Source organism: Panthera leo, chromosome B2, assembly GCF_018350215.1.
Source record: "Panthera leo isolate Ple1 chromosome B2, P.leo_Ple1_pat1.1, whole genome shotgun sequence".
Classification (NCBI taxonomy): domain Eukaryota; kingdom Metazoa; phylum Chordata; class Mammalia; order Carnivora; family Felidae; genus Panthera; species Panthera leo.
Genome location: NC_056683.1, coordinates 50,347,608 through 50,469,503, shown reverse-complemented (window position 1 = coordinate 50,469,503; position 121,896 = coordinate 50,347,608). Strand labels below are relative to the sequence as shown.

Genomic DNA, 121,896 nt, shown 5'->3' with positions numbered 1-121,896 from the left:
CATGGACGTAGGATGTGAGAGAAAGAGAGGAGCTAAACAGAATGCCAAGGTGTTTGGCTTGAGAAAACGAATGAATGGAATTGTCATTTATAAAGGAGGGATAGACCATGGATTTGAGGAAAAAATCAAGGGTTCATTTTTTATTATTTTCAGTTTGAGATGCCTTTTAGACACCCAAGAGGAGAAGTCATTAATAGGCAGTTATGTATGTAGGTCTAGAATTCAGGGAAAAATACATTTGGGAGAAAAACATTTGGGAGTCAGCAGAGTATAGATAAAATCCAAAGCCATGAAAGAGGTGATAATAACACCTAGGAAGTAAATGTATATAGAGAGGACTGAGGATGCAGACCCCTTTTGTTGTCCACTCACTCCTGGATAGAGTACTAAAGAGTATTAGAAGAAGGGGAGAAGAAAGCTAGAGAATCCAGAAATAGTTCAAACTGTTCATTGACTCAACAGATATTTATGGACATACACTGTTTGCCAGAGGTTCTACTAGCCATTGGGAAAACAATATGGTAGACCAGGCCTGGACAGTGCCTTCAAGTAGTTCACATCTGTCAAGATGAACATGCAAGGACAAGAATATAGATAAACCCCAGTACAGTGAAGACGAGTAGCAGCAAAGTAACAATGGAAGTCTAGAAATTACTCCTTGTTCTGGGGAGGAAAGGAAACTGCCTTTAGTCTCTATCTGCTTCCCACAAAGACAAGCCAGGCCAATGGGAACCCAAGATAACAGAAAATACAAATTAGAAGATAAGAAAAAAAGATCATAAAGAATAGGGAGAAAGAAACAGTAGGAGCCAACAGAGACTTCATAGCGACATCCTTAACATAAACTAGCTTATACTTGGCCTATATTTTAGTCAACTGTCAAACATCCACAGGCAAACATTACTCAAAAGTCAGATATTATGTTATACAAATATCCCCTAAGCGATATAGTATTTCATCCTTACATGAAACACGTCTCATTCATCAGAATTGCATTCTAATGAAACTTTCAATTGTATTTCTTAATTCAACTACAGATGCTATAGTAACGGAACGTATTTTCCAGGATGTTAAATACTTTCTTTCTCAAGAGCAACATTGAAGTGACTTTCCCAGATGCTTGGAAGTGTGTGGTTGCAGGAGGTTTCAAACTGTTGATGAAAACTAAGAGCAGAAACTCTGCTACCAGAATTTAAAAATTAAGAAAAGCAGGAGGAGGAAGATTAAAAGGAATAAAATAATTCAGTAATCACTTCTTGGGGGGGCTATCATATGGACATTGTAAAGGAAAAGGCAAGAGCTACAGGTTTTCTTGTTTGTTTTTTTATTGCACCCTACGTGGGCTTACTTTGGATATGTTGGTTATAAGGACTGGGATGGCTCCAGCAGTGTCTAGAACCTGGTTGGCCAAGAATCTGATTCTGACTCTAACTAAAACACCTTTCTTGAATGCTGGCATTGAATCCTAGGCATTCTTTTGATTTATTTTGAAAAAAAAAATACTCACAGTTAAGTTGGGGATTCATTTCAGTTCTACTGCTTTCCTTGAAGCTTCATCCATGAATGTGATGGTGCTGCAATCTATAGTAATTCGTACTGTGGTCATGGTAGTTTACACTGTAGGGTGTAAGATGAGGTGTGGTTGTGGGAGGGGGGGTGGAAACTCTCCTTAAATCATATATGTATTCAGAACCCTAAGTCTCTGGCTGGAGGAAGAAAGAGAACATGAGTTCACTAATTTAGGATTAAGAGGAATCAATAGTCCTGGGACATGACTATCGGTGGGGGGGGTGGGGGGGGTGTTGGAATTCTAGAACAGAAAATGGAAGCACCAGGGGGATGATGGTGAGGATGAGAGGGAGTAAGAATTCGCTCATTCACTCACTCAAAACATATTTATTAAGCTCATATTATATACCGGGGACTGTACTAAGATCAGCAGATAAACAATGAGCAAAATTCAACATGTTTCCCCTTCTAATGGAATTTACAACCTAAAGCAGTGATCTTTAAAGTGGGGGTACAGGCATCCCATGGATTGAGCAAGATGGTAGTCAGAAAGCAACATGCATAAAATAGTATCACTTTATATTTACCTTTACCTTAAAATAAGAAAAAAAGTTTAATATTTCATGTATCACTTGACAGTTACATGAGTCCATAATTTAAAAACAAACACAAATATTTTGGTAGTATAGGCTTAAAATACTTTATTGATAAGTGAGCACAATAAAAGCAACTGTAGTGTAAAACTTGAGATTTTTGGAATACTAAGTTAAATTTGAAACTTTTAAAACCTGGAAAGACAGGACTTGGATAGGGTAATAGAGAGCTGAACAAGTTCTGGCCTTGGGCTGATAGCAGAAGTCACGAACAGGGGTGCCTGCGTGGCTCAGTCAGTTGAGCATCAGACTTTGGTTCAGGTCATGATCTCATGGTTGGTGAGTGTGAGCCCCAAGACAGGCTCTGCTCTTTACTGACAGCTCAGAGCCTGCAGCCTACTTTGGATTCTGTGTCTCCCTCTCTCTCTGCCTCTTCCCCATCTAGTGCTCTCTTTTTCAAATAAATAAACATATACTGACAGCTCAGAGCCTGGAGCCTGCTTCAGATTCTGTGTCTCCATCTCTCTCTCTGTCCCTCCCCTGCTCATGCTCTGTCTCTCCTGTCAAAAATAAATAAACATTTAAAAAAATAAATATTTAAAAACAAAAAGAAGAAGAGTGAAGAACAGAGGAAATTCCTTCACCAAACTCTTTGAGGCTTTTCACATGTCCTTTATCAGAAATCTCTTAATCTGTGTATCTTGGTTTCCATTGTAGCATTTACCACTGCACAGTAGTTGTTTCCTGACTGTATCACTTCACAGGCACCAGGGGTCCTTGAAGTTTTTTACTCCTAAAACCTAGGGTCATATCTAACAAACTGAAACCATTCAGTGTTTATGGAGTTGAATGACAATTGACTATCAAAAATCTCAATTATTTGTGTATGTTTAAATTACCTAATTTGTGTACAGTTTGTACACCTGTATTCTTAGTGCAATGGCCCAGTGCCTGGAACAACACAGCTGGCACAGGATAAACATTACATTGTAATTATGTAAAAGAATAAATTTGCCTACATTAACTGGTTGACTATGTTGAGACAATGCGCATGGATTAATAAGAGGGCACAAAGGGAGAGACATAATTTCTGGGGCTTGAGATGGGGAAAGTGTGGGATATTAGGATGATGAAGGCCCAAAGTTATCCAATATCAATGAAAAACAGCAAGGATCTTCTATTCGTGCCTTGACCACAACGCACTGTCTTAAAAGTATTTACATTTGTCTAGCTGAAAAAGGCGTTGCTTACTTCACCTTTCCTCCTTTTAAACACCTTTGGAATAATCTCTGGAGCAGACATAAAGTTGGCAGTGACCTCTAAGAAAAAGTATGAATCCTTAATAAAAATCACATTAAGTCTATCATAAGGGAGTGAAGCTGTAACATCAATTTTGAGTGCTTTTCGCTGTTGCCTTATCTTGTTCAACAGCAGACTTTCGCTCCAGTGGTCTCCCGTATGCACTAACCCTTTCAACTAAAACCGAGAACTGATCCCTTTCCACAATTGTAAAGGAGATGGCTCCGAGAGTGGGCTTCTGCGGTCCAAAACGCGGCAACTCAACCTTGCCCTGCCTGGCTTGGAGAGATTCAGAGTTCAGGGCATCAGGAACTTCACGGCAGCTATTGCGCAGGCTCTGCGTTCCGCGCAGCCTTGTTAGGAAGAAAAGGGATAAAACTGCCAGGACACATGTGAACCCGGGGGCACCAACCCCGGCCTTGGCTCCCCACTGCAACGGGTTCTGGAATTTACAATCACGAAAGTTCTATTGTCTCGCTATTGGCTCCAGGGCCGCATGACATCATAGCGCTTGATTCATCCCTCGGGCCCGGATTGGCTGGCCGCGCCATTGTGACGTCACGGTCAGCCCACGTTCTGATTGTAGATACCCGGCGCCTTCCTCTTCCCATCGCCGCGGTTCCTCGCTACCGGTGCCTCCCTCCCACATCTTCCTTCGCTCCGCTGGTCGCGGGCGCTCTTGGCTGCCGCGCCGCCTCGCAAAGCTACCGCTGCCCTCTCGGACTACGAGGTAAGCCGTCAGCTCCTGGAAACTTCGCCTGGGGCCGCCGCTCGGCCATGACACCGGTGCGAGCGCGCGGCCGGGACGCGACGGCTGCGAACCGCCGTTAGGACCAGACCCAGTGCCGAGTTACAGCCCCCCGCGCGGCCCGCGCTCCGCCCGCGTGGCGGAGAAGCCTGTCGGGCCCCAGCCCAGCTCCCCGGGCACGGACGGCGGGCGCGGGAGCTCCGGGCGGGCGCGAGGCGGCTCGCCGGCCGCCAGGGAGAATCTGGGCGTCTCGGGAGTTCCCACCGCGCCGCAGTCTCACCTGTTCGGCGGAGGAAGCAGCTGGCAGATGGGTTTGCATGCTGACAGACGCCGCGGGGCCGCACGCTGTGCCCTGAGTGCGGGCGGCAGGGATGGGTCTGTAAGCTCGGGTCCGCCCGCCCTGTCGGGACGAACTCGCGGATGGGAGGTCCAGGGAAGCGCGGTCTGGGAGAGCGAGTGCTTTCTTCGGGCAGAACAAAACCTGACTGAGTTCAGAGAGCCTCTGCGGGGTCGCGGGGCGGGTCGGCACCGAGAGCCGGGGCGCGCCCGCCCTCGCCCCACGCGGAGCTCAGGGAGGGCGGTGAGGGGACCCTCCGGCCTTTCCTTTTTTCCTTTCCTCTCCCCGCCTCTGCCTCCAGGAGGAAAGCCCGCTAGCCCGGGGCCACTCGGGTTTTATTAAAACCAGAGAACTGCAGCCCAGCGGTACTCCGGGAGGGATAAGGCCGACGGGGAAGCGGGGGGCGGGGACTCGAGGGCGACCTGGGCGGCCCTTTGGGGAATCCGGGCGCGGGAGCGGCGGACTGGGAGGGAGGCGCGCGGCGCGGGAGCGGCTCCGGGCCGGGGAAGCCTTAGGGTCGCGGCTTGTTGGGGGTTGTAAGGAAAAGTGTCCTTGTACAGTCTCCACGCCAGTAAGACCTGCCCTTCTCTGCCGCGTCTGCCCGCCTGCGTCCGGGTGGGGGAGGTCGTGCCTGGAGCAAGAGTTCTTTTAAACTGTCTCTTGCAACCGTTCCGTGCTCTTGCACTTTGAGGGTGTTGGTTTCCTCTTCTCACAACTGTAGTTAAGCTCATTTCCCGGCTTCTTGATTGCAGATTTGGAGAGCGTATTAGGCCAATTTTGGAGTGGGGGTAGAGGTCCTGTATGAAAGAATTCAGTGCTTGACTTATTAGCTGGGCTGGGAAACCAGGAGGTTCGGGTGAGGAGGTAATTGCGGCGAGCGAGCAGCCTTAATTCTTTAAGAACCGACCCTTGGCAGGAAGTGCTTTTTAGAGGTGTACGGAGGAGCTAATTTGCTTGTTAGGTTTTGTAACGTGTTCTCCTAACCACTTAGGTAGATAACCTGTTGGTTTGCACTTGTTTTGCTTGCATGTCTCAGCCAACAACATTTGGTGCAGAATCTGCAGATACCGACGTAGCGAGTTTTGCATTCGATGGCTGTGGACAAACACTTGAACTTTACATCTTCGGTTAGGACACAAGTGAATCACTTTTTTAGTCAGCTCAGATGCTGCCTGGGATTCTCCCAGAAAGCCCCGCACTTGAAAGAGAAATGTAACTCATGTCCCTTTTAGGTTCTTACCCCCAAAGTTGTAACTTCTCATTGCCAGGAGCTTTTCCTGTATTGTTTTCTCTTTTTGCATTTTCTTTTCCATTTCTAACTGAAGACAAAAAGGAAAATGTTATTGATGGCTACAGATGGCTAATTTTACAGAATATAGAATTTTGCTGAAAAGTGAAAGTGGAAAGCGTATTAAAATTCGTCAGATTTTTCAAGAAAAGTACCTCATAACTTCAAACGCTGACCTCATCCCCTTGACTCAGTTTCCTTGTGTATACGTGGGTGTTTTCTGATGCACAACTTTTAAAAAATTTTTTTAACGTTTATTCATTTTTTGATAGAGACAGAGCATGAGTGGGGGAGGGGTGGAGAGAGAGGGAGACACAGAATCTGAAGCAGGCTCCAGGCTCTGAACTGACAGCACAGAGCCAGACATGGGGCTCAAACTCACCGACAGTGAGATCATGACCTGAGCTGAAGTCCGAAGCCCAACCGACTGAGCCACCCAGGCGCCCCTCTGATGCAGAATTTTTATGGATTTCAGGAGATGGATACAAATGAAAGCCCGTCTTGGGGTCCACCAAATAGTGGTTTAATAAATGCTTCCTTATTCTTGGGGAAGAGGAACTGAGATTTATAGGATGTGGCCAAGAATAAAGCTCAAGAATTTTAAATAACTGGGAAAATATTCAAAACCTTAGGTTTTTTACACTTATTCCTGTATGCCTATGGAGTCACTTTTGAAAATGAGGTAAGTTATTCCCTTGGATCAGCAGAGCCTCTTTTTTTTTTTTTTTTTTTTTTTTTATTCCCTGGTTAGAGACCTTAATTTTGGGGATTTGCAAGGATCTTTTTTTCACTACCTTTTTCTTTTACTCTCAGCATAATTATTGATTGTCCTCTTGCTTCTAGAGGTGAGTCTCAGTCCTTGGGCGTCTTATTTCCAACATGAATTATACAAATCAAGGCAAAACTGTTAACTTCGTTTCAGATAACTTTGGTGCTCAAGTAGATAATAGAGTGTGAGCAACAGTTTTACTTTTTTATTTGTCCACATTCTTCCTCTCCCCTAAGAAATGTTGTTTTTTAATTCCTCATCTGAGCTACTAACTCTTCTGTTACTGATGGGATTATCTTTCCATTAGTTATCCATAAATGTGTCCTTTGTGTGTGTGCGTTCAGTTTCAGGTATTGCTGATGTGAGCGCCTTTCAATTAATAGTTGTTTGCCATAAATAATTCTTAATAACATCCTTATCCCCTGCCTCCTTTTTTTAATGAATTGAGACCCGGGGTCCCTGGGTTGCTCAGTCAGTTAAGTGCCCTACTTTTGATCTCAGCTCAGGTCATGGGTTCAAGCTCCGCATTGGACTCCGCGCAGGGTATGAAGCCTACTTTAAAAAAACAACAAAAAAAATTGAGACCTGAGTCCTAGAGATGGCAAGTGACTTTTCCAAATTCACAAAGCTCTGTCTCCAGTATCGTACTGCTCCTTCTTCTATCCTTGTACTGCCAGGATTTGTTCAGTCAGCTGTGTGCCATTTGTGAAGTCCTGTTACTCTGTAACTTAAAAACCTAAGGTAGTCAACACAAGATTAACAGTTTGTCATCTTTCCGATCTACCTGAAATCTGTTCCCATCCTTTTTTTCCTTACTTAATGCACTTTTTACAAATCCATTGGCTTGTCAGTTAATTGAATGTGTAGTTTGTGTGTGTGTGTGTGTGTGTGTGTGTGTGTGTGTGTGTGTGTGTGTGTTGGGAGAGGTTTATATATGAAGTTTAATGACATCGTTCTGACTCCAAAGGTCTTCCTGCATTAGTTTACACTTTAATCCTTTCATACCCATACTAAACCTATACCTTGGACTGAAAAGGGTTCAGAAGCAGATTTCTGGGAGACTTGTGTAACTTTGTCTGGGTAAGCTTTCTGTGGCAGAGCTATCCACATGAGACATACCAGTGCCTACCACTGCAAGATTGGTTAGGATGCTTTCAGTACAGGAAACTGGAAACCCAACTCGGATGGGCTTAAATGACCACCTGAAAGGTCATGAGGGCAAAACTTTCTATCAGTTTCTCTGTGGTCCTTTTAGGTGTCACGTCCACAGGCTGATTTTGCAAGATGACTGCCAGCAACAGTCTGGACCCCCGTTAACATATTCTCATATGGGAACTTCACTTCCCACCACCTTCCAAAGAGGGCCCTTGGTGTTGAGGTGATTAACTTCGGCCTGGTCACTTGAACTAGTAACTAGAACAATGGAAATCTGATAACCTGGGGGCCCCATCTCAGAACTGAAGAAGTCGGTTTAAATCCCACCTCACCTGTTTGGCCGCTGCCATACCTTCACTAAGGGCCAGTGTGGACATGGCGGAAGTCAGCCACTATGGGGACTGTAAAGGCCTCCAAAGATGCCAGTTCTAAAGAGATGAATAGATTAAAGTAAGTAGAACTGAATCAACATTTGAATGTAGCCTTACATTTCATAGAGGAATCTTACTGATTTGGAGAGAGAAAACAGGCATTCTAGGAGAGGAGGAGTTTGGAGAACAATGTGGAATCATTGGGCAAGAAGCAAGTAGCCCAGCTGGCTGAAGTTGACAGTGCAGAAGTGGAAAAAAAAGTTAGAAAGGCAAATTGTTGATGATAATAATAATGGCTATCTTTTATTGAGCTCTTATGTGTCAAACCCTGCAGTGGACACTTTATATGGATTTATCACAATTACTACTTTTTATTTTATTAAAAAGAATTTTTTTAATGTTTATTCATTTTTTTTTTTATTTAAACAACTTTTTTTAATGTTTATTTTTGAGAGTGAGAGACAGAGACAGAGCGTGAGCAGGGGAGGGGCAGAGAGAGGGAGACACAGAATTCAAAGCAGGCTCCAGGCTCCAGGCTCCAAGCTGTCAGCACAGAGCCCAATGCAGGGCTCCAACCCACGAACCATGAGATCATGACCTGAGCCAAAGTTGTACGTTTAACTGACTGAGCCACCCAGGCACCCCTGTCTCAATTACTATTAATTGGTACTGTGAGCATTCCCCATTTACGGGTGAAGAAATGGAGGCTCAGAGAAGTTTAGATACTTGGCCAATTTCACAAAACATTCCAGCCCATATCATCTTGATCCCCTAGCCTGCCCTCTCTCCTGAGGTAACAGTAACACTGAAGCTTTTGAACTGAGTGTTATGAATGCTGTACTCCAGGAATATGACTCTTATCAGAATGTGTAAGATGGATTGGCCTGGACAGAGGCTAAGAATGTAGAGAGGGGTTGGGAAGCTGTTAGAGGTAGCCTAGGAGAACAATAAAGCCCCACCGGGAACTACAGCCATGAGCACAGACTGGAGAGCACTGATCAATTGTACAAGATTATTTCTAGGTTAAGATCTATGAGACCTGGAGACCAGTTGGATTTGAGGGCCAACAAGACAAAGAAGTCTTGTAAGACTGGGTGGTAGAAGAAACATGGTGTTACAAAGAGAGAAGGAGGAAGCTTTGCAATCAGGTGTAATATCCTAACGGCCCAGACACATATCTGGACAGGTTGCTTCTTCCCCCAGTCTTTGCAACCACTTTTTTTTGTTGCCCGTCTACAAGTATGTGTTTCCATGTTTCATCCGTTTTCAGACAGTTTTTCGTATTTTAACATATCTTGGTAGAGATGCAGCTTATAATCAGTGGCATCGTAAAATCACTGCAGGTACTTCACATTTTATCCGACTGCCTCCCAACTTTTAATCAAGTGTCATTGGTGAGAGAAGGAAAATCCTGTATTGGTAAATCTTGTGCAGCTGATTGCTTGGCAGAGCCAGGAAGAAGAACCATGACTTCTGGGCTCCATCCATCAGCTGAGTTTCCTCAGTTCATATGACAGATATTAAAATCAGTGTTGCCTCATGATACAGGATTATAGTAAAACTTATGCATGTTTCTTTATTACAACTGAAATAATTTGAGAAGATGGGAAGGCATAGTTTAAGTAGGGTGCCTCATCCTTGTATAGAACCTGGCTGCCATGATTCCTTGTCCTAATTTGCCACCAACCGTGAGCAGATCAACTCTGGGTATTGGTTTCTTTCTTTAAAAGATTAAACTGAGGTGCTTTCCAAGTCCCTTTCAGAACTAAAATTTTTTATTTTCACTTTTGCCAAGAACAAACCCTTTGTTTCTGTTTGACTAGGGATAGAGAGGGAAAGTTGAAATCATTTAGGTCTTAGGCAACATCAGAATCAGTGATGGAAGTTAGTTGTTAACCATAACTACTGGACATGTTCTGGCCTAGCAAAGTGAATTATATTTAGGAAGATAACCTGACCTAATTTTGAGTTTGTGTAATAGAACCCCTCCTTCCCCTGACACACATCCCTGACCCCTATTTGAACTCATAAATGTTATCATTTCCAAACTGTTTGGTTCCCACTGGGTTCCTGCTGGCATATTTTCTCAATGGGAACTTTTTTTTTTGGTCTCATGTGTATTTCCTTTTAGAATTGTATGGTCCCTGGATATAAATTATTTGTACTTGCTGAATGTTCAGAAAGACTGAATTCCCACCCTTCCTTCTCCCCAGCCCTTGCCAGTTGTATTTGAAGTAAAGTGGTATGTAACCTTTCTTAAATTAGACTTTTGTACCTTTTGTTTGATGTCTTTGCTGACAGGGATTTAGGAAATATTTTCTTTTTTAAAAAATATTTTTAGTCCTGGTACAGTCATGTTTTCTCTAGTTAGGAAAATAACCATTTTCTTGAAACGCCTATGATTTCTTTTTTTTTTTTTTTTAATATATGAAATTTACTCTCAACTTGGTTTCCATACAACACCCAGTGCTCATCCCAAAAGGTGCCCTCCTCAATACCCATCACCCACCCTGCCCTCCCTCCCACCCTGCCCTCCCTCCCACCCCCCATCAACCCTCAGTTTGTTCTCAGTTTTTAACAGTCTCTTATGCTTTGGCTCTCTCCCACTCTAACCTCTTTTTTTTTTTTTTTTTCTTCCCCTCCCCCATGGGTTTCTGTTATGTTTCTCAGGATCCACATAAGAGTGAAACCATATGGTATCTGTCTTTCTCTGTATGGCTTATTTCACTTAGCATCACACTCTCCAGTTCCATCCATGTTGCTACAAAAGGCCATATTTCATTTTTTCTCATTGCCACGTAGTATTCCATTGTGTATATAAACCACAATTTCTTTATCCATTCATCAGTTGATGGACATTTAGGCTCTTTCCATAATTTGGCTATTGTTGAGAGTGCCGCTATAAACATTGGGGTACAGGTGCCCCTATGCATCAGTACTCCTGTATCCCTTGGATAAATTCCTAGCAGTGCTATTGCTGGGTCATAGGGTAGGTCTATTTTTAATTTTCTGAGGAACCTCCACACTGCTTTCCAGAGCGGCTGCACCAATTTGCATTCCCACCAACAGTGCAAGAGGGTTCCTGTTTCTCCACATCCTCTCCAGCATCTATAGTCTCCTGATTTCTTCATTTTGGCCACTCTGACTGGCGTGAGGTGATATCTGAGTGTGGTTTTGATTTGTATTTCCCTGATAAGGAGCGACGTTGAACATCTTTTCATGTGCCTGTTGGCCATCCGGATGTCTTCTTTAGAGAAGTGTCTATTCATGTTTTCTGCCCATTTCTTCACTGGGTTATTTGTTTTTCGGGTGTGGAGTTTGATGAGCTCTTTATAGATTTTGGATACTAGCCCTTTGTCCGATGTGTCATTTGCAAATATCTTTTCCCATTCCGTTGGTTGCCTTTTAGTTTTGTTGGTTGTTTCCTTTGCTGTGCAGAAGCTTTTTATCTTCATAAGGTCCCAGTACTTCACTTTTGCTTTTAATTCCCTTGCCTTTGGGGATGTGCCAAGTAAGAGATTGCTGCGGCTGAGGTCAGAGAGGTCTTTTCCTGCTTTCTCCTCTAAGGTTTTGATGGTTTTCTGTCTCACATTCAGGTCCTTTATCCATTTTGAGTTTATTTTTGTGAATGGTGTGAGAAAGTGGTCTAGTTTCAACCTTCTGCATGTTGCTGTCCAGTTCTCCCAGCACCATTTGTTAAAGAGACTGTCTTTTTTCCATTGGATGTTCTTTCCTGCTTTGTCAAAGATGAGTTGGCCATACGTTTGTGGGTCTAGTTCTGGGGTTTCTATTCTATTCCATTGGTCTATGTGTCTGTTTTTATGCCAATACCATGCTGACTTGATGATGACAGCTTTGTAGTAGAGGCTAAAGTCTGGGATTGTGATGCCTCCTGCTTTGGTCTTCTTCTTCAAAATTACTTTGGCTATTCGGGGCCTTTTGTGGTTCCATATGAATTTTAGGATTGCTTGTTCTAGTTTCGAGAAGAATGCTGGTGCAATTTTGATTGGGATTGCATTGAATGTGTAGATAGCTTTGGGTAGTATTGACATTTTGACAATATTTATTCTTCCAATCCATGAGCAGGGAATGTCTTTCCATTTCTTTATATCTTCTTCAATTACCTGCATAAGCTTTCTATAGTTTTCAGCATACAGATCTTTTACATCTTTGGTTAGATTTATTCCTAGGTATTTTATGCTTCTTGGTGCAATTGTGAATGGGATCAGTTTCTTCATTTGTCTTTCTGTTGCTTCACTGTTAGTGTATAAGAATGCAACTGATTTCTGCACATTGATTTTGTATCCTGCAACTTTGCTGAATTCATGTATCAGTTCTAGCAGACTTTTGGTGGAGTCTATCGGATTTTCCATGTATAATATCATGTCATCTGCAAAAAGCGAAAGCTTGACTTCATCTTTGCCAATTTTGATGCCTTTGATTTCCTTTTGTTGTCTGATTGCTGATGCTAGAACTTCCAGCACTATATTAAACAGCAGCGGTGACAGTGGGCATCCCTGTCGTGTTCCTGATCTCAGGGAAAAAGCTCTCAGTTTTTCCCCGTTGAGGATGATGTTAGCTGTGGGCTTTTCATAAATGGCCTTTATGATCTTTAAGTATGTTCCTTCTATCCCGACTTTCTCAAGGGTTTTTATTAAGAAAGGGTGCTGGATTTTGTCAAAGGCCTTTTCTGCATCGATTGACAGGATCATATGGTTCTTCTCTTTTTTTTTGTTAATGTGATGTATCACGTTGATCGATTTGCGAATGTTGAACCAGCCCTGCATCCCAGGAATGAATCCCACTTGATCATGGTGAATAATTCTTTTTATATGCTGTTGAATTCGATTTGCTAGTATCTTATTAAGAATTTTTGCATCCATATTCATCAGGGATATTGGCCTGTAGTTCTCTTTTTTTACTGGGTCTCTGTCTGGTTTAGGAATCAAAGTAATACTGGCTTCATAGAATGAGTCTGGAAGTTTTCCTTCCCTTTCTATTTCTTGGAATAGCTTGAGAAGGATAGGTATTATCTCTGCTTTAAATGTCTGGTAGAACTCCCCTGGGAAGCCATCTGGTCCTGGACTCTTATTTGTTGGGAGATTTTTGATAACCGATTCAATTTCTTCGCTGGTTATGGGTCTGTTCAAGCTTTCTGTTTCCTCCTGATTGAGTTTTGGAAGAGTGTGGGTGTTTAGAAATTTGTCCATTTCTTCCAGGTTGTCCAATTTGCTGGCATATAATTTTTCATAGTATTCCCTGATAATTGTTTGTATCTCTGAGGGATTGGTTGTAATCATTCCATTTTCATTCATGATTTTATCTATTTGGGTCATCTCCCTTTTCTTTTTGAGAAGCCTGGGTAGAGGTTTGTCAATTTTGTTTATTTTTTCAAAAAACCAACTCTTGGTTTCGTTGATCTGCTCTACAGTTTTTTTAGATTCTATATTGTTTATTTCTGCTCTGATCTTTATTATTTCTCTTCTTCTGCTGGGTTTAGGCTGCCTTTGCTGTTCTGCTTCTATTTCCTTTAGGTGTGCTGTTAGATTTTGTATTTGGGATTTTTCTTGTTTCTTGAGATAGGCCTGGATTGCAATGTATTTTCCTCTCAGGACTGCCTTCGCTGCATCCCAAAGCGTTTGGATTGTTGTATTTTCATTTTCGTTTGTTTCCATATATGTTTTAATTTCTTCTCTAATTGCCTGGTTGACCCACTCATTCGTTAGTAGGGTGTTCTTTAACCTCCATGCTTTTGGAGGTTTTCCAGACTTTTTCCTGTGGTTGATTTCAAGCTTCATAGCATTGTGGTCTGAAAGTATGCATGGTATAATTTCAATTCTTGTAAACTTATGAAGGGCTGTTTTGTGACCCAGTATATGATCTATCTTGGAGAATGTTCCATGTGCACTCGAGAAGAAAGTATATTCTGTTGCTTTGGGATGCAGAGTTCTAAATATATCTGTCAAGTCCATCTGATCCAATGTATCATTCAGGGCCCTTGTTTCTTTATTGACTGTGTGTCTAGATGATCTATCCATTTCTGTAAGTGGGGTGTTAAAGTCCCCTGCAATGACCACATTCTTATCAATAAGGTTGCTTATGTTTATGAGTAATTGTTTTATATATCTGGGGGCTCGGGTATTTGGCGCATAGACATTTATAATAGTTAGCTCTTCCTGGTGGATAGACCCTGTGATTATTATATAATGCCCTTCTTCATCTCTTGTTACAGCCTTTAATTTAAAGTCTAGTTTGTCTGATATAAGTATGGCTACTCCAGCTTTCTTTTGGCTTCCAGGAGCATGATAAATAGTTCTCCATCCCCTCACTCTCAATCTAAAGGTGTCCTCAGATCTAAAATGAGTCTCTTGTAGACAGCAAATAGATGGGTCTTGTTTTTTTATCCATTCTGATACCCTGTGTCTTTTAGTTGGCGCATTTAATCCATTTACATTCAGTGTTATTATAGAAAGATAAGGGTTTAGAGTCATTGTGATGTCTGTATGTTTTATGCTTGTAGTGATGTCTCTGGTACTTTGTCTCACAGGATCCCCCTTAGGATCTCTTGTAGGGCTGGTTTCGTGGTGACAAATTCCTTCAGTTTTTGTTTGTTTGGGAAGACCTTTATCTCTCCTTCTATTCTAAATGACAGACTTGCTGGATAAAGGATTCTCGGCTGCATATTTTTTCTGTTTAGCACACTGTAGATATCGTGCCAAGCCTTTCTGGCCTGCCAAGTTTCAAAGGAGAGATCAGTCACGAGTCTTATAGGTCTCCCTTTATATGTGAGGGCACGTTTATCCCTTGCTGCTTTCAGAATTTTCTCTTTATCCTTGTATTTTGCCAGTTTCACTATGATATGTCGTGCAGAAGATCGATTCAAGTTACGTCTGAAGGGAGTTCTCTGTGCCTCTTGGATTTCAATGCCTTTTTCCTTCCCCAGTTCAGGGAAGTTCTCAGCTATAATTTGTTCAAGTACCCCTTCAGCACCTTTCCCTCTCTCTTCCTCCTCTGGGATACCAATTATGCGTATATTATTTTTTTTTTAGTGTATCACTTAGTTCTCTAATTTTCCCCTCATACTCCTGGATTTTTTTATCTCTCTTTCTTTCAGCTTCCTCTTTCTCCAGAACTTTATCTTCTAGTTCACCTATTCTCTCCTCTGCCTCTTCAAGCCGAGCCATCGTGGATTCCATTTTGTTTTGCATTTCGTTTAAAGCGTTTTTCAACTCCTCGTGACTGTTCCTTAGTCCCTCGATCTTTGTGGCAAGAGATTCTCTGCTGTCCTGTATACTGTTTTCAAGCCCAGTGATTAATTTTATGACTATTATTCTAAATTCACTTTCTGTTATATTATTTAAATCCTTTTTGATCAGTTCATTAGCTGTTGTTATTTCCTGGAGATTCTTCTGAGGGGAATTCTTCCGTTTGGTCATTTTGGAGAGTCCCTGGCGTGGTGAGGACCTGCAGGGCACTTCCCCTGTGCTGTGGTGTATAACTGGAGTTAGTGGGCGGGGCCGCAGTCCGACCCGATGTCTGCCCCCAGCCCACTGCTGGGGCCACAGTCAGACTGGTGTGTGCCTTCTCTTCCCCTCTCCTAGGGGCGGGATTCACTGTGGGGTGGCGTGTCCCGTCTGGGCTACTTGCACACTGCCAGGCTTGTGTTGCTGGGGATCTGGCGTATTAGCTGGGGTGGGTAGGCAAGGTGCACGGGGGGTGGAGGGGCAGGCTTAGCTCGCTTCTCCTTAGGTGATCCACTTCAGGAGGAGCCCTGTGGCAGCGGGAGGGAGTCAGATCCGCTGCCGGAGGTTTGGCTCCGCAGAAGCACAGAGTTGGGTGTTTGCGCGGAGCGAGCAAGTTCCCTGGCAGGAACTGGTTCCCTTTGGGATTTTGGCTGGGGGATGGGCGGGGGAGATGGCGCTGGCGCCTTTGTTCCCCGCCAAGCTGAGCTCTGCCGTCCGGGGGCTCAGCAGCTCTCCCTCCCTTTGTCCTCCAGCCTTCCCGCTTTCCGAGCAGAGCTGTTAACTTATGACCTCCCAGACGCTAAGTCGCGCTTGCTGTCGGAACACAGTCTGTCCGGCCCCTCCGCTTTTGCCAGCCAGACTCGGGGGCTCTGCTTGGCCGGCGAGCCGCCCCTCCGCCCCGGCTCCCTCCCGCCAGTCTGTGGAGCGCGCACCGCCTCGCCGCCCTTCCTACCCTCTTCCGTGTAATCCTCTGGCGGTTTTCTGGGTTCTTTAGGCAGGTGTAGGTGGAATCTAAGTGATCGGCAGGACGCGCTGTGAGCCCCGCGTCCTCCTACGCCGCCATCTTCCGGACGAATCCACGCCTATGATTTCTAACTATAATCCTAATACTTGGTTAGAACCCTCCTGCTAGCACATTCTGGTTAAAGTTTACATCTCTGTGAACTTCTCCCTTTGCCCTTTCCTATCCCCATTGTCACAGTTTCACCCAGTCAAAACAAATCTTTATAAGCCCATACTAAAAAGACCTAATTAAAGCCACGCTGGAGAATTGGCCATTCAGGTCTTTACCGAATCTGTTAATGCTAAACCCCAGAGTATCTATTCTCCTCTTGTCTTGGAATAGCAAATACTACTACAGAGTAATCGTTAGGAATTTCTCTTTCCCCAAAGAACAGTTCTCATGATACCAAATTCAATAATATTCATTTACTTCTCTGGGAGTTTGGCAGTGTGGTGTGCATCCTTAGGGGATAGTGTTCAGGGTACCTCTGCTTCGGTCTTTGGCAGAAGAAATAAATTACTGATATTTACAGAAGTTGTTGACACCTCCATCTGCTATATTTGTGAGCTGATATGCAGCTCTGAAAATTTGAATTTTACTTCTTTCAGAACTTGTAGATATTTACTGTGGATCTGAGGTGTGTTTATAAGAGAAACTATCATGTTTTTTTTAAGTAAGCAAAGCCATAGGAAGCAGATTGAAGAAGATGCCTTGTAGGTTAGCAGCCACACATCTGGATGGGGTTCCAACTCTGCCACTTAGGATTGGGTAGGCTGTGGTAGGTAAGTCATTTCCTCTCTTTGAGACTCGTATGTAGAACTTGGAGGTGATAATACGGGTGCCTACTTTGGAAGGGTGTTCAAACCATCAATGTTAAACATGAAAGTTAAGTAGGGGACTGAATTTGATGATTATGGTAAAAAGATCTCTCTATTGTACAGAATGTCCACTGAAACATTGTTTATAATAAAAGATTGAAAGATACAATAAATGCCTTTCAGAAGAATAAATTACAGCTGGCCAATGGAATATACTTTGCAACTTGTAAAAAGAATGAACCTCTTCTGTATATACTGAATGTAGCTGCTCAATAGCATATATTCGACACTTTTCTTCTTTTTTTAAAAATTTATTTATTGTTGGGGCACCTGGGTGGCGCAGTCGGTTAAGCGTCCGACTTCAGCCAGGTCACGATCTCGCGGTCCATGAGTTCGAGCCCCGCGTCAGGCTCTGGGCTGATGGCTCAGAGCCTGGAGCCTGTTTCCGATTCTGTGTCTCCCTCTCTCTCTGCCCCTCCCCCGTTCATGCTCTGTCTCTCTCTGTCCCAAAAATAAATAAAAAACATTGAAAAAATTAAAAAAAAATTATTTATTGTTTAATTTACATCCAAGTTAGTTAGCATATGGTGCAACAATGATTTCAGGAGTAGATTCCTTAATGCCACTTGCCCATTTAGACCATTCCCCCTCGCACAACCCTTCCAGCAACCCTCTATTCTCTCTCTCCCTGTTTTTATATTATATTTGCTTCCCTTCCCTTGTGTTCATGTTTTCTATCTTAAAGTCCTCATACGAGTGAAGTCATATATTTGTCTTTATCTAATTTCACTTAGCATAATACCCTCCAATTCCATCCACTTAGTTGCAAATGGCAAGATTTCATTCTTTTTGATTGCCAAGTAATACTCCATTGTACATATATACCACATCTTTATTCACTCATCTGTCAATGGACATTTGGACTCTTTCATACTTCGGCTATTGTCAATAGTGCTGCTATAAACATTGGGGTGCACGTGCTCCTTCGAAACAGCATACCTGTGTCCTTTGGATAAATACCTAGTAGTGCAATTGCTGGGTCATAGGGAAATTCTATTTTTAATTTTTTGAAGAACCTCCGTATGTTTTCCAGAGTGGCTGCACCAGTTTGCATTCCCACCAGTAGTGCAAAAGAGATCTCTTTCTCTGCATCCTCACCAACATCTGTTGTTGCCTGAGTTGTTAATGGTAGCCATTCTGACACCTGTTGGCAGGTGTGAGGTATCTCATTGTGGTTTTGATTTGTATTTCCCTGATGATGAGTGATGTTGAGCATTTTTTCATGTGTCTGTTCGCTATCTGGATGTCTTCTTTGGAGAAGTGTACTGGACACTTTTCTAAGGTGCTCTACATACATTGATTTATTTTGGCTTCACAAAACCCCCACAAGGTAGGTACTCCAATTTTACAGATGAGAAAATTAAGGCACAGAAAGGTTAAGTGACTTGTTCAAGGCTCCACAGCCAGTAGCTGGCAGAGCCAGGATTTGAACCCAGGCAGTCCAGCTGCAGTCACCTTAGCTACCCTGCTACGCTGTATGCTTATTAGACCCTAAGTAGTCATCTTTGCATTTGCAGTTCTACCCATAGAACTAGAAGAAACAAAGTTGAGTTTCTTCATCATTACATTCTGAGAGGTTAACAGCATAACCAATATAGGACTTTTGACAGTAAAGTTTTTAGAAAGAAAGCTAAAAGAATAATACTTATGATTAGTCCTTGAAAGAGTAACCTTTTGTTTATTCTGAGTCTTTTTTTCAAAATTCTGCACTGAAGCATTCTCTTCTTGGTGTAATCAGAAGCATAGACCACAGAAGAGCTCTATAATTATTTGGTGTAAAAAAAAAAAAAAAATCAGTGATCAAAAGCCCAGTTGCCAGTAGGCTGGACCAGTGTGACTGCCCAAGGACATCCAGCATCAGTTTCCTTACCTGGCCTTCGTTCCACCTGGGTTTGATTTACAAGGTGTGTAAGACCTGAGAGGTGTGGGCTGGGAGGGGAGGGCACCCAAATCCTCTAGAGGGCCTCTGTCTCCAGATTGTCTGATTTCCCTTGGACGGAGGTGTAAGTCATCTGTATTTTGAAAACATCTACTAGGTCATTCTGACACAGGCCCCGTTAATGGCCACCTGTTCAGGCTCAAGATAGATACGTTTATCACCATCCTTAGTTCTCTTGGGATTATTAGACTCTTTTAGAACTTCATTTTCTTTCTGGGTTTGGGTCAGTAGATCTGACAACATTATGATGATTATGAGTACCACGGTTCCTCAAATAAGATAATCACAAAATTCCCAGAGTGGCCTACATAGTAACATGAAATGTGTCCAGGTGATAACTGTTGACTTTGGAGACACTCTTTAGAGGAGATGAATAAATGATTACTAGATTGTGTTTGCTTTTTAAAGTGCCACATTGTAGCAAGCTGTTTTTTTTTTTTAAACATTTTAACTCTGCTTCTCCCCATTCACTTCCTTACCCAATAACCTTTGTAAAATGTGGGTGTTTAGATTCAGTTTAAACAAAGAAATGTGTTCTCATGTCACATGCCTTATTTATGTTACACAGGTTTGAATTTAAATCTTTCAAGACCTTTACTCTTGGGGGTTGCATAACTTATCTTTGTTAATTATGTTTTTCCACCCTCTTTTAATTTCAGCTGAGGCTGTGATGCTGCCTTTGTGTATTTGTACAAATTAGCTTGAAGAACATGATAATTTATTTTGAATATTCAAGTAATCACATCACTTAAGAGACTGCAATCAGATAAGAATTATAAGTAGTTGCTCGTGGCAGAAAATGTTGCTTAAAGGCCCCCTTGTCTCCCAGTTATTTGCAATTGGCAGTCTCAGACGTTTAGGAATATGAAGCATTTCTCAGCCTCTTTAAGCTTAGTCTTTAAGGCAACCATTAGAGGCATGCAGAAGGTCTTGATGGCCATGATCTGCTTTGGCCATTGATTTTCTTGAATCATGCTTGTAGAGGAGACGGTGGTTGCCCTGTGAAGCACGTTGGAGCTTTTCCAGATGAACCCCTTAAATACTGCACTCACTTCCTCTTCAGAGCAGCTCCTTTTTGTTGATTTGGCAAGGAGTGGTAGGTCTGGAATAGGCTCAGTGACCCCAAAGGAAGACGGCTGTGACTGCAGCGTGCCGTGAGATAGGTGCTTCTCACTGAGCATTGATAGAGATAGAGCCTCATGCTTCAGTTCATCATCTTTGAGAAACGGGACTGGCATATGTTAAAGGACTTCCCCAAATTTGAGATTTAGGTGAGTAGTTGCAAAGTATCGTTGGAAGACCGATCTCGGTGGGTGTTCTCCTTGTCCATAGACTTGAGTATCCACCCACTGTTCATTTGATTTCTAATCCACATCTGGGCTCCAGACTGAACCTCTCATCAGCTAGTTTTCACCTAGATGTCCTACTAATTGCTCTGTCCTGTTGGCCAGCATGGTGAAGAGCACTACCATCTACCAGTTTGCCCAAGCCTTCAAGCTGGCAGCAGTGTTTGAGTCCTTCTCTCTCATCAGCCATGTCCTTCCTTCTACTCCAGCTGTCAGTCACCAAGTATTGTCCATTCAGGCTCCTCTCTGTCCGTCTCTGTCCTAGGGCCCAACCCTTGCAGCGTGTCAGTTTTTGGATAACTGAACAACTACAGTTTCTCCCTGGCTCCTTCTGGTCTTCCCTGTGGTCCGGTTCCTACTCTGTTGCCACAGTGGTCTCCTGACACGTTAATAGGATCATTTCACTTCATCCTAAAAATTTCATTCTCCCCCTCTTCTGGGCCATCCTTCATCCAGCTTCATTTCCTGCCTGCACTTCTCACTCTGTACACACCACAGACTTCATTTCTCCAAATGTGCCTGGTCTAGGGGTGTCTGGGTGGCTCATTTGGTTAAGCGTCTGACTCTTGGTTTCAACTCAGGTCATGATCTCACAGTTCGTGGGTTCAAGCCCCACATTGGGCTCTGTGCTGGCAGTGTGGAGCCTGGCTCAGGATTCTCTTTCTCTTCCTCTCCCTCTCCCAAGATAAATAAACTTCAAAAAAATTTAAATAAAAGAAAAAATAGAACAAATGTCCCATTTCTACTCCACATAGGCTGTATTTGGATGCCTCCTCATGGATTGCTCCCCACCAAAAAAACGAACACAAGAGCAAAGTAAATTTAATGGCAAAAAAAAGCCCTGTTTTTCATGAATTCTTCAAATCCTCACAGCATAGAGCTTTTGATCCTTTTGATTGAATCAAATGCTCTTGGTTCTGATACCAACCTTCGTGTGCCTCAGTTTCCTCATTCTTAAAGTGAGAATAACTAGTGCTTTGCTTTTCTTTTTGCTCAGTGTCTGGCATGTTTATCTCTGTGTCCTCGGTACCTATATGCCATCAGGCATGTGGTAGCTGTCTAGAAATTATTTGCACAAATGAGTCTCTAAAGATGTAGCTTTCAAGGATCAATTCAGTACAGTACAGCACAGTAATCTGTGCTAATGGCTGTGTGAAGATGAGTGTACCTGGGTAGCCTGAGAATACATAATTCATGAATGAGGAGCCCACTTGGGCAGGAGACTCTGAAGGATGGGCTTCCCTGCCTGTAATGTTTCCATCCTCCCACTCTAAGCTGTGGGAGTAAAGCAGCAATAACCTCAGACCATACAAATTGCTAAATATCCACTCACCCAGGAGCAAAGGTGACACATGCTATTATTTTAAAGAGCTTTGCTTATTTGCATATTAACCTTGTTAAGCATTCAAGTAGAGCATGACAGTGATATACCACACCAGTGGCACTGCGCCCAAGGAAGGAATAGTAAATTCTGGTGTCTTAGGCACCTGGCTATTCCATGAGAAAATAATGATGGAGACTGACATACTTTTCTAACCTTGTTTTGGTGGGCCACAACATCGATCTGAGGTTGAAGTAGACCATATAAGTTGGACAGAGCCTATCTGTGTTAGTAGCCCCATGGTCATTAGTTCATTGATCATTCACACTCCCCATTGAGGATTTTTGTGTGCTACCCTCTGCTAAGGACCGTAAATCCTGTAGTAACACATGACCATACACCCACTGGCAAAGAGATTGTAGTTCAGGAGAAGAGGTGAAGTATGTACTTGAGTCATCATAATTACTGGTATTGCAGATATGCCCTTTTTTTTTTTTTTTTTGCCGTAAGGTTTGGCTGTAAGTGATGAAGCTTCCAAAATAATAGTGGCTTCAACAGTGGGATCTTAAAATAAAATAGAAATTCATTATCTCCCATAAAAAGTTGCTGAGGCGGTCCAGGGCTGGTTTAACCTTCCATAGACTCACTTCTAGCTCACTGTGCATCAGGCCTAGGTTGTGATCCCTGTCTTCCAACTAGCAGGATGAAGGAAGAGACCAAAGAAGGGACACAGGGGTCATCCAGGCCTTCTTTTATTTTATTATTTTTTAATATAACTTATTGTCAAGTTGGCTAACATACAGTGTGCCCTTGGTTTCGGGGGTAGATTCCCATGATTCATCGCTAACATACAACATCCAGTGCTCATCCCAACAAGTGCCCTCCTCAATGCCCATCACCCATCCCCCCCCCCCGCCCCCTCCAATCAACCCTCAGTTTGCTCTCTGTATTTAAGAGTCTCTTATGGTTTGCCTCCCTCCCTCTCTGTAACTATTTTTTCCCCTTCCCTTCCCCCATGGTCTTCTGTTAAGTTTCTCAAGATCCACATATGCGTGAAAACATATGATGTCTGTCTTTCTCTGCCTGACTTATTTCACTTAGCATAATACCCTCCAGTTTCATCCATGTTGCTGCAAATGGCCAGATTTCATTCTTTCTCATTGCCAAGTAGTATTCCATTGTATATATGAACCACATCTTCTTTATCCATTCGTCAGTTGATGGACATTTAGGCTCTTTCCATAATTTGGCTGTTGTTGAAAGTGCTGCTATAAACATTGGGGTACATGTGCCCCTTGAATCAACACTCCTGTATCCCTTGGATAAATTCCTAGTAGTGCTGTTGCTGGATCATACGGTAATTCTCTTTTTAATTTTTTGAGGAACCTCCACACTGTTTTCCAGAGAGGCTGCAGCAGTTTGCATTCCCACCAACAGTGTAAGAGGGTTCCCGTTTCTCCACATCCTTGTGAGCATCTGTTGTTTCTTGAGTTGTTAATTTTAGCAACTCTGACCAGTGTGAGGTGGTATCTCGGTGTGGTTTTGATTTGTATTGTGCCTTCTTTTAGGAGAAGTTCCCAGAAACTGCCCCTGGATAATTTTGCTTGTTTCCTTGGCCAGAACTTCAGCATGTGGTCACGTGAAGCTGGCAAAGTCTCATTTGATCCTGGCCATAGGCAGCCAGAAGTCTGCTACTCTATATACAGAAATTAGGCAATAACGCTCAGTCTGTACCACAGGTGGTGGATGAGATTGACAGTCCTGCCCATGTGGAATTTAGATTCAGGAGAAGATACTGACAGATGAACAGATACGAGTACTGCAGTGATGGGGACTATGTGACTTCATGTGAATGAGAACAAACAAGAAGGACACCAAATTAATACGGGATCAGGAAAGCTTGCCTGGAGAAGCAGGAATCTGTCTGATGGAAAGAGGAAATAGGCCAAATATTCTAGCAAAGGCTCTGAAGAGAGAGAGGCAGGTGGCTAGGGAAGGGAGGAACATGTGAGGAACTGAAAAAATCAGTAAGGAAAACCAGAGGAGGAAGCAGAGGCCTGATCATGTGAGCCCTGGGAACCACACTGAGGAGTTTGGACATTTTTCTGAAAACTTTTAACCGATAGTGAGGAGGTGAGTAACCTAGAAAGATGTCTTTTGGGGGTGGGGAGCAGAATAAGCCTTGAGGCAGAGATGATCCATCAGGAGGGAGGGCATTACCAGAACCGTGGCTTTGGGGATAGAGAGAAGTGGATGGATACAACTCCTATCAGTTTCATGGAGTTTAAGAACTGGGAAAGAATTTAGAAATAACCATAGTCTGCTTTTTCACTTGAGAGATGATGAAAGCAAGGTTAAGCATTTAAATAGCTTGCTCAGGGTCACCCAGCTAGCTGTGGAGCAGCACCTGGAAACTTTCTCTGCCTGAACTCGTTCCCTTAGGTCACTGCTTGATATGCCAGTTTGGCAGAACAGGGCATTGTGGGCATTCAGAGAAGGCAGAGTTAAAGAGAAGCTAAGCCACTCTGGAGCTGGGCCTTAAGAGATGAGAATAATGTGCACAGGAGAATGGACAGGGGCCTCTGGATAGAGCAGATTACCTGAGCCTGGGTGTGGAGCTCAGCTGTGTTTGGTGCTCCTGGGTTCTGCAGTGTGAGTACAGCTCTAGAAAACTTCAAGGAAGTAGTAGAAGATAATGCTGCAGAAGTATTTTGAAATCATGGAAGCCTTTAATATAAGACTAAGTGGATTAGACTTAATTCCTTAAGCAACAGGGAGCCAGTTAACGCTTAGTATCAGAGGACTTAATGTCATCTTGACAGCAGCGTCTGCATTTTGTTTAACTTTTGCCTGTCTCGGTGCTTTTGCGGGTGGTTGCGGTCAGCGGAACAGCGGCCCCCCGAAGATGGCTGCGTCCTAAGTCCCAGCACCTGTGAATATGTTAGGTTACAGGCAAAGGACAATTAAGGTTGCAGATGGAATTAAGATTGTTGATCAGCTGACTGAAATAGGGAAACTAGCCCGGATTATCCACGTGAGCTCAGTGTAATCACAGGTGTCCTAAAATGTGGAAGAAGGAGGCAGGAGAGAACCAGAACAGTGGCAGCACAGGGAGACTTGGCCCAGTGTTGCTTGCTTTGAAGGTGGATGTAAGGACTGGGAACCAAGAAATACAGGCAGGAAGAGGATTCTCCTATAGAGGCTTCAGAAAAGAGTGCAGCCTTCCTGCCACCTCTGATTTTAGTCTATTGAGACTCATTTGGGACTTCTGATCTCCTGAAATGTAAGGGAAAAATTGTGTTGTTTGTTGTTTTTTTTAAATTTTTTTTTAACATTTATTTATTTTTGAGACAGAGAGAGACAGACAGAGAGAGACAGAGCATGAGTCAGGGAGGGGCAGAGAGAGAGCCAGACACAGAATCTGAAGCAGGCTCCAGGCTCTGAGCCATCAGCCCAGAGCCTGACACGGGGCTCGAACTCACGGACCGCGAGATCATGACCTGAGCTGAAGTCGGACGCTTGACCGACTGAGCCACCCAGGTGCCCCAAAATTGTGTTGTTTTAAGCTGCTTACTTTGTGGCAGTGTGTTACAGTAGCCATAGAAAACTAAAACAGTGGTCGGTATTTGTTTACCTAGTGAATGAGAGCTGTGCTTTAAGAAAGATCAATGGGACAGATTCACTTGTAACAGGGATTGGCAAGGAGGAGGTTCTGGGGGCCAAGTAGAAAACTGTTCTGGTAGAGAGGTGATGGGGTGAGACTGGAGGGGGAAGGGGTGGGGATGTGGGTGGGTGAAACTGCAGAACCTTTACAGGACTCGGACCCAAAGCCCTGGTGGCCTGGTATCCAGGGCAGGCGAGGAATGGAGCATACTTTGGGTGCTGGACTCTGGGGAAGGTTATGGGGCTAGTAACAGAAATAGGGGAATCGGAAGAGAAGGTTATACAAGTATAATGAATTCAGTTTCTGGCTTACTGACTCTGAAGTTCAGGAGCACCACACATGTGTAGGTGGAGAGAGATCAGAGGCAAACTGGCCCTTGATGTCTGGGATTGGGATGCAGAAATGTGCGTCATTGGTTGTGATTTTTATCTGTACTGTTTCTTGAAATTTCTCCAGTATAGAGACTTGGCAACCCTTTTTTAAAAATCCAGTTACATTATATTCCTTAAAATTAAGGAGTTTTTCCTAGTATTCTACCAAATTATTTTTGCTGCCATTCGAATTCCTTATACCCTGAAATTTTTTAATAAATACAATTAAGGTAATACTAAGTAAATGACCAATACATTTAAATAAGCCAAATAAAAATAAGTATCAATTTGCTGTTGAACTATATGTACACTTAGTTTAGATGTGGTTACATCTGGAAAGTTATGGTTTCCAAATTTCTTGTTTCTTCATAAAGTGCTTAGTTGTAATGATTGAAATTACAGCCTATTTCTGAGAAATGGGAGAGAAACCATCTCATGGCAACTATGTAGAATGTGTTGAGATTACAAAATTTTTTTCTGTGTATCACATTGCCTTCTGACCTGTCTGTCGTTGCTGTTTTATCTGTTTCATCAGTGTCCTTCCACTTGGTGGCATTTGCACCATGTAATCGAAGCTTAAAAGAGAGAAGAAAGATGTTTCAATGAAGACTGTGCTGAATACAACTTAAGTTTTTTTTAAGCCTATAAAGATAGGAGGTATGACTAATAATTACTTCCATAAGCCACACGTGAAATCACTTTGATTTCAATGAGATACTTCTACTTCATTCTCCAGAAAAGGAAGTAAGATTGAAACAAGAGATCTCATTCATTGACCAACTAAACTTTCTTTCTGCCCTTTGATTCGATTAAGATTTATGCATGCTAAATCGTGGGTTGTCATTTACATTAATCAGTATCTCTGTAAGACAGAGCTCCCGAAACATCCGGAGAGCAGTCACCAAGTGCACCACAGTTTGCAGTCCTGTTGAGAAGGAGGTGAGGGAGGAGGAAATGTTGATCCTGTGCTGCGTGCTTTAACAGTTCAACTATACTCTCCACTGTAAACAAGGTCGTGTGGCTTTTCTCCCCCTTGAATTGAATTCTCGTTTCCCCTAATGAAACAGTCTGCTTGGCTTATAGGCCTTTCTCTGTAACATTTTCCAAACTAAGAAAGCAACTAGAGATAACATTTTGTAGAGAGAAACCTACAAATGACTGCTCTGTGGCTATGACCTGAAGGTGAATGCTCTGAGCTCTAGTTGAAAAGCATGATGGAGTCTTCATAACAGATGGGAGTATGTAATGTACTCCCAAGTAAGTGTTAAGCTTCACACAAGATTTGTTCTCTCATTGTCACTGCTCTTTTCAAATAAATATGCTTCAAACAGTGGAAGTCATGCTTGGAGAGGTGAAATGTCACTCTCAGATTCTTATTTTAGAGGAGAAGGGAGTGTCATGTAATTTTCCCCTTCTTTCAGTCATATTCATTCTCTGTCTCTCTGTGCTGACCTGCTTTTTCTTCCTTCGGCTGGGACTCTGCTTTGCTTCTGGTAATTATATTCCTGTACAATACCAGGGCCGTGCCTGCACCTGACACCCCATTTAGAGGAAGAAAGTAGGTGAGCCCACAGGCCAGCCAGTGATGCCGCCAGTAGATCGTGGCCGTGCCGCAGCCCGTGGGGGGGAAGCTTTCTGTCTGAGGAGGCGGCATTTTGAAGTTTTGAAAAACCTCCTACTTGCTGGCTTGAACTGAATTGCTAAATGAGTCAAAGAAACCTGGGACCTGGTGAAAATTGGACAACTGAGGTGACAGCAGACAAAAGGAAAGTGTTTTTGTAAAAGGTGTTTTGCTGTGGCAAATCGAAGTCAGGAAAATGAATTTTTGACTTTCTAAGCTAGCATTTTCTCTTTCTACAAAAATGTATAAAGGCATCAGCTTTTTATATAGTGGTTGATGAGTGAACATACTCTGTTTGCAGAACTGTCTGATGTGATTTAGCCACAGCGAATTTGGATCTCTCGTAATTTATGACTTAAAATTTTAGTTTTTGGTAAGAGTTTCCACAAGGAGTATCCTCATTTGAAAGGGAAGTTAGTATCACACTTTGACTAAAGGAACTTTCAGAGTTTTTATGTCCACGTAGTAACGTGAAAATCAGCTCATCCTGTTTGTGTTGGGTGTCTCAGCGTACCATATTATGTATAATGTGATGAGCTGGTGGAGAACCAGTAAGAACTTCATTATCTCATGGAGTACTTTAAAATATGTTTATTATAAGGTTTATTCATTATTGTTAGCCTCCTTTCACAATGACTACATTAAAAAAAATTTTTTTTTAATGTTTATTCATTTTTGAGAGACAAAGCATGAGCAGAGGAGAGGCAGAGAGAGGGAGACACAGAACGGGCTCCAGGCTCTGAGTTGTCAGCACAGAGCCCGATGTGGGGCTCAAACCCACGAACCATGAGATCATGACCTGAGCTGAAGTCAGACGCTCAACCGACTGTATAATGACTTCTTAAACTTTGTACTCCTAAGTTAAATTTAACCCCTACTAAAGTATAAAGACAAAATCTTTTTGAAGTGTATTTGGGATATTTGCCGCTAAATTTATAATATAAATTCATATAAATTTATAATATCTTTTTAGAAATAAAACCTTATAAAGAAGGAAAGATTCTGTATGCAATTCTTAATACATTAGCTCTCAAACTTTTGGTCTTAGGACCTACACTTTTAAAAAGTATTGAGAAGTCAGAGCTGTTGTTTATGTGGGTTATATTTTACTATTTACTCTATCCGAAATTATTCTTAGATTGTTTTTAAGTAACGATTTGAATAATACATCTAAAAATAATGAGCCCATTACATGAAAACCTAAAAAAACTATATTTTCATGAAAAATATATTTTCCAAAACAAGAAAATTAGTGCAAACAGGCATTGTTTTGACATTTTTGCCAACATATTACATATCTGGCTTAAGGAAAGAGAGCTGGGTTCTTTTATCTGCTTCTACATTCAGTGTTTTGAGCTATCATACATCATGCAGTCTCTGAGACACTTTACAATGATGAGAGAGATGAGATTAAGCAAGTAATCTCTTGGTAATGTAACACAAATAGTTTTGGTCCTGTGGAACCCAAAAAAAGGGCCCAAGGACCCTTAGTGGTATCTGTGCTATATTTTGAGAACCTCTGTTCTAATCAGATCCTATTTATTTTATTTTAAATTTTTTAGTGTGCAAGTGGGAGAGAGCGGCTGGGGGGCCGGGAGAGAGAAAGAAAGAGAATCTTAAGCAGGCTCTATGCTCTGCATGGAGCCCAACACAGGGCTCATCCCACGGCCCTGGGATCATGACATGAGCCAAAATCAAGAGTCAAATGCTCAACCAAGCCACCCAGGCACCCCTATTTGGTTTTTAAATAAGGACTACTTTTCTACTTTGCTATGAAAACATTTTTTTTTTTCCTTATTTCAGCACCGATTACCTCCTGTTTCTCTCTGCCTGAGTAAATTTCTTGATTTATGCCACAGGATCTCTAAATGTCATCTTCATATTTGAACATCATTAGGTAGACTCGTTTTGGTCATTTTATCAAATAAATGTGTGGGGTACCCTATTTAGGATAATATTTAAAAGTAAATCCATGTCCTCTAACAGTATTGGTCACTTTTGTGGATGCTCATGAAAGACTGTATTAGTCAGTTTTTTTAAATCCAAAGTAGAAAGGGGTAAATTCCAGGATTATAGTCTTGGGGCACCTGGGTGAGCATGCAACTTTGGCTCAGGTCTTGATATCGTGGTTTGTGAGCTCAAGCTCCATGTCAGGCTCGCTGCTGTCAGCACAGAGCCTGGAGCCTGTTTCAGGTCCTCTGTCCCCCCCCCCCCCCCCCCCCCCCGTCTGCCCCTCCCCTGCTTGCATTCTGTCTCTCAAAAATAAATAATGCTTAAAAAAGAAAAAGATTAAGGTCTCAATAGCATAAATAGAGCTTTGTAGATGTTCATTTTATTTTTTTATTTATCCTGTTTGCTATTTATGCATTATAGTATTTGGGCTTTCGGGTTGGGTGTCTTTTGGAATAGTTTTTAAAATAGGTAGTTTCTTTTGTTCATGCCTATTTGATACTACTTTTTGTTGCTCTTGTTGTTAACTGTTGATTTTGGGCAGTGCTTTTGCTTTAATAAAAATTTGCTGCATCCTGTCCCACTTCTCCATCTTGTTCTGTTTACCCATTTAACCTTAATAATTTCATGTGTTAAAGGTTTCTCTAGCCTTTTTTGTGTAATATCTGATCATGTAGAGCTCTAGTTTGGGAACTAGTAAACCCTATGTGTGCCTCCTTTATTTTACTCTAGCGGATTCTTTCAAAATGTTTATCATCTCCAGTTCTATGTTGTCTACATCGGGTGCATATTGAGCTGCACTATTTCTATATACCAAGATTTTCTAAGGGATATATTTTGCACTGACCAATGTAATAGTCACTAATAGCCACAGGTAGTTATTGAGCACTTGAAATATCGCTAGGGCAACTGAGGAACTGAGTTTTTCCCTTAATTTACATTCAGCCGCGTGGGGCTCCTGTCCCTCTTATGGGGCAGTGCAGCTCCAGGGATATCTGGATGTTTCTTTTTAATGACTCATGCCTGGCTCATTCCTGACCTCAGTTTCTTGCAGGCTCATCTATTCATTTTTACAACCCTTTTTGTATATCTTACCAATTTTAGAGCAGTTAAGTTTCACTATCTGTAGACTGCCTTATCACTGGAGAGGGAACTAGAGGGAGTATTGGAGCTGAAGAAATGGAGGCTGTTGATGTTGGCTGCTTTTTATGAGGTGTTGAGATGCTTCTAGATGAGATTTAAGGGGAAAAGAAAGTTAAGGGAATGATTTTTAGGCTGGGAAGGGGTGAACGGATCTGTCAGCAGAAAAAGGGAATTTAAAGGTAAAAGGAAATGAAAGTTGGGGCACCTGGGTGGCTCATTCGGTTAAACATCCAACTGTTGATTTCGGCTCATATCATGATCTCGGTTCATGGGATCGAGCCCTGCATCACGCTCTTGTGCTGACAGCACAGAGCCCGCTTGGTATTCTGTCTCCCTGTCTCTCTGCCCCTCACCCACTCTCACTCTTTCTCTTTCAAAATAAATAAACATGAAAAAAAATGAGAGTTGAATAAATTCTTGAAAGAGGCAGAAAAGGATCCAGATTGCAAGTAGGAGGAAGGAGAGCCACTCTTTATGAATTTGAAGGTAAAGAATGATTTTTTTTTAAGTATTTGAATTTTTTTGAAATTCACATAATAACCATTTTAAAGTGGACAATTCAGTGGTGTTTAGTTGAACCACAATGTTGTGCTCCGTCACTTTTTTTCTAATTTTTTTTTTTTAATGTTTGTTTATATTTGAAGGAGAGAGACAGAGTGGGAGCAGGGGAGGGACAGATAGAGAGGGAGACACAGAATGCAAGGCAGGCTGCAGGCTCTGAGCTGTCAGCACAGAGCCTGATGTAGGGCTCAAATTCATGATCTGCGAGATCATGACTTGAGCCAAAGTCAGAAGCTTAACTGACTGAGCCACCTAGGCGCTCCTGTGCTCCATCACTTCTGATTTCAGAACATTGTTATCCACCCCCAAAGGAGACCCTGTGCCCAATAGTGGTCACTCTGTTCTCCCTGCCCTGCAGCCTCTGAGCAACAGCTTATCTTTTTATCTTTCTGGATTTGCCTGTTCTGCATATTTAAGTCGAATCCTACAATATGTAACCTTTTGTGGGTGGCTCAATCAGTTAAGCATCTGACTCTTGGCTTGGGGCAAAATCTTAACGATTGTGACATCGAGCCCCATGTTAGGCACTGCACTTGGCATGGAGCCTGCTTGGGATTCTCTCCCTCCATCTCCCTCTGCCCCTTCCCTGCTTGTGTGCTCTCAGTCACGCATGCTCTCTCTCAAAACAAAACAAAACAAAAACAAAAAACCCTTAAAAAAATGTGACTTTTTGTATCTGGCCTCTTTGATTTAGCATAATGTTTTTGAGGTTCATCCAGGTAGCAGCATGTAAAAAGTGACATGACTTAAAGAGAAGGAGTTTTGGGGTGCCTGGGTGGCTCAATCGGTTGAGCATCCGACTTCGGCTCAGGTCATGATCTTGCGGTTTGTGAGTTCCAGCCCCGCGCCGGGCTTTGTGCTGACAGCTCAGGGCCTGGAGCCTGCTTCGGATTCTGTGTCTCTGTCTCTGTCTGCCCATCCCCTGTTTGTGCTCTGTCTCTCAAAAATAAGCAAATAAATGTAAAAAAAAATTTTTTTAAAAAGAAGTGTTTAACATTTAAAAAAAAAATGGAGTTTTAAGGAGGTCATCTTGGCATCCCTGAGTCTCAGCAAAACCATCAGTTCATCCAGTTGGAGTTACCTAGAATTAAGGCTCCACAGAGATAGATGAGGATCAAGAGCATTTATGGAGTGGCCGACCATGAGGTCCAGTCTGAGCAGAGAAATGCATTCCCAGGGGCCAGAGCAGGGGAGGTGGGGAGCCGAGGTCTGAATCTCCTGATGCTAATAACCAGGAGCAAAATGACTGCCATGGGGGAAATGGGAAGGAGTGGATAGGAAGGAACTTGCTTTAAGAGGGAACGGAATGTCCTGTTTCAAAATAGGGTAAATTTAGGGTCACAAGTTAGAGAATAGATGTGGAAATAGGAGCCCATGTAAAGTGGGGGTTAATGTCGTGTGTTTGTCACTCAGGGTCCCCCAGGACTGCTCACTGCGGTGAGCAGGTGGGCAGACCCAAGTTTCTAAGGAGGCAAGTAAGGTGGAAGGCCTCCCGGGTGGTGACGCAGAGCCTGCTGCTGTCAGGTCTGCTCACTCAGCTGGAAGCAGGGTGGTAGGAAGCGGACCTAGAGTTTCTTTGTGCTTCCTCTGATGAAGTCGAGTCAGCCATTCTGGTTGGTGCTGAGATTAGTGATGGAGGCCAGTAGTGTTGACAGCAAGTCTGCATTCCTGACTGTCTACAGAATAAAGTTTTAAGGACTTACTGGCTTTACAGGACCTTCCCCCATTTTGTCCCGAGTCTGCTTTCCAGCCTCACGACCCAGCACACCACCCATTCCGCAGATAGACCATGGGTACCCCCTGTGTCTCAAGCACTGAGCTGTTGGGATCTGGTGTACCAGACCAGGCACAGCCCTCAAGCCTTAGATACTGATTAAATATTCATTTGCATTTGGGGTGTGATTGGAGAGTAAACTGAAGGACCTAACCTAGCCTGGGGCTTTGAGGGAGGAGTCAGGGAAGATTTCTCTGGGGTAACTGATCTTTAATAGGAGGGTTGCAGACTAAATAAAGGGAAGTAGGAAGTGGGGCAGGCAGACAACGGCATTTCCATGCACAGGATCTGCCAGAGTAAAGGCTGCATTGGAGAAGAGAGAAGGAAGCAGGTGTGGTTGGGGTGCAGAGTGAAGGAGGGGAGGGCAGAAGCTGAGCTGGAAGCCGGGGTGAGCCAGTGCATGAAGAGGGCACTCATAAGCTAAGTGAGCGATTGTACGTTACATCCAAGATCAAGGGACATAGTTGCATCCAAGATGGGGCAGGAGTGGCCTGATCAACTTTGCTGGTTTAAAAAGAATACTGTGGTGCATTGCAGAGATGGATGGGCAGGGATGGGACGGGGTGCCTGGAATCCCACTGGGGTCCATGTGAAACACAATGGTGCCCTGGTCTGGAATTGTTGCACAGATGGGAAGCGGATGTGATAAGGATAGCAGGAGATGGTACCAGCAGGTGAGGAGATGACTCAAGTGCTCTGCTACCCTGCCCCTTCTTCCTACTGTATCTTTTCATGTCTCCATACCCCTTTTGGTCCTGTGCCTTCAGCTTGAAGTACCCATCAACACTTGGCCTCCTGGGCCTTCCACCTTGTAAAACCCTTCATAACCTGGTCACATACCACCTGTGTGTAGGCTTCCCCTGTGTCCTGTTCAGAAGCAGTGTACTTCACAAATATTTAGGGGGCTGTCACATGTTTCAAAGTGCTTTAACTCGTTGCTGACTTGATCTTCTAGTGAAGGCGGGGTGTTGTCACCTGCATGTCAATTATTCAAGCTGCTTGATCAAGTTGAGGTAAAATCTGAAACATTCCTCAGGCCCGCCCAGTATTGTAGTTCTTCCCACAGTATGGCAGCCTGTTTATCCCTCCACCCCTTGGTATTTAGAATACCCTTCCCTCATTCCTTGTCCTGCCTACACCTACTAATCCTGTGTCAGGTCAAGCCATTGCTCTGGGCTCTCTTCATGTCCCAACACCAGATCTCTCTCTCTCTTCTTACCACAGCCCTCACCTCTTTGGCTCTCCTCTTACTGGTTGCTTTTGTGGTGTTGACTTTCCATGTATATGTAATCCCAGTTATGGTAGATAATTACAGACTCTTTCAAAGTTTTCTCCATCCAAAAGAGTACCTGTAAATAGTTGGCATGTGCAAGTATTTACACATGGCTTCTAGTCCTAATAAATTCCTACAAGTGATAGATAAGATATGGGCACTTCAAAAAAATCAGCACTTGGATATAAATATCATACATTTGGCTTGTGACATGGTAATGGGTAGCCTAGAATTTGTGTTTCAGATGATTAATGCCCAAATGATTCTACTTGCTGTTTCTTTCCATAAATTATTTTGTGCTGGGATAGAACATCTAAACATGTGAGAAGTTGGTCAGTAGTAAATTGAGTGGGAAACAAATGGAATTTTGGAAGAGAAGTTGGAAACTGACCTACCTGAAAGAACTTAACTATGGGATAGGATTTTCACATTAGAAAGTAGACCTGGAGGGTGGGGCAAAATTGGGAGACTTTAACACAGTGCTCTCCTGCCTTTATTCAGGCTGTGTGGAATAGGGTTATCCATGTCTGACAAAATCCTTGTCTTCAGGTGGATTTGTGCTCCCAGCCATTGAAGAGAGGTAGGATGTTACTTATGCAACATCCCCATGGGCCTGTTCTTTCATATGTCAAACCTATGCAAATACTTTTATTTTCTTTGTAGATAAATTTTGATTATTATTATTAAGAGGGAGAGTTTACATGAGCAGGGGTGGAGCAGAGAGAGAGAGAGACAGACAGAGAAAATCCCAAGCAGGCTCTAGGCTCCTACCTGTCAGCACAGAGCCCAACAGGGGACTCAAACTCACGAACTGTGAGATTACGACCTGAGTGGAAGTCAGACACTCACCCGACTGAGCCACCTAGGTTCCTCCTCCACTCATGCTCTGCCTCTCTCTCTCTCTCTCAAAAATAAACAAACATTAAAAAAAAAAAAAAAAAAGAGCTCAAGTTGTAGAAGCAGGCGGCCAGGGTTTGAATCCCATAAACCAGGCACAGGCTCAGTGGTAGTGTGCAGTAACTTCTAGTGTGTAAGCCTCCATTTTCTTTTCTGTAAAGTGAGGAAATAACCCTTTACAGGGTTACTGAGAAAATTAAATAGTGCATGTGAAATGCGTGATATGATGCTTAGCAGTACTAAGTGTTCAGTGTTAGTTACAATTATGATTATCATTGTTGTGTTTTCTATTTTTAATGATGTTACCATCCCCAAGCCAGGGACTCTCTAAAGGAAGAATATTATGGTTTCATAATGAAATCCTCTTAACTCATTAGTGAGGCATTACAATCTAGAATGATGGGAGATTTGTTTGATGCTGGAACAAATTAGGCCAGAGTTAATGCCATTTCATCCTATTAGACCTTGGATAGCTTATCCTAGGGCCTGCCTGACATTTTGCTGATCAAGTTTTCCTCTCATTGTGACTTAATTCTTGGATTGTGTGCCTCTTGTCGTCATGAGGATTTTTGTGACCCAAGTAGCAGGTGGTTCATTTCTAAATTGAAGCCGTTGGGTCTTATGCCACTTATTTATTCTGGATGTGGTGACTGAGCTAAAAAGTGTGGGCAAGAGAGAGGACTCTTTGGGGTTTTTCATTTGCGTCCTGTGAAATGTGTATGAAATTCTCTGTGAGCAAGTCAAAATATTTTTCTAATTGCCTAATCAGTTCCTCCCTCATGGATTGAGAAAAATCAGGCTGTTTCATGATACTTTATTGACAACACTAGTAATGACATAAACTGAATTTGGCTGTTTCTGCTACTGATTAGCAAAAAATGACCTATCTTCTGCAAAATGTTATGTACACAGTTTAAAAACCCAACTGGTAGTCTTCTTACTTTGAGTTATTAAATTCATGAAACATTTGGGTGCGTTTTTTTGCTTCTTTTTAACATTTGCTTATTTTAAAGCTACTTTAATGACCCTCTCTTACTAGAATCAAATTTACTGTTGTTTTATAGGGCTCCTTTGTGGTTGGGTTATAGATAAAATTTTTAAAAAGAATAGTCCATGTGCCTAGACAAAATAGAAACTCAACAAATGCTTTATCCTTTTTTGTTAATTTTTTTTTTTTGAAATTTACATCCAAATTAGTTAGCATATAGTGCAACAATGATTTCAGGAATAGATTCCTTAGTGCCCCTAAGGGGCACTATTTAGCCCATCCCCCTTCCCACAACCCCTCCAGTAACCCTCAGTTTGTTCTCCATATTTATGTCTCTTCTGTTTTGTCCCCCTCCATGTTTTTATATTTTTGTTTACCTTCCCTTATGTTCATCTGTTTTGTCTCTTAAAGTCCTCATATGAGTGAAGTCATATGATTTTTGTCTTTCTCTAATTTCACTTAGCATAATACCCTCTAGTTCCATCCATGTAGTTACAAATGGCAAGATTTCATTCTTTTTGATTGCCGAGTAATACTCCATTGTATGTATGTGTGTGTGTGTGTGTGTGTGTGTGTGTGTGTGTGTGTGTGTGTGTGTATACACCACATCTTCTTTATCCATTCATCCATCGATGGACATTTGGGCTCTTTCCATACTTTGGCTATTGTGGATAGTGCTGCTATAAACATGGGGGTGCATGTGTCCCTTCGAAACAGCACACCTGTATCCCTTGGATAAATACCTAGTAGTGCAATTGGTGGGTCGTAAGGTAGTTCTATTTTTAGTTTTTTGAGGAACCTCCATACTGTTTCCCAGAGTGGCTACACCAGCTTGCATTCCCATAACTATGCTTTTTAAAATCCATGCTTGTTGTAGCTAAAGTTTAGCATGCAGAAATGTTCATTGCAGTGTTATTTTAAAAGAGTAAAACTTAGGGGTGCCTGGGTGGCTCAGTGGGTTAAACATCTGACTCTTGATTTCAGCTCAGATCGTGATCTCATGGTTTGCGAGTTTAAGCCCTGAGTCCCATGTTGGGCTCTAGGTTTACAGCATAGAGCCTGCTTGGGATATCTTGTCTCCCTCTCTTTCCCCCTCCCCTGGTGGGGGGAGCACAGGCACATTCTCTCTTTGTTTCTCGCTCTCTCTTGCTCTCTCACAAAAATGAACAGACTTAAAAAAAAAAAAAAAAAAAAGGTTGGGGACCACCTGGGTGGTTCAGTTCATTAAGCAGCCAAATCTTGACTTTAGCTCAGGTCATGATCTCATGGGTGATGAGTTTGAGCCCCATGTCGGGCTCTGGGCTCACAATGCAGAGCCTGCTTGGGATTCTCTCTCTCTGCCCCTCTCCCCACTTGTGTGCACTCTCTCTCTCTCTCAAAATAAATAAACGTTAGAAAAAAAGAATAGTAAAAATTGAAAACAGATTAAATGGCTAATAATAGAGGAATAATTAAAGCATTTATAGAAGTCTTGTTCCAGAACTCAAATTAGGTTCCTGAGGAAAATGATTGCTACAGTGTTGAAATGCAAGATTATAAGTATGGGCTTTTTTATTTTCTACTTATTTAAAAAAAATTTTTTTTAATGTTTATTTTGAGAGAGAGTGTGCTAGCAGGGGAGGGGCAGAGAGAGAGAGGGAGAGAGAGAGAGAGAGAAAGAATCCTAAGGAGGCTCCCTGGCAGCACAGAGCCTGACACAGGGCTGGAACCCACTAACTGTGAGATCATGACCTGAGCCGAAATCAAGAGGCAGATCCTTAACCGACTGAACCACCCAGACACCCCTAGAATGGGCTTTCTTAAAGTACAGAAAAAAGTAGAAGAAATAGATTTGTATTTTAAATATTTATATGTACATTATAGAATATTAGCATAGCTCCTTGCTAAATGTTTTACATGAATCATCTCATCTGAAAGTATGATTTTTATTCCTAGTTGAAGGGAATATCCCAGATGAGACTGAGGCTTTCAGAAGTTAACTTGTGCACCATCACTCTAATAAATGGTAGAAGGGAAATACGGATTCTGCTACATTCTTCGTTGCTTTTACTTTTTTTTTTTAATTTTTTAATGTTTATTTTTGAGAGAGAGGGAGAGACTGTGTGAACAGGGGAAGGCAGAAAGTGAGGGAGACACAGAATCTGAAGCAGGCTTCAGGCTCTGAGCTGTCAGCACAGAGCCTGATGCGGGGCTTGAACTCACGAACTGCGAGATCATGACCTGAGCTGAAGTCAGATGCTTAACTAACTGAGCCACCCAGGTGCCCCTGTTTTTACTTTAAAATGATACAAGACAAACAAACAAACAAAAAACCCTTTGCTTTTCCAAATTTCCTGCAGTAAATATCTCTTTTTTATTTTTATTGTAACATTGGAGGGGCAGTAGGTGTGGTAGTTAAGAGAGCAGGCCCTGGCGTTGGCCTGGATAAGTGGCTCAGCTGCTCTCTGCCTCAGTGTACTTATCTGTGCAAAGGGGATGTGTGAAAGAGTGATAGGAGAATTAAGTGAAATCATCCTTGGATATTTATAGCAGAAAAACTACTGACTCATTGTAGGGACTGAGTATTAGTTGCTATTACAATCATTATGATCCTCAAAGAAATGGATTTGAAAATAAGAAAAAAATCACTTGAAATGGTGGGCTGGTTAGGTTCTCAGTGGTTATTAGCTTCGCATGGAGAGATGTTAATGTGATAGGAGAGTGGCTTGAGAAGCCACCTTGTAGCAGTGATTAGCAGACCATTTAGTAAAGGGGAATAGCAGCTTGCTAAAGAATTCAGCCTTGAGAGGTGTGTTGTAATTCACGTAGTAACATAGCGGGCTTAATGTCGTTTTTTTGGACAAGGTTGCGTGAATCCCTAAATAAAGGTATGGCGTAGGTCCCAGCATAAGTTTGAACTTCTTGTAATTAACGTCATGAACTCAGTGCACAGCTCATCTTCTAAATGTCTTCCCTGGAAGAGAACATGTCAGTGTAGTGAATTTTCAGTAATTTGCACCCCAGTAATTCAACAGGCACATCTGAAACTGTATCATCGATCTGTGATTAACTAGACTAGTAGTAGAGCAGTACATTTCTAGATGGCCAGAACTTTCCCTGCTCCTTTCTTCCAGCCTGCTTGCCCCAGTGCTCCCTGACTCCTTTGAGTAGCAGCACCCCATCCAGGGTGCAGAGTGGGAAGCCAGAGCTTGGACTCCTTCTTCTCCCTCACTTGGCCCGCCCCTGGACATCTCTTCCCTCTGGCACCTGCATTCCCTCCCTGACATGGCCTTAGAGAGTCTTCTGTCCATGGCAGTAGTCTTCTAAGTGATGTGACCTTCATCTCCCCTTCTTTACAGCCTCCTGCACACCCCCACTCCTGCTGTCCCTCCCCAGCTTAAAACACTAGAGCCATTACCTGCTGTCCAGCATTTTTCACCCCTCTCCCCTCTATCCCATCCTCCACTGGCAAGCCTTAACCCAAGCATTACTCTGTGAAGCCTCACCTGACCCACTTGTCCCTACGTAAAATTGTTCTTTTTTTATTCTCCCATTTCCCCCTGTACGTCCTTTGTCAAGGCACCTCTGTCACTTTATTACAGTTATTTATCACTTCTCTCTCCCTTGCTAGACTCTGACCTCTCTGGAGGCAGAGTTATTGTCTTGTGGATTTCTCTGTCGTGATGCATTCAGTGTATGTTTGATGGATGTTTGCTGCTGATAATAACAGAGCTGCGATGAATTGAGGGACTGTGCATTGTGCCAGGTGTTTTATATAATCTCATTTAATTCTCCCAACAACCCCATGAGGTATAAGCATTATTTTGCACATGTTTATAGATCAGGAAACTGAGGTCTATACAAGGTAGCAGCTTTCCAAGCCTTTTATGTTACAGTGTTGTGTCAGAGCACAGGATTATAATTCAGTTTATAAATATTACAGATTATATTTTCTTACAGAAATATTGAGACTCTGTAGTCCTACAGGTGCCATTTCACTATCAGTTAGGTGATGTAGGGCCGATCTGGAGATCTATCAGCCACTTACAGCTAGGGTTCTTAATTTGGCGACAGGGGGTCCCCTAGGATTTAGAAGACTCTAAATGGTAGTTTTATCATTTGGAGAGAGAGAGGAGGTCTCTTTTGCTTTAGTCAAATTTTTACAATTGGTGTGGGATCCCCAAAAGGTTAATAACTACTGATATAGCATTATTTCTATAGAAAATAGAATTTTCCAAAGACCAGAAGATTAGTTTACAAGTTAACATCTGGAACATAGCCTTTTCTTTCACCAAGATTATGTGTTTTGATAACTTAGATGAATAAAAATGACTCACCTCAGATATCAGGTGTTTTGTTGTTGTTTTTTTTTTTAAGTATTTGTTTTTGGAGAACCTGGGTGGCTCAGTCAGTTAAGTGTCCCGACTCTTGATTTCAGCTCAGGTCATGATCTTGTGGTGGAATCGAGCCCCGTTTCAGGCTCTGCGCTGGGTGTGATATCTGCTTAACATTCTCTCTCTCCCTCCTCTCCCTTTGCCTCTCCCCTGCTCTCGCTGTCTCTCTCTCTCAAAAAAAAAAAAAGCCCTAATGAGAATTACTGTTTTACAGTGTCTAAAGAAAACTAAGCTACCTAGGTGCCTTGTTAGATCTTAAGTGGCAAGTTGCCTCTCTGGTATGGACTGAATGTGTGTATCCCTCCCCACCAAATTCATATGTTGAAGTTTTAACACCACCCCCCAGCCTGTCACCCCATCCCTACCCCCAGTGATTTGGTATTTGGAGGTGAGGCCTTTGGGAGGTAATTAGGGTTAGGGGAGGTCATGAGGATGCCCATGATAGGATTCGTACCCTTCTAAGAAGAGACCAGAGTGCTGTGTCCCCCACTTTGTGAGGAGACTGTTGGAAGGTGCCTGGCTGTCTGCAAGCCAGGAGGAGAGCACTCAACAGGAACTTTATCTGCTGGCACCTTATTTTGGATGTCTCAGCCTCCAGAACTGTGAGAAATAAATGGCCGTTATTGAAACCACCCGTCTGTGGGATTTTATTATAGCAGCCTGAGCTAAAACCCTCTCCCTTCCCTTCTCCTAGATGGTGCCCTGTATTGTTCTTGTCTGTGAAAAAAAATCACTGGAAAAACCCATAGTACATTTGTAAACATGTCACTGCTTCTGTAGTCACATTAATTTTCTTCAAGTAACTGTTTTCCTTTGATTCTTCATAGGAAAATTTGATATTAAGTATCATTTTATATGTATCGCCCCCTCCCACCACCACCACTAACTAAATGTTCTTGCCTTTCAGAGATGGGGGGGCTGTTGAGCTGTTTTGCTGATTTGTGCTAAATTTGTGTTTTGAAGTGAACTGACAAACATGGATTCCAAAGCTAGATTTCTGAGCTTATGGGAAAGGACTGTGTTCTCTTGTCTCTACCACCTACCGTAATCCCGTAAACATATCTAGTATTCAGTAAAGGCACGTTGTTAAACAATGATATATGCCATTCTGCAACCTAAATTCTTTGCCTAAAATTTTCACCTGATCGACATCTCCCAGAAAGAATTTTTGATAAGCTCTGTGCACAAATAGGTGTTTGTTTTTTCCTCCTTAACTATGTTCTTAATTTTCATTTGGGGACTTGTTAGTGTCTCTCTCTTGGTGTTCTGGCTGTAGGTGAGCACCTAATTGACTCCATGTTAATTTGATCGCTGGCTTCCCTTTTTTTCATTTTGTTACAGCAAAAAATGGCTTTTATGACAGCTCAGAGTTGAATATTGGTACTTGGGGAGAATTGAAATGAAGGGGAAGTCTTGTTATTAACCAGTCAGAATATCCAGTTACGTTAATATGACTTGCTAAAATGCTTGCATTTCCACTAAAATGTAATCACCTTAGGGCCCAATTCTCAGCACTTCATCTGTAATGGTTGTCAAGGGGGGGGTTAAACACAGTGGTGCACCTGTTGAAAGTAGCACTTGGTGAAAAGAAGCAAAGCATTGCTAGGAAGAGATGGAGATTTGTCAGAGAATTTCCAGAGAGCTGCAGAAGAGGTCATCTCAGCCTTTTCTGGAAAGCTGTCCTCCGGAGAGCCTCTACGGATCACACGTGTGACCACTGCGTGCAGCTCACCCCACCGAAGCGCAAAAGCATGTCACAAAGGACTCCTTCATGTTATAAAAGTGCTTCTTTACCACTTTTCCTTCTCAGTGCATTGACACGAAAATGACCCAAAAGGTAGACGAAACCACAGTTTTTATCTTTCATAGTGCAATAAACCTTTTATTAATATCTTTCATTATCATAAAACATCTAGAATCTGACAGCTCACAGCGATTGCTATCTAAAGTTTTCTGCATTCCATTTATGAGGATGGAAAGTTGCAAGGAAACGACAGGTTGCAGGAACTTATTTAAACTATAGAGGCATAGTGTATTTACAGGTTTATCCCAATTCTCCATGCCTGCTCATCTGCAGTCCAATAAAACGGGATTCGGCATTCATCATTCAGACTCTGAAACACTCAGATCACAAAATGCCTCAGAATTGTGAGAGATTAAATTTTATTTAGGAAGATTTTATTAGTTTTTGGTTGTTGTTTAAGCTCGACACCCACCGTGGGGCTTGAACTCATGACCCTGAGATCAAGGGTCACATGCTGTACTCGCTGAGCCAGCTGAGTACCCCTAGGTAGATTTTATTTGATATATTTAGTCATTTTCTTATGCTATGAATACTGGCCCATGTAAGCTGTATGATCCCTCGAAGTGAATCAGAACATGAGGCTGATCCAAAAAGTATTCCCGGGGCACCTGGGTGGCTCAGTCAGTTGAATGTCCTGATTTGGGCCCAGGTCATGATCTTGGGGTTCGTGAGTTGGAGCCCCGCATCGACCTCCCTGCTGTCAGCCTGTCAGCACAGAACCTACTTCGGATCCTCTCTCCACCACCCCCCCGCCCCTTCCCCATTTGCACTCTCCCAAAAAATAAGTAAAATATTTTTTAAAAAAAGTATTCCCCATTGCCTGGGTAGTCTGGATATAAATAAGCATTTACTGAGAAGTTCTGTTAGACTGTGAAAATAAAACTTAAGGTAAAATACCAGTATTTAGGTCAAGGGTTAATCTTTCATAAATGGAATCATATTTCACACAGTTCTTTCCCAGCACAAACCTTCCTTTACTATTAACAGATGTCAGAAGGTCAGAGCCGTGTGTCATTGGATTGGGGAGGGGTTGTAGGGAATGGTGTTTTGAGTTGTTTTTTTTTTAATCACACAGCTTAGTCTTATTTATTGGTTTGTTTTCCTCACTTTTGTGGATCTTTCTTTTTTTAATTAAACTTTATTTTGAGATTATTCTAGATCCCCAAGCAGTTGTAAGAAATAATGAAAGATCCCAAGTACCCTTTTCCCAGTTTCCCTGCGGAACTGTAGTCTCGTGTCACAAGCAGGATACTGACATTGTCACAGTCAGTATACAGACTTCTAGCCACATCTGCTTGTCTCCTGCCTTTGCACCATCTCTAACCCCAGGCAGCCGCTCATCTCTTCTTCACCTCTGTAAGTTTGTCATTTCAAAATTATCATGTACATGGATTGGCATTTTTCACTCAGCATAATTCTCTGGAACTTCATCTAGGTTGTTAATGTGTATCACTAGAGTGCTCTTTTTTTTTTTTTTTAAACTGCTGAGTAATGTTCATGGTATGATTTTTTCCAGTTTGGGGCTATTATGAATAAAGCTGTGATCAGGTATAGGTTTTTGTGTGAACATGGGTTTTCATTTCTCTAAATGCCTGGTAATCTAGAAATGGGCTTGAGATATAGAAAGGTTTGTGGTTTTTATTTTCATAGAGGACATTTCAAAATATATTTTGCAGGTCATGAGCTGACAAAATTATAGTTTTAAAATATACTTAAAACAAAATCAACTGCAGGGTGATCTGCAAAGAGCCCAAGATGTGAATATAGTAATCAACTCTTCTCAGTGTGCCTGGGACTTTCCTGGGTCTTTTTTCCCCACTTACTTTGTATCTCAGGAAACCCTGGAATTCCAATAACCAGGACAGTAGGCCACCCCTAGTTATAAAACCTACAGAGAGGCAACTGGGTGGCCCCATCAGTTGGACATCCGACTTCGGCTCAGGTCATGATCTCACGGTTTGTGAGTTTGAGCCCAGCGTCAGGCTTTGTGCTGACAGCTCGGAGCCTGGAGCCTGCTTCATATTCTGTGTCTCCCTCTCTCTCTGTCCCTCCCCTGCTCACGTTCTCTCTCTCCCTCCCTCAGTCTCCCCCTCCCCCCCCCCCCCCCCCCCCCCGCCCGCTCTCAAAAATAAGTAAACGTTAAAAAAAATTTTTTTTAAACCTGCAGATAAGTAAATGACTGTTGTTTGACCAAGTTACCTAAACTCTGAACTTTTAGTTTCCTCATCTAAAAAATAAGGATAATTCCTTACTGAGTCTTTGAAAAGCTGGGTATGCAGTTAATCAAAAAAAGTTAGCTTCCTTGTCTGTTAAGCCTCAGGCTAGTAACAAAAGTATTATGTTGTTTTCATAACCCAATTCTATACTTTAGATAACAAACCTTTTCATTTTCTTAGCAGTGCCAACTCAATCAGGATGAGGGGAGCATTTATTCTTAAGGGCTGTCCTGACAGTTGGTGCCTTGATCATGTGTCAATAAGCAACAGGAATGCTAACAAGGGAGAAAGGAGAGTAGATATGGAAGAACCTCCCCTCCCAACCCCACTGACCTGTTAGTTTCTAAGCGTTGCTTGCATCTGTTGCTGAGTAACAAATTATTGTGAAGTTTAACAGCTGAAGCCAGCAATCCTTTGTCTCCCTCAGTCTGTGGGGTTCAGGAATCCCACAGAGGCTTAGCCCAGTGGTTCTGGCTCAGGGTGTTTCAAGCAGCTAAAGGTGTGCTGCCCCCGTCTGAAGCCCCCTGGGGCCAGAGGTCTGCTGCCAGACTCACTCAGGTGGTCATCAGCAGAGGGCCTCAGTTCTTGCCATGCTGGCCTCCCCCATAGGACTGCTCACAGCATGTAGCTGGCTCTTTCCAGGGCTAGTGATCTGAAAAAGAGACAGAGAAACACAGGGACTGACAATTATGGAAGTTATGGTGATTTTAAAAGCCTAATCCAAGAAGGGTCATGCCATCCCTTTTGCTGTTTTCTGTTGGTCGTGCACAGAACCCTTGTTCACTGTGGGAGTGGATTGTTTGGGGGTGGACATCTTAAAGGCCGCCCTTTCACAGATACCACATTCACTGTAAGGAACCTTGACCATCTAAATTTGTTTTTTTTTTTAACATTCATTTATTGTATTATTGTTGAGAGACAGAGACAGAGTACGAGCAGGGGAGGGGCAGAGAAAGACACAAAATCCAAAGCAGGCTCCAGGCTCTGAGCTGTCAGCACAGAGCATGATGTGGGGCTTGAACCCACAAACCGTAAGATCATGGCCTGAGCCGAAGTCGGATACTTTACCAACTCAGGCACCCAGGAACCTTGACCATCTAATCCAGATAATGAAACCAGTAAGAAATGGCTCCGTTTCGGGGCACCTGGGTGGCTCAGTTGGTTAAGTGTCTGACTTCAGCCCAGGTCATGATCTTGCAGTTTATGAGTTCAAGCCCCGCATCAGGCTCTGTGCTGACAGCTCAGAGCCTGGAGCCTGCTTTGGATTCTGTGTCTCCCTCACTCTCTGCCCCTCCACCATTCACGCTCTGTCTCTCTCTCTCTCAAAAATAAACAAACACTTAAAAAAAAAAAAAAAAAAAAAGAAAGAAAAGGCTCAGTTTAGGACTGATGGTAACAGGGTCCAAGCCAGAGCCTACATACCAGCCAGTGTCTACATTCTAACGGTTGCCCACTTCTTCTCCTTCCAAGGAAGACACACAATTGGCTGTGGCCAAGTAAGTATGTACCATGATTTCTGGTGGTGGCACCCATTCAGTGGCATCCCACATTGCCTAGTCCAATCCAGTTAAACAAGTAGTTACTCAATTCCTTCTGTGTGCCAAGAACACCTGCTGGGGATTGTAGGGAGTGAGAGAGAAGTTTGCTGCCCTCATGGAGCTTTGCATACTTAGCCACCACTGATGCCTGGTTCAGGAGGTGGTGATAGGCATTAGGGCTCTTTCTTACTGACAGACATTCCAGAATGGGGAAAGAGAATTTAGAGTGATTTAATGCATGCTGGTTATATGTGATGTGTACTGTGTAACACAGTGTTTGAAAGATAAGAGAACTGATTTCTAACTTAATGGAGTTTTATTTCAGCTTGAGAGATGAGTTGAAATGATTTTTTGTTGTTGTGTTTTTCTGGTGGGTGGAGTTAGAGCAAACCGGGAATTGTAACAAAATTTGTTACAATGAAAAATAGTTTGTCCTTGAGACCACAGTCCTTGTCTAGACTCTGTTGGTGTAATGCAATATATGGATACTGTCTGGGTGACAGAAGTTGAAGAACTACAGGGGATTTACTAGCGTTCACAAGCCCAATAGATAGATATAGATATAGATATAGATATAGATATAGATATAGATATATAAAACAGTGGTTCCCAAAGATGGCTGTTCATCTTAATTACCTCAGTAACTTTTCAAAAAGACAAATTTCTCAGTCTCTAGACTATTGAATCAGAATTTCTAAGAGTGGGTGCCAGACATTTCTAGGGGTGGGACCATAGCGTTGTATTTTTTAAAGCTCCTAGGTGATTCTCAGATGCACACGAATTTGAGAACTCTGATAAGAAACTCTAAAAGGCAAGAAGGCATTCATTCACTCATTCATTCATGGTTTCAACCAGTAATCAGCCATCTGTCGGGCATTGATCCAGGAGGCTCTTTGGAGATAACAAATGGGAACATCAGAAGGTTGCCCTTGAAGAGCTTAACGCTTAATTAGGATTGTGAACAAATGAACAGATAATTACAGTATAACTGATAATCACATCATTTAAAATATAAGCCTATAATTTTATCACTGATTGAGATATAGTGGAAGTGGTGATGGGCACATGAAAAGGAGGCAAGGAGGATTTTGCTGCTCTCTTTTCCATCATCTTCCCATCTAGGGAAGATGTCTGGGGCCTCTGTTACTAAGCATCATAGGTGAGGTTTTTTAACTTGATGATGTTGTTTAAAAGAAAGTTAATCGGGGTGCCTGGGTGGCTCAGTCAGTTAAGTGTCCCACTCACGAGTTTGAGCCCCACTTTTGGCTCTGCGCTGACAGCACAGAGCCTACTTGGGATTCTCTCTCTGACACTCCCCTGCACTTGTTCTTGTGAATGTGTGTTCTCTCTCTCTCTCTGTCTCTCAAAAATAAATAAATTTTTGAAAAAAACAAAAGTTAATTATCTCATGGATATGAACTCAGACAATCTTTATACATATTGTCACCATCCTTTTAATAAGCATATGAAAATGCTTCTGTGAAAGTTTACATGGGCTGTGTTAAGAGCAATAGATCATAGCGTAGGAAAACTGGCTTCACATTTTGTCTCCACCCAAGCCCTGTGACCTTTGTCAACTCAGCTACCTCTCCAGTTGTAATAAATGAATAAATTCATAGGGCATCTTCCACATGCTAGTTGCTGGGAATACAAAAAAGGCGTCTCAGATACAGACGGCCTTTCACTCTGTACTGAAGATGGTATGAACTCCGATCTTCTCTTCCACTCACAGAGGAGTCTATGACAACATCCCCTTTACATTCCGGAGAGATTTACCTAGAGTCTCTTAAAAATCTCCATATTCATAAGTGTCATTATGGCATGTGATCCGTCCAAAATATAGAATATCAGAGCTGTGAGCGGTGGATATGAGCATGTTTTGTTGCCCATGACCTTTGTGGGGAATTCCGATTATGACTTAGCAAAACTTTCATAAATACTGAGTGTGAAGTTGGCCAATGCCAAAGGCTTTTGTAATGATGATAATAACACATATATATGCAACATGTATTGTGTGCCATGCACTCACTATTCCAAGTATTTGACATGTATTGATTTATTTAATCGTATGAGGAATGTACTGTAATTATATTTATTTTACAAAGGCATGCGTGAAAGGGTGAGTCCCTTGCCCAAGCTCACATGGCTAGTAAATGGTGGAGCAGGGATTTGAACCCAGGTTGTGTGACTCCAGAGCATGTGCTCCTAACCACTGCTTCCCCAAAATGATTGACTCACACCATCTAGTACTATGCGTTTCAAGAAGATAGGGTCACGTCTGTATTGGTCACTGTTGCTTCAATCTGCTGTGTGGCACATGGTAGGCATTTGTTAACTCAGATGACTGGTAGAGTGAAGAGCAGTCCTGTGAGAATTTTTGGGAGTGCAAAAATAAAACCAGTCACGGGGTTGACCCAATCCCTGCACTTGATCTTTTTTGCCTTGGTCTCTCACTTGCAGCCTTATGGGGATTAATTATTTATTGTCAGCAAGACCGTGAGAGCAGAATTCTGAGCCATCTGCAGCCATCTGGCCTTCATCCACCTGCAAGGAGTATTCTCTGTGTACATTAGCATGGTCTTTTTCCCAATGACTGTGTGCTTCACCCAAGTAGAAGTCATCACCAGTTCTTAATTTTGGTGTTAAGTGAGGATGAAGTTGTCATCTTTAAGGTAATAGAATTCTACAAGAGTAATTTTTTTTTTCCAGTGAACCCCTCTCCAAACACTTGTTGGGTAAATGGGTTGGTTTGTGGGGGCCCTTTCCTCCCCCTCCTGAGGACTGGGGGGGGGGGGGGACTTTGAACTTGGTGGCACAGTCTTTTCTTTAGCTATAGATAAGAATTCCCCTAGAGAAAAGTTGGAAGGTTATGTTACTCTCCCTCTTCACACTGCTGAAAAATGTATCTACATCTGAATTCTCAGATTGAGTATATTTTTGTATTGCCTTCCAAAATTAGAAAAACCCATCTCTCTCTCTGAAGAAATTCCTTCTGCTGTTTAAGGGTGTGTGTGTTAATCATTGTGGTATTTTGTTATTGTTTGTTTCACACCTTATGAGGAGAACATCTCTGTCAGAGCTCCACATCCCTAGCACGGAAGAGCTCTTCTCTGGGGAACACCTTCTACAACTAGGACTTAGTCCGTGTTTTAGGAAGCTGTTATTGTGGGTTAGTGTGTGCCACTGCTTGATGCTGTCTTCCCTCTGTTTTATTTTGTAATAGAAGGTTTATCTCCTCATTTAGGTATCACCAATACATAATCATTGCACACATAGAACAAACTGGCGTACTTGCCCTTTGAGGGATGTGGGCTTTACCTGAGGAAGTGCAGAGTATGTTCTGTAATACCTGGAAACATAAGTATCCAAGTTGAAGTTTGCTGTTTGCTAAATGAGTTGTCAAGACAGCAAAGCTGTAAGAGGTCAATGGGAGAGCCTTTGTAACACCTGATCTGGGCCTTAGAGAGGGGTTGGAAGTGAAGACCAGGGAGAGCAGAGAGAAAGACCCATAGATGATTGATTCACTGGAGGGCAAAGCCACCAGAGTGACTCTACTCCTTTGGAAGACTGTCCTCCCACAGTGGCGAAAATAGTACCTCTTAATAAACTGGTGGCAACCAAGGATGGGGAGATGGGCACTTCTCTTTTAACCTGTCTGATCTTACCCATGTACTAAGGAAACCTGATTATTGCAATATTTAAAATCCACCCCTCCCCAAATTAAACATACCAGAATGAAGCTGTTCAGCTTTCTTTAGCCATGTGGCTAACCTGAAGCAGTCCTTTGTAGTGCATATCAGCACCCGAATTTGGCAGTTATTTATCTGAAGCTCCAAATAGAACTGTGTTTTCTGTACATGTATGATAAGACACATGCTTGTGTCAGAGCGTTAACAAGAGTTTCATATTTTATATTTTAATGTTAACATTTCTGAGCAAGGTATGGCTCATGTTCCTCCTCTCATTCTGGACCTGATTTTCTCCAACCTAGAGAAACCTTTTTACGTTCCGGAAACAGTGTTGTGACTACCAAATTAAAGCACTATTTGATTTTTCGTGTTATTGGCAGCCAACCTGAAGAATGTTCCCATGCCTGCTTAATGCACGTTGACTGTTAAAGAGATGAATGGGTAGGAGAAGAAAAAACGGAGGGAAATTTCATCCTGAACGCTTACAGCTCATCAGCTCCAATGACTCATTTTTAGATGAACTGTGACAATTCAAAAAATAAATACAACAGGATATGATGGAAGTTATGCTAAACAGTAGTTAAACGTCTGCAGTAAACACATTTTTAAGCCAAAAACAACGTGACTCGAATGATACCACAGGAAAAGGAGTTTTCACAGCAAGCTGCCTGCTACCATTGCCTTAGCAGCAAGAAAAGCCAAGACTTGACTCTGAAGATTTTTCCTGCTGTGAGTTTAGGAAATTAACTTTCTTTACTATCATCATTTTTTTAAAAACCTTGTCTTTTAAGACCAATTTGCCCTAAGATCTTAGTACTTTACAGTTGGTGATCAGCCTTCCCGCTTCCTCCTGCTCCAGAGGTAAACAGCCAACATGATTCATGTTTGCATTCTCTCTCTCTTTTTTTTTTTTTTTTTTTTTTTTTTTAACATTGATTTATTTTTCAGAGAGCACGAGCAGGGGAGAGGCAGAGAGAGGGAGACACAGAATCTGAAGCAGGCTCCAGGCTCCAAGCTGTTAGCACAGAGCCCAGCACAGGGCTCGAACTCACAAGCTGTGAGACCATGACCTGAGCCGAAGTTAGCTGCCTAACCAACCAAGCCACCCAGGCGCCCCAGCGTTTGCATTCTTATCAAAACCAAAAGCTCATCTTGAGAACTGTGATGGAAGCAACTTTCTACACTGTCTCTCATTTACCCCAGCACCCTTTTGTTGTCACACACACCTCCATTCTGTCACATTTTGTTGCCCCTCTTGGGACCAAATAGAGAGAGGGGCACACTGATTTGCTTAAAGCTTATTTTGATGTCTTTTTTTTTTTTTTTTTTTTCCCCAAACAGGCCTCTAGCAAATTCTTTGATAATAGATCAAAGAGAACACTAATGCTTATTTAAACTCATGCAGGTGATTCACCTGGGCATAACCCCCTTATGGAGGGAGCTGACAGGTGGATTTTCCACATAAGCAGGGCTCTCTTTGGAGGATGCCGTTTTTGCCCTTTTTTTTTGTTCTGCTTTCGTCAGTACGTCCAGGTTTCTGCATTTTGTGCAGTGGTAGTTCCGATGTTTTCTCTTACTTTCAGGCCTGAGGCTCACCTCAGTCCTAAAACTCTTAGTATATGTGGCAGAAACTTGCACCAGGACACAGAGTTAATACTTGATTCAGATGCAGGTATGCTAAACTCTCTCACACCCTCTTATAATCTAGTAATTTATGGAAAGTGACCAGCCTTGATTAATCCGTTTCCTTAGTGAGATCCTTACAGTGAGGCACAGTTATAATACAGTTGCATTGTTACCAAAGACATTCCAGAATTTGATAGTAGGAAGTGGCTTTCAACTCAGGGTGTCTTTTGGAAAATGTGCATAAAAGAGGAATAATTTAAAATCTAATTTACCTGCCTCTGTTTCCTACCCTTATCCCATTTTTATTGAACTTATTTTCTGTGTGTGGCCTATGAACTGGTGAACACTTTGAATACTGTTTAGATTGGAATTTATTTTTAATAGATCCTGTTCCTCCCTATCGTGACCTGTAATTCTGGGAAGCCTTGTAGTTTGAGTGGGCATCAGAGACTTAGGGTTACAGAGGATGGGGAAGCGATGCTTGGCTTGATTTCAGTATGATCGGGTTCCTGAGAGGTGCTGACCATGCCCTTTTCCTGTCTGTGTGGGGAACCAGCCAGACCAAAGAATGGCTTATTCTTTTGCTTCATTTAGGACCCAAGCTCCTCTTCCATGGGCCCAGTGCCTGGGCTTGGCCCCTGGTAGTACAATTGTACGGAACAGCTGTGTTCCCACTTGGCCCAGCTTGCCCAAGCTGCTGGTAGGATGATTCAGGTTATTGAGAAGTGATGTCTCTGGCCCGTGGGTGGCTTGGATGACAGGGGACAAGCCGCAGACCTGGCAGTACGTTTGGATGTCTTGTGCAAAGTGGGTCATGCCATTCCCAGGATTCCAGATCACTAGCAAAGTGTCAGGGGTTTTGCAGGGCCCTTTGCCCCTCCTGTTCCTTTAGAAAAGTGCAAGACTGTCGAGGTGGGCCCACAGGCCACTCAGCAAGTGCCCAATTCACCCAGCAGGGTGCACCAGCCCAGCCTGGCAGTGAAGAATTCATTTGCTGAGACCTTTTGTACTGTTCCCGTGGCACGGCAGATAGGCTCAGCAAGGGAGATGAGGAGAAAAAGGGCATGGTGCTGGCAGGCAGGCTGCAGCCAGGAGGATGAGGGGACGGTGGCAGCAAGAGCAATTAAGGTTTGGCATCTTCTGTTCTCCGCCTTTGGGGCACATGCTCTCTGCAAGTTGTGCCATGTGGTTGCTTTCTGTGGACCAGCACTGAGTGAGCTCCGGGTGCCAGGCGTGGAGTGGGGGACAGAAGGCCTCCTTCACTGCTGTCATCCACTACCCCTGGCCTAGCCTGGAGCCTCTGAGCATGCCAGGCACCTGCTGGCCTTGGAGCCATTGCATCCTCCTGTCACTCTAACTGGAATGCCCTGTGCTTTGGTGCTCTGTCCACCCGGGTGCCTGCCTGCTCTCTTGTCACTTTCTCTAACTACGTTTTCCAAAGTAGTTCGTGCTCCATGGTCCTACCCCCTTTCCCCTGCTATATGATGTTCTTGCTGATAGTCACTCTACATAACAGATTATCTGTACATGTGTATGCGTGTGTGTGTGTGTGTATTTCTCCGTCAGCCTGGAATTCTGTCTTGTTCCCTGTTCCATCCCTCAGGGCCTTCATGCCCGGCATGTAGTAGGCGCTTGGTAAGTGGACGGTGTGGGTGAGAAAAGTGACTATATGGTGCCGGGGGATGCTGGATGCGTGGTTGGCTGGACAGAACCGGAGCTTACGCTGAGTCAACAATGAAAGTAAACCTTGGGCGACTGTCTCTTGGTAACCTGTGAAAATAACAAACAACCGTGTCTACGGTATGTGTCCGGCTGTGGGCGTGGTGGGGGAGAGTTTGGGGGAAACATTTAACACGTCAAGAGTCCAGCCCAGAATTGGGCCTGTGGTTCACAGTCAGGACTCTGCTGACTGAGGACCTGTGTGCCAGGCGCCTCCTCTGCCCTTCCTTTCTCCCCCTTCACTGTAGACGTTTCAGGAGTAATGCACCACTCTCTTGTTACTCCCCATGTGTGTCCTTTCAGAGAGGTTTGGCTGGCTGCTTCGTATGTTCCTAAATTTGACTGGGAGAAGTTCTGCCAACCTAAGACAAGAATTCCCAAGCTAAGAAGAAATGCAGTCTAAGAACAGATGTGCTGTTTGTGAGAAAACCACCTCTTGTGTGTGCTTTTTTAAGGACGTTTCATCTTAGAAAGACAGAAGAGTGCTCCTGTGCCTGCCAGCTTCTGAGGGGTTTCTGTGCAGCATGGGTTTAGCCTGGGATTACTCAGGACAGATGGCTTGTGACAGAATTCTTTAATATCTCCAAATACTAAATTTCACAGTTTCTTCTGGTAACCTGCTGCTGGCTTCCATATTCTTGGACTGAAACTTTACCTTATGTTTAGTCAAGCTGCTTTTCTGTTGCTGTGACAGTAGCCTGGATTGTCACATTGAACTATGTGCTAGGCATTGGTCTTAGGACGATAGGTCATTCTACCATTTTCTCCAAGACCGCTGATGTCCCCACCCCACCCCCCACCCCCTACCCCCTACCCCCTACCCCCTACCCCCTACCCCCTGCCAACCCCTTCCCATGGATCTGTTTCCAATCGTTTTTAACATTTTTTCCTTCTTCCTTCTTATGTTGTTCTTGTATTCTTATGTTTAAAAAGGGTGGGGTGTGCCTGGGTGGCTCAGTGTCCGACTTTGGCTCAGGTCATGATCTTGCAGTCCATGAGTTCAAGCCCCACATCAGGCTCTGTGCTGACAGCTTGGAGCCTGGATCCTGCTTCAGATTCTGTGTCTCCTTCTCTCTCTGCCCCTCTCCCACTCATGCTCTGTCTGTCTGTCTCTCTCTCTCTCTCAAAAAATAAACATTAAAAAAGAAAAAGTGGCTCCAGCCCCTCTGAAAGTCCTCTTGGTTAAAATTTAGAATTATTCCCTTATTGCTTTTGTCAGGTAGTTTCCTAATGTTAGATCCCAGAATACTGTTACTTGAGTGTTATCTTCATGGCTTGCTATTAAGTATGCAACTTGTTTTAGTATGCATTATTCTAACATCTACTCATTTGCTACATGAGTTTTGGTCTTGGTTTATAGCATCTGGCTTCTTCCTGCACCACGAATGTCTAGTTTGTTCTGGGTGTCTAGGTATGCTCCTTTGTGTCTGTTCCTATCCCTCGTACATAGTAAGTGCTTGATAATTTGTGTATCTGATTAGTACGTTCATTTTAGCCTTGTCTTCCCTGTTCAGACAATGCCTCACACTGACCAGCTCCTCTCTCATGTGATGTTATCAACGTACCCACCTTCCATTGCTGTCCCCATAGGGGGTGTTAGGACTTGAAGGGGCATTGTGGGTGGGTTTCATGATGACTGGGGGCTCACTGATAGTATTGAGTACACAGGGATCAGGGATGGAAGGCCAGCAGTGCCCCTCCTGAGAAGTGCCAATGGCCACAGATGGTTGGCAGTATTCATTATGGAGTTGAACCTATTGCAGACATACAGTAGGAGACCTTTATTGAGGGCTCACTACATGCCTGGCACTGCTCTCAAGGTCTTACGTATATTAAGTCATTTGATTTTCTTAACCTTTGAGACAATTACTTTACATTTCCCCCCATTTTATAGATAGGAGGTTAAATAACTTGTCCAAAGTTACATTGCTAATAGGTGGAAAAATGGGTTTCAAACCCAAGCTGTGTGATGAAGAGCCCAGCACTGGGCCACCTAATCACCTGCTAACCTATTACACCTCTATACCTGCTCTCAGCCCCTTTGTGTTTAATACCTGAGTTTTATATGTGTAATGAGCTCCATTATAAGCTATATACCCATTAAGTAATAGCCGGATGTAGATTTCAAACTGTTGTGGAAGAGGTGGGTTTGTCCCCAGTGGGCAGCTTATCCATCAGTAATTCATCCAGTAGTCATGGTGTTCACCACCTCGTTCCTCCTTGTGCTTGTTTGCTCTGATTGGAGGCAAAGGGGACGGTCCACAGTCCATCACAGTTGAAGCTAACTGTATTAGAGTGATTTTGGTTACACAAAAACATGATGTTTGTCTTCTAAAACTTACGTATTTTAGATGATTTCCAGTAGATGATGAAAAATAATTGGATATGGTTAATTTATTTTTTAACTGCAGGACTTTTAATAGATAAAGCAATTTTTTGTTTTTGAGAGAGAGAGAGAGAGAGAGAGAGAGAGAGAGCGAGCACAAGCGGGGGAGGGGCAGAGAGAGAGGGAGACACAGAATCCCAAGCAGGCTCCAGGCTCTGAGCTGTCAGCACAGAGCCCATGTGGAGCTCGAACTCATGAACTGTGAGATCATGACCTGAGCTGAAGTTGGATACTTGGCTGAAGGAGCCACCCAGCTACCCCTCTCAAGATTTTTTAGAATTATCTATCCCCCAAAGAGGTTCCGTCTGGGAGAGGAAGATGACTCAGGACCAGAATGGTCTTAGGAATATAGTATGTTAAAAAGCTGTCTAATTTCTGAGTTTCAGAAGGGACCTAGTACTGTGATTGTATACTTATTAAGGGACCTAATTGTTGACACTTCAACATGTGGGAGTTGGTGGCTTCATGGTTTCCAGCCATGGGTTGAGAGAGTCAGTATGTTCCCTGCTCACCCTCACCCCCACCCTGGGGGGCAGCACAGATGTCAGAACAGAACCTGGTAACTACTACTTTCTAAGTGTTCTTGCTGGTTCCACCTGTCTCTTTCTCACTCCCGGCTGGATTCTCTGTCTCACTGCCGGCTGGACTGACTCAGTTGTAACTACTAGAGTCCATGGATAAATCGTCAAAGAATATGTATACTTCAGTGCCATAAGCCAAAGAAGAGAAGTATCATTAAGTTATTGACAGCTTACTTAGTTAATAAAACCAATTTTGCCTTTGCCCTTTGCAGGTAAAACATTTGTGGTTATTTCTGTAAGAGTAGTGACCAGGAAAATTGAAAGTGTATGCCTTCTAACTTTAATGTAGAAAATCTAGTCAATATACATGTGAAAAGATGCTTAGCTATACTATAAATGGAAATCTTAAATGGAGGGGTTGGAGGGAGCTATAAAGTCTTAGAAGATGAAGGTAGACGTGTAACTACTGGTAGGAGACCGTATCTCCAAGATGTTTCAAGTGAAGGCAAGCAGGTAGTATGTACTCCCCTTGATATAACGTTGTTTTCCGTGTAATTTTTTTTTACTGTGACCTCCACAGCAAGAGTATATTTTATATTACAACAGAGTACATAGTACTTATACATCATCATACTAATGTAATACAGTAACACTGAAGACAGGAAAATATTCGTTCTCACTAGGGGCAAAGCAGTCTTGGTTATTATTTCTATTATTACTAATAAAATTATTAATGCTAAGGTGACCTGTCATCTATTAATGGATTGAAATCCACAATTGTAAAAACACCCATTTGGCATCACTCCTTTTGTGCTCAGAAGAGAAAAATCTCTAGAGGTATGTCCAAGAAAAGTTACCATTAGGTTCCTTTGAAAAGTGGGGCTTTGGGATTGTGGTTGGAGCAAAGCGATGAAATTTTTTTTACCGTCTCTTTTCATTTTTAATATTTGAATTTTTTATCATGGATATGAAGTATTTTTAAATAGTAATTGATGCAAATAGCAAATCTCTGTACTGTGGCCTTCCTTTCCTAACATGGCTCTTCCCATCTTGGCTACAGTCTTTCTTCAAGCTTTGGTTCTTGCCCAGATGGGATTGTCTCCCGTCTGCCACCTTTTTCAGCCCGGTTCCACTTTTCTCCCCACTGAGATTCCAGCTTCACGGGAAGCATTTTTATGGAACTGCGAAAAGAAGTTCAGAAAACTGGCACTTCATTTATAACGTGAATTCACGAGATTCTGTCTTTACTTTTGATTTCCAAATTAGACCTAGCACACAAGTTACTTTGGGAATTCAAAAAAAAAAAAAAAGCTTGAACATAACCTTGTCCATAGCACATCTTTGAAAAGAATTTGTTCTTGTTCTTTTATGAAAAAAACACTGTATAAAAAGCATTTTGAGTAGAGATTAATCAATGTCTGTTTTTCTTAATAGGTTTTAAAATGGAAAATTTTGATGCATCACTTAGTACCTATTTCAAGGCATTGCTAGGCCCCCGAGGTAAGGTGGTTTTTGGTTTTGCTCCCCTCCCTTTAGAGACACTTATAAATATTGCATGAAGAGATTCTAGAAAACATTAGCGTCTTCTGTGATAAGACCAGTGCTTTGTCCTGGATAACAAGGGGCTTGGAGAAGTCCTGTGACACTCTTGAAGCAGTGCAGTGTCCCCTGTGACACAGCTGCTGTGACCCTCTGGTGACGTTAGCTGGAGATCATATTGTGCTGGAAAGCTTGTAGCCTGAGAATGCTGCACATTTCACCATTATTGGTGCTGGGTTTTCCTCAGTTCTTCTGAGTATCCAGCTGAAACTGGTTTCCAAAATGCACTGCTGTGGTGGTTTAAAACTCTTCCCCTTTTATAATTTTCAGGGCTTGTTGTCCTTTCACGTTGTGTCACATCAGTGGGTAAATAGATACACCTGATCTCACTTTTTATGCTTAATCGTTTTGTTTCCTTTTAGGAAGTAAATCGGCTCCATGTTGCTTTTTTTGAACGTCATCTGTCATGTCTCTTGATGTGTCTATAAAGAAGGAACTTTATAGGTTTACAGAAAGAGTCATTAAAAAACTGCAAGAAGCTTTTAAACAAATGAAAAGGTTGTCAGTTTCATTTACGATTTTTAAAGTACAAAAGAAAACAAAAGAAACTGCATTTCTTAGTATGGTAGAGTTAAAACATGAGGGTGTGGAGAAACAGTCTAATTGATAAGACCTCTTTGGAGGGTAGTCGTGTCTTCCATTGAAATCAAAAAGCACATGCCTTTCGACTCTGCTATTTGACTCCTAAGACTTGATCCTATAGCTAATCTTGATCATTATTGCAAAGATGTGAATAAGGATACTCCTTTATAGCATTGCTTGTAAAGATTGGAAATAATCTACATGCCCATCAGTAGGGGAACTGATTCAGTAAGTTAGCGTACAGCCAAATGAGCAAAACCAAATTAGATCATTTTTTTATGTGTTCTTGGGTTGAGATAATGCCTTATTTCAGCTTCATAGAACAAAAAAAGTCCAACTTTAAATGGCTGAAACAGTAACAAAAATGATCCGTTTACATTATCAAGATTGAGCAACTCCTGAGTTATTTCAGGGACCCAGCACACTTGTTCTTGTCATTTTCTACTTCACATGCTCAGTATATCAGCAGTTCTGCCCTTGGAAAAATCCTTCCACCTTTCATGGTTACTGGATGACCACAGCAGCTCCAGGCAGCACCTACGGAGGAGGAGGGAAAAATCTGTTCATTTGCATGCCTTTAAGAAGGAAACTCTTCACCAGGGCCTTTCACCCAGCTGTCATCTCCTCAAAGCTCAGTGGCCACAATTGCTTCACATGCCGTTGTCTGAACAAGTCACCAGAGAGTGGGCAAGGACTGCCATGGTTGGCTAGATCCCTAAAGATTTACTGCCTGGGGGCACCGTTGGGGCAGCCAGCCGCTCTGGCAGCACTTGGCAGTATGGATGGAGGCTGGATACTTGCAGATACGGCCTTACAAGATTTTAAAAGCAAGGTGTAAAAAAATAAGATGTAAGATAGAACATCAAATAAAAGGAAATGAGAGGGTTTTGTGTGTACATTTATTGTGTTTGTGATATGTATGTACACACAAGCATATGTAACTGTCTAATGTTAGTTGCTGTGTGGGAACTTGCTTTCTCACAGTTGACAACCAGGGCCTAGAGCTGAGAACAAAAGGTGCTACGAATCTCCTCCTTAAGTTCACTGTGGCCAGCCACCTCCCTGAAGGACTTCTAAGAACTACCAGTTCAGCAGAACTGTGGTAACCCCCTCTACCACCTTAGCATAAGTATCGGGGAGAGGGTGGAGGGCATATCCTCTTAAGCCAAGAGAGGAGCACTACAGAGAAACCCAGGGAGAATTTAGAATGTCTCTAAGAAAGGAGATTGACAGTCCATTCCCCAAATGGATGGGTGCTTTTCCTGCAAGATCAAGAGAAAAAGCATTGGAGAATGTAGCAAGATGGTCCAGTCAGGAGGTCCAAGAAGGAACAGAGACTTTCCCCACTAGATGCTGCTTCTCTGAAGCTGCAGAAGGCGAAAACTGCATGCGCCTCTGAGCTCCAGAGTGAGTGGCCTTAGAGGGTAGATCAGATTGAGGAGCAATAGGTTTTGGGGGCTCATCAAAGTAGCATGCAGACGGGAACATGCTGCGGAAGTGGCTTCCTGGGAGTCAGCCACAGGCAGAAGTTGACTCTTGCAGGGGACAGGTTAACGCCTAGGGGGTCTGGCTGCCAGAGAGTTTCTCCCCATCCAAGGAGAGGGCTGTCAGATTGCTGCTGGCAGCTCTGTGGAACTAATCTTCCTCCTCTCTGCCTAGGAAAAGGGTGGGGGAAGGGAGATCTGTCCTGCACATGTAGCGCCCCCTCCCCTGCCCCGAATCAGTGTAGGTCTTCCCTCTCAAGCTTCTGCTGCTCACATGGTTCCTTAAATAGTCACTTCACTGTCATTACTGCCTCATCTTTTTTTTTTTCTTTAAAATTATTGTCCTCTCTGCTGTTGACCATTGCACTCATAGCAGATGCTGCCTTTCTAATCAGTAATTGTTGCTAAGCTAGATAAATAACATGTTTTCTCTGAGTCTGCACATGCTGGGCAGACTGGCAGACACTTGACTTAAGATGAGGACTTTGGAGTTCAAAGACTGCCATTTCTGGAGTTTCATTACCCTGTCTGTGCATCATTCAGCAGATCTGGTCCATAAATACAGTTAGTAGAAACTTTAGCTTTGTCCTTGCTTTCTTTAAGATGCTTTGGAAAGGATTTTTTTTAATGTTTTTATTTTATGTAGAAGCCATGCATGATATACATGTTATTATTCAGAACATGTAACAAAGAGCTTCACCTTATATGACAAATATTGAAAACTCCTGCTTCCTCTTCCAACTGCTTTGCTGGCATTAGGAGCTTGAGTATTAGATGACTGTTACAAAATTATGGGGAAAGATTTTTAATGTTTGAAAAAAGTTGTGGTTTTTTTATCTGCCTTATTAATCACTGTGTGTTTTCCTTTTATTATTTTCCAGATACCAGAGTAAAAGGATGGTTTCTTCTGGACAATTATATACCTACTTTTATCTGCTCTGTCATATACTTACTAATTGTATGGCTGGGACCAAAATACATGAAGAATAGGCAGCCATTCTCTTGCCGGGGAATTTTAGTGGTGTATAACCTTGGCCTCACATTGCTGTCTCTCTATATGTTCTGTGAGGTAGGTCTCTTAAATGCGTTCCAGTCACCGTCCTGAATTGTGTTCCTAAATGAAGAAGGGCAGTGTGTCGGGGGTGGGATGGGTGCACCTGGAGGTCAAATACATGACTCCATTTTGAGTATGTTTTAAAATTGATTTTTCAAAATGCAAGAGTTGTTTGTACAAATACGCCTTTTAGAACATCTAAAATAGAAGACTTTGCTATCGATTCTTTGGTTATGTTTCATATTCAGAATTAAATATTTTCAGAAATACTTTTACGCAAGCAGAGCAAAGAATGGCAAATGAACAAAATGTGAAAAAAACAGACCTGTGAACGTTTTATTGTTGAGCATTTAATAAATGCAGGGTTCTTGTTTGGAGGTGGTGAGGAAGGAAGTGGGTGGCAGTTGTGTTCAGTGTGCTTTATGGTAAGTCAGCCTCTTGCCTGGTCTGATAACTGTAAATAGCTTTGAGATTTGACAAGTTATTTTTTTAGAAGCTAAGAAGAGAGGATAGTGAGATCTGCGTTTAGGATTTGAATGGTCTAAGTTTGGGCCAAGTTATTTTTTCTGTGTAACTGGGATGTTGAAAGCCATGTTTGATGATCTCAAAGGCTAGCATTGTAGCTGAAGTAAAAAGGAAAGAAACTGGAATCAAAACTTAGGTCCTCCCTCTTTCCCGCAGTTATGTAAAACAGCCTTCAAAGCCAAGCGGGGGAGGGAAGCTGCCCTCCAAGGGTAAGCACGGCCTCTGTACGTTTTTAGGGGAGGGGACTTCACCTTTCAGGCTTGCAACACAAATGCCTCACCACACAAAAGTGTCGCTGAATCTCTGGGTGGGGAATTAAGCCATACATAAACATTTGCAAGCACTTCCATTTAGCTTTTTAACCTTTTATGGTGGCTTTAATTCTCCATGGGATAGTAAAGAAGAAATAGGGGAGGTGAGGGAGGGGAGAAACCAGGATGAATCTTGAAATTAGTGTTTAGAGGAAAGCATGAACCCCCCCCATCAGCCGCAGGCTTCTCCATCTCTGTCTGCATGTGGCCGTGTGCAAGAGCGTGTCTGGGTTCATACGCCGGTGTGAAACACTGTCTGATTGCGAGAGGTATTGATTGGACCTGGGCCAGGTCTGTGTCCTGTTCTCCCAGGTAGGTTTCAGAAGGCAGCGAAAGAGTTTATGATTAGAACGGTAGATGCTACTATCATTACTTTTATGCTTGGTACTCTGTGAAATGCTTACAACCTCCCTTTTTGCTTTTTTCTGTCCTGTTCTAGAATGAAGGCAGTTTAATTAGCCTCCAAGGTGGATATTGCAGGACTGGAGGCAGGGACAGTGCGCAGGAGTGTCTCCCGGGCCCAGCACTGTGCACATCTCTGTGTTTAAGGAACAAAAGTGCAGCAGGTTGTCAGGTTTTCAGAGTGAACTGTTTACTTTCCCACAATTGATAGATGATACAGCTGTTTCTTTAAGAAAGCTTTTATAGAGTTTATTATTATGCATAACAATATTCTAGACAAAAAAATATTTAAGATTATTAAATCTTCTAGTGGTTAAGGATCTGCCTTTTCTGTTTCCCAAACCCTGGAGACAGAGCTATAACCTCATCATTTCACCTCTCTCAAACAGATAATTCTTGGGTAAAGAGGGGAAGCAAAGTGTTGTATAAATTGCTGCTGTATGCAGGTGACTGAACTTGGAAGGGTCGAGAAGCACCGTGGTAGGAAATACAGATTTTCCCTGACAGTTTGGTGAGGACTAGAGAAGACGTTGAGCAGTCTCAGCACTGGATAAAGAGGCTTAAGAAATATACAGTCGGAAAACAATTTTAACTCCTGATTTAGAGTGAGTACATTAAGCAGTAATAATAATAATTCCTTGGGGTGCCTGGGTGGCTCAGTTGGTTAAGTGTCCAACTTCAGCTTTGATCATGATCTCACAGCTCATGAGTTTGAGCCCCGTATCAGGCTATGTGCTGACAGCTCAGAGCCTGGAGCCTGCTTCAGATTCTGTGTCTCCCTCTCTGTTTCCCTCCCCGCTCATGCTCTGTCTCCTTCTCTCAAAAATTAATAAATGTTAAAAAAGATTTTAAAAAGTGTTTCAAAAAAAAAATTCCTTAATCAAGTTTCTAAAAATAAACCCAAATCAGATCTGCCTGAGTTTAAAACAAGCCCTGGTACTTCCCAAGTTAGATAGTATTTACATTTGATGTTTGTGTGACTTTTTTTCTGTATTTACATAAACCCATCAATAATATCACTGTAACATAACCTTTGTCAATTTTTTCATTTCATTTTAGCTACTGTTTTTCTTTAACTTAGCATTTATGTTCCACTGAATATTAAAACATAGGAGGGTAGTCATGGGGTTTTATGACCAAAGTGAGGAGGGGACAGATCCCATTTGGGCCCCTCATCCCACAGAAAGGTCCCAAGAGCTGGAGCCATTTGTCTGCGGTCACACGGTTGGCAGGGTTGGCAGGGTCATGATTATTAGTCGTTATTTACCCTTCTGCTTATCTGTATACTTGGGTCCGTAAGGAATTTAAAAAATAAATACGTAGTCATTGATATTTGTGTGTATTTAATCCTGTGGCATGAATTCACAGCTGCCTTGGCAAGTTCTAGGCTAATACAAATAAAATTAACTGTCACTCACAGGAGACAAAGAGAAATCTTGAAAGAAGGAAGGTAACAAGGAAGTAAAAGGGGGAGAGTCATTATAGCTTTAAAATTACCAGAAGAAGGAAAATAACAATGACTTTTAAAACTGTGAAACGGAGTTTAAAATGTAGAAAAAATTTAGACTTGTTTATAGTTAATGCATTTGATAGCAAGAAAATTGAAAGGAGAGACATGGCATTACTTCTTATTACCTCATGAGCTTGGTGTTTTATTTCTAAGAAAATGTTTCTGGATCCCTGATTTGAACAGTGGTATGTTTTAGATTGAAAGTCTAGGGCTTTATGGCAAGCCTTTTAACTTTTACGTATTAAATTAGGTGTTACCTAAAATCACAGTCAGTGACGAGGCTCAGAAATAAAATTTCAGTTAATAGAAAACAGCTTGGCTTGTGTCACTCACCATTGTAAATCTCTATCCTTAGTAGCAAATATAAAAATCTTATGTGCCTCTGAGAGGCAGGGCATATGTCATGCTTTATCGAAGCCCCACTGTTTCTCCAAACTATCTGTATGTCCCCGAGGTCCAGATTGAGAACCCCCAACCAGATAATGCCAGATGTGGCTTTTCCTCAACATGTGGTGTATGTCCAAGTTGGACTTGTTTCCACTGTCCCCTCTGGCAGGCTTTCTGAGCCACTTCTGACTCCTTTGTTAGTGTGCCAAACATGGGAGTCCCACTCGGGCAGCTGCTGTATGCCAACCATTTTGGTATATCTGCTCTCCACCTGCCTCTGGCCTCTTGTCCCCCTAAGCTGAGAGAACCTCATTGCTTGGTTTGTTACAGTCCAAAAGGGAGCATCCCTGTTGATCAGCCTGGGTCTCATGCACTCATCCTGGGACTCAGCAGTAGCTGCAGAGGAAGCAGGGTCAGTACTGCATGGTAGGCTTTGAACTTTAAGAACTTCTGGCCCCTTTCCTCAGGAGGAGATACTAATCTCTCAGCCTGCGCCTTCTGCTTAGCTCTACTCAAACCCCCCAATACCAGTGTCTTTCATTTTTCCCATCTACCCCCAAGAAACTTCCTTTCAGACCTAACCAAGCCCACCTTTATTTGACAGTCTCCATCTCATTCTTGAAAACTACTCAAAGATCAGTTCCCCTGTGAAGGCAGGAGGACACTGAGTCAGAAGACTCAAGCTCTAAAAGGCAGTGATTCTTTAGCCTCTCTTGTCTTCCTGCTATTCCCAACAAACATGACACATGGCTTTCCATTAAACCACTCTGTGGGTGTGGCCTCTGCCTCCTGTCCCTCACACAGATGATGCACTTACAGAATGGCTGTAATCTCCATGTCTCTTCCCTTTGTTAGTAGGGCTCCATCAGATGTATCCTGAGCATTGGGATAGAACAGTTGCAAATGCTAAAAGAAAAAAGAAAAGGCCTCAACCACCATTTTACTTTATTAACAACAAAAATCACAGATTACAAACAAGATTATTTTTCAAGTACTTACGTATCTGTATTCCCTTGCAGTTAGAACTGTCTCGAGCATTCAGAACATTTAACGTGTAATTTTAATACAACAATTGAGGGGCACCTGGGTGGCTCAGCCGTTTGCCTCTTACTTCAGCTCAGGTCAAGATCTCACAATTCGTGGGTTCGAGCCCCACATCGGGCTTTGTGCTGACAACAAGCCTGGAACCTGCTTCAGATTCTGTGTCTCCCTTTCTCTCTGCCCCTCCCCTGCTCTCACTTTGTGTCTGTCTCTCTCTCTCTCTCTCTCTCTCTCTCTCTCTCTCTCAAAGATATACATACATACATAAGCAAGCAAGCAATGATTGATAGCTGACTGAATAGATGGATCTGGATTGGCATAGATCTAAAACATATTCTTTTTTACCCTCTGAATTTTTTATTTTAAATTGTAACTTCAGGGGTGCCTGGGTGGCTCAGTTGGTTAAGCGTCTGACTTCGGCTCAGGTCATGATCTCACGGTCCATGAGTTTGAGCCCCGCGTCAGGCTCTGTGCTGACACCTCAGAGCCTGGAGCCCGTTTCAGATTCTGTGTCTCCCTCTCTCTCTGCCCCTCCCCTGTTCATGCTCTGTCTCTGTCTCAAAAATAAATAAACGTTAAAAATAAATAAATAAATTGTAATTTCAGAACTACTTCAGAATATGAAAAATAAAATCACATAAACAATATCTACCTCATAAATATTGATCTTTTATTATCAGTTTGAATTGTTTACTTAAAAAAGAAAATATTACAAAAATGCATCTGAAGTACAGTCCCTTCCCAAATATAACTTCCCTCCAAAGTTCCTATGTTTCTTCTCTGGATATATTTTTATATTTTTCAATACATATGTATGTATACTTGATAGCACGTAATATATTGTGAGGAATTTTTTTAACTTATGTAAATGGTTTACTGTGTCTACTCTTTCAAATAGCCTCCTTTTAGTCATTGTATTTTGAGATCAATCCATGTTGAAACTTACAGATTTAGGTAATTAATTTTAACTTCTTTATTATTTCAGTTTTACAATTTATCATACCATTTTGTGCAGTTCTCTTTGCATGGACATACAGGTTTCCAGTTGACAGTGTTATATTGAGTACTCTTGGTCTCCTTGTGCAAATATTGCTTGTTTTTGTTTGTTTTACCAGATATATACGTAGGAGGACTTTAATGACTGAATCTGATAGTCACTTGTCTTTTAGTGGGGAAATTTAACCTATTTTCATTTAGTGTAGTGATTATTTTGGAATAATTTCTTTGACCTTTTTTATGTGTGTACATTTCTTTTTTCATTTACTGATTTAAAAATCATTCCTTCTAATTGTATATTTTAGTGTTACCCATAAGTTTTGAATATGCCTTTATGATTTCATAAAGTCTAAAATGAATTATTCTTTCTATCTTCCTGAGTAACACAGGACCTTAGAAGTTTCTGCTCTGATCCCATCTTCCATGTCTCGGTTGTCGTGTTGAGTCCCAGCGTGTTCCAAGGTCCTGAACAGTCATCTTTACACTCTGGGGTTGCTCTTCTCTGTGCTATTGACCTGTGAAATTCATTCTTGCCTTTGAGTCTCTGTTTTCTTCTTCTAGAGTAGTTCTTTCCTGTGAAGACTAAACTCTTAGTCTCCATTTGAGCATCATTTTATTTGTCTCTAAGCTTGAATAGTATTTTAGTGGGGCATAGAATTCTAGATTATTTTTCTTCAGTGCTTTGAAGATTTATTCCAGGGAGGTCAGCTGCAGTCTTGTTTTTGTTCATTTGTAAGTAATCTTTTTTGTTCCAGGTACTTGTTAAGTTGCCTAAAAAACTAAAAACAGTTGCCTGGGTAGCCCTCTGCTTTCATGTAACTCATTCAGGACTTGTGAGCCTTCAGTCCAAAAGTTTACATATTCCATGAGTTGAGGAAAGTACTTTGCCATCGTTTGCTAGATTCTGGCTTCTCCTCCTCTCTCCGCGGTTAGACACATGCTAGATAGTCCCAGACTCCACACATGCTGTCTTTTGAATATTTGTGCCTCTTTATCTCTGTCCTCTGCATTCTTCTGATTCACCCACATTTTCATTTGTGTCTCCTGTCTCATCCATCTATTGAGTTTTTAAGTTCAAATGGCTGTATATCATTCATTTCTGAAAGTTTGCCACTTGTCTTTTTTTCACTCCATAACGTAGGAGCATCGCGGGTCTTTTTTTCTCTGTGATCGAGATATGACAGTTCTCTCCAAACTTAACCATTTGTTTTCAGCCACATTTGTGAGGTCATACCTCTGGGAATAATTATTAAATCTTAGTGAAATCTCTTCTTTGAAAACAAAAAGAGTTTGGTGTTCTGGATAAGCATCCCAAACTAGTTTTGCTGGGTGGGGTTATCTCAGGTAATGTGTCTTCCCCAAGTCAAAGATCTTAAAAGGACTTCAATGTAGGCAAACTTCCTCCTTTCTGAATAATGCGTTGGGGAGGGGCCTCACCTTACATTTAAGCATCAGAGGTGATGCACTTGTTTTGGAGGGTTCTGTGCAGCTTTTCTGTATATGAGTTTGTAGTGGGGGAGTGGGTTCTGTTTTTGTTCAGTTTGCTGCATTGCCAGAACCAGATGTCCGTACTTTTTTTTTCCTTTGCATCTTCTTTTGAAGACTTCTGATGCTTCTGATGCTTCTTTATTGGAAAGATGAAAGAAGTTTGCGAGATGGGTGTTCTGCTTGTGCCTTCTGACCTCTCTGTAATTGTGGGGTTGACACTGTTGAAGCAGCTGGGCAAGCACCTGACAGCCTGTTCCTCCCAGGGCTCTGGCTTTGAAGGTCCTGATAGAACCACAGAGCAGTTGCTTTGGAAACACTATATTCTAAACTGTCTTGTTTTCTTTCCCTTCAGTCTTTCCTAAAATAGAAATATTATTGTGGGGAAATAGGATTTGGAAAAACACTGAAAAGACCTGGTAGTTGATCATTGAATTTTATTAAAAAAAAAAAAAAAAAAGATTTTGTTTACTAAAGTACTTTGAAAACAATATTTACTATTCTGCTTTTCTCATTTAACAGAGGTATAGAGAAGTTCAATCATCTGGTGAGATTAATACTTCTCAGAAAGGCCTGATGATTGCCATAAAATAGTTCTCACTCTCGGTTCCCCTGCAACAGAAGCTCTTTGCTCAGAAGGAAACTTATCTCAATGAGTGGAAACACCCCACGCAGTTATGCGCCCTCAGTTGATCTGGCACTGCCCTGAGAGAATGCCTTATATTGGGCAAATGGAGAAAAGGATGCAGCCTTCCCTTCACTTCCCACACCCAGCAGAAAGGGGAGGATTACCTGCCAGTTGAGAGCAAGCTTTGGAGTTGGTCCAAAGCCAGGCCTGACACCTCTAAACTGACCCCACAAGCCTTTGGTATAACTTGGCCTGGCGGCCTGGCGGCCTGGCGGCCCGGCGGCACGAGAAAACACATTACTTTACAAATCCTCGACCAAAGCAGACTTAATCTGCAAAGCAAGAGTTGGTAGATGGAGAGATGGAGATCTCTCTTTAAATTATTCAAAGGATGCCCTGGCTGGGGCTTCTGTAACAGGAGGGGCAACACCACCTCAGGCCTACTCATGGGCTTTCATGCTCTGGAAGCAGAAGGAGCAAACATCTGGCTAGAATCTTGGCAAAGATTTATATAGGTGCCTGCCTTACGCCAGGTAGTGGGCTAGCTCATTGACTGTTCATCACACTGCCACTGCCCTCTCTGTGGACGGAGATTTCCCAGGTAGGCCTGGGATTCAGGCCTGTGCCTTAAACCATTGTGCACCACTGTCTCAGGATGCTGAGTCTTAGCTTGAGGTCTTGCTCTCCCTAGCCACTAACATCCCCATGAAATATAAAATGAGCATTTCTGGCTGTACACGTGAAAGCAACTTAGTAGAAGCCACTCCTCAGGAGGCCTGAAAAGTGAGAGAAAAGGACTACCAGCTTAAGAGGGCAGGGTGTAGGGTTCAGGGAAAAATGCCAGACATACCTATTTTGGGTTTGGATGAGGACAAGCTGTTTCTTTGTGCTTTGTTCTGAAGACTTTTCTAGTGTATAGAGCCTGTCCTTATGACTTAAGAGTATTTCATTCAGCAGTAACCCAAGGGTGTTTCTGGTAATAAGGAAAAAAAACAAAACACTTTTCCAGAGAATTCTTCATGGGTAGAGCACCCCCATCGTGCTCTTATTAAGGATTGAACTGCCGTTTGAGATTGCAAGTGAACTGAGAGCCAGAATTCTGGGTGCCTGGTGGTATCACCAAAAAGTTGTGTGACCTTGGGGCACCCATATCACTTCTCATCTTTGTTTCCCTATTGAAAACATGAACTTATACACAAATCTAAAAAACACACACTTGGACATTCACATGGAAACCATAAAAACTATGAACATGTCAATCACACACTTGGTGTTGCTTAGAAATGCCCTTTGGGTCCTATAGATGCAATTGAATTCCAGTAAGGACAGTCTCTAGTCTCATTGTCTTCTATTGGATGGATGTCTGCTTGGGGGTAATGACCACACAGCTTACCAAGCCCCTATCACTAAAAGCAGCCAGCCCTTTTGGAAAAGGGTTATCTTGTGGCTCTGACATCTTGGAGTAGTGGGGTGAATGGCTGATCATGGTCACCCAAGAAGACATTCTTCTGCTTATTCTTTAAATGTTAAGTGACCTTGTTTCTTGAGATGCTTTGGTGGCATTCCAGAAAGTGCTCTGGAAGTGGTTATCACGCTAGAGTTTATGCCTCATTTGTGGCTAACTGTGGTGTTAGATGAGAAAAGTCACCTCTCTCATTATTAGAAATTATTAACTCCACGAAGTGAATCATCCAGACCTAGCTGTGCTATTCACCTAACTTTTCTTCTTTAAATGAAAAGATGCATGAAACCACCTTTGGTTATTGAATTTGTCTCCTAAGAAGAAAAAGCTTCTAGCTCAGCTTTAATTATAGCCCTTTCCATGCTCCTGGCTTAATTAAAGTTTGCCTTACTCCAAGGAAGGGGAAAGCACATATGGTTTGTAGTAGTGCTATTTGTATTTTGATTACTTGGGAAAAGCCAGGTAAATAACGCACACTGTTGCTCTTGGAGTAGCTGTACTGTGCAGGTAGTGGCAAGCTGTGCGTTGTGACCACTTTTTCATTGAGGTATAGTCCTGCCCTCTTTTGAGCTGATTCCCAGAAGCCCAAGACAGAGAGACCTACCCTTACTTTCAGTGCCTCACCTTTGTCCAGCCTCCTGGGCCCTCTTGCTTTGCAGTGTCTGCAGCAGTGTGTCAGATTTCTGGGGACCTGACCAAAGCAGCTCTCTGGAAAGAAGCCAGGCCTGAGTCCTGAAGGGAAGTGGTAGCTAAGGTGACTTTGACTAGAGCATTGTCTCCTCTGATGTGTTCCTAGTGGAGCTGGAGGGAATAGCCTTGAAAACCCCATGCTGTTTCCCTCTGATGGGGGATGGAGGGAACAGAACCTTCTGGCACTGGCCCATTTTATGGAGAATTGCTGAGAGTCTTATGGAGAAACTTTAAGTCAGGTGCTTGGTCCTCGTGTGTTAAATTATTCTATCCCTTCAAAAGCAGAGGATACTTGAGAATTCAACTTTCCATATCCCCCCACTATGACATTTGATGGGGACTGGTTTTTCCATCTTGTGAACAGAAGAATTCAGACGAATATTGTCAAATTCAAGTTTCACTAAAATACTTTGTTTCAATTTCTCCATTTACAAATGACACCTTTTGGGGTTTGGGGTTTTTTTGTTTTGGTGGGGGTTTTTTGGCTATGAATAACACATTAGGCCTCAATTTGAGGGGCAAAAAGCCATGGCTTGACCTCTTTATCATTAGTTTAGCAAATATTTATTCAGCACCTCTGGTGTACAAGTCCCTGTGCTGGGTTCTGTGGATGCAGGAGCCACAGTCCCCACCTCTGTGAGCTTACCAAAGGGCGCAAAACAGACCCTTTAACAAAGCGTTGAAAGGAGGAGCATATGAGCACATACCACAAGCTCACAAGGGTGAGCTTAGAGGAAGAAGGATAGACTTCAGCTGGAGTGCTCAAGCAAGCGATCACGAAGAGAATTTTAACCAAACTTTGAAGGTAGATAGGATTTTTAGAGCTAGAGATGGGGGTACCTGGGTGCAGACAGCACTCAGGTTGAAAAGAATAAGTTCATGGTCACTGCTAACTTCATTGTGTTTGTCCCATGTGCCAGCTTGGATAGGATAAGCATTTGTACACTCCATGCATCTCATTTATTTCTCAGGGCATCCTGAAGAGGTGGGACTGCTATTTTTGTCCTGTTTGGGGAATGAAGAAACAGGTGTATAGAGATGGACATACTTGGTCTAAGGTCACCTAGCTAAATGTGGGATGCTAGGATTTAACCTCCTCCTGGCTAGTGCCCAAACCTGTGCTCTGTGCCCTTGGTCATATCGAGGTGGGTGAGGAGTGGCATGCTTGGAGAAGGAAAGGGGGCCCGTCTGACTTTAGGTCAGGGAGCAGGGGAAGTCAGCTTGGGGGAGTGTGTGGAAGAACGTGAATGCTTTGCCTAGGGTTTGGGATTGGGTTCTGAAGGCACTGAGAGTCTGAAGGGTTTTAAACCCAGAATTCAGTGGTTTGGGAGACCCTGGGGCCCCAGTGGAAGTGCTGAGTGGCAGTGGTGAGCAAGGGAGAGATGCCTGGTTGTCAGGGAGTCTCTACTAGGAGATCAGGATGGCGGGCCTGGGGCAGTTTGAAATGGCACTGGACGGATAAGAGCTTCTGGTTGGTGTACCTGCTTCACGTTTCAGTGCTGGGGAAGTTCATCCACCCAAGACCTGAAGTTCTTGAGCTTCTAGAGATGGTGGGTATTTTAGATAAGGATATTTCCCCCCATTTAAAGGAAAAGGGACAAATGGAATTTTAAGGTAATTAGCTTAAGGAGCAAGGCAGTCCAACCTGGCTGCCTTCTGAAAGACATTTTGAAAGAAAGGCATGTGTCAGTCCCTTCTGCTGGAGTTAACAGACCCTTCCTCAGTCAAAGTGGCTGCAGGATTACAGGGAAGGATTAGTCCTCTTCTTCCTCAGAGAGAGAGCTCCCTTGCTTTTCCCCTCTACCACCAAGGCAGGCATTCATGGATGCAACCATCTTTAATTTTGTGCGCGCGCGCACACACACACACACACACACACCATTCTGTTCTCAAGTTGGCAAAAGCAACCCAGGGTATCTCAAGACACTATAAACCAAAACAGTAGCTGGAAAACAGTGATGGTAGGTCCTAGAATTTTAAATTAATAAGATGCTAAAATTTCAAAAATATGTCCTAGATACATGAGGACAGTCACTGTTAATAAATTTCAGTAAGGCTATCATTGTTAATGTATCTTTTAAATGGCATAAATTTATCTTCATGAAGAACTTTGCTGTATTGTCCTTACTTTTTATCATTTTCAGGAGTCCTGTGAAAATCTCATCGAGAACCATTAGTTCCCTTTCTGTATCGTCACAGAAGAGAATTCATTGGTTCCCTCAGGGGGTAAAAGGAAAGGCGGCAGCTCTTCTGAGGGCACACATGCCAACACCACTGACTCCCAACCCCTCTTGGGGTTCAGGCTTTGTGTCTTGATTCTTGGAACTTGAAATAAGGTCTGCATGTGGTGTGCTTCACTGGCTGTGACTTAAGAGGACAATAGACCTTATAAATTACCTTGTGGATGTTGGTTTTTCAAAGATAGTGCAGTGTAGGGGCACCTAGGTAGCTCATTCGGTAGGCATCCGACTTCGGCTTAGGTCACGATCTCTCATTCTGTGAGTTCGAGCCCCGCATTGGGCTCTGTGCTGACAGCTCAGAGCCTGGAGCCTGCTTCAGATTCTATGTCCCCCTCTCTCTCTGCCCCTTCCCCAGTCACACTTGGTCTCTCTCTCTCAAAAATAAATAAACATTAAAAAATTTATTTAAAAGATAGTGCAGTGTAGTTTGTATGTGGTTTATTTTTTTTAAGTCTTAACATAGAAATTGTAGAAAGTTAGAACAGAACCTTTAGAGATAATTTAGTCCAACCTCATCTTTTTACTTTAAAGTACCCAGGGCCTGAGGAACTCAGCGGGCTCGTCTCAGGTCCTGGGCCTTGGTGGATAGGATAGCAGCCTAGCTAGCCCAGCGCTCCAGCCTTTCGCTTCCTAATGCAGACTCTTCATCACATAATGATGCCTCCCTCGTGTGTGCCCCAAACCCCTGTGCTGGTCTTTGGCCACGAAGACCATGTTAATGCCTGATGCTTTTTTATGTATAGACGATGACAAAGCCAGAAAGCAAACCACAGAAAGGAAGTTAATAGGAAAAAAAGCAGTTTCTAAGCTGGGTGTCCAGTGAGAGTGCAGTGGCCACACCCACTACCGACATTTCTGAGGTCAGACTGGGTAGAAATTTAACCGTTTGTCTTCAGGCCCTTGTCATCCTTCGTGGCTCACCCACCATGAAACCCGTGGTTTCCACTCCTAGTTGCATGTTGAAATAGCTTGAGAGCTTTGTAAAAGGCCCCTCAAGATTCTGGTTTAATGATCTGGGGCGAGGCCAGGCATTAGTTTTTAGAAACTCCCCAGGTGATCCTGTTATGCAACTAGAATGGGAACCACAGCTTTGAGCCAGTGGTTCTCAAACTTTAGCTACATCAAAGTCACCTGTAAAACAGCCTGTTACCACACTGCTGGGCTTTGCACCCAGAAATTTCTGATTCAGTAGGTCTAGGGTGGGGCTTGTGGTTTTGTTTTTCTAACAAATTTCTGGCAGATACCGATGCTTCTAGGTTAGGGACCACACTTGATAAACCACAGTATTAGATTCTCCAAAGGTCTGTGATCATGACTCTGAAGCCCTATCTTGATGATCTGCCCCCAGAGTTTTGATTTTGAAGGTCCAGGGTAGGCTCAAGAATTTCCATGTCTTGTAAGTTCCCATGGGATGTGAATGCAGCTGGACTGGAGAACACAGTTTGAGACCCAAGGCCAGTTTTTTATGCTGGATACCAGATGAGATCAGGCACGAGGCAGGCCACAACATTTGTACCCATCTAGTGCCAGTTGGCCACCAGAGAGAAAGTCACCAGGAAAACTCAAGGTCACCATAGGCTTTGGGAGGAAGTAGTGAGCTACAGTTTACCTGGACAAGGAGTAGCACCTCGTAGGTGTTTGTTTAGAACATAGTGTGGGGGCACCTGGGTGGCTCAGTTGGTTGAGCATCCAACTTCGGCTCAGGTCATGATCTCACAGTTCATGAGTTCAAGTTCCACATTGGGATCTGTGATGACAGCTCAGAACCTGGAGCCTGCTTGGGATTCTGTGTCTCCCTCTCTCTGCTCCTCCCCTGCTCACACTCTGTCTTTCTCTCTCTCAAAAATAAACAAACTTAAAAAAAAAAAATACTGTGGACATGCACAGGTGTTCAAATTAAATCTCTTCTCTGGACATTACAGTGGATCCTTAAGTCTCATCTAGACCAGGTGTCCTCACTGTGTACAGATGAGGAAACTGAGGCCGTCATATTGAACTGGTGATACCTGGAGCTTGCAGCTCAATTCTGGGGTCCTTTCTGTGACACTGTGGAGGTCTGCTTCGTGGACCCAGGGGATGATACAGCAACAGGAAATAATGAAGGCGAGGCTTACTGAATGATCCTAGGTTTTACAGCACCGGTTCTGGGAGTGTGGTCTCTAGACCAGCACCATCCATATTGCCTGGGAACCTAGGAATTCTTGGACCCCACCCCAGGCCTACTGGATCAAAAACATTCCCCAGTGATCCTGTTTTAACACACCCTTTCAGGGATTCTGATGCCCCAAGGTCAAGTTTGAGAAGCCCCTGGTTTAGGGAAGGGCTGAAGCTGCCTGGTGGGCAGGACCCAGAGAGCCTGCCACCAAGCTGGTCAAGGCCTTGTGACAGCCTGGGGAATTGAAAATTGTGGAGAGAGCCAGCTTGGTAAGGCAGCACCCTGGAGTGACTCCCAGTTCACCCCTTGTGAAATTGAGGCTTAGGTCATCTAAACTTCCCTTTGTCCACACTCCCTGTCATCCTGATTTTTGCTCAGGAGCAAAGAGCAGACTTGCCTCAGCCAGCCCAAGGTCAGTTGTCGCAAATTCAGAAACTAATTGAAGTTTAATTGAATAGGGCTTTATATGTTCTGATATTGTTGGTGATTGGCTTTTTCTGTTTTGTTTTGTTTTGTTTTATTTTAGTTAGTGACAGGAGTATGGGAAGGCAGGTACAACTTCTTCTGTCAGGGCACACGCAGCGCAGGAGAAGCAGATATGAAGGTATGGTCTCTCTTTTTTTTAATAGTTTTTCTTTTTAACAAATCGTACAAAAAACAAAAAGTTCATGACTTCACTGCCCAAGGTAATTCCTACTGACATTTTTAAAAGAATTTTTTTTAACATACACATGGTATGAAAATTAGAACAACATGAAAGGTTTAAGATAAAAACTGCAGTTTCATTTAGTAAAATTGAGTCCTATTAATTTTAGTTTCCGGGGGGGCGGGAGGGGGGGTTAGAAACGCATGCATTTCTCAGCATTTATATAAACAGGATCTTATGAATAATGCCTTAAATGCTATAATCATTCCTCAGAGTGCCTTGGGAGAGTGGTCTATTTGTACATTGTGACTTCCATGCTGAGTGTTTTACATAAAAGGCTGCTGCTATATGTTCAGCATGGCAGTCCTTCCTCTCCTTAAAACTATTTGATGGGGCGCTTGGTGGCTCAGTTGGTTAAATGTCCGACTCTTCAGCTCAGGACATCATCTCAACGTGTCGTTTTTTTTGTTCATCTTGGAGGATGTCAGTGGTTCTTTTAAAATTTTTCCCTGTTGTCATTTCCAAGCTCCTCGCCCCCTGCCCCCACCCCCAGTATTCTTTAGTTAGCAATGCTCTCCAAATGACCAGAGCTCCTAGCTGCTGAAGAACTTGAGCCAGTGGGGCTTTGAGTGAACCTGGGATTCTGAGATGTTAGTAAAACATGTCAGGGGTGGTATTCCAGAGAAACATTGATGACCTCTTTCTCTTAGATTATCCGTGTCCTCTGGTGGTACTATTTTTCCAAGCTCATCGAATTCATGGACACCTTCTTCTTCATCTTGCGGAAGAATAACCACCAGATCACGGTCCTGCACGTCTACCACCATGCCTCCATGCTGAACATCTGGTGGTTTGTGATGAACTGGGTCCCCTGTGGCCACTGTAAGACTTAAATTGAGGCGGGGTCTGGGAACAGGTGTGAGCAGAGGGGCTGAATTAAAACCAAGGCTTTTAGAGAAGGTGCTGCCTCTGTAGATTTCTAGGTCAAGCATTTGAACTTTGTGTCTGAGTTGCTTTCATGATAGTGTGGCTGTGCACTCATTGAGCTGATAGAACCTTTTTCTAGCTAATAAACCATCCTCTGCTAACTTGGCAAAGTGAGGGAAAGACCAGATTTCCAGCCTGGGGCATGTTAATAAATAGGGACAGTGTCCTCTGTCATATAGGGCAGCTGTTCCAGGTAATTTCTAGTCCTTGTTTCTCTACAGTGTGGAAGGTGTTTGACTGATACAGGCAGGCCAAAAAGACAGAAGCACAACCTTGAGGGAGTACCAGGGAGTAAGACTACTGGTGAAACGCAGATTTAGCTGAGGGGCACCTAAGAAGTCTTGCATATACGCTAATACAATGACCCTCCCAGGGCATCATCAGGGGCAGGCACCAGCATTTGAAGTAAATGCTCAAAGAAGGATGGGTGTTGTTTTTAGAAAGCTTATGGTCTGAAGTCTCATAATTTTCAGAGATTAAATTGTCACCATTAGATTTAGCTTGGGAGTTCTAACAAATGTTCTGATCAAAATTTCTGCCATCCAGCACTGAGGAATTTGAGAACCTTTGGGTCTATTCATGTGTTTTTTCCTAGGATAGCACTGACCTTGATTAATTCGGCCCAGCAAGGTTCACGCAGTCATAGAATTTTAAGACTAGAAAGGGAACTTGCCAAACTCAGCTCCCTTTGGGTTTGGGAGAAATGGAGATAGTAGAAGGTTTGGTAGAGCTCAGGTTCCAGGGCCCCCTCTCATGTTTTTTTTTTTTTCTTTCCCCCACCATCACATCTTATGGCTCAGGATTAATGACTTAACTTTCTAATAGAAACAGTGTCTCATTGCATTTGAAGAGTGGGTTACATTTTCAAAGAACTGGCAGGATAGTGGATTTTAACAAGCCCCACTGGGCCCATGAGGAACAACCACAGGAACTGCACGTGACTGGCCCAAGGTCACACAGCCAGTTACTGTGCTAGCCAGGAGTAGAAATGCACTCCCTGATCCCAGCCTTGTGGACCGTGGCTTGTGGGAAAGCTGGAGAGCTCTGTTGGGTTGCCTGCTGTGGGGGAGGAGGACAATCTAAAAAAAAGAATTGGTGATTCTACTGGAATTTAAAAATCATGCGATAAAAGAGGAGTCTTTTGTCTCTAAGGAACTGGACTCTGTATTACTGAAAAAAAATGTATGTATATATAAACACACATATATGTGTGTGCAGGCCTTCCAAGGCCTCTTCAAACCTAAGCACGTGTATTAGACAACCAGCTGTGAACATACTGCTCGTCTGCTCCCTTCCCCAGGCCTTCAGCACAGCAGTCTGAGGCACTTGGGCATGTAAAGAAAAGCAGCTAGGTGATAGGAGTCTGGCGACAAAACCATTTGGTGCCAGAATGGGGTGGCGGCCTCCTGACTCTTGTATTCAGTGCCTCCCTGGCAGCTCCAGCTGACCCTGGCCTTAAAGCATCCCAGCAGCTGCCTGCCCAAGTGCCAACTGAATTCTGAGTACAGGTCCGTGAAGTGCTTATTGCTGCAGTATCTGCCAGCCCCTATTCGAAAGCATCTTTTTGGGGGATTTGAAAAGAATTTTGGATTTTTTTTTAACTTGTTATGTGTAAAACACTGATGCATTCTCCTTCCCAAATCCCCTCTGTTCTTTCAGCTTATTTTGGTGCCACACTTAACAGCTTCATCCACGTCCTCATGTACTCGTACTACGGTCTGTCATCTGTCCCTTCCATGCGCCCATACCTCTGGTGGAAGAAGTACATCACTCAGGGCCAGCTGGTACGTAACTCTCCCTCCCAGGACTCTCCTCCCAGGACTCGGTGGCTCCTCCCGCCTCTTCCTGGCTGTATTGTTATTTAATAGCCTCTAGGGGGCGCCTGGGTGGCTCATTCGGTTAAGCGTCCAACTTTGGCTCAGGTCATGATCTTGCAGTTTGTGGGTTCCAGCCCCACATCAGGCTCTGTGCTGACAGCTCAGAGCCTGGAGCCTGCTTCGGTTTCTGTGTCTCCCTCTCTCTCTGCTCCTCCCCTGCTCATGCTCTGTCTGTCAAAAATAAAGAAACGTTAAAAAAAAAAAAATTAAAAATAGGGGCGCCTGGGTGGCTCAGTCGGTTAAGCATCCGATTTCGGCTCAGTTCATGAACTCGCGGTTTGTGAGTTGGAGCCCTGCGTCTGCCTCTGTGCTGACAGCTCAGAGCCTGGAGCCTGCTTCCGATTTGTGTCTCCCTCTCTCTCTCTGTTCCTCCCCTGCTTGCACGCGCACAGACACACACTCTCTCTCTCTCTGTCTCTCTGTCTCTCTCTCTCTCTCTCTCTCTCTCTCTCACTCAAAAGTAAATAAAGATTAAAAATTTTTAAAAATAAAAATAAAGTAATAGCATCTAACATGTGCCTCTCGCGCCCTTTCTTATTTGATCCAGTTAAACTACTTGCAGAGAGGAAAATTTTCTTAATTTTAATTGGTGAGGAAATTGTGCCTGTGGGCGCACAGCTAATTGGGTTGTAGAATGAGAACTAGAATCTAATTTTCTGACTTCAAGTTAGGCCCTTTGTCCTTAGTTTGTGCACAAAGTGTGTGTGTGTGTGTGTGTGTGTGTGTGTTTCCGTTTCCAGGAGTTTTAGAAGGAGCTGGGGGGCGAGGTAGCAGGAGTCCCAGCTACTTGTAGCTGTTAGGCAGTGAGGATGTCTGTTAAGGCAGGTGCCAGGTGACCTCTCAGCCCCCGTGTAGCAAAGCACCTGTTGGTGAGAATGGCACCTGCTGTGCTTCAGATGACAGCCTCCTTCCTGAGATTCACCACACCGGGGCAACTGTTGCATTGGTGGTTTTGTCTCACCATCCTTTGTTAAGCTTCCCTGAGCTGTCAGCATATTACAGATGCATACTTCTCTCCCCTTGTGAATTCTTTCGTGAACTAATTATTAATATTACTACTAATCTTAAACACTGACATTTGTTGAGTCTATGTAAGGAAGCAGTTTTACGTGGACTATTCCAATAGTCTCATTTCATGTTGTTATCCCCATTTTGTGGATGAGGACGCTGAGGCAATAGGCCAATGCTAGCTGATTGAGGGTTTAGACATTAAACCCTTAGCCCTAGCCCTGCCCTATCAACACATTTTTCTAAAGAAACCAAGCTGATTCCAATCTTTCCAAGTCAATTATGATTTTCCAATATTTAAAAATAATCTGGCAAAAAAAAATCTGAGAAGATGGTCTGAACTACTTATGTGTTTGACATTTCATTATCACCTCTTTGCCAGCTGCTCTGCAGTCCTTGTTAATTTTTTCAGTCACCTGTGAGAAGGGATAATTGTTCTTTAACTTTCTTGTTACACTTGAGAAGTGATGCCGAAATTGATTTATACCACCCAGCCCTGGCTACGCAGAAGCAGCATTTAAAAGAACAGACTGGGAAAATTGGTTCCCCATTTAAGCTCTGCCCTTTGAAGTAGAAGATTGCACTCAGTTTGCTTAGATTTAAGCACCACTCCTAGTTATTTCTTAGCCGGGAATACTTAACCTTAAAAACGAGAAGAAGGGAAAGAAAACAAAAAACAGTTCTACATAAAAACCCTGGGAGCTGGGATATGTGATGGACAGAAACCTGCCCCCTGTTGTTATTCCTCTAGAAGACAACACCCTTCAGGAGCCACACCTCATTTTCACTCCTTTTCCCTGTTTCTCCAAGCAATTCCACATGCTTTTCAAGATTTATTCATCAGAAATTATCTATGAACTTAGCATTAAATCCCGATAGAAGTTCAGACCAGCCTTCTTCAAACCCAAATGGTACATGGATAAGGAATCAGAAGAGTGTCCAGTGGGATTGCATATCCCACAGAGATACCACTGTTATCTTTAAACATACACCCCCCACACCCTTCCTTTCTCCCCTAAAAAGGTAAAGCAAACAAAAAAATATCTTTCATCTCTATGAGGCACCTGGGTGACTCAGTCAATTAAGCATCCAGCTCTGGATTTCTGTTCAGGTCATGATCTCGTAGTTCGTGGGTTCGAGCTCTGCTTTGGGCTCTGCGCTGACAGTGTGGAGCCTGCTTGGGATTCTCTCTCTCCCTCTCTCTCTCTCTCTCTTTCTGCCCCTCCCCCACTTGCTCTCTCTCAATAAGTAAACATTGTTTTTAAATACCTTGCATCTCTCTATACAGGGTCCCTAAAGTTTGTATGTGGAGGGGGGATTAAGTTTTCATTTCTTTACCCAGCTTCATTGAGATATAATAAGCTTGTAGCATTGTATGAAGTATATGGTATAATGATTGGATATATGTATGTATTGTGAGATGATTAGGACAATTAAGTTCAATTAACCTCTAGAGTCACTATACATAGCTCCCAATTTTTTTCTTGCTGTGAGCACTTCTAAGATCTACTCTCTTTTAACAGCTTGCGTATGTACAATATAGTATTTTTAACTATTCTCTGCATTTTTTTAAATTTTACTTTAGAGAGAGAGCATGCTTATACATGTGCATGTGAGTGCAAGCAGGGGAGGGGCAGAGATTGAAGAAGAGAATCCCAAGCAGGCTCCATGCTGTCTGTGCAGAGTCCGACATGAGGCTTGAACCCATGAACCTTGAGACCATGACCTGAGCTGAAATCAAGAGTCCAACACTTAACTGACTAAGCCACCCAGGCATCCCTATTTTCTGAATTAGAGAAAAGGTGATTGAAGTAGCCTGGAAGGGGAGAAGAATATATATAAGACAAAGGCACAGGGTCCCTGGGTGGCTCAGTGAGTTAAGCTTCTGACTCTTGGTATTGGCTCAGGTAATGGTCTCACAGTTCATGGGTTCGAGCCCTACATCGGGCTCTGCACTGACAGCCTGAAGCCTGCTTGGGATTCTCTCTCTTCCTCTCTGTCTGCCCCTCCCCCCCAAATAAATAAATAAACATTTTTTTTAAGACAAAGGCAAATACATAGTGTAGGATAAATTTATGTATAAATGTATGCATAGTGTTTATGCAGTGACTGACTTCTGCACCAGAAAGGCCTGTAAGTGTTTATTCACAGACTGAGGAGTGCTGGATGGAGAGCCAGTCTGGGGTGGCACTGTGTCCATGGGCCATGGCTGATCAGCTGTATCCCCTCTCTCCCACCAGCTTCAGTTTGTGCTGACAATCATCCAGACCAGCTGCGGGGTCATCTGGCCGTGTTCATTCCCTCTTGGGTGGCTGTACTTCCAGATTGGATATATGATCTCTCTAATTGCTTTCTTCACAAACTTCTACATTCAGGTAAATCTCACTCTTCTGTGGCCTTTGCTAAAAAGCCCCTCATCTGTTCATTTCAGGGGGCCATCACAACACGTGGGACCCTTGCTGTCACAGTGACAGGGCAGCCCCTGCCTACAGGAGGGGGACTTCTGCCAACATAGGAGATGCTGAAATCTGTCCCAAACCTCCAGAGGGCTCCATCTTTGGAAAGAGGGCTCGGGATTCACGTGGGAAAGCAGAGCTGTTGAACAAGCTCCGTGTTGGATTGCTCAGGGCCCCCTGCAGACACGTGATGGGTGATTTCAGTCAGTCTCACAGCCCTACTGCTCAGAACTTTGTGACGAAATTAAATGTCCAAAGAAATTTCCCTCACAGCTCTCAGCTGTAGATAGAAATCTGCCTCTTTGTCCCAGTTTTCTCACACGTCCACTGCTTGGGTTTGGGGGCTCAGTTCATTCCGAAGTGCATGATGTGAGGTAAGTTTTACTCACAGAAGGGTCCATTTAGGGTAGATTGTCTCCCATGGATCACTTGGTGGCTCCCCGCCACCCCTGGATGACGTGTGTTCCTGCTCCCGTGCAGTGCCTGGTTCTGGGCAGGCACCAGAGGTCAGGAGCAAGGGCAGAGGCCATGGATGTGGAGGCAGTAAAGCCCAGTCCGTCGACCAGCCACCTGGGGGCTCAGCCCCTTCCCTGTGCCCACAGGCACCTTTCTTCACACACCCCTGCACATGGTGTGTTTGAGTGAGCTCGTGAGCAGACCTTGAAGATAAGAGATGTGAGTGACGGGAGAGCTACTACTACAGAGAGGGAGAAGCTGGTGTGGCCTTGTAACCTCGATAACCTGCCATCCGGATACAGACAGGGCGAAGCCAAATAAAGCGCAAATGGAATTTTCTACTTAATTTTTAGAATAGCACTTATATCGCAGCCTATACCTCCCTGAACTCAGCTCATGCTACGCCTCAAAAAAGAAAAAGTGATTAAAACCGGTGGCAAAAAATGTACCCAGGGTCGCCTGACTGCAGACCTCGCGGTATTGGATGCTAGCAGGAAACTAGGTTGGAGTTAGGGAAGCAGGGCGCCCCCATCCACCAGCAGAGCACCCATTCACACGGCCTGTCTGCCCTTCTTCATTTCAGACTTACAACAAGAAGGGGGCCTCGCGGAGGAAAGAGCACCTGAAAGACCACCAGAATGGGTCCGTGGCTGCTGTGAACGGACACACCAACAGCTTTTCTTCCCTGGAAAACCATGTGAAGCCAAGGAAGCAGCGCAAGGATTGAAGCGGAAGAGTTGAAGACCTCCAAAACCCATCGTCTGATTGTAAGCACAGTATGAGTTGTGCCCGATGCTCGTTAACAGCTGCTGTAACTAGTCCGGCCTACAATAGTGTGACTCATGTAGGACCTCTTTCATCAGTTCAAAACCCCTAGAATACCTATACAGATTATACATGTAGGCATAAGATTTTTAACATTTCTGGGCTCTCACCGACCCTGCGCTAGACTATGGAGGGCGTATTATTGTAGTATACGACACTGCTGTTGCCTTATTAGTTATAACATGATAGGTGCTGAATTGTGATTCACAATTTAAAAACACTGTAATCCAAACTTTTTTTTTTTTTTTTACTGTAGATCATGCATGTGACTGTAAATTTGTACAATGTTGTTACAGTAGAAAAACACACATGCCTTAAAATTTAAAAAGCAGGGCCCAAAGCTTATTAATTTAAATTAGGATATGTCTCAAGTTTTTATTCATTTTTAATAGCTCTGTTTAGAAAAATCAAAGACCATGATTTATTGAACTAGCGTGTGACACATAATGTCAAGTGACTTGTATATGTGAAATCAGAAATGGCACCTTCAGTTTTATAATATTGGCTTTAAATCAGGCAGGCTCAATTCTAGTGGAACAGTCAGTTTAACTTTTTAACAGATCTTATTTTTTTATTTTGAGTGCCACTATTAATAATGTAAAAAGGGAGGGGGGGCTCTAAAGCAGTTTTGATGAAACCTAAGTATATATTCTTTGTCTTCAAGATTTTAGGAAGTATGTAGGGCGAGTGGGACATTTAAAATATCTGAAGTGCTAAGTGTTTTTATACAGGAAACAACGCCCATTTTGCTTTCCACTCGTCAGAGGGAGGATGTACACTTTTCAAAAGAGATATTGAATATTTACCATTTGACGGAATCCCATAGATGAACAATGGGGAACTAGTTGGCCAGGGTCCAAATTTGGGTTGATTCCTGTGCTGCTGTCTGTTTTGACACAAACTTCTTTTAAAATGTGCCTAGCTTATTAAAATGAATAAATGGGGGGAAAAGGGACCTTAAAAAGTTTTAAGGTAAAATTAAACAGATAGCTATAGCCTAAGAGAACTGGGAAATTGGATAGAGATAATTTGTTTAATGTAAATCTAATGGTATGTCATTTTTTTTTCTTAGAATCTAAAGATTTGTGTAGAACTGCTTATTTAAAAATAAGACTGCTTATCATAAAATCATGTCTATCACACTTGAGGCAGTGGTCAAACAAATAAGGACTATTGTGTGTGTCATTTTAAAGTGTTGAAATTTAGTCTCTGAATATCTTCTGCATTCGGGGAAAAAACAGTCATTGAACCACTCGTGACGCATCTGAGAAGGTCATCGACAATGTATAAACTAATTGTTGGTTTGATATTTATGTAAATATCAGTTTATCATGCTTTAATTTTGCACATTCATATTATAGGGAGCCGATTGGTTCTCTTCTTAGTCTTGTGGGTTTTCTGTTTGGAAGGAGTCACAGCATCTGTTTACATTTACCTTATCAAATCTAGAATGTGTATATTTGTAAATGTGTGTCTTCCTAGGTACTAGTTTGCGAATGTCTTTACATATTTCAATACAGAAACTATAACATTCAATAGTGTGCTGTCAAAGTGTGCTTTAGCTCACCTGGGTATATCCACACTGTTAAATAATGTCTGAACATTAATCATTAAAACATTTTTGATTACCTGTGCTCGCGTTTTACGTTGTTTGTATGCTACCAATTCGGACACATTGGAGGAAAACCCACTTTCTTCACCTTGTAGGAACTCACCCAGGTAGATGTAAATAATTTAGTGGGAAAGGTTATCCTGTTGCTCAGCTCACATGAGGACAGATCCCCATGTAGTGAGGCATGGTGGTCAGTCCCCCTAATGGTTTCGTCTCGGCCTTTTTCTGATATCCCAACCAAAGGTCCCAGCTTTCTAAGCCCACCCTTTCCCCCTCCCCCCCTCCCCTCCATGCCCCCCTTCCCCCTTTCCTCCCATCCTCCATTCCACCCTTCTCCCCACTTTCACCTCTTCCCCTACCAAAATTCTCCTCTTCCCCCTTCCTCCCATCCTCTCTCCCTCCCCACACCTTCAGGCGATTAGTTACTTTCCTAGGTCTAGACCAGAGGTCTGCACATTTTTTCTGTAAAGAGCCAGAGAATACAAATTTTAGGTTTCGCAGTCCATACAGTCTCTGCTGTGACTTTCTATGCCGTTGTGTAGAGCAAAAGCAGCCATAGACAATACGTGTATGGATGGACGTGGCTGTGTTCCAATAAAGCTTTACTTGCAAAACACCAGACCTGCGCAGCCGTAATTTGCTGACCCCTTCTCTAGAGTAATGAGAACCCACCTTAGTCCCAAAGCCCTATCGCTTTCTTTGCCAAAGACCATTTCGTGTCCCCAAGTCTGACCTACAGATCCAACCATGTACACAGAGCACTGACATGTTCCTTCCATCTCCTTCGTACCACATGGTCCCCAGTGTAGGCTGGAATCTTAGCTTTTTTTTCTTTTTTAATTTTTTTTTTAACATTTATTTATTTCTGAGGGAGCATGAGTGGGGGAGGGGCAGAGAGAGAGGGAGACACAGAATCCAAAGCAGGCTCCAGGCTCTGAGCCATCAGCCCAGAGCCCGACACGGGGCTCAAACTTACGGACCGTGAGATAGTGACCTGAGCTGAAGTCGGATGCTTAACCAACTGAGCCACCCAGTCGCCCTTGGAATCTTAGCTTTTGAATGCCTTCCAGCTTGTCAATATCACCTTAAAAACGTCATGTGAGACTGCATTCAGTATTTGGGATATCGTCTGAAAAATACAGAGGGCTATGGGGGTTTGGTGGTGGTGATTAGTCCGATCCATGCCCTTCCCCTCTAAATCCAGAACACTTTGAAAAAAACACAAGACCTAGAAATCAGATGAACGAAGATCAAAATAGTTCATCTCACTGGAAAGACTGGCTGGGTGAAGCTAAGATTACAATAGGGCTTACTTATTACCCTGGCCGATAACCCTACTGACGTAAACTTAGCAGGGCTGGCTCTAGCACACCAGTGGTTTGTGGTATTTGTTGGTCTGGTGATGAGGTCATTAAAATATTTTGCATTGACCAGTAATTGACCCACCTTAACTCCAAGCTCCCCTTGCACCGTCAGATTCTGTCCTAGTGACGTTGCCGTGCTGAGAAAGTATGTTCAGTGTATCTCCCAATCTCGGCAGCCAGAATCGCCCTCCTCCCCTCAGAGATGTAAGTGGGTAAGAGAGCAGAGTGAGGCCACACCTGTTCCCATCCTTTTCTCTCTATTATATAGGGAATTGGGAGGGCGGGAGAGGATGGGGTGGGGAGGGAGGATTCACATCTCCCTTCTTCTTAGCAGCCATCCCATGTATGTGGAGGGGCAGTGCAGCCTCATGTGAGAAGCACAATGTGGAGGCCTAATTGCCTGGTTGTTGTTCTGCCTGTATGGCCTTTAGGCAAATACAACACAGAGCCCTTGGAACCACATCAAGCACAGAGTAAACTAAGTTTTTAGCTGTTACCTTCAAGATCCTGTTCTGTTCACTCATCTCTTAAAACTATTACCTATTGGGGTGCCTGGGTGGCTCCATCGGTTAAGCGTCCAACTCTTGATTTCGGCTCAGCTCATGATATCACAGTTGTGAGATCGAGCCCCGTGTCAGGCTTTGCACCGGGCGCGGAGCCTGCTTGGGATTCTCTCTCTCTCTCTCTCTCTCTCTCTCTCTCTCTCTGCCTGCCCCCTACTCATGCCTTCTCTCAAAATGAAAAGAAAAAAAAAGCTCATTTTGTCATTTTTAACATTTTTTTTGAGCTTCCTTTTCTGAGGAATATGTGCCATAAATATGTTGAGTGCCAGCAAATTCATGGCACTCACCCAAAGGGAGAAAGTTCCCAGGACTGATTTTTGCCATTGTTTTCATATAATGTCTGGACTCAGCTTGTGGTCTAAGGTTGTGCAGATGGCTCAGGCTCTGCGGTGGAAGTTGTAGGAGTAAGCCAACTGGAACCCAGTACCTGACGATATAGTGGTGGCAGAGAACCAATCACACGGTTGTCACTGAATGTCCCCTTTCCCAGATCATCCGGACTCACTGGGAGAGTGCTTGGTACAGAGGGCTGAGGGAGGTGTCCTGAGCAAACGGGGATCTGTGACATAATACTTCAGTTCCTAAAGAAGCCTTTGTTGGATCGGGACCAAACATGCACACAGATGATTTCACAGGGTGGTTTGTGGTGAGTGCCACGAGATGGATGTAAACCGACCACTGTAAAAGCCCGGGGAGAGAGAACTTTTCTAACAAGGTGGTTGAGAAGAGCTCTGTGAAGGTGGGGGCTTAATCTGAGCCTTTGCAGACCATCTGGATTTAGGTAGGTGGTGGCTGAGGTTGCCTGAGAGAGACTGCAGGAGCGAATGAGCAAAAGGCTGAGCCAGTGAGGTGACACATGGCACCCAACTATTGATTGTGTGACAGAAACTGCTTATTTTTTAAATAAGGTGAAGTGGGAAGAGGTTGGAATTTGGGTGTTCCCACTGATGACACGTGCTCAGAGTTCCCAGGGGAGGTAGTAATTATGCCTCCTGCCCAGACGCCCTCTTCCTGCTCCCTGTTACTAGCAGTGCTGAGGCAGGGCCTGGCGGTGGTTATGATAAGACTTGGGACTCTCCTTAGTTATTAACTGATGGGAGCCTGTCCGTTGAGCAGATGCAAAGGGGGCCTCAACCCTGGTGACAGTTCTTTCCAGCCAAAGACCTAGCACTTGAAGTCTAAAAAACTTGGGGCACCTGGAGGAAGGATCACGGGTGGGATTCCATGATGGCTGGTAAACAAATTCGTAAGCAACTATGTCAACACGTATTACTACTGGCATTCTGTGTTCAAATGATAAGCATAGATGTGGGTTTCCCTTGACTGATGAATTTGATCATGCTTTAACCGATCTAGCCCTTTTCAGCAATGTCCAGTGAAACAGGTACCTGTTTGTAGCAAACCGTCAGTACCAGGTTCCAACAATCTCACACCCTCCTGTACTCCCTTATCGGTTGTCATTTCTTTGTAAAACTGTGTGACCAGGGGTTGTCAAAGCCCCTCCTGCCTGCTGATGGATTCATCCAGAGCTCATTTTACTGAGTAAGAACAAGGCCCAAAGTCATGCCATGCCCTTAACAAGAGAGCAGTCAGAATTCAAATATTAAGCTTTCCTAAGGGCTTCAGAAGAGAGAATTGTAGTGGCCCCAACCTAGACCCTAAATTCCACCCTTATTTTAGAACTGAGTGCAATGGGATATATGTCTTAGGGTACAAAAGGCACTCTTACCTGTTCTAGAAGGGGTCTATGTATCTTTGGAAGTGACACAGCGTACATGTTAGAATAAAGGCTTTGCCATTTACTGTGCGATTGCAAGCATTACCTCGCTCTTCTGAACCTCAGTTTCCCCAACTGTAAAGAGAGATATAGATACCTAGCATAGATAGCTGAACTTATATGCAGAGATGAGGGGTGCCTGGGTGGCTCAGTCAGTTAAGCATCTGACATTTGATTTTGGCTCATGTCGTGATCTCATGACTTGTGAATTTGAGCCCTGAATCTGGCTGTGCACTGACAGTGTGGAGCCTGCTTGGGATTCTCTGTCTCCCTCTCTCTGCCCTTTCCCCACTCATTCCCTCTGCCTCAAAAATAAATAAATAAACATTAAAAAAAATTTTATTGCAGAGATGAAATATTAAGCGTTTAGCACGGACCCTTGCAGTAAAAGTCACTTATTATCAAGGATGAAAAGATCACATAGGTAAGTAAACAAGGAAGCATGCTGATCAATTCTGTATCCAATTTTAAATCTGTTCAATACAAATTATTTGCACTAAGTTATCCTTGGTTGAAGCTCAGTTATTAATAGCTCTTGGTGGGGCATCTAGGTGGCTCAGGTCATGATTTCATGGTTTGTGAGTTCAAGCCCCACATGGACGGGGGTCTCTCTCTCTCTCTCTCAAAAATAAATAAGCATAAAAAAAAAAAAAAAAAAGCTCTTGGTAAGGGAACTCAAGTTTCTTAGGAAAATGGATGAATTGAACATCTTAAATTTAGTTGCCTCACAAAATGATATTAAGTAGGATAATAGTCTAATCTTAAGTGGTCACTCAAAAGTTATCTATTAATAGCACCAACTGGCATGAAATTCTGGTAGGATACATCATGATTTGCTGGGTCTTTCATGAATAAACGAGGGGGTTGTAGGAGCATTCTGGTCCCTTCCCTCTTAAACATTGTGTGATTGCAAAGTAGGACTCCCGACAGCCCAAATTTGCTTATAGCTCCTTGCCTTGTCAGGACATTGACATGTAAGGCAGAACATAACTTGCTGTTCATCTCCAAGGTGAGACTGTGAACACACAGAGCATGATACAAGGAATACTATTTGGCTCTGTGGGACCATAGACTGTAAGGCCTTCCCTATGTATCTCAACACTTCTTAAGAAAAGCAGCCTGGATTTAATACAGCAACATTTTGTTTGGGCTCTTTTATTTTTTTTGTTTGTTTATTTTTGAGAGAGAGTGCATGAGCAGAGGAGGGGCAGAGAGAGAGAGAATCCCAAGCAAGCTCCATGCTGTCAGCACAGATGCAGGGCTCGATCCTACAAACCGCGAGAACATAACCTGAGCTGAAATCAAGAGTCAGACACTCAAGCAACTGAGCCACCCAGGTACCCCTTATTTGGGCTCTTTTAGATTAGTCCCCAGTGTTTGGAGAATTTAAGAGCTTTATATTTTTTTACAGCGTGTTTTGCTGAAAATAACTCTTGATTTAAATGTGGCTCTTTATGAAATGAAGTCAAGGAATTCAGCAATTTCTCTGGCCCAAGGTCCAAGTGAGCATGGACTGTGTCCCTGGCCCTGTGGTAGGAGATTTGCAATGAGGTTTCTGTAGAAGCAGAGGCAGGAAAAGATTAGAAGAAAAGTACAAAGTTTGGATAAAAGGATTAAAAGTAAGCCATCAGTGCAATAAAACCAGAGAAGGAGCACCTTTCTGGAGACAGCAGTTTTTATGATCTGAGTTAAATAGAAATGGTGTGCTCACAAGCCTTCCAGATCCCTGAAGGCATTCTGATTGGGTCAGGCGTCCCAGAAGGGAGTCAGGTGGGGACAGCGCCATGGTCTGAATGTGTGTCTCCCCCACCTCCGCCCCCACCAAATTCATACATTGAAGCCTAATGCTCAGTGTTGACGGTACCTGGAAGTAGGGCTTTCGGGGGGTGATTATGTCATGAGGGACAGCCCCTGCGCTCGGGGTTACTGCCTGGTACAAGACTCCCCAGAGAGCTAGCTCCTCTGTTCTGCCATGTAGGTAACGGCGAGAAGATGACCACCTATGAGAAAGTAGACCCTCACCAGACACCGTATCTGCCAGCACCTTGATCTTGGACTCCCAGCCTCCAGAACGGTGAGCAATAAACGTGCTCTGTTTATAAGCCACTCGGCCTGTGTGTTCCGTTAACGGCAGCCTGAATGAACTAGGACGCGTGCTTAGTACCAAGCGCCAACGGAGTGAGGCCAGAGGTGCTTTCCGCCCCGAGTCTAGCTGTGAGCGGCCATCCTCCCCATTTTACAGATGAAGCTAAATCCCACAGAGGGTACGTGCCCTGCCGTGACCTGCCGAGGAAAGCGTGGCCTCCAACGCTTTCCAACGAGCTGTTCTGTTCCCATGTTGATGCCTTTAGAGCTCACTGTGCAGGGAGACGCCCCAACAGCAGCCCCTCAGACCAGCTAGTCTCAGGGCATTTACAGCTGCATGGACTGGAATCATGCTGGCTACTTCCTTTCCAACCAGGGAGAGAATTTGCCCACGAGTTTTATATCCATGCGATTTTATATATTTGAAAAATACCCATTATCAGTTAATGGATTAGAATGTTGGGAGAGTCACTCAAAGAGAACCCCAAATATTAAAATGTCTGATTTAAAGCTTTGGAATATTTAAAGGGCTTTAACTTATTGCACGATTCCCTTCCTTCTGGGATGCCACTGGGTAAAAGAAACTGCCAAGTCATAAAAGCAAATACCAAATAATATCTGTAAATGTGATAAAAAAAATTTTCAGGAGAAAAAAAAAGAAGTTCACAAGTCTTTTTTTAAAAAACTAACGGTAATCTATATTTAGACAACCACATAGCATTTATTTTTTTCAGCATCACAGTAAGACTTGAATTTAAGCTTCTCCCAGACACAGAAGAAAGACGATTCCAAACCATTTTGGCCACAGGGAGGTTACACAGCATCTCAGCCACATGCTGCTTCCTCCAGCCCCCTGTTTTTGGTTCTTCCTCTGCACATGCCCACTCTGCTCCACGCATCTTGCCAGTTGCTGGGGAAGCAACGGTGAAAAAATCACTCAGTTGAGCTGCCGCAGCGTGACAAGCGGGCTTCGACATCGACAACTTGTCTTTCTAGCCCTGCATGATAGGCAGGGCTGTCTTGCTGAAGATTTTTTCAAGTGACAGTTTACGATCCAAACTAAAGTGAAATCCAAGTATGAATAGGGAGTACCAATGTCAGCCAAGGACAAATGGCTCAATGGATGCTATTCATGGATGGCACAACCTGCCTGGCAGCTGGCAAGGTTCTTTAATGAGAAGAAGAAGACAAATGACCATTTCAGGAAGTCTAAAATGGTTTGTGTGTTGGCCGTGGGGCATCTGTGTGTTACATGATCTCACTCCATTCTGGAAGATGAGGTATGGATTCCAGACAGCCCACTCCATTTTAAGACACTTGAGGACAGGGACTGTCTTGTATTTGTATCTCCATCCCCAGGGCCCACCTGGTACAGCTCCAAACAGTACATGTTCCATAAATGTTGTGATGAAAGGAAGTACTCAGGAAAGATTAACCAGTGAGATAGATCGTTAAGAAAACAAAAAACAAAAAACAAAAACAGTTTTTCCAGCCAACTGGATCTGAATTTAGATCCTGTCACCACTTGATAACCATGTATCATGGACTGAATGTTTGCATCCCCACAAATTCATATGTTGAAACCCTGCCCCCCAATGTAATGGTATAAAGAGATGGGCTTTGGGAGATAATTAGGAGTAGAGGAAGTCGCGGGTGGAGCCTTATTAATGGGATTAGTGTACTTATAAGAGCCATAAGAGAGCTTGTTTCTCTCTGCTCTCTGCCACTTGAGGATACAATGAGAACTTGGCAGTCTGCAACCAAGAAGAGGGTCTCACCAGAACCTGACCTTGCTGGCACTCTGGTTCCAGACTTCCAGCCTCCAGAACTATAAGAAATAAATGTCTGGGGTGCCTGGGTGGCTCAGTCGATAAAGCATCCGACTTTGGCTCAGGTCATGATCTTACAGTTTGTGAGTTCAAGCCCTGCGTTGGGCTCTGTGCTGATGGCTCAGAGCCTGGAACCTGCTTCAAATTCTGTATCTCCCCCTCTCTCTGCCCCTCCCATGTTCATGCTCTCTCTCTCTCTCTCTCTCTCTCAATAATAAATAAATGTTAAAAAAAAAAAATCAGAAAAAAAAAAAAGAAAGAAAGTAATGTCCGCTTCTGGGGCACCTGGGTGACTCAGTCAGTTCAGCACCAGATTCTTGATTATGGCTGAGGTCATGATCTCACAATTCGTGAGATCGAACCCCACATTGGGCTCTGTGCTGACAGCTCCCACACTCGCACTCTCTCCCTCTTTCTTTCAAAATAAATAAACTTAAAAAAAATAAATGTCTGTGGGGCACCTGGATGGCTTAATCGGTTAAGCATCCGACTTCTGATTTTGGCTTAGGTCATGCATGATCTCATGGTTCTTGAGGTCGAGCCCATGTCAGCTCTGCATTGAAGGTGCAGAGCCTGCTTTGGATTCTCCCTCACCCTCTCTCTCCTCTTCCTCTGCTCAATCTCAAAATCAATAAATAGACATTTGAGAAGTAAATAAATGTCTGTCTGTAAGCCACTTTGTGTATGGTACTTTGGTATTGAACTAAGACACAATGTGACCTTGTCAAGGGCTGGAGAAAATACATATGGATCACATGGTCTACCAGGGGGACTCAGAAGGAATTATCCCCACATAATAGTTGATGGTTATGCAAGGTGGTGGTGTAGCAGAAATAAAGTCTGCATTCCTTAAAAATCTCATCTGTTTCCGATAGACCTAGGATGCCAGAGCAGCTCATCTGAATTGTAAAACCCCCAAGTCAGTAAACGTGACAGTCATAGTGACCAAGACCCCAGAAACTCTCCCCCAAATCCCTAAATGCTTCCAGCCTGCTGGGACTCAAGGTGGTCACTGTTGGGTGCAGGGCCTGGGAGAGTCTGTAGCGAATCAGCACATTGGAAAGACATGGTAGAGCAGACCAAGGGTCACTAGCTTCCCTCTGCCTCAGGGCCACCTCTAGACAATTGCTTCACAGAGAATCAAATGCTGAATCTTCCCATGGCCTATCCTCCCTGAGCTGGCCCCAGCCTCCTCAGATCACCCCGTGCCCTCCAATTGCATTCAGCTACCCTCAAGTCTTTGCTGGCTTTCTGGTGGAGCCTTTCCCATCTTGAGGTCCTTATTCTTGCTGCTCTTCCCCAGAGATTTCCATGACTCGTCCCCGCACTTGAATGCCACATCCCCAAAGAGGCCCTTCTCGAACTACCAGATCTAAAATATCACCTTCCCCCCAACACACACACTCCATTCTCTTACTTGGCTTTATTTTCCTTTGTAACATATTCATTAGGTTAAATACTTATTTTGTCTCCCTCCTGGAGGACAAGATCTTCTCTTGCTGGGCACCTAGGGAAAGTCTCACATACCTGAATAAATGAATTTATGAATGAATGAATTTGAGATGATTAGTGTAGATGTTGCCCACACCCTCCCATGGGTGGGGGCGGGGGGCGGCTTTAACCTTGTCTGGCACAAGAAGGGCACTGTGTTGTTAATAGCCCTGAGGTTATCAATAAGACATCTTAATCATCTCAGGAAAACAGGCCAGATATATTTCAGAATGGAGCACATGACAGTGAACAATCAAATCCCACCAATGTTAAGAATTAATGAGCTGTCTGCTCTCTTATGAACTTAATGTATAAATTCTGCTGCTCTGTGCCATTTGGATTTAGAATGAAAGACTAAAATAATTGTGAAGGTGAAGGACACCATTGGGAACTATTTTTAGGATCCGCAACAAAGGTTTTGTGTGTGTGTGTGTGTGTGTGTTTTTAAGTTGAGCCTTATTTGATTTTATGACCTTTCTTAAGTGCTTCTCGAATTATAGGTTGGGAATTATGATCATCCCAATTTTTCTGATTATTAGAACTCACAAACTCTTAGTGCCTTGATGAGGAGAGAATGGAGTGATGGTAACTTCTTCCAGTGAAGAAATTAAAGAAATCCAGAGGTCACTCTATTGTTAATTTTCTTTGAGATTCTTACCGCTTCCCCATTCAAGCATAAGTAGGTGGTGGGATGTATTCACAGGCAAAGTGGTCCGTGCCATGGTCTGCCAAAGAGTTTTATAGGCATGACTTCAGATATTGTGTCGAGGATTCTTCATTCACTGCTCTTAGAAATAACTTTTCAGGAGCGGCTAGGTGGCTCATTTGGTTGAGCATCCAACTCTTGATATCAGCTCAGGTCATGATCCCAGGGGTCATGGGATCAAGCCCCGAGGGGCTCCACACTGAGCGTGGGCCTGCTTGGGATTCTCTCTATATATGAAATGAAATGAAATGAAATGAAATGAAATGAAATGAAATGAAATGAAATGAAATGAAATAAATAGAAATAAATAGAAATAAATAGCAATAAATTTAAGACACAGTCAAGACGCAGAAAACACTCACCAGCAGCTGGCGAGACCAGGGAGGCTCTGATGAGATGGTTTCAAGCGTGGTGATGAGGACAGCAATAGCAGGGCAGAGAGAAAGCAAAGGAGCTACTAGAAGTGGGGGTCATAAATACCATGACAGTTAAGTTGGAGAAAAAGAATTAAGAGTGCAGGGGAGGGAAACAGCATTTACAGTGGGGGCACTTGAAATCCTGGCCTCACTTTTCCCTGTGCTCCAAAAGACGGATGTAAATCAAGCTGACACCTATCAACTTTCTCTGTTTCCTCTACCCAAACAATTGGGTACAAACATCACTGTATTTTTAAAAGACCAAGCATGCCCATTGCGATGGTGTTTATAACAACAACAACAACAACAACAACAACAAACATGGTGACAACCTGAAAGTCCAAATGGGTTGAGTAGATTAGGGACCTCATTTATAGGATGATGAAAGAAATTTATGATGTGAGAAAAAAATCGTGGAAGTATTATTAAATGAAAAAACAAGTTATCAATCAGTTTATACCACATTTTCTTCTAATTTGTTAAAATATAGCCGTATGTGGGGGCACCTGGGCAGTTCAGTTGGTTAAGCTCCTGACTTTGGCTCAGGTCATGATCTCACAGTTTGTGGGTTCCAGCCCTGCATCGGGCTCTGTGCTGACAGCTCAGAACCTGGAGCCTGTTTCAGATTCTGTGTCTCCCTCTCTCTCTGTCCTCCCCAACTCAGGCTCTGTCTCTCTCTGTCTCTCATAAAAAAATGTTAAAAAAATTTGTTTAATATAATACGGCCGTATGTGGCATGCCTAGGTGGCTCAGTTGGTTAAGCATCTGACTCTTGATTTCAGCTCAGGTCATGATCTCATGCTTCATAAGTTTGAGCCCTGCGTTGGGCTCCACACTGACAGGGCAGAGCCTACTTGGGATTCTCTTTCTCCCTCACTCTCTGCCCCTCTTTTCTCTCTCTGTCTCTCAAAATAAACTTAAAAAAAAATTTTTTTTTAAATACAGTCTTATTTGTATGAAAAAAGACAGGAAGGATACATATCAAAATATCAACAGCAATTATATCTGAGTGGGAGGATTACAGGTGATATTTATTGTCTCTGTGTTTTTCTAACTTTTCGAAGTTTCTGAAGTAAACATTATGTGTATAATGGGGGAGTCATTACATTTTTTGGAAAGAATAAACCAGTCTACCACAGAGTGATTCAATCTATCTGAAATAAATGCCTTTGTAAGAATGAGAGGACCCTCATTTCCCCCTTGAAGATACTGTCTTGCTCTCTAGACCATGGTTTTCTACAGAAATGACATTTTTATTTTATTTTTAAGTTTTATTTATGTAAGTAATCTCTACAGCCAACGTGGGGCTTGAACACACGACCCTGAGATCAAGAGTCGCATGCTCTATCAACTGAGCCAGCCAGGCACCCCATTAAATAATTTTCAAGTGGACTGATGGCTCCTCGTGTGTGAGAAAAGACACAAGTCAGAAGTCCACACTCCTCCACTTGGACCTGGGACAAGACAGCCTCTTGGAGTTTCCCCATCTAGAAAATGGGGGCATTGCTGCTTTTCTGTTCACCTCACAAGATTCTTTTTGGGTCCCTAAAATGCATATTACATGGAAAGGAAGGTAGGTCTGTTCTCACAGAAATACAGTCCAGACTCCATTTTTGGCACAGGGTGTCTTTCACTAGAAGGCCAGAGAAGAGGCTGGTTGGGAGGGAGAAATCCCTGCAAGGAGCAAACTGCTGGAAATGAGCTGTGAGTCATTCAGTGAGTCCCTGAGGGAAATGGCAGAGGCGGCAGGAAGCGTTCTCAGACTGGAGCCCACCAAGGTCTGCAGCAGGAATGCAAGTTCAGTCTTTACCCAAACAGTGTGGGCTTCACAGCTCAATATTTTGACTGCTCCGCCATCTGGCAGTAGTGGTTTGCAGCCAGCCTGGTTCTGAATATCTCTTCCACGAGAGATTCTTGGCCATCTAGATAGAGAGAGGTGGGGAGAGTTCGTTCTGAGTTCTACTTGGCCCACACTCAAGGTCACAGCTAAGCAACTAGTCACACTGCCAGTGCCTGACATGAGCACCCTCAGATGCCCCTTTTTCATATTTTTGCCATCTTCCCTTGACTCCTGCTACGTGCTTTCCCATTCATCACCTTCAAAACACTTTAGAGTAGTCATTTACAGACTAGTAAGAATTTGAGTCCCTAAATCTCTTCTCCCAGTAGCATTTTAAGCTCATTCCTTATGGTATGATGAAAGGCTTTCTCCAGTGCTAGGAAAACTGAAGGCAGTAGTGAATGAGGAAAAAGGGTGAGGTCAGGGAAATTTAAGGGAGGCATTGCTCACTCTTCCCTCCCCTCCCCTCCCCCCCAACACAGAAGCACCTACTCTCTCATTCTAAACTCTGATCTTAAAGCAATGTCAGTGATGCCTGCTTTGGGAAACACAATACTCAACTGGAATATCATGGAAATAAGTAATTGCAGTGCTGAGGGCTTTCCTTAAAATTGCACAAATGAGAATAAAATCCAAACTTTTCACACGGGCCTGTGACCCCATGTGATCTGGCTCCTGCCCACATCTCTGGGGTCCTGCCCCCAATCCCCCTGCTCCAACATGAGGCTTCCTGAACAAGCCAAGCTCATTTCTGCCTGGAAACGTTGGCCCTTCCTGTTTTCTCTCCTGAAACTCTCCCTCACCTCATTTACGGGGGTCTCAGAGGATAGGGTTGGTTACAAGATAAAATGCAGGATGCCCAGTTAAATTTGAATTTCAGATAAATGACAAATAATTTTTTTAGTACTTGTATGTGCCAAATATTGCATGGGACATGCTTGTACTGAAAAAGTTGTCATCACTTCTCGCAAACTCAGATTTAATTGGGTGTTCTGTATTTTTATTTGTTAAACCTGGAAACCTGACCTGGGAAGACTGACCAGTCACCTCATCGAAACACCCCTGCCCCAAGCAACTACCTTGCAGCTCTCCTATCTCCTCACCCTGTTTTGTCTTTTCAAGGCACTGACAACCACGTGAAATTATGTTAGCCTCACCCTGCTAGTTGGAGAGAAAGTTCCATCTCCCAGGTATAGAGAGACCATGTATATCTTGTCCGTGGCTCGCTCCCTGATACCTCTCTGATAGCAAATACCATTTCCTTTGAATGAATGAATGAATGAATGAAAGTATAAATGAGTGAGTTTTACATATATTTTCTTTCCTTGAATCTTTTACTTGAAAGAAAAAGAATACTTCCAGCATGAGTTTTCAGTTCCAGGTTTTCTGCTCTTTGCCTCCTTAGCTCCCACGGCTTCCTTCATTTACCGCTGGAGCCCTTTCTAGTGGCTGTCTTCCTCTCTGAAAATGCCTGTCCGGCTCTCACCTGAACCTTCCTGTGCATACATTCCCAGTCCCCCAGAGCCAGTCGCATACCTCTTCCCTGACTGCCCTGACATCTGAAAAACACAGAGATCCCCTATTTTTTTTTTTAGGTCTGCAAAATGCAAGTGCTGCCTGTTCTTGGGGCACCTGGGTGGCTCAGTTGTTTAAGCATCTGACTCCTGATTTTGGCTCAAGTCATGATCTCACAGATTGTGAGTTCAAGCATCGTGCTCTGTGCTGTGGCAGGTGCAGGGACTGGTTGGGATTTCTCTCTCTCCCTCTTTCTCTGCCCCTCCCCCACTCTCTCCCTCTCTCTCTCTCTCTCAATAAATAAATAAACATTAAAAAAAAAGAGTTTTTCTATTCTCCTTGATGCAAACAAATTTATCAGATTCTTCCCTGGAAGCAGGTATTTGGTGTAGAGAAATGAGAGAAGAGAGAAGTTCCAGGCAGATTGTGTACAGGACCCTTGGCCAGAAAGAAGGGATCCAGAAAAGTGAGATCGGGAGTAACCTTCCAGCACCTTCTGTCTGCACTACCCCTTCCCAGCCCAGGCCACTGTGAGGATTGCCAGCTGCCTGGCACTCTTTCCCTTTCAACCATTAGCCCTTCAAGAGAGAACAGGAGTTTCAAACCTCTTAGCTAATGTTAGCACAGTGCAAGGCCATTTTTGTGAGAGAGGTCAGATTAGCATCTCTTGACTGCTCTAGAAATCAGGGTTTGGAGAGAACAGTGACACAAAGTCATCTCTGGGCCTGGCTCTGGACTCAGATCCCCCTCTGTACAGCCTTGGGGGGCAGTGCCCTAACTGGAACATCAGGTGAATCCCAAGCAATGAAGCATCACAGCGGCTGAAAAATGAGGCTTGAGTTCCCGTAATCAACCAAAATACTCATGTCGGGCCTCCTTACTGATTTTGGTTTTCCTTGTGCGCAGCTTTGAATCTCTGTCTCATATTTGGGTCAGAGCAACGGGAGGGACACATGACTTGCTTTAAAATTAGCCTCAAAACTCATTGTATAACAGCTCTCGTTTTCACTAAATAGAATGGTTTCTTGAGGAGACAAGCATAGCATTTGTAATTAAGTCTGTCTGGTTGGATTAACTTGGAGTAAACCCTTTTGATTCAGCAAGACTCAATGTTTCCACCTGTAAAATGGGGTAAATTTTTGTTTGGAAGAAAAGAAATAAATGGTAACGAAATAAAAATAACCATGTCAACCAGACCTTCTTCCTCCAACTACCACCATCACACACACACACACACACACACACACACACACACACACACACAGTATATTTGGGTTTGTCAGCAGTTGGAGAACAGTCCCTTGTAGCTTAAGTGAGCTCAGAGTATACATTTTAAGTCTTAAGAACACAAACTTTTCTTTCTAACTATTTCTCCTGGGACGGTTGAGATAGTCTTAACACACATTCAAAATCAGCAAAAAGAAAGTAACAAAACTCCACCCTGACTGCTGTCCTTCTCCAAGGACAAATAGTTTCCCCAGATTTCTGATTCATCTTGGCAACATCTACAAATAAACACAAACGACCCAGAGGCTAAATAGATGTAAAAAAAACTATGAGTTTTTGTTTCTTTATGACACAGAAACACTGTTCCCATGATCTACTGAGTTGGAAGAATAGTCAGTCCATTGTAACTTATATCTCACTTGCGAGGTGCTGGTAAAGAGCCCGGTGTTAGCAGAGGGCGTGCTGAAAGAATCATTCCCCCTTTTAAGCAGAGGGACAAAGACCACGTAGCACAGATGAAACCACCACGCGTGGGGTGTATCTCAGTTGCTGCGGGGTATATGACTCAGCAGGGAGGTTTCTGTGTGTGCTTAAAGGTCTTTGGAATTCGAGAGACCTGGGTTCCAATCCCAGCTTACCAACCATGTGGCCTGGGGCGAGTTACTTGGCCCATTTGAGCCTCACTTTGCTCATCTATATAATTTCTTCTCCCCCTCTATTTGTCTCCTGTAGGGACACTCGTCATGGTACTTAGGACCCACCTGGATAATCCAGAATGATTTACCTTGAGATCCCTAATTTAACAAGTCTGTTAAGACCCTTATTCCATATAAGGTCCCAGTCAACAAGTTCTAAGGATTAGGGTATAGTTGTATCTGTTGGGGGGTCACCATTCAACCCTCCACAGTGATATCTAGTTGGTGACTTAGCAAGTAATACAGTGCTGGCCACAGACCTGGGCTGGGCGTCCCAGGGCCCATCACTATAAGAGGCCCTCTGTCACATGACTCTAAACAGTGGCTCAGTGCAACCTGTAATCCTGAACATCTGCTGGTGGCTGACACCATTCAGCTCCCAGGCAAACCTCTAACTTTTGCTCTGTTCCCCAAAGAACAGGTGAGCTCACGCAAACCTGCAGAAGTCTGTACAGTGCACTGCGGCTGATGTCAGAAACAGACGCTGTCGTGGAGAGTGGGGAGGACCCGGGCAGCAGGAGCTCCTGGAGGGGAGGAAGGACAGCTTAGCTCTTCAGACCTTCCTTGCCCATGGAGTTTTGTTCCTCTTCACGTTCCAGTTTCTGGGTTCTAGAGGGTCTCCTGAATTAGCACAATATTCACACACAACTCACGTTACTCTTGAATGTGTGTGTATGTAGGTACCCACATAATATGCATGAAACGCGGTGTCAACTCTTTATATTATATGGATCCAGATTTGTTTTAAGATATTGTTCTAAAGGATTTGTTAGATCATGATATAAATTAATTTATAGGATGAAATTTTCAATATTCGTAATAGTGTGTGATAATGGCAATGGATCATGTGACCTCGTTACAAAGCTTGCTATTTAAAATTAAGAATGTTATTGATGGGGCGCCTGGGTGGCTCAGTCAGCTGGGCATCCGACTTTGGCTCAGGTTATGATCTCGCGGTCCGTGAGTTCGAGCCCTGCGTCGGGCTCTGTGCTGACAGCTCAGAGCCTGGAGCCTGTTTCAGATTCTGTGTCTCCCTCTCTCTGACCCTCCCCCGTTCATGCTTTGTCTCTCTCTGTCTCAAAAAAAAAAAAAAAAAAAAAAAAAAGAATGTTACTGATAATTTCAATCGTTGCTGCCTCTGCAGAGCAACATTTATCCAATTTGAAATGGAAAACAACCTAAGATTCAAGAAAGTTAATCTAGTTTGGTTTTACTATCAATATAACACAAATTATATGAAAATCTTAATCATAACAACATATTGATTTTGTTGAAATTAAAGCAAAAACATTAACTTATGGATAAATATATAGTTATACATGAATTGTGTGTCTTTATTGCTCATTTATTTTTTTATAATATTTTAATTTATTTTTGAAAGAGAGAGAGAGGAAGAGAGAGTGCCAGCAGGCAAGGGGCAGAGAGAGAGCAGGACAGAGGATCCAAAGCAGGCTCTGTGCTGACAGCAGTGAGCCCAATACAGGGCTCAAACTCACAAACCATGAGATCACGACCTGAGTCAAAGTCAGAAGCTTGCCAACTGAGCCACCCAGTCGCCCTCTTTAGTGCTCATTTAAATGTGTTATAACAATACCCACAAGTGTGCAATAATCACAAAATCATCATTTTTAAAAATTTTTGCAAACTTTCAGTCAGATAAAACCCACAGATTTCACTTTTTTCCCCAATTTTGTTGCTATGAAGATATATTTGCCCATGTACATACAGGGTGGAACAAATTCTCTTTAAACATCAGACCTGAGCTGTGTGGGTCTCCGCATGTATTCTTAGCCCAGGTCCTTGCAAATGGTAGCAGCTGGTCTGTGTTTCAGGGTCTTCATGTATAACGTGGGAACGTCTGCATTTAATGCAGGTTTTCTTGATTTAGAATCTCTCTGCCCCTTGGCAGGATGACACCTAGGCCGTCCAGGAAGAAGGTCAACACCGCTGGTCTTCTGGGGTCATTGAAGGCAGTTCACAGGAAGGCAGGCAGTGGATCACGATTGCTCTCCGGAATGGCATCTCCTGAACCAGGGGCCTTGGGCCATCAGTGTTTGAAACTTAGGAGGGCTTTCAGAGGTCTGCCCTCACTCATAAAAGCACGGCTCCCTTATCAGTGGCACCTGGGTGGCTCAGTCAGTTAAGTGTCCGACTCCTGATTTCAGCTCCAACTCCGGTCATGATCTCGTGGTTCGTGAGATGGAGCCCCACATAGGGCTCAGCGCTGACAGCATGGAGCCTGCTTGGGACTCCCTCTCTCTCTACCCCTCCCCTGCTCTCTCTCTCTCTCTCAAAATAAATAAAGAAACTTGGGGCACCTGGGTGGCTCAGCTGGGTAAGAATCTGACTTCAGCTCATGTCATGATCTCATGGTTTGTGAGTTCAAGCCCCGGGTCGGGCTCTGTGCTGACAGCTCAGAGCCTGGAGCCTGCTTCAGATTCTGTGTCTCCCGCTCTCTCTGCTCCTCCCCCACTCATGCTCCCTCAAAAATAAATAAATGTTAAAAAAAAATTTAATAAACTTTAAAAAAAAAGCACAGGTTCCTTATTTATCTCTGCATCTCCCTCATCACTTAGGTCCTATATTTTATGAATGAATAGTCCAGACACACAGAAGCAAATAGGTACAGCCTCCTCTAGCTATGCATTCTGCTTTCTTCTCCCTTAGAATATTCCTAAACCGGGGCGCCTGGGTGGCTTGGTCGGTTAAGCGTCCGACTTCAGCTCAGGTCACGATCTCGCGGTCCGTGAGTTCGAGCCCCGCGTCGGGGTCTGGGCTGATGGCTCAGAGCCTGGAGCCTGCTTCCAATTCTGTGTCTCCCTCTCTCTCTGCCCCTCCCCCGTTCATGCTCTGTCTCTGTCTCAAAAATAAATAAACGTTAAAAAAAAAAAATATTCCTAAACCACCTCTCACTCATTGCTTCATAATCTATTGCCTTTGTTTCTGACAATAGGTTGTAGGAAAATTCTATTTCTGATGGTAAAGAAGCATTAGGATATCTCATAGCTAGAGCATCCCAATGTCATGTCTGAAATCAAGCTTCACACGTGTTTCCTGTGATATGTAAAACCCAGTGTGGGTCACAGAGCTTGACCTTTCAGCCCAATAGCTCGGCACGTGCTTACCATGCAGGGTGCCATGCTGAGTGGGGCCAGGGCTACAGATCAGGTGCCATCTGCTCTCCCGGCCCCACTCTTGACCAGCCCAGAGGGACACCCTCTTTGAATTCATCCACAAGGGGTGCAACTTTTCTAGTTTGCATCAAATCATCGGTATAGGTTTGAGGTGGCCCTGCCTGCGTCAGGAATCTCTCCACGGCCATCCTTTTTTCCTTCTTCTACAAATCAGGGATCCTGAGCACTGACAGTTAACCCAGATGAGCGAAACAAGATAATAGATCCCAAGCTGTTTATATTGCAAACAACATGTCACCTGCCCAGGTGAATTGTCTTTTAAAGGCTGTGCTTGCATAACAAATGGACAATAGCCAGAGTGCAACACCTGAACAAATTGTGCTTGAGCTCTTCTGACCTGGAGGCTGCCACAGTCATTAAGAGACCAATATGCAGCCAGCTGGACGCTCCTGGTGGCTCCCAGCCAGCCCACGAGGTCCAGCAAAAGGTCCTGGAGACCGTTCCCTTGGTTCATGTCCTGAAAATCTCTCTAGGCTCTTGGGTTCCACCTACTGGCTCACTGCTTCTCCTCACCTGTTCTCCGTCTATACCAGTGGTTCTCAACTGAGGCAATTTTGTCCCTTCAGGGGGACAGTTGGCAACTCCCGGGAACATTTTTGGTTGTCACAACATGGGGAATGGGTGCTACTGGCATCAGATGAATAGAATCCAAAGATGTTGCTAACCTTCCTACAACATACAGGATAGTCCCCCACATCAAAGAATTATCTGGTCCAAAATGCCAGTAGTGTTGAGGCTGAGAAAACCATGGTGTACACCCTTCACTGGGATACTTTTACTTGAATTTAGTTCTTACCATCTGATTGACCTTTGGATGATGCTTTGGTCACCCCTTGGGCCCAGGCTCACTCACACCTTGAATGTAAATATTGTGTTTCTTTTTGTTCCACATCCCTGAAGCCACTAAACAAAGGCAAGGCTGTCCTCACCTCACCAGGTTCCTGACAATTCTTTCAAACACTGTCTGGGGTTCTGTGATGACTTCAGACAATTCGTGGGGCTCCCTCCACCATCTTCCACCCATGAAAGTCAAGCTAAACCATGCAGGACCAATTTCATTAAAGCTAACACAGGCTTGCTGTTTAAATGGTGTGAGTTTTAGGTTTTAAGTTCTGTTTTGTGAAGGTATGCTATATAACAGAAAAACAATCCCATGCTAAGCCTCCAATATTTGCTCTGGCTTTTTCACAGAGAATTAATGTGTATCTAACACTTAACTATTTTTGTTCCTACTGTAACTTACCTGCTTTCTTGGATTTTTTTTTTCATATCAGCCCTTTCTACTTCTTTTTACCCCATATATTATGAAGTCTAATTTCAATTTTTCATGTCAACACCTATACTTCTTTCTTCCTTTCTCTCTTCCTGTCTTTCTTTCTTTTCTTTTTTTAACTTTTTTTGGAAGTGAGAACAGTTTCATTAAAGATACAAAGGGGTGCCTGGGTGACTCAGTCGGTTGAGCATCCAACTTCAGCTCAGGTTGTGATCTCACAGTTCATAAGTTCGAGCCCCACATCGGGCTTGCTGCTGTCAGCATGGAGCCCACTTTGGATTCTCTGTCTCCCTCTCTCTCTGCCGCTCCCCCACTTGTGTTTTGTCTAAAAAATAAACATTAAAAAAATCTTTTTAAGTTACAGAGAAAGTACAGATATGGACAGAGCATCAGTGGGACTCAAAGGAAGGAGAGTGAGTCTTCTCAACACCCACACTTCTTTAAACACAAAATTTCATCCATGTAGAAGACAAAATAATGCCCCCTCATCCCCCAAGGATGGGGGTTCTCAGAATATGTAGCCATGTTAACTTACATGGCAAAGGGGACTCTGCAGATGTCCTTGAGGGGGTAGTAATCCTGAGTTATCTGGGTGAGTTCAACCTAATCACAAGGTTCCTCAAAAGGGGACAATCCTCCTGGCTGGGGTCAGAGAGACAGATGTGACTAGGGAGAATGGTCAGTGAGATGCAATGTTGCTGGTTTTCAAGATGGAGGAAGGGAGCCAGGAGCCAATGAATGTGGGTGGCCTTCGGAAACCAGACAATGAACAGAGGTGAACCCCCTAGGGCCTCCAAGCAGGAGCACAGTCTTGCTGACACCTTGGCTGAGGCTGGAGTAGACCCATATTGGACCTCTGACCTCCAGAACTGATAAAAATTTGTTGTTCTTTTTAAGCCACCATGTTTGTGGTACTACGTTAAGGCAGCCATTGGAAACTAAATGCAATCTCACATTCTCCATCCCTCATATTCATTAAGGTATTTTCTCCCCATATCTATCCTTGACTTCTAAAAGACTTTTTAAAACTGTTTTCCTTACTTCCCATGTCTCCCATTAACAAACATTATTCAGCCATCCCTTTCCGATGTTTCTGGGAGCTGTGAAGTTGCAAAAGATTAGTTTGTTGGGATGCAGCCTAATCTCCTACAGATCTTATTTTGTAAATAAGAACAGGATACCTCTGAAAGGACAAAGGGCTTGTCAAGTTCACACAGGTACCACTCAGCAGACAGGCACCACACCCCATGTCCTGACTCACCAGCTGTTCCTGTATTAATTTCCTTCCTCTTAAAAAAGACAGACTAGGGGCACCTGGGTGGCTCACTTGGTTAAACATTCAGCTCTTGATTTCAGCTCAGGTCATGGTCTCACGGTTCATGGTATCGAGCCCCAAGTTGGACTCTGCACTGACAGCACAGAGCCTATTTGGGATTCTCCCTCTCTCTCTGCCCCTCCCCACACTCACACTCTCTCTCTCTCTCTCTCAAAATAAATCAATAAACTTAAAAGAAAATAGATAGGACTATCCCACTGATCCAAGAAGAACCTGTTTGCTTTTTCCACTTTGGGGGGATCTGGTAGCGGACACCTTATAGATCAAGGTTTCCTGGCAAAAGTCTGGTGGAACTTAGTTCAGGGAGATAGTCCAGGAAAATGTTTAAAAAGCCTCTGTGGTCAAATAAACTTGGGAAAGGCAACATGTTTATCCCACCCCAGCCTTACTATAATCTGAGACTCTCGGGGTGGGGCCCAGCGGTCTGTGTTTTAGCAAGCCCTCCTGATGATCTTCAGGGACACTAAAGTTTCAGAACCACTGACAAGTTAAACACATCAGCCGCAGTGAGTTCAAACCTAAGACAGGTGAGGCCCTTCGAATGAAATGATTGAGTCTGAATAGTAAGACCCACACCAGCAGCTAGGAAAGCACAGGCTCTCGGGGAAGAGGCATCTTGCCATGTCTTGCCGATTCAGAGAGACAAGTAAACGTAATAATGACACAATGAGGAAAACACCAATTAGTACAATTAATGGTGGTTCCTATCAGAGCACTAAGGGGTCACAGTTGCAATTCTCACAGGAAGCTTTTACTTCAGATTTTCTTCTTCTTTTTTTTAATGTTTATTTTTGAGGGAGAGAGAGAGAGAGCACGCGCATGTGCACACGTGTTTGGGAGGGGTGGGGGGGGAGGGATAGGGGCAGAGAGAGAGGGAGACACAGAATCTGAAGCAGGCTCCAGGCTCTGAGCTGTCAGCACAGAGCCCAACGCGGGGCTCAAACTCATGGACCGCGAGATCATGACCTGAGCTGAAGTCATGTGCTTAACCAACTGAACCACCCAGGCACCCCTACTTTAGCTTTTCTTAATTAGTTACACTGTTTCCTAATCTCCAACCCGGGTCACAGAACAACCACATCGTAATGGAGATAGGATTTGTATAAAACTCAGCAAATTAAGAATGTGCATATATGCTCACTACAAAAAAAATAATAATTATGTGAGGTGATGGAGGTGTTAACTAACCTTACTATGGTTAATGAATTTGCGATATAGACATGTATCAAATCATCACCTTCTATACCTTAAGCTTACACAATTATGTCTCAATAAAGGTGGAAAAACAAAGAATGTGTACATGTGTATAAGAGCAGGGGAGGGATGAGGGTGTGATTAGAAGTGATCAGTGTGTCTGGACACGTTATGAGGATGCTTCGGAGTCTAAGGTAAGATCCCTCTCTACCTGAGATCTCTGAACCCACTTTGTCACCCCTAAGGTGACTGCTTTCTTCCTTCTATTAAACAACCAATTACTGATGACTCTCAATTTTCCAAAGACTCATATATTGTTGTTTAATCTTCATGAGGATCCCAAGAAGCAGTGGACATTTGTTGAATTCTTGGAAGCAGAAGGGGCCAGACTGTCCTGTCCCCACTCTGCCAGCACGGTGGAACCTTCAGGAGACAGAAGAGTGATTCATAGCAACAGCTGTGTGGTGGGAATTCAGCTCAGGCAGCAATATCCAGTGTCCCGTGGGGGTGACATCAACACCGATTTCCTGACCAAACCATTCACCTTGCACGACATTTCCTGCTCCCAGGCCTCCCTCTATTGTGTGAGTTGCCCTGAATTTATCTAGTAAAATCACCTTTTGCCTGAGTAAGCCAGGATTGTTTTCTGTTGCTTGCAACCAAGAGGTCTGACTGCCATAATATCATTACCATCTTTTTCAGACAGACAAACTGAGACTTGGAGGTTAAGTAATTTCTCAAATGTGTGGTAACCCCCAAGATGACCCCCAATGATCTCCACCTCTTAGGTGTTCACACCCTGAGTAGTTTCCTCCCACGTTTAATCAGGAATGGCCTGTGTAGAGTATGGCACAGGTGATGGTGTGTGATTTCTGAATCTAGATCACAAAGAGCTTTGCAACTTCTGCCTTGTTCTCTTGGACTGCTTACTCTGGGCAAAGCCAGCCACCATGTTGTGAAGGTGTATTACTCATTTCTTTTATTTTTGTATTTCTATGCTTTTACATCTAGGGCTTTAACGACCCTGGAGGGACTGCCCCTCCCTGGGCAAGCCAATTCCTAGAGATAACAAACAACGTGTCTGTGAGCACACTTTTCACATGCAAGTCAACCAGTCCATGACCCATATCCGCAACCACCTCCTTTCTTGAGCTCCCACACTCTGGGCCACTAGTAACCCCCAAGGCCAGGTACTAGACAACGAGGGAACGGCCGTTATGCCCCAGAGCCTGCTGCAATAATTCAAATTAACCAATCCTAATACACCTACTCAACCTGCTTCACCCCTTCCTTCCCATGGAAACCACAGTAAAGGCTCTTGCCCCCATTTCCCCTTATTGCCTCTGCCCCCCAGACCAATCCCAGTGCCTTCCTGTGGAGGAGATGTGCCTTCCCCTTGTGACCTGACAGTATAACAAATTATCTTTTCATTGGCATTCATCTCTTGATCTGTTAGCCCTCTCATACCAAAATAATAAGATCTTTATTTAAAACAGAGGATACTTGGGGTGCCTGGGTGGCTCAGTCAGTTAAGCATATGACTCTTGGTTTCGGCTCAGGTCATGATCTCACAGTTCATGAGTTCAAGCCTCGTGTCAGGCTCTGTGCTGACAGCACGGAACCTGCTTGGGATTCTCTCTCTCCCTCTCTGCCCCTCCCCAGCTTGCTCTCTCTCTCTCTCTCTCTCTCTCTCTCTTTCTCTCTCTCTCTCTCTCTCTGACTCAAAAAAACACATAAAGAAAAATTAAAAAATTAATAAAACAAAGGACACTCAAACAGCCCTATTGGAAAGGGCAGGCAGTGGGGAACTGAGGCCTGCCACTGGCCACACAAGTGAGTCCCTTAAAGCAGATCCACCAGTTCTAGCTAAGCTGTCGGGTGACTGCAACCCCAGCCAATACCTGTTTCCAGTCTCATGAGAGGAGAAAATCTAAGCCATCCCCAAAATTTGCAACCCATGGAATCTGAGAGACAATATATGCTTAGTGTTTTTTTTTTTTAAGTCATGAAGTTTTTAAAGTAGTTTGTTCGTCAGCAACAACCTAGAAGTGGAGGAACTAATATGTAAAACCAGGTCCCCATAATTCTAAAGCCCAGGAGTTTCCTCACTGCCTCATCAGTGCACCAGCATGAACTGTATTAAGATGTTTTTGGCTTCTGACTCAAACAGGAAGAAAAAAATCTCATATAGCCAGAATTCAAGAGGTAGATGGGTTCCAGTGTTGATTAAGCAACTCAGATATATTACCAACGACCCAGATGATTCTTTCCATTTCTCTACTCAACCAACTTCACTCAGCCTGTCAGCTTATCTCTCATTTTCAAAAGATGGCCATGGCATTTAAGGCATTGAATGCTGACAACACAATATGTGTTTTCCTGGAAGTCTCTCAAGTGATCTCCCTCACATTGGCGAGAACTGTAATTCACACCCGTACCCAAGCCAATCACTAGTGAGGATAACAGGAAAATGGGAACACAGTGCCTGGCTCACACCATTCAGTGTTTTCCCCTCAGGCTGAGGCATGGGAGCTCTTCTCTTAGCTACCTGAGGCTGGGGGCACCCTTGATCACAATCAGAGTTCTGTCAACAAGGAAGAGGGTGGTGGTGAATGGTTTCGGTACATTGTCTTCTGTATGACCCCACGAGAATCCAGCTTCACTAGTGAGAAGGGAACTAAGATCCGGAGAAGGTGTGGGGAAAAGCAGAAGCAAGAGGCAAAGACAAGTGGATAGAGGGCAGTTGAAGAGATAGGGCCCTGACACAGGGCAAATAACCTGCATGAAGCTTTTCTCTCGAACTGTGGTTCACTCACTCCATTCTTCCTCCTGGGGATGGGTTATGTAACTGCTGGCACATCTGACTGCTCTCCCACTTCGCCAGTTTGGGTCAGGGAGCGTGACCCAACTGCCTCCAAAAGCCTCCCAATCCAGTGGAGCTGGAACAGACTGTAGACACATTGGTCAGCCCATGCCTGCTGATTGGAATTCATCTGCATTCGCCCAGGAGGAGGCCACCAGGCATCTGCATGAGCTCCTCCTCCATTAAGACCAGAGAAGGTTATTTGTTTAAATGGTGGTTGGTATGGCCAAAAATATGTGGCCTCCTCTATTTGGATGTGGAGTAATCCAACACAAATCATCAGAGATGTAAGGAGACTAAAAGTCCAACTCTCTTATTTGGTAGTTTTGGAAATCCAAGTTCACAGTGAAGTGACTTGGCCGGGGTCACAGAGGCAAAACTGGAAGTAAAACTGACAGTCTTTTTTTTTTTTAATATGAAATTTATTGTCAAGTTGGTTTCCATACAACACCAAGTGCTCATCCCAACAGGTGCCCTCCTCAATGCCCATCACCCACTTTCCCCTCCCTTCCAACCCCCACCAACCCTCAGTAAAACTGATGGTCTTAAGCCTCTTGCTCAACATTCTTTCTCATTATACCTGTGGAAAAACATTCCATGCCAAATTCCATACCAGATCTCTCACCTCATTTTTCTGGCACACAGAATTGCTGGGCAGAATGTTCTAACAATCTTTCGTATCCATTTAAAAATACAAACTCTCCTTGATAGTGAGACATTTATCTTACCGTTGTCTAATTAGACTTTCAAGCTCCACCCTCAAAACATTTTCTCTGGTATTTACCAAAGCAGGCCAAAAGTTCAGCTAATAATATTGTCAGCCACTTTTGTTTCTCTCCAATAAATTATATTACAAATTATCAAGGGTAATTCTTTTCCAAGTGACAGCAAAAATTAAGGATTTCAAGTGTCCAGTTCAAGAGTTCGTTGGACTCATCTCTTCAAAGAGAATATAAATAAGCTTCTGAGATGATCTTTCTAAAATAACTCTTCTCTCTACAAGCTGACTTGCAGAACTGACTCTGTGCAGCACAGGTCCGCATGACTGGGTGCAATGCTTGGCTTTGGAAGAATATTATAACTTTTGCCTTCTTAGATGATTTTTGCTCTTGATTTCTCTGTTTGAAGAGGGGAGCCACAGCGGGGAGCCACATATGCCAATTGAGTGGATCTTCTTACCATTATTTTCTGTTTTCCTTTACAAGATCTATTACAACTTTGGAAATGTGGTGACATTTGTCTCAAGGGACTAATAAAGACAAAATCTAGTAAGGTGGCTCTAAGGGAATGCATGTGAAGGTGTGTGCTGTGTATGTGTGTGTGTGTGTGTGTGTGTGTGTGTGAGTGTGTGTGTGTGTGAGTGTGTGTGTGTGTTTTGGGGGTCAGCCAGGTAGAGGAGATAAATTTTGAATTTATAATTGAACTCCAAGATAAATCCTGAAGTTCGATTATAGCACTTGGAACAACAAAAAAGATGTTTAGCATATATCCATAATAAATGTGGCCTTCATTATGTTTAGTTATTATTTTATATTTAGTTATTATGTTATCTCCACAAAAATGAATTTTTTGTTTGCAAAACTAGATTTATTTATTTACCATAAATGCAAGACAGAGATGCAATTTTCAATGTAAATGTTGCCCTTAAAATACAGATATTTATCACTGACTGTTTTTTAATTAATTTCTTGGATTTTGCACACAGAAGCATTCTAGCTGGTAACCAATGACTTTTAAAAATTAAATATTATCTGTGAAAATTATCAGATTAACAACATTGCAAATTAAATTTTTTTAACTAAAGACAGCATAATAGTTAGAAACCAGCCCCCACATTACATATGTTCTCTGGACTCTACCTTGGAAAGACCACTTGTAAGATAATAATTATTCTTCTGGAGGTGAGTGGAATATTAGCTAGAATTTCAATAATAAAGTGACTTACAAAGTGACTGTCATAAATAAATTGACATCATGTCATTCCAACAATTGACCCAAGAAACCATTGGACTTTTTTCCCCTCTGAAATCTCTTGCCAATCCACTGGAATTCAGTTCTCTGAATCTTCCTACATAGGTGGCTGTGGAACATCACTGCCATTCTAAGAGTGAACAGTATTCAAAACCCATTCTTACTATACAAACTTGTAGGTTTCCACATTTCAGGCACAGCTTGGCTCAGCTGGCCCCCACTGCCTCTAACTCTAGATTCCAAATACACAAAAGCTTTTATCAATTCCTCCAAACTTTCCACACCTTTCTCATCTCTTAGCCTGCATACAAGTTTCTCACATTGAAAGGCTCTCAGTCCCATTTCTTTTTTTTTTTTTACTTATTTTTAAATTTTATTTAATTTTTAATTTATATCCAAGTTAGTTAGCATATAGTGCAATAATGATTTCAGGAGTAGATTCCTTAATGTCTCTTATCCATTTAGCCCATCCCCCCCTCCCACCACCCCTCCAGTAACCCTCTGTTTGTTCTCCATATTTAAGAGTCTTATGTTTTGTCCCCCTCCCTGTTTTTATATTATTTTTGCTTCCCTTCCCTTATGTTCATCTGTTTTCTATCTTAAAGTCCTCATATGAGTGAAGTCATATATTTGTCTTTCTCTGACTAATTTCACTTAGCATAATACCCTCTAGTTCCATTCACATAGTTGCAAATGGCAAGCTTTCATTCTTTTTCATTGTCGAGTAATACTCCATTATATATACATACCACATTTTTTTTTATCCATTCATCCATAGATGGACATTTGGGATCTCTTCATACTTTGGCTATTGTTGATAGTGCTGCTATAAACATTGGGGTACATGTGCCCCTTCAAAACAGCATACCTGTACCTTTTGGATAAATACCTAGTAGTGCAATTGCTGGGTTATAGGGTAGTTCTATTTTTAATTTTTTGAGGAACCTCCACACTGTTTTCCAGAATGGCTGCATCAGTTTGCATTCCCACCAGCAGTGCAAAAGAGATCCTCTTTCTCCGCATCCTCACCAACATCTGTTGTTGCCTGAGTTGTTCATTTTAGCCGTTCAGACAGGTGTGAGGTGGCATCTCATTGTGGTTTTGATTTGTATTTCCCTGATGATGAGTGATGTTGAGCATTTTTTCATGTTGGCCATCTGGATGTCTTCTTTGGAGAAGTGTCTATTCATATCTTTTGCTCATTTCTTCACTGGATTATTTGTTTTTTGGGTGTTGAGTTTGGTAAGTTCTTTATAGATTTTGGATGCTAACCCTTTATCTGATATGTCATTCGCAAATATCTTCTCCCATCCCGTTGGTTGCCTTTTAGTTTTGCTGATTGTTTCCTTTGCAGTGCAGAAGCTTCTTATCTTGATGAGGTCCCAATAGTTCATTTTTGCTTTGGTTTCCCTTGCCTCCAGAGACGTGTTGAGTAAGAAGTTGCTGCAGCTGAGGTCAAACAGGTTTTTGCCTGCTTTCTCCTCGAGGATTTTGATGGCTTCCTGTCTTACATTTAGGTCTTTCATCCATTTTGAGTTTATTTTTGTGTATGGTGTAAGAAAGTGGTCCAAGTTCATTTTTCTGCATGTCGCTGTCCAGTGTTCCCAGCACCACTTGCTTAAGAGACTGTCTTTATTCCATTGAATATTCTTTCCTGCTTTGTCAAAGATTAGTTGGCCATCCATTTGTGGGTCCATTTCTAGGTTCTCTATTCTGTTCCATTGATCCGAGTATCTGTTTTTGTGCCAGTACCTTACTGTCTTGATGATTACAGCTTTGTGATACGGCTTTAAGTCTATCCACAAAAATAATTTAAACCATTCCTAGTTCAAATAAATGATTCATAGAAGGTAATCAATGGCAGTCTGTTCAGTAACTATTGTTTACTTCCCTCGCTAACTTTCAGGTTGCCAAATCACTATCAGGAAACTATTCTTGGTCAAACAAACTGTAAGATTTATTTGTCCTCATCCACTTAGGCACACAAGTACGTTAACATGGGCTAGAAACAAACTCTGATTAAACAATTCACCCACCAAATGTGCAAAGGACAATTGCCATGGGATAGTTTTTGTGTTACTGTAAAAGTAAATAGGAGAGCACCTGGGTGGCTCAGTTGGTTCAGCGTCCAACTTCGGCTCAGGTCATGATCTCAGGTTTTGTGAGTTTGAGCCCCAAATAGGGTTCTGTGCTATCAGTGCAGAGCCTGTCTCCCTCTCTCTGCCTCTCCCCCACTTGCTCGAGCACTCTCCCTCTCTCTCTCAAAAATAAATAAACATAAAAAAATTATAATAACATTTAAAAAGTAAATAGGAAAAGGCGAAGGATTCGATTTGGTGTAATATTGCTTAGAGGCACAGACAGATGCATGGAAACTCACTGGTGAGGCACCAGTCCTGATTTCAGCAAGTAGATGGTCTGGGAAGGTTTTCAGGAGGAGGAGGAGGAGGTGACATCTGAGCTAAATGTGGAAAGACCTGCCAGAGTCAGGCAGACATGGAGGTAAAGAGAGAAGGAAAAACAAAGGCTTGGGGGGTGTGAGGAGGGAATGTGGCACATCCAAGAACCTCAAAGTCAATACGGTAGGAGCGTAGGGAGATGAGGTGGATGGATGCAGAGAGCCTGGGAGCCAGCTCCCAAGGGAGCTGTGTCTGCCTTTCCAGATCAGACTAAATCCTGAGAGAAGTGGGAGCTGCCGAAGGAATTATTTCAAGCAGAACAGACTTGTTTAGGGTTTACTGGAGGAGTGGGGAGGTTGATGTTTGCATGTGAGTGTGACTAAAGACTAAAGACTAAACTTGTTTGGACAAACCTTAAGCTCAGTAAAGGACAACGTGAAGTACTTGAGATCAAAAGAACCAATACAATCTGTCATACACTATTGCAACATTCTCTCATTCCCTAAGCACATGAGGATGAATGTGTTCTCGACAAATATTTCCTTCTTTAACATGAGAGCAGGGAGTTTTAGTGGGAGAGAGAGCAAATAAAAGAGACTCCAAGTTTTGATGACTTTTCTTTTTTTAAATGTCTCATGATCTCACTGTTGACGTTTCATCCGAGTATTTCACACTGGCTTCCTCAAATTTTTTGCACTAAAGTCTTAACAACCACCGTGTCAACATGGACCCTAAAAATTATCCACAAGGCACTTTTCTGGGACAATGTATTCAGGGGAGAGCAATCTCCCCCTTCGTCTCCCTTCCCCCCAGTCCATCTGTGCTTCTGCCCAAGTCCTTTGTATTTCAGAGCTTCACACTGTGTTCTTCAGAGCACAGATTTTATTTCTACGAGCCATATCAGAGAAACTGAGAAATTACTTTTATGACTTGACTACTTGAAACTTCGCAAAGAATGAATAGTAAGACTTCTTATCACATTCAGGCTTATTTAAAACTTGCTCTAAAGAATTAAAGGACAAGTTATGTTTATTTAAAATGTTAATCATTACATCTCAGGAGCCACCAAATCAGACTCAATATGACTTTAAACACATTGCACTAGGGGCACCTGGGTGGCTCAGTTGGTTAAGCATCCAGCTTCAGCTCAGGTCATGATCTCCTGGTTTGTGAGTTCGAGCCCCGAGCTGGGCTCTGCTCTGACAGCGCAGAACATGCTTGGGATTCTCTCTCTCCCTCTCTCTCTTTTCCCCTCCCCCACTCATGAGGGTGTGTATGCCCTCTCTCTCTCTCTCTCACTCTCTCTCTCTCTCACTCTCTCTCAAAATAACTAAATAAACCTTAAAGGTAATAAAAAAATAAGCACATTATACTCACACACACATACCTTTGGCAGGATCACGAAATGCATCCATTTTTCATTACAAGTTCAAATCCACTTAAGGTTTTTGCATTTAAAGTCAAACATCTTTGGGGCACCTGGCTGGCTCAGTTGGTGGAGCCAAGCAACTCATGATTTCTGGATCTTGAGTTTGAGCCCCACTTTGGGTGTGGAGCCTACTTTATAAAAAAAAAAAAGGAAGATAGGGGCACCTGGGTGGCTCAGTCGGTTGAGCGGCCGACTTCGGCTCAGGTCATGATCTCGTGGTCCGTGAGTTTGAGCCCCGCGTCGGGCTCTGTGCTGACAGCTCAGAGCCTGGAGTCTGTTTCAGATTCTGTGTCTCCCTCTCTCTGCCCCTCCCCCCGTTCATGCTCTGTCTCTCTCTGTCTCAAAAATAAATAAATGTTTGAAAAAAAAAAAAAGGAAAATATAGGGACATCTGGTTAAGCGTCTGACGTCAGCTCAGGTCATGATCTCATGGTTTGTGAGTTCAAATCCCACGTTGGGGTCCTTGCTGACAGCTCAGAGCCTGGAGCCTGCTTGGGATTCTGTGTCTCCCTCTCTCTCTCTGACCCTCCCCTGCTTGCACTCTGCCTTGCTCTCTCTCAAAAGTAAATAAACAGTAAAAAAAAAAATTTAAGTAACATATAAATTTGTAAAAAAAATAATAAAGTCAAACATCTTTTTTGGCTTGTTTACTGGTCACCATAGTCACATGTTTTAAAAAAGAAATAATACATTCAGTCAAATATGTCCATATTAGGAACTACTCCCCACTCACGTAATGCATGTTCTTTTGTTTGGGGCACAGATTGTCCCCCACATACAGCTATTTGCATCTATTTTTCTCTTAAGAAACTTAATCTCAAAGATGCTCATGGATTTTGATTTGCATCTAATTTTGAAAACTATAATTTTCCCTCTGAGATTTCTTTTTCAAAAATTAGCAAAGGATAATTTAGCAAAAACAAACAGCAGCGTGAAGTTACATTTTGAAAACATTTTGTAGATTTGTAAGTAAACAGTGACCGCATCTGCCTACTCACTGAAAGACTGTGGGAGTTTCAAACAAACCCCCCCCCAAACACAGACTGTGTGCTTCCCTTATCCCTTCACCCCGACCTCTGTATTCCAATGACCTAAGTCAAGCCTGAAAATCCATGAAGTCATGTTTTCTAGACACCAGAAGGGTTAAACTGGACTTTAAACATTATTAAAAGTGTCTCTCCCGGGTTAGCGCCTACCAGACAAGCCACTGTCCTGGACACTCAAAGGAGATGATTTCAATAGAGGAGGGGCAAGAGGTGGGGACAGAAGATGGAGTGGGGGGTGGGAGGGAGCAGATTGAAAATGATTTTTTTAAAAGACATCCGGTCTCTGTTTGGGTTGCAAGTGCACTTGCTTCCCCAGGAGCAATTGGAGAGGAAACACTAGGAGTTAATCATTCAAGACACAGGATGAAAGCAAGAAGGAATTCTAAAAATAATGCCTTCTCCTTCAAAACTGAAGCCGTCTGCAAGAAGCAGAATTGGAGAGCTTATTAGCGTGACTCCTTTGCCCTCTGCAGCTGAAGCTCCCTGTTAAAATCCTGGCACACTCCTAAAGTGGGAGTCGCTCTGTAAAGGTCAGAAGAATCGAGGTCACCAAAGAACACGTTATTAGGTGAGTTTGGTGGCACAAAACCAAGTCATCATTCTGCATCTGTGTTGGGGCTCCTCCGACCTCTCCATTATTACTACCATCTCCAAAGGAAAGGAAGTGGCCAGAATTGTCACTGACAGCCGTCCTCTTGTTGAACCGCTTTGTCATCTTGTGGTATTAGTTGCTTTGGGAGGAACAAGGAAAGGGAAGGTTGCCTAGGCATTTGACTGTACGTACACACAATTCTATTTTCTGCGCCCTTTATGCAAAAGAGGCTCTCATCACAGGCCCCATCTCCTTCTAAAAAGCTTGCCACCCAGATCCACCTGTCTCTCAACAAAGCCTGCAAAAATTTTGTAATCATATCGCTGATCCCATGACCATATTACCTGATGACTCCCTTTCATTCTTTCTTCTCCCCCTTCCTATTTCGACCCTCAAACATTTCAGGGCTCTGTACTAGATACCAAAGGTATGAAGAAGGGATGGTTCAGGGTGGTTCAGTCAGTTAAGCATCTGACTTTGGCTCAGGTCATGATCTCATTGTTCGCGAGTTTGAGCCCCACATCGGACTCTCTGCTGTCAGCACAGAGCCTGCTTTGGATCCTCTGTCCCCCTCTCTCTCTGCCCCTCCTCTGCTCTTTCTCTCTCTCTCAAAATAAATGGATAAACTTAAAAACTAAAACTAAAACTAAAGGTATGAAGAAGACCAGAACATTCCCGCCCCTCAAATTATTCTTGGTTGAGTGGAGGAGGTAGAAACCAAGAACTGAAAAATCCGAACAGTAAAGAAATTTGTCACAGACTTCCAGCTCGCATGGGAAGCAGAACTTCTATCTTCTGACTCATAATGAAGGCCTCTGTGCTCAATGCCACATACAAAACATGTGCTATTTATAAATTACCTAATAAATAGGTAAATCGTTTCAGAAAAGACCGTTTGTGCCAAGAGAGCAGAATTAGAAGTCCTAACTTTTCTTCCCCCCACTCTGTAAACAAAGACAGAAGAACTGCCAGAAGAGCTCAGGCCTGACGGGATGGTTTAGAGCATGTGTGGGGAGGTGTCTTCCTCCCCGCAGGGCACACTCCCAGCACTGTCCCACCAGCCGTGCAGACGCGGACCAGGCTCTTACGTCTTCTGCGCCTTAGCTTCCACATGCGTGTGGTAGGGATCATCATTCCTTCTACACGGGTTGTTGTGATATTTAAAATGGGATACTGGCTGGGGCGCCTGGGTGGCCCAGCTGGTTGAGCGTCTGTTTCGACTCAGGTCATGAGCTCAAGGTTCCTGAGCTCAAGCCCCGTGCTGACAGCACAGAGCCTGCTTTGGATCCTCTGGCCTCTCTCTCTGCCCCTCCCCTGGGCACGATCTCTGAAAAAATAAATAATAAGACATTTAGAAGTCAATAAATAAAATGGGATACTACTGGTGCACAGGAAGTGTGCAAGAAGTGGATAGCATTGTCATTAGCACAGAGGTGTCTGCCTCTCCTCTCATTTAAAGCCCCCTTCCTGAGGAAGATGGGGAGAGAGGGCCTGACGGGCAGGTGTTGCTTTCTGGAGGGACCAAGGCCTTGCCAGGACCGTGGCTTGGGAGGCAGAAACAGAGGTCCAGGTTTCCCAAGAAATTCTTCCATTTGTATACAACACAGTGTCCTCGGCAGCTGGACTTCTGGGGGCAGCAGGCACATAGCAGCACCAGGAAATCCAGGTTGTGGGGGATGGATGCCTGAGGCCAAGAAAGGAGCTAGAAGGAATGAAAAGTTTACAAGTGTATAGATAGACCAGTGACACAAAATCAGAGAATGCACTGGATATGTTTATTTATTCCCTATAAGCAATTCTCAAATCTTTCTGCTTTCAGATGGTACAAATTCATGCCACTGCCATGAGTCCCAGAGAAAGCAAAGTCTCTGTTGCTTAGTAAATACTCCTCCATCTACTGCCTCTCAACCTAGCCAGCGGTGAGCTGTCAGGCCCCTTCCCCCCTGCCATGGTGCTGTGTCAGGAATCTTGTGCTAAAGCTAGGTGCTCAAGTTCAAACATCACTTTATTTCTGTCAAAGACTGTTTCCTCAATGTTTTGGTGAGCTACACCTGTGTAAGAAACTACCTAAAACATAGTGGCTCAAAATAACGAAGACTTTATTTGCTGGTGATCCTGTGAGACAGGAATCAGACACAGTTCAGCTGGGTACCCTCAGCTGGGGTCATCGACTCAGCTTGCGTTCCTCTGGTGGTTGACTGGGCTGACTATAGGGTCCAAGAAGGCTTCACTCACTTGGCTGGCACTGGGGTGCTCCTCCTTGTAGCCTCTCTCTATCTACATGCCCAATTTGAACTTCCTCACAATATGGTGGTCTTAGGATAACCAGACTTAGACTTCTTATATGACGTTGGCTTCCAGGGGAAAACATTTCAAGCAACAAAGGGAGGAACTGTGATCCTCTTAGGGCCTAAACTTAGAAGTTACACAGTCTCACTTCCACTCCCCTTGATTGGTCAACACAAGTCACAGCATCGGTCTAGATTCAGAGGGAGGGTAAATAGACCCCACCTCACCACGGGAGAAGGGCAAAGAATTCGCAGCCATCTTGAATTTACTACGATCAGGGCAGCTTTCCCAAGACCTCCAGCCTCAGACCCTGTCACAATCTCTCCTTGCCTCTTGAATTTCCTTCCACAGCATTTTTCACAAGTTACTTATGTGATGAACTGATGAACTGTCTCCCTCACAGGAGCCTTATGAACAGTGAGGGTAGAGAATAAAATGAATCTGTTAGATTCATCACTATAGACCCACTGCCTCACACACTGTAGGCTCTTGAAACATGTTTGTTTTGAGAATTGGATAAAACATTATCAGGATAATAGAAAAACACAGGGAAAGTCAAGACAACATAATGTAGTTTATATGATATGGTTCTTTGGAGACAAAAAGATGAAATAGTGCACTAAGCCTTTGAAATTTTTCTTTTTGGATACCATATCTCTCGCTAACCACCTAGAAATATCATATTTCCTATCCCTTCCCCCATGGAAGAAAACAACTGATAATGTTCAACCAAGCACCTCTATATGAGAGTTTTCAGGACTATCTATAATTTTTTTAATTAAAAAATTTTTAACTGTGGTAAAACACACAAGCATAAAATTACCATCGTAACCATTTCTTTTTTTCTTTTTTTAATTGTAATGTTTACTTATTTTTGAGAGACAGAGTGCCAGTGGGAGAGGGGCAGAGAAAGAGGGAGACACAGAAGACCTTTCCTTAATATTCAGAAGTATCTATAATTTTTTTAATGTTTATTCATTTTTGAAAGACAGAGATGGGGGCAGAGAGAGAGAGAGAGAGAGAGAGGGAGACAGAGGATCCAAAGCAGGCTCTGTGCTAACAGCAGAAAGCCAGATGTGGGACTCAAACTGCAAGATCACGACCTGAGCCAAAGTTGGCTGCTTAACCAACTGAGCCACCCAGGTGCCCCTAGAAGTATCTATAATTTTTAGCTAGTTTTTTTGTTTTCTTTTACTTGTAAAATTAAGGACATGTGTTCTAGGAAGATCTGAGAGACTGGCGATGCCTAGAAATGCTAAACTTGGGTATCCATACTGGGAAGTCTTATTCTCGCATACAACCACCAACATAGTGATGTTGCCTTCTTTAACCCATTCAAGAATTGAGCTATATTTGACAGCAAAATGCCTGTCTTGGAGATGACCGCTAACCTACACTTTAGACAATAATTGTGGAGCTTAGTGCAAAATGAAAACACAGGGCACCTTGTTAAAAGATTATTCAGAACTTTAAGATAGCGATAGCAAACAAGTGTGAGGCCTGGACAACTGATAAGATTAAAGACCCGTATACACTATAGTATACACTGCCTTATAATTTCTGCCTGTGTCTGAAACCCTGATGTTTTTTTAAATATTTAATGTTTATTTATTTTTGAGAGAGAGAGAGTGCAAGCAGGGGAGAGGCAGAGAGAGAGAGACATAGAATCCGAAGCAGGCTCCAGGCTCTGTGCTGACAGCTAGAACCCGACATGGGGTTCAAACTTACCAACCGTGAGATCATGACCTGAGCCAAAGTCAATGCTTAACCAACTGAGCCACCCAGGGGACCCAACCCTGATTTTTTTAAACCACCACACTAATCATTAATTCAAACTTTTCAAAGTACACATAAGCCCACGATCTGAACAAAAATATTTTCCCTTCTCAGTGTGCCTTTCTGGCTTTCTCTAGGGCATTTCTGGTAAAAAAAAAAAAAAAAAAAAAAAAAGCTTTACCCTCTTTCCTCTCCACATGGGAGGAACTCACCCAATATGATTAAGATTGCCCCTTGTTCCCAGCTTCAGGACCCAGCCTTGTCACTCTCTAAGCCTGCCCTGGAGCTCTGGTAAGAGGTCTGAAAGTAGGCAGCCTCCTCTTCTTATATCTTCCCCAAACTCACTCTCAGAACTTTGTCTTTTCTCTTCTGGTCCTGATGCCTCCCAGAAGCAGACAGAGTCCAGGGACAGCTCTCTCAGTAGTCCTGATCTCCTAGTCCAAGAGCTGATTACGATTGTTTTGAATCAAGTTGTGGCAATCTCAGAATCAGTTGATATTGTAACACAGCTGTCTTTTTATATAGATGATTTCAGGAGTGTTTAATTCTCGTCAGTGCTCCATAGAAGAGAACTCTTTGTTAGGAATCTTGAATTCTAGTCTAGGCACTAAACTGGGCTCCACTTGACTCTAAAAAGTTGACTGTGGCTGCTTTGTCCACATCCTCAGCCCCATTTTCTCTCAATCCACTCCAG

At 43.2% G+C, this 121,896-nt stretch overlaps 1 protein-coding gene and 1 long non-coding RNA gene across 6 annotated transcripts; both read left to right on the top strand.

The window, feature by feature from the left end:
- Positions 1–3,985: 3,985 nt before the first annotated feature.
- On the top strand, positions 3,986–84,350 carry ELOVL5 (ELOVL fatty acid elongase 5). Of its 5 annotated transcripts, none has more exons than XM_042939058.1 (8): positions 3,986–4,131; positions 57,349–57,414; positions 60,461–60,648; positions 74,992–75,069; positions 75,822–75,993; positions 77,758–77,882; positions 81,224–81,358; positions 82,479–84,350. In XM_042939058.1, exons 2-8 carry the CDS (start codon positions 57,357–57,359, stop codon positions 82,620–82,622), a joined length of 900 nt encoding a protein of 299 aa, XP_042794992.1. In that variant the 5' UTR covers positions 3,986–4,131; positions 57,349–57,356; the 3' UTR covers positions 82,623–84,350. The 5 variants fall into 5 exon arrangements, with proteins under 5 accessions (XP_042794992.1, XP_042794990.1, XP_042794988.1 ...); XM_042939054.1 differs by lacking the exon at positions 3,986–4,131 and adding an exon at positions 49,956–50,391; XM_042939055.1 differs by lacking the exon at positions 3,986–4,131 and adding an exon at positions 54,903–54,908.
- Positions 84,351–88,388: 4,038 nt separating this feature from the next.
- LOC122220031 lies at positions 88,389–91,940 on the top strand. The gene is made up of 3 exons (XR_006202648.1): positions 88,389–88,460; positions 90,015–90,110; positions 90,856–91,940. It is a non-coding gene; the product is annotated as an uncharacterized LOC122220031 (long non-coding RNA).
- The last annotated feature ends 29,956 nt before the right edge of the window (positions 91,941–121,896 follow it).

Excerpts from the sequence above, each read along its gene's own strand:
- ELOVL5 (XM_042939058.1), top strand. The coding sequence starts at position 57,357 with ATGGAAAATTTTGATGCATCACTTAGTACCTATTTCAAGGCATTGCTA. Across the intron at positions 57,415-60,460 it reads GGCATTGCTAGGCCCCCGAG|ATACCAGAGTAAAAGGATGG; the intron begins GTAAGGTGGTTT and ends ATTATTTTCCAG. Across the intron at positions 77,883-81,223 it reads ACATCACTCAGGGCCAGCTG|CTTCAGTTTGTGCTGACAAT; the intron begins GTACGTAACTCT and ends CTCTCCCACCAG.